Genomic DNA, 144179 nt, shown 5'->3' with positions numbered 1-144179 from the left:
CAGATTTGTGACATATATTGGATTGTGGTTTCCAAGGAATTACAGGATGCCTCACACATGAGCTAATTCTTGAGAGAATATGGAAGGAAAAGAATGGAAGAATATTTGTGAAGGGTTATGATGGGCACGGCACAAAATGACTTTGGAGATTAGTTTGGTTAATAGTTACAGCATATTGTAACAGGCCCTTCAGCCAACCGTGTCTGCACTGACCAGCAATCCGTGCATATTAACACTACCTTACACACACAAGGAACAGTTTTACATTTATACCAAGCCAATTAACCTACAAACCTGTACGCCTTTAGAGCGTGCGAGGAAAACGAAGATCTTGGAGAAATCTCACGCAGGTCACAGGGAGAACATACAAACTGTACAGACAATCCCCCATAGTCAGTATTGAACCTGGGTCTCTGGCGCTGTAAGGCAGCAACTCTACCGCAGCACCACCGTGCTGCCCAACGGGTTAAGCAAGTGAGTGGGCTTAGCACCACAGTCATCTTGCAGCCTCTGAGTTAAGGGTCTGACAATAGACAATAGGTGCAGGAGTAGGCCATTCGGCCCTTCGAGCCAGCACCGCTCTGCTCTGCTGTCCAGTTACAATTAATCTCTGATACAAGATGCAAAACAATCTACACTGTCTAGACTTGCAAATAAAAGCCTAATTGGAGAAGCACATTCATCTCCTTCCAGTTTAACATAAAAACACATCTCCCTCATATCAAAATGAACTTCATCTGGGTCATCTAACACTACCACTGATTCATTGCGCGGTTGTGAAAACTCTCTTGGCAAGTGGAACGGTAAACATAAAATACATCGTTAATTGTTGCTGCACATTCCTGGACATTTTATGTGCTCTGGGGAGCAGTGAAAGTTTCCACTCCAATAAGTACATTTTGGGCCTTATTTTCTTATTTTCCGTAGTGGTGGAGAAATGAACGAACGTGAGGCAGCACAGTAGAGAGAGAGAATGCTAGCAGTCGCATCAAGCTCTGGCTGGACAGTGCGCAGATCTGTGCTTCATCCTTAGAAAGTATCTGTAAATCTCGGAAGGATACAGTAAATATTCCCCATGATTAAAAGTATTAGGGGTGGCACGGTGGCGCAGCGGTAGAGTTGCTGTCTTACAGTGCCAGGGACCTGGGTTCGATCCTGACTATGTTTGTCTGTTCTCCCCGTGACCGCCTGGGTTTTCTTCGGGTGCTCCGGTTTCCTCCCACACTCCAAAGACATCTAGTTTTCAATAAAATGGTAAATTGTCCCAATTTAGGATAGTGCTGGTGAATGGGGTGATCGTTGGTCGGCGCGGACTCAGTGGGCCGAAGTGCCTGTTTCCGCGCTGCATCTCTAAAGTCTAAAGGTGACGAGATCAGTTACATTCTCAAGCCTGTTGGCAATTGAGTGCAATTGAAGTGTTTAAGTACTTGGTAGGAAATGGGGGAACTATATACTCTGTTAGGAAAGTCAAGAACAAGGCATGAGTAAGCTTAGAATTGGAGCCAAGCTATTGTGGGGAGATAACCAGTAAGCAATTCCCCGTGCTCTGTTACTGGGAATCCCCTCCCTCAAGCTGCTGAGGCTGGGGGTCGGATTAAAATATCAGTACTGGAATGGGAAGGTTTTAAGGCAGGTGTTGTTGTTGAATTGAATGATTGAGCTGCCTGGTGGTGGTAAGGTCCTGTGACTTCAGCAACTCTCTGTGGTCTTCCTCTCATCAATCTGCAGAGCATCAACTGAGGTCAGATTAATGCTGAGTTTTCCTCTCGTACTGAGAATCCCTCCTCGCCATATAGCGAAGATAGACACAGAGTGCTGGAGTAACTCAGCAGGACAGGCAGCATCCATGGAGGGAAGGCATGGGTGACGTTTCAGGTCGAGACCCTTCTTCAGACAGTCAGGGGAGACGGAGGGGTGAGGGTTGGATATAGAGATAAGGAAGTGTCAGGTGTGTTAACGAGACATCAAAGGGGGTGGTAATCAAGGAAAATGTAGAATAGATCATTGTTAGGTAGGAGAAGGTAACAGATAAAATGTAATCGGGGACAGTCAGACACTTCCTACACTCTCCATATAGCGGATTGGCTCTGAAGACTGGAGAGTGGAGGAGGAGAGAGTCGCTGGTAGTGACAGATGCGATGAGTGGGCCGGTAGGAGAGGGACTGGGGTGTTGCCTCCAGCGCCTTCGAGGTCGGCTGCAGGAGGTTCCCTGCAGTTGACCTGGATCGGGGATGCTCCAGTACTTCCAGCACCTGGGCCCCACTTTAGACTTGTTTTTCTTTGTAAACGGCGCCAAAATATGGCGACCTGTGCACACGAGACAATAATTAACTATTGAACTATATTGAGCTGCACAGGAAAGCTACAGTGTCACTCAGTACCTCTGTCTCTTTCTTCCAGATGATGTGCTGTCAACCATCTCGGACCATGTCTTGAATTGCGTGCCCACCGACAAGCAGTTAAATCATCTCTCTGGCCAAATGGGAACAGAATGGGAGCAGGTTGTGAATGACCTGGGACTGAGGAGTTCAGACGTCTACCGATGTAAAATGAACCACCAGTACAACGTGCAGGCACAGATCTTGGCATCATTTATCGTGTGGAAGCAACGGCTGGGAAAACAAGCTACATTGCGGAACCTGTGTACCAGTCTTACTTCAGCAGATGTGGACCCCACAGTAATAAAGGATGCATTTCAGTAAACAGTCGGGGCTGGGTTACCCACTGCAAAAAGTGATGGGCCAGTCGTATTTGACAGGGTGCAACAAAGGAGCAGTGAATAGGGTGCAGCAAAGGAGACATAAAATGCTGCTGTAACTCAGCGGGCCATCTCTGCAGCAAATGGATTGGTGACGTTTCGGGTCGGAACCCTTCCTCAGACTGAAAGATAGAGAAGGCCAGAACGAAATAGGGCCGGCAACAGATGACCTCAGGAAGGGTGGAGCCCACAATGGCCCATTGCTGGTTGGGGAAGGATACAAGGACGCGAACAGTAGTACTAGTGGAACGACTGGGGGGGGGGGGGGGAAGAGAATGCAGGAGTTACTTGACATTAGAGAAATCAACATTCATAGAGCTGGGTTGTAAGCTGCCCAAGCAAAATATGTTCCTGTAATTTGCGTGTGGCCTCACTCTGACAGTGGAGGACGCCCAGGGCAGAAAGGTGAGGATGGGAACAGGAACGGGAGTTAATATATTTGGCAACCAAGAGATCGCGTAGGCCAAGGCGGAATGAGCATGTGTTCAGCGAAACGATGGCCAAGTCCGCGCTTGGTCTCGCTGATATAGAACAGTCCATACTGGGAACACCAGATACTGTAGTTGAGGTTCGAGGAGGTGCAGGTAAATCTCTGCCTCACCTGAAAGGACTGTCGGGGTCCCTGGATGAATTCGAGGCAAGAAGCAGAGGACAGTGAGCAGTGTTGGCTGGTGCTTTACTTTGGTCTCCTCTCATATATTCAGAAACTTTTAAAACAGTAAAAAGTAAAAGTATATAATGAATATTTAGTCAGAGAGTGGTTACTCGGGAATTAATTGCCACAGACGACTGTGGAGGCCAAGACAATCGTTATTTGTAAGGCAGAGATAGATGTGTGATTAGTGTGGGTGTCGGGGGTTATGGGGAGAAGACAGGAGAATGGGGTTGAGTGGAGAAGATAGATCAGTCATGATTGAATGGCGGAGTAGACTTGATGGGCCGAATGGCCTAATTCTGTTCCTATCACTCATGAATATTAAAATTATTAAAATACTATAATGAGAAAGGTAAAGTCCCCAGTTTAATGCTTGGCTTTATCAAACTCTGCCTTTGGACTCCCATTGAATTCCATAACTCCAGTACATATCTACATGGGAATGGCAAATTGTCAAATTGCCTGCCTGCCCACTGACATTATGAACCTTCAATGTCATCAAACCCTGGGCACCTTCCTCAACCTGTAAAATGTATGCAATATGTGAGAACTGCCAGTAAACTGCAACTCTACGGATAATCGAAGAAACAAGGGAGTTACTTTGAGATAGTAAATGGTACAGAATATCGGTGAAGTCTTTAGATTTAAATTCTGTTTTAAGCATTTTGGTGACTTGTAATTGTATAAAAGTACAAATAAACAAAGATATATTATTCAAGTTTGGAAGTGTGGCATGTATTCATGAGCAATGTTTAGCCAGAGCTCGAAGCATAATTTTGGGTTTAGATTTATTATTGTCATGTGTACATTGAAAAGTTTAGTTTTTCTTGCTATCCTAACAGATCAGATATAAGGTAGACACAAAATGCTGGAGTAACTCAGCGGGTGAGGTAGGATCCATGGAGAGAAGGAATTGGTGACTTTTCGGGTCGAAACCCTTCTTCAGACTGACATCAGGGGAGGGGGCGGAACAGAGATAGAATGTAGACGGAGACAGTAAGACTGGTGGTAGAACTGGAAAGGGGATGGAGAGAGAAAGCAAGGGCGACCTGAAATTAGAGAAATCAACGTTGATACCGTTGGGGTGTAAACTACCCAAGCGAAAACATGAGGTGCTGTTCCTCCAATTTGCGCTAGGCCTCACTCTGACAATGGAGGAGACCCAGGGCAGAAAGATCAGATTGGGAATGGGAGGGGTGGGTGAAGTGCTGAGCAACCGGGAGATCAGGTAGGTTAATGCGGACTGAGCGGAGGTGTTCAGCGAAACGGTCGCCGAGCCTGCGCTTGGTCTCACCGATGTAGAGAAATTGACACCTGGAGCAGCGGATGCAGTAGATGAGGTTGGAGGAGGTGCAAGTGAACCACTGCCCCACCTGGAAAGACTGTTGGGGTCCTTGGATGGCATCAAGGGGGGAGGTAAACGGACAGGTGTTGCATCTCCTGTGGTTGCAGGGGAAAGTACCTGGGGAGGGGGTGGTTTGGGTGGGAAGGGACAAGTTGACCAGGGAGTTGCGGAGGGAACGGTTTCTGGGGAAAGCAGAAAGGGGTGGAAATGGGAAGGTGTGGCCAGTAGCGGAATCCCTTTGAAGGTGGCGAGAATGTTGGAGGATTATATGCTGTATGCGACGACTGATGGGGTGGAAGTGAGGACAAGGGGCTATGTCCTTGTTATGAGTGGGGGGAGGGGGTCCAAGAGCGGAGCTGCGGGATATCGAGTGAGAGCCTCATCTATAATGCAAGAGGGGAACCCCCGTTCCCTAAAGAATGAGGACATTTCCGATGCCCTGGTTTGGAAAACCTCATCCTGGGCGCAGATGCGGCATAGACGGAGGAATTGGGAGTTGGGGTTAGAGCCTTTACAGGAAATAGGGTGGGAAGAAGTGTAGTCCAGATAGCTAGTCTACATCGGTGAGACTAAGCGGAGCTTGGGCGATCGCTTCGCCGAACACCTCCATTCGGTCCGCAAGAACCTACCTGACATCCCGGTGGCACAGCACTTCAACTCCCCCTCCCATTCCCAATCCGACCTCTCTGTCCTGGGTGTCCTCCATTGCCAGAGTGAGCAACACTGGAAATTGGAGGAACAGCACCTCATATTTCGCTTGGGGAGTCTGCATCCTGTGGGCATGAACATCGAATTCTCCCAATTTTGTTAGCCTTTGCTGTCTCCTCCCCTTCCTCAGCCCTCGGGCTGTCTCCTCCCATCCCCCAGCCCTCGGGCTCCTCCTCCTCCTCCTTTTTCCTTCCTTCTCCCCGCCACCCCCTATCAGTCTGAAGAAGGGTTTCGGCCCGAAACGTCACCTATTTCCTTCGCTCCATAGATGCTGCTGCACCCGCTGAGTTTTCCAGCAGTTTTGTGTACCTTCGATTTTCCAGCATCTGCAGTTCCTTCTTGAAAGCTATGGGAATCAGTTGGTTTGTAGTAGATATAACATACATAAATATAATCAAATCATACTCAAGATTTAAGAGTTGAGCAATTGTTTGGATGGCAGTAGATTCTTCTCTGGGAAGAGCAGACAAAGAGTTGCTGTGCTCTGGTGCCGTTTTGCCCCAATTAGCAATTTGGTGTTGGGTTATTATTATTATTATCAAATGTATAGAGATACAGTTTCCTCCCACACTCCAAAGATGCACAGGTTTGTAGACTATTTGGCTTGGTATAAATGTAAATTGTCCCTAATATGTGTAGGATAGTGTTAATATGCGGGGATTGCTGGTCGGCGTGGACTCGGTGGATGAAGGGCCTGTTTCCACGCTGTATCTCTAAACTAAGCATTATGCTTGCACAATATCAATAGTGCATGTTGTAACTGAATTGTGAATGTCTTTCATTCATACTATTGAATTCTTCTTCTTGCGTATGGCGTGCACAGCCTAAAGTTGTAGGTCAAGGGTACACATCCAGGCCAGGACAGCATCAGTTACTGGGTGGATGGCTTTGATGCCCCCAGGGAAAAGCCTCAATGGGCAGTCATTCACGATGTGTAGGATGGTCTGGTCTGAATGTCCGCAGTTGCCAGCAGGGCTGTCTGTCACCCCCCCCCCTCACCCCCCCTCACCCCCCCCCCCCACCCCCAATATTGCAGGTAATGGGCAGTTCTTGCATGGAGGGTGCGGATTCTGTTCAGGGTTAGCTATTGCATGCGATGGAGGTCAAAACCCGGTGGTTTCACTGGGAGGTCTGTTCTGACCTCTCTGTTGTTGGTGTTGGCATATTTCCAGGCTCTTCGCCACTCAGTCGTGGAGTCAAAGTCTTCCAGGGATTTAACGGAAGACCAGAAGGGTTTGCGGGACTTCAGGCGCATGTTGGGCAGGTTGTTCAAGTCAGCATGGATGGGAAGGTCAGGGTTACCCTTGATGGTGCACCAATCTTTCAACATCCTCTCCCTTCTGCGTATGCTGGGGGCGGCAATATGAGAGAGGACAGGGAGCCACTGCAAAGCTGTTGACTTAAGCGTCCCTGTGATGTCCCACACCACCCTGGTCATGCTCTCCTTTGATTCCTATCATCGAGAAAATGGTATCGGAGTGTAGGACAGAATTTTGTGTTTAACCTGTACCCTGAATCTGCCCTTCACGTGGGACCCATTTGCCCTCTTAAGTGTGGCTCAGATAGAAACAGATGCAAAGGATATCTTGTAGATCAGTGGTGAGTAAACTGGACTGGTCCAGGAAGGCTGAGGCCCTGTACAAGAAGGGACAGAGCCGGCTGTACTTTTTGAGAAGGCTCCACTCCTTCAACATCTGCAATAAGATGCTGCAGATGTTCTACCAATCGGGGGTAGCCAGTGCTGGCTGGCTCTGTCCTGGGGGTGGAGTTGTCTTGGAGGGGAGGATGCTCCTCAAACTGCGGAGCATCGTGGACCATACAGCTTACTCCCTCCATGACACACTGGTCAACCTGAGGAGCACCTTCAGCAACAGACTGGTTCCACCAAGATGCAGCACAGAACGCCACGGGAGATTCTTCTTCCCTGTGACTATCAAACTTTACAACTCCTCCCCCTTCTGTCGTGGAGTAGACTGAGACTGACTTCCCCCTCCCTCCCCAATGTTTGCACATCCCCCAAGCCTTTCCACTCGTCACTTTAATTTCACGTTTCATGTATATTGTGGTTTTATGACTGTTGGCAAATCAATTTCCCTCCTGGGATAAATAAAGTTCTGTCGTACCATATCGTTTCATGTCTCAAACAAGTTGATTTATTCAAAGCCCTAACAGTACGCATGAGGAAACACTCTGAGAGAACCCAAAGTGTTTCAAAAATTCAGAGCACCCACTGCATTTTTATATTCTCACAACACAATAATTACATGTGGATTCTACATGTTTGAAATAATTAATCATTGATCAATGTCTCCACTTGCGTTCATTTTTATCTTTCCCCAGAATTATTTATGCTTAATGTTCCCCGCTATTAAGAAAACCACTCTCCCATTTATCTAACAAATGGGCAGCAATAAAATGTACTACTCCATGATCAGTTTTATTGCCCTCAGCTTAGTTTACAACTTCTAATGTTTATTTTAATTTAGTTATGCTATGTAATCTAAATACCATGATAACTTCCCTTCACTATGCCCATCATGTTCCCCCAGTATGTAAGCTCTTGGGTTGAATATGTTACATCTTCCTTATAATTTTCGGATTTTCATTCATCGAATAGGTATAGGGAATGTTCCTACATTAAAATGGTGTCCACCTGGTTCAAGAATTGCTTATTCCCAATAACCATCGTCCCTTTGAACACGACACAACTCTAACCTCTACTATGACCCATGGGCTGTCTCTGGTTGATCTAAGGACTTTGGAGGAGGTAGGGTTTGCACTAGTATTGGGGTTATTAATTCATTGATTTTCTGTTTGTTAATTATATATATAACCTATGCGTATTGTTTTCAGTGCTAGTTGTGCTGATACAAGTAAGAATCTTGTTGTTCCATTGTCAGTACATATGACAATTAAATATATTTGACTCATGGCGGCAACCAGAGTGGACATCCAGAACAGGCTGTCGTTAAAATGGTGTCCACTAGGTTCAAGAATAGCTTCTTCCCAATAACCATCAGCCTTTTGAACATTACACAACACCAACCTCTACTCTGACCCATGGTCTCTCTTTGGTTCTTCTACGTATCTTGGGGGTGAGATTTTGCAGTCAGGGTTATTAATTCATTGATTTTTTGGGGGTTAATTATATATTACCTATGTGTATTGTTTTTAGTGATTGTTGTGCTGATGCAGGTAAGAATTTAATTGTTTACATTGTCAGTACATATAACAATGAAATACTCTTGATTCATGTCGGTAACCAGAGTGTAGGCAAGCAAACCACTGACTTTCGTGGTGAAAATATGACCTGCCCTAATGGCCACCTGCTCCGAGTGGAATTTCCTAACCAGCCAAGAGGTGGGAGGGAGAGAAATGCTGTGTGCCGACTGGAAACAGATGGCCTGGAGAAGCATGAGGAGAGTTGTCTGCGTATTTGAATAATTCTGCAGCCATAAAACAGACAGAGCACTTGGTGTGGATTCAAGCACTTCAGGAACACAAAGAGAGGCAAAGAAGGCATTGAAGTAAGCCAGCCAGGCCGGATAGATATGTGGTTTTGAATCTTTGCCAGAGGTCTAGCAAAGGCTGTTTCCCAGTTGGAATCTGGGTCTTTTCTCCAAAGATACTACTTTTCACTGTTCAGCCAGTCCCTCTCTCTGATGCTATGATCTCCTCCTCCTACAGACACAGAGCCCTTGAACTGTTGCACACAATCTTATTTTACAGAAGGGAAAAATATTTTTCTTGTAACTGGAAGTACGGCATCTGTCTTAATTGAGTAGCTGCGAACACTGTCAGGAGTTGGGACTCAACCATCTATAGGAAGATAACGTGTGTGTGACCTGGCAGGTTTGCTATTGGCCCCACTAAAGCCGCAGACGAGGCAGGATTGTGGTCAACGTTACAGAGTGTCAATTGCAGGCTCTCCAACCTCCCCCTCAGAGTGGCAGTGCGGAATAAAACAAAATAAATAGTTTCTGCAGCAGATGACCTATTGAATGTTTCTAGGAAGTGTGGTGACAACCTCATCGGTTGCTTTCTCGGAAGTCAGTGCGAGGCTGGCTTCCCTCCAAAGACCTCCAGGCATGCACTGGACTACTGCCCGACGCTGGGTCTGACAGGGAGAAACTTGTTAATGTGGGTGCAGCGATCACTTAATCACCCTCCTGCTTCGTTAATAGCATGGAATGCACTCAATTTAATGAGGTGCAAATAACAAGAGGCGTTTGTGCAGTTCATATTACAGAGAATGGAATACTTTATTGTCACATGTGACTAGGCACAGTGAAAATCTTTGCTTGCGTACCCAATGTATCCTCCACACCGGGACCTCCATTGTTCTTCCCCACGCTCTCATCGACCCTCGACCATGAGTCAACCCACGAGGCTTCACCGCCACCGAGGCCCCATCGTCATGAAGCTTCATCGCCACCGCCAAGGCTAGTGTGTGTAGGGTAGTGTTAATGTGCGGGGATCACTGATTGGCGTGGTCTCAGGGTGCTGTAGGGCTGGTTTCCACATTGTATCTCTAAACTAAACTACACTAAAACACGAGCAACTGTAAAAGAACCAAGCTCCAAATGATCAGGAACAAAAACTCGAAAGGAGAGTTTATGAAGGGTCTCGAACTGAAGAAGGGTCTCGACCCAAAGCGTCGTCTATTCCTTCTCTCCATAGATGCTGTCTCACCCACTGAGTTTCTCCAGCATTTTTCGTCTACCTTCAATTTTTACAGCATCTGCAGTTCTTTCTTAAACACTTAAACTCGAAATATCAGTAAATGATAAAAGCTTGAAAATTGTGGGAAAAAAGTTGATGAGTTTCCTGCCATGACCTCTTCATGACTCTGTAGAAGAAAGTCCAATTTGTTTGAGACTGTGTTGATTAGCTATTTGTTCGTTAGCTGTATTAAGGGATCAGGAGGCAAGGCAGATGAACAGTCAAGATGCAGAAGATAGACAAATAAGCTGGCGTAACTCTGCGGGTCACAGGCAGCATCTCTGCAGAAAAGGAATAGGTGATGTTTCGAGTCGAGACCCTTCTTCAGATTAAGAGGCAAGGGAGAGGGAAACTAGAGGTATGGTTCAGAACAAATCAGCGTCAGCACCAATGGCCAAGGAAAGGTGGAGCCCACAATGGTCCATTGTTGGCTGTGGAAGAAGTTATATAGCCAAGATACAGATCAGGGTAGATCACTGCATGCTGGTGTAGGCATCAGGGGTTGACGGACCTGCAGAGGTCACAAAACATTCCTCAGCATGTTGGGAGAAATAAGGCACCCCATCGAGGAAGAAACACTGGAGAACTGGGGGTGTAATAAATGCCAGTGAGAAGATCGAATGAGATGTGCACAATTAAAAAGGGGTTCAAAGGTTCAAAGGTTATTTTATTGGTCACATACACCTAGGTGTAGTGAAATGCTTGTTGCCAATGCAGCACATAAAGAAAGAATACAGACATAACAGTAATAAAGAAATGTAAACATAAAAACATCCCCCCACAATGGTTCCCATTATGAGGGAAGGCACAAAGGCCAGTCCTCATTCCATGTCCACCCATAGTCAGGCCTATTGAGGCCTCCACAGTTGCCTTTACGGAGGCCCGATGTTCCAGGCCGTTCTCGCCGGGTGATGTTGCTCCGGCGTCGGGAGAATCCTCTCAGCAGCATGGGGACCCAGGAACGGCCGCTTCCCTTACCGGAGACCGCGGCTTCCGAAGCCAACAAGGCTGCGCCGGATGGAGCTCCACCACTGGCGATCTCGTCAAGAGATCCCAGGCTCCCGATGAAATGTCAGCGCCGCCGCCCACAGCCGGCCGCTCTACAGTCCCGCAGCTCCGCGATGTTTCAACGGCGGTCTTCAGCTCACCGGAGTTCCAGCGTGGTGACCCAGTCAAGGCATCGCCCGCTCCGCAATAGCGCTCCAGCGCTGTGCCGTCGCCGCCGAAGCCGAGGTACTGGGCGGTCCTCACAGGAAACGCCGCTCCAGGCCCGCTGGTAGGCGTGGAGGACGGGTCGAAAGTGCAGCCCGGAGAAAAGGTGCCTCTCCGACCAGGTAGGGACCCTGGAAAGTAGTTTCCCCCTTCCTCCCCCCGACATAAAAAAGACCAGAGCTCCAAAAACAAAACACTAAAACTCACTAAAAATAAAAAACAAGAGTGAAAAACTAACAGCTGCAGGCTGGGCAGCCATACCATACAGGACGGCGCCCCCAACAAGTGACAAGTTTGGCAAGTGAAGTATAAAGAAACCATTTTTCTATTATTAGGTAATTCAAATAATGTTTTCGAGTCATATAGTGTGGAAACAGACTTGGCCCAACTTGCCCGCACCGACCAACATGTCCCATCTACACTCGTCCCACTTGCCTGTGTTTGGCCCATATCCCACTAAACCTGTCCTATCAAACCCTGTCCTATCCCAGAGGAGGAGGAGCCATCTTGGTGAACGGCTGCTAGCCAGCAGCCGTCCGTTTTAATTATTTTTTTAATAGTTTTTAGTGAGTCCTGTTTTTTGTTTGTAGGGGATATGGACTTTTTAATGTGGGGCGTAGGTGTAAACTTTATTTCTAGGTCCTTACCTGGTCGGTGTGGCAGCTTTTTCTCCGGGCTGCCCGTCGACCCGTCCTCGTGGACTACCAGCGGGCTTGGAGCGCCGTTTCCTGGCGGGGACCGCCCAGCACCTCGGCCTCAGTGGCGGCACAGCCCTGGAGCGCTATCGCGGAGCGGCGATGCCTTGCCTGGGTCGCCGCGCTGGAGCGACGCACTGGAGCTCTGGTGAGCTGGACCACCGAGAGCAAAATCTCCGGGCTGCGGATCTGCGGAGCGGAGAGGCGGCAGTGCAGAGAGGCGGCAGTGCGGAGAGGCGGCGCCGACTTTAACATCGGGAGCCTGGGAGCTCCAAACCGGCACGGCCTTGTCGGCTTCGGCAGCCGCGGTCTCCAACCAGGAAGCGGCCGTTCCAGGTGGCCCAGCCGCCGAGAGGACTCTCCCAACGCCGGGGCAAGACCACCCAGTGAGAACGGCCAGGAACATCGGGTCTCCGTAGAGGCAATTGCGGTGGCCTCAATAGGCCTGACTTTGGGGTGAACTTGGGGTGGGGACTGGACATTGTGCCTTCCCCCACAGTGGTATCCATTGTGGGGGGATGATTTTTTTTGTCTATTGTAATCCTGTAAGTCTATGTCCAAGATGGCTGCCGTGAAGAGAAAGTGGACGCTGGCGCGCATTGGCTGCTGCTGCTCTCTCTTCACATTGTGTTTTTGAGTTTCTCTTTTTGGATTGAATTCTGTTTTTAATTTGTGTCTCTGTGATGTCTTTATTACTTATTTTATTCTGATTATATGTTTTTATTCCTATTAATCTATGTAAGGTGTCCTTGAGATGTCTGAAAGGCGCCCATTAAATAAAATTTATTATTATTATTATTATCCATGTACCTGTCTAATTGCTTCTTGAATGTTGCGATAGCATCAGCCTCAACTACCTCCTCCAGCAGCTTGTGCCATACACCCACCACCCTTTGTGTGAAAAAATTACCCCTTAGATTCCTATTAAATCTTTCCCCCTTCACCTTAAACCTATACTCTCTGGTTCTCGATTCCCCAACTCTCGGAAGAGACTCTGTGTATCTACCCAAACTATTCCTCTGATGATTTTATACACCTCTATAAGAGCACCCCTCATCCTCCTGTGCTCCAAGGAATAGAGACCCAGCCTGCTCAACCTCTCCCTATAGCTCAGACTATCGAGTCCCGGCAACATTCTCGTAAAATCTTCTCAGCACTCTTTCCAACTTAACAACATCTTTCCTATAACATGGTGATCAGAACTGAACACAGCACTCTAAAAGCGGCCTCACCAACATATTGTATAACTGCAACATGACCTCCCAACTTCTATACTGACTGATGTAGGCCAATGTGCCAAATGCCTTTTTGACTATCCGATCTACATGTTGCTCCACCTTCAAGAAACTACTTTATGTCCCTGCACTCCTAGATCATTCTGCTCTACAACATTCTCCAGAGCCCTACCATTCACCATGGTGTCACATTCACATTCAACTGCTGGAGGAACTCGGTGGGTCGAGCACTATCTGTGTGGGGGGCAAGAACTGATGCAGGGTCTTGACCGGAAACATCCGAATTTCCTTTCACCCGCAGATGCTGCCCGGTTTGTTGAATCCTTCCAGCGGTTTGTTTTTTGATTGATGAATCTCGTAGTGTATGAGAACGATTGAGAAACAGTAGAATGTCAATATAGAAATATTTAACACAAGGACAACAGTCGAAAGACAGTGACGGGAGATGTGAAATGCTGGACCGCCTGGTGGCTGAGACGGTTAATAACATAAAGGGCGGCACGGTGGCGCAGCGGTAGAGTTGCTGCCTTACAGGCCCAGCGGCCTGGGTTCAATCCTGACTACGGGTGCTGTCTGTACGGCGTTTGTACGTTCTCCCCGTGACCTGTGTGGGTTTTCCCCGGGTGCTACCGTTTCCTCTAACACTCCAAAGACGTACAGGTTTGTAGGTTAATTGGATTGGTACAAATGTAAATCGTCCCTAGTGTGTAGTGTACGGGTACCGCTGGATGGCGCAGACACGGTGGGCCGAAGGGCCTGTTTCCGTGCTGTATCTCTAAACTAAACTGAAAGACCATGGGACTTGAATATCGTGTTATACCTGGAATAATTTGGGGTGCGATAACCCGACCAGTCACAGTTCTGGCTCCGCTCTGCTCCGCTTGCAGGGCCAACCTGTGATAATGGCAGCCAGAACCTCTTCTAAAATCCACTTTTTCATGAACGGCTTACATGCAAAATTGTTAGAGAATTGTCAGAAAATCTTGGACAAAGGGCTGTTAAGCTGACGATAGGCACGAAATGCTGGAGTTACTCAGCGGGTCAGGCAGCATCTCTGGAGAAAAAGGAATTGGTGGCGTTTTGGGTGGAGACCCTTCTTCAGTACTGGGAGTCAGGGTCTCGGGGTGATCGGTTTCACCCCAGTTTCACTGCTAATGCAGGGGAGGAGGTGGAATAAATAAAAAATGTGTACAAAATCATGAGAGGAATAAATGAGGTAGACACACACAGTCTCTTGCCCAGAGTAGGGGAATCGAGAACCAGAGGACACAGGTTTAAGGTGAGGGAGAGAAGATTTAACGGGAATATGAGGGGTAACATTTTCACACAAAGGGTGGTGGGTGTATGGAACAAGTGGGAAGCTAGAGTTTCTCCAGCATTTTGTGCCTATCTTCGGTGTAAACCAGCATCCGCAGTTCCTTCCCACGCATGCTGTTTGACTGATATCTGGCACAGAACGTCGGCAATGGGGATTACAGACCAGCTGCTGTTTATCAAGGTTTATGTTGCTAAGTGCAACTGAGATCTAAACAAGGGAAGCGACCACATTTCCATATCTTTAGGTCCCCGGTGGCTTAGTTGAACATTTATCCACTGATTGGACGAAGGGCCCGATTCGAAACAGCACCTGTACATTCCCCCCACAGATGCTGCCTGACCTGCTGTGTCCCTCCAGCACGTTCTCCCAGTGACCGCGTGGGTTTTTTCCACGCTGTATCTCTAACCAAAACCAAAACAAGGAACCGCAGATGCTGGATTTACAACAAAAAAAACACAAACAGATGAAGTATCTCAGCGGGGCAGGCATCCCTGGAAGACATGGATAGAAGATGATTTGGACGTCTTCAAGCCCTTCTACAGACGCAGGCTTACAGAAAGGGTGAGAAATGGAGACAAAATGAGAAAATTAGTCAATATGGTCCCAGACAAGGCCAACTTGTTTGCCATTTCGTATATTGCCATCTCTTAAAGATAGCGGAGTCAGGAGATATGGGGAGAAGGCTGGAACGGGATACTGATTGTGGATGATCAGCCATGATCACATTGAATGGCGGTGTTGGCTCGAAGGGCCGAATGGCCTACTCCTGCACCTATTGTCTATTGTCTATTGATACACCCTTCAAAACACTGGAGTAGATTTACCTACCATGTTCCACCGTATGAAACGACTAACACATTATATTACGCATTGTTTAGTTTAGTTTAGTTCAGAGATACAGCCCGGAAACCGGCCCTTTGGCCCAACGAGTCAGTGCCGACCCACACATTGACACTACCCTACACATACTAGGGACAATTTTACATTCATACCAAGCCAATTAACCTGCAAACCTGTGCATCTTTGGAGTGTGGGATGAAACTGGAGCACCTGGAAAAAACCACGCAGGTCACGGGAAGAACATGCAAACTCCATACCGACAGCACCCGTAGTCAGGATCGATCCCGGGTCTCTGGCGCTGCACTACTGTGCTACCCCTGTTAAAAAATATATCAATATTTCGGAACTTAGGACTTGAACATTAAGCTGAAATTTAGGTTGATTGTGAGGTCCTGCTTTCTGCCAACTTCCTCAGTCATTGAATATGGTATTGGTATATTATTCTCACTTTACTTTAGACTTTAGAGATACAGCTGGAAACAGGCCCTTCGGTCCAACGAGTCTGCGCCGACCAGCGATCACTCTGTACACTAGCACTATCCTACACACTAGAGACAATATACAATTTTTTACCAAGGCCAATAAACATACTAACCTGTACGTTTTTGGAGTATGGGAGAAAACCGGGATGGGGGATCAGGTATGATCTTATTGAGGTGTATGAGATCACGAGAGGAATAATAGATCGGGTAGATGCACAGAGTCTCTTGCCCAGAGTAGTGGAAACGAGAACCAGAGGGCATAGGTTTAAGGTGAAGGGGAAAGATTTAATAGGAATCTGAGGGGTAACTTTTTCACACAAAGCAGGGTAGGTGTATGGAACAAACTGCCAGAGGAGGTAGTTGAGGCTGGGACTATCTCAGCATTTAAGAAACATTTAGACAGGTACATGGATAGGACAGGTTTAGAAGGATATGGGCCAAACACAGGCAGGTTGGAATAGTGTAGATGGGACATGTTGGTCGATGTGGGCAAGTTGGGCCGAAGGGCCTGTTTCCACGCTGTATCACTCTATGACTGAGCAGTTTGTTCTTTGCTCCAGATTCCAACATCCGCAGTGTCCCCAGATTCACCAGTCGTGTTACGTGCACCTTGCATGGTTCCGAGTCTCAATCTGAAATATTGCCACGTCCTAACAGTAGCAATGGTGCAGGACACACTAACTGGATGTTTCATAATATTAATACATCGGTATTTAAGAAATATTTGTTACATGCTTTGGGATGTCATAACTGTGTACAACAATATACATTTAAACTAATTATTGTATGGTGACGCCGCAGTAGAGTTGCTGCCTTACAGCAGTTACAGCGCCAGAGAACTGGGTTCGGTCCTGACTATGGGTGCTGTCTTTACGTACGGAGGTTGTATATTCACCGTGTGGGTTTTCTCCGAGATCTTCGGTTTCCTCCCACACTCCAGACGTACAGATTTTTAGGTTAATTGGCTTGGTATAAGTGTAAATTGTCCCTATTGTGTGTAGGATGGCGTTAATGTGTGATGATAACAGTTCGGTGCGGACTCAGTAGGCCGAAAGTCCTGTTTCCGTGCTGTATCTCTAAATTAAAACAAAAAAACGGGTTGTTTGGCTAAAACTTGATTTTCAGAAGCACCTCAATAACTGAAAAACAATCTCGTCGACAAGTCCCGATGAAAACTTTCAGAAACTCCTTCTTATTTACTGAGCGATCATTTGAGAGAACTGTACCCGAGCAACCAAACGTCAACATTATTGTGTGCTACTCGAGGTGTAAAAATAGATGTGGAGTGAATCATTATTTAAATAAATGAAACATTGGCAGGGGTAACAGCTCTAAAGGTTTTGGAACCAAGAACACGTTGGCTAGGCTGGGGCTCTATTCCCTGGAGCGCAGGAGGTTGAGGGCTGATCTTATAGAGGTGTGTAAAATCATGAGAGGAATAGATCGGGTAGTTGCACAGTGTCTCTTGACCAGTAGGGGAATGGAGAACCAGAGGCTGTAGGTTTAAAGTAAAGGGGGAAGATTTTATAGGTGACTTGAAGTTAGAGAAGTCAGGATTCATACCGCTGGGACACACACACACACACACACACACACACACACACACACACACACACACACACACACACACACACACACACACACACACACACACACACACACACACACACACACACACACACACACACACACACAATGAAATTTTCAGTGATTGTGGATTGAAGCATTCTGAAACAAATATGAATCAATCTTACTTAGATGACTTGAAATTAAAGCATATAATTAGTTACCTAATTGTAGCTAATTACAAAATTCAATTACTAGATCTAAACACCTATCAATTTCTTAAGAATAGATTAACATTTTTAAATAGCCTAAGTGTTCAAATGACATTCACACAAGATTTCACAATATAACAAAATTTTAAAATCTCATTGTCATGGATTTATAGGCCAAATAGAAGGAATTTAATGTTTAATACCTGTAAATTAATGGCCATTTAAATCATCTTGTGAGTGGGTTTTTCTGGAACGCGATCAATTGGAACGTTGCGGTTTGCGGTGAATTTAGACCCATATTGGCAGGAAATATACTGCTGGTTTGGATGGGGACTTAATCACCGTTTCGCAACTTAAAATGTGAATTAAAGGCATCTTAAGGTTACATAAAATAAATGGCTTTCTTTTACCTGTCCCGTACCTGAAATCCGTCCCCGTTGTCGGCGTTGATGGCTTTAGAAGCTGATTTTAAAATGACTCCAGCGCTGAAATTTTCGGGCGATTAAAAAAAAAAAATACACAGAACGCCCGTCGGAACGATTCTTTAGCAAAAGCTTGCACTCCAACCAAATATATTCCAGGACAAGGTAGGAAAAAAACGCGTTTTAACCTCGCTCCCCCTCATAGGCGCCAAAATCGCTCACACGGCCAGTAGCAGAATTGCAGCGCCGCTGAAGGTAAGTGTTGTAACATACCTACATTAACACTATCCCACACACACTAGAGACAATTTTTACATTTATCAAGCCAATTAACATACAAACCTATGGAGTGTGGGAGGAAATTGAAGATTTCTGAGAAAACACACGCGGTCATGGGGAGAACGTACAAACCGTACAGACAGCATCCGTAGTCGGGATCGAACCCGGGTCTCCGGCGCTGCATTCGCTGTAAGGCAGCAACTCTGCCGCTGCGCCACCATGGGCGCCATTTTCTCCAGAGATGCTGCCTGACCCGTTGAATTCCCCATCCTTTTGGGTCTATCTTTGGTGTGAACCAGCAACTGAAGTTCATTCCTTTACAGTATTACACTGTTGGAAATGCCATCCTTTGCAGGAGATATTAAACTGAGACCTTTAAACTGAGAGCTGTTAAATAGTCAGTTGTAACGTTTGGAAGAGTTCATTCCTCCCACAGATGCTGCCTGACCTGCTGGGTTACTCCAGCACTTTGTGGTTTACTCCAACATGAGAACCAGAGTACGTAGGTTTATGGTAAGGGGGGGGGGGGGGTAGAAATATTTAATTGGAATCTGAGGGGTAAATTTTCCACACTGTATCACTCAATGAGCAGTTTGTTCTTTGTTCCAGTTTCCAGCATCCACAGACTTTCGTGTCCCTGTATTCACCGTTCATGCTGTAAATGGTTGACTCCTCGTTGCCCTCTGACGTGACCCTCTGAAGCTGTATCTTATCCGCTACATGAAATAGACTAAGAATAAATAAAAACGATGAAACACTCAACATCAAACAGATAACAGATTTTCAGGTCAGTGGGGGCGCTGCAAGCCGGCGCCCTGTCAGCAGCGTGTCCGTTTTTTTCTACTTTTTTTGTTTTTTTAGTGTGTTTTACAGTATGTTTTTGATGTTTCTCGGTGCGTTTTGTGTGGGGGGTGGTGTGGGGGTAAGGGGGAAACCGCTTTGGTCGCCTCCTCCATGGAGAGGCAACTTTTTCCAGGTCGCCTCCCCCGTGGCCTAACAGCAAGGATCGGTGTGGCCTTTCCCAGAGACGCGCCCGGGGCTTCAGCGGCGGGCGCAGCGTGGACTCTTGGCATGGAGCGGGCGAGCCCTCGCTGGGGCTCGCTGGAGGGGAGCGCTCCGTTTCACTAGCCCGCGGCAGCCGGCATCCTGAAGCCGCGGTCTGCAGAGCTCCAGCTGGCGCGGCGTCTGCAGCCCGGGATCCCTTGTGGGGGACCCGGGGGGAAGAAGAAGCTCCGAATGCCGGCCCGCGGCCAACTTCTACCGCGGGCCCGGCGTGAACTTACCATCACCCCTGGAGGGGATCTTCGACAGCCGGCCCAGCAGTCTGCGGTGCTTCTGGCTGCGGCGCAAATTTTAAACCTTCGACCGCAGGCCTGCGGCCTACACCAGCTGAAGCCGCGGTCTCCGGTGGGGAAAAGACGATCCTGGACTTACCTTGACTTTACTTTGTCCTTTACCATCTGGACGCCCGCAGCGGCGGCTGCGGAGGGTTGAGGTCCCGACCACGGGGGAAAATGGAGGAGGACTGGCCATTCTGTGCCTTCCCCCACAGTGATGAATACTGTGGTGGATGTTTGTGTTAAATTTTTATTGTGTTTGTGTGTTCTTTATTATTGTACCGCTGCTGACAAATTCATTTCACTTGCACTTTATGTGCAATGTGACGAATAAAACTGATTGATTGATTGATTGATTGATAACAAATTCGGATATGCCAAGGTTAATCATAGTTCAGGCAATCTTGCAAAGTTTCCCTTGTGAATATGTCGGACTGATGTTTAAACCTACAAAGCGGTTGCCTATATGTCGGCGAGACCAAGCACAGCATTGTTACACTGAACACCTTCTCTCAGTTCACCTGGGTCTATGCGATCTCCCGGTTGCCAAACACTTTAACTCCCCTTCCCATTCCCACATTGACCTTTCTGTCCTGGGCCTCCTCCATTGTCAGAGTGAGGCCCAATGCAAATTGGAGGAACAGCACCTCATATTTTGCTTGGGCAGCTTACAGCCCAGCGGTATGAGTATTGATTTCTCCAAGAAACCCTTGCTCTCTTCCTCTCTGTCCGTCGCTCCCCATCCTAGTTCTCCGACTAGTTTCACTGTCCTGATTAATTTTACTGAATGTAAGCCTTGTCCCCTTCTCCTGAGCCATCAATGAACCATTGTACATTTCCTTGAAAATCGGCTGCTTTGATCTGTCCTTTTCACATCTTATATGCTCTACCTTTCCATATCTCTAGTTTCCCTCTCCGCTGACTCTCAGTCTGAAGAAAGGTCTCGACCTGAAATGTCACCCATTCCTTCTCTCCAGAGATTCTGCCTGTCCCGCTGAGTCACTCCAGTATTTTGTGTCTATCTTAAATCAAGTGATAGCCAGATAGAGTATAGATTAAGGAATGACACATCATAGACAATGGGCCACAATCCTCCAGCATAGTCAAAAGCAAAACTAAACAACATATGCTGGAAAGCTGAAGAAGAAAATGCTTAAAGTACTTTTATAGAGGTGTATAAAATCATGAATATTGAGAGTTGAAGGGTAAGGGAGGCAAATGTAAGGAAGCTTGGTTGATGAGCGAAATTGTGGCATTGGTCAAGAATAAGGGCACATGGGATATGTACAGGCAGCTGGGATCAAGTGCATCCTTGGATGAGTTTTGGGAACTAAGGAGCAAAGTAAAAAAGGAGATCACGAGGGCAAAAAGGGGCCAGGAGATAGCTCTGGCAGACATCATTAAGGACAACCCCAAGAGATTTTATAAATACACTAGACTAAGTGGGACCCGTTAGGTCCCAGCATCACACGGGTGGGCTGGTCACCCAACGCAATATTCCACCTCTCCACCAATTCCAATATTGCGAGCCAGTGGGTGGGGGGGGGGGCTTTCTGTTGTGCTAGTTATTTGTTGATCACACACACACACACACACACACACACACACACACACACACACACACACACACACACACACACACACACGCACACACACACACACACACACACACACACACACACACACACACACACACACACACACACACACACACACATACACACACACACGCACACGCCGCTAACCGGAAATTACGTCATCGGTGCCATCTTGCAATTAAGTGAAAATCACAGAATGAGCGCCAATTTTGAAATTAAACAAAGTCCTGATCTAATAAAATGTTTATTCACGCTTTGTCCATCCGAAAACTGTTGCAAGCAAGCCCTTTAAAAGCCAAGCCAATTGGACAAATACACTTTGCAAGCCAACAAAACACAGTTGCTGAAAGCCCTTTAAAAAGCCAACCTAATTGGGCAAACACTTTGCAAACAACAAATACATTTGCTAAAAACCACATCCTGGGGACTCACCGTGGAGTAGACGTGCGTTCAGTGTTATTCGCAGCTCAGAGAGCCGTGACCCTCTCGCTTCCTCCGTCTGGCAGAAACTCAGTGAGCTACGACACTTCCAGGTTTTATATTCCCTCCCCCTGCCGCCAGTGGGTGCAGCAGAGAGAATGGCGAATTTTTAAAAAACATTAATATCTCTGATTTTTCATCGATGGGAAAAATCCTCTGGTCCAGTCTGGCGGAGGGGGGCTCTGAGCGAGGTGGCCAAAAATGACGGCCGTAAGTTGTGGCGTTCTCTCAGAAATCACATCGCAGTGAGTCAGAAGCGGTCAAGATCTTACTTTTAGTAATATAGATAAGGGGAAAAGGGTAACTAGAGAGAGTGGGACCCCTCAACACTTTGTGTGGAGCCACAGGAGATGGACAAGGTCTTCAATGAGTATTTCTCATCAGTATTTACCGAGGGGAAAGACAGTAGGACGGAGGAACTTGGGGCAGTCAATGGAAGTGTCTTGAGAACAGTCAGTGTTATGGTCAAAGAGGTGCTGAAGGTACTGTCGTTTATGGAGGTAGACAAATCTCCAGGGCCTGGTCAGATATATCCAAGGACATTGCGGAGAGAGGAAATTGCGGGAGCCCTAGTTGATATTTACGAGTCGTCTTTAAATACAGGAGAGGTGCCGGAAGACTGGAGGGTGGCAGATGTTGTGCCTTTATTCAAGAAGGGCTGCAGGAAAAATGTTGAGAACCATAGGCCGGTGAGCTTAACATCCTTAGTTGGAAAGTTACTAGAGGGTATTCTGAGGGGTAAGATATACAGGCATTGAGACGAATAAGGGTTGATTAGGGATAGTCAGCATGGTTTTGTACGTAAGAAGTCGTGTCTCACAAATCTGATGTGAGTTTTTTGAAGTTGTGACCAAAAGGTCGATGATGACTGAGCTGTATTTGATAAGGTTCTGCATGACAGGCTGCTCTGAAAGGTTAGATTGCATGGGATCCAAGGAGAGATAGCTGAATGGATAGAACATTGGCTTCCTGAAAGGAAGCAGAGGGTGATGGTGGAAGGTTGCATCTTGGACTGGAGGCCTGTGACTAGTGGTGTGCCTCAGTGTTCGGTGCTGGGCCCGTTACTGTTTGTCATCTACATCAATGGTTTGGAAGAGAACATACTGGGCAAGATTAGCAAGTTTGCAAATTATACAAAAATGGGTTGTTTTGCAGATAGTGCAGATGGTTGTGAAAGATTGCAGCAGGATCTGGGTCGCTTGGCCTGGTGTGCGGAGGAATGGTTGATGGAATTTAATACAGTGAAATGTGAGGTGTTGCATTTTAGGAAGTCTAACCTAGGCAGTACCTACACAGTGTCTTGGGGCTCTGGGGAGTGTTGTAGAGCAGAGAGAACCAGGAGTGCAGATGCATGGTTGCTTGAAGGTGCAGTCGCAGATAGATAGGGTGGTCAAAAAGGCTTATGGCACCTTCGCCATCAGTCAGAGTATTGAGTATAGAAGTTGGGAGGTGGTTGCAGTTGTATAAGAAGTTGGTAAGGCCGCATTTAGAGTATTGTGTTAAGTTCTGGGCATCATGTTATAGGAAAGGTGTTGTCAAGCTGGAAAGGGCACAAAGAAGATTTATGAAGGTGTTGCCAGGACTTGAGGGTCTGAGCAATAGGGAGAGGTTGAGTAGGCTGGGACTCTATTCCTTGGAGTGCAGGAGGATTGGTGATATTATAGAGGTGTATAAAAACATGCGAGGAATAGATGGGGTAGATGCACAGAGTCTTTTGCCCAGAGTAGAGTAATCGAGGACCAGAGGACATAGGTTTAAGGTGAGGGGGAAATGATTTAACAGGAATCTGAGGGGTTACTTTTTCACACAAAGGGTGGTGGGTGTATGGAACGAGCTGCCAGAGGAGCTAGATTATGACAGATGGCACAATTGGCTAAGTGTTCGGCTGGCGACCGGAAGGTAGCCGGTTCGAATCCCGCTTGGAGTGCATACTGTCGTTGTGTCCTTGGGCAAGACACTTCACCCACCTTTGCCTGTGTGTGAATGTGTGTGAATGTGTGTGAGTGATTGGTGGTGGTCGGAGGGGCCGTAGGCGCAGATTGGCAGCCACGCTTCCGTCAGTCTGCCCCAGGGCAGCTGTGGCTACAGAAGTAGCTTACCACCACCGAGTGTGACTGAGGAGTGAATGAATAATTAGATTAGATTAGATTAGATTAAACTTTATTAATCCCCTTATTCAGGGGAAATTCTGATGTCCTTGCAGCACACTAATAAAAATACAACATAGTATTCAAAAAGAAGTTCAACACAAAACATCCCCCCACAGTGGTTCCCACTGTGGGGGAAGGCACAAAGTCCAGTCCCCATCCTCTTGTCCACCCAAAGTCGGGCCTATTGAGGCCTCCACAGTCGCCGCCACGGCGCCCGATGTTCTCGCCGGGTGATGGTACTCCGGCGTCGGGAGAACCCCAGCGGCTTGGGGTGCCAGGAACGACCGCCTTCCCACCGGAGACCGCGGCTTCCAAGTCAACAGACCGCGCCGGACGGAGCTCCACACACTGGCGATCTCAACGAGAGATCCCAGGCTCCGAGATGTAACGTTCAGCGTCGCAGCTGGCCGCTCCACAGAACCGCGGCTCCACGATGTTCTTATCAGCGGTCCCAGCATACTGGAGTTCCAGCGCGGCGACCCAGGAAAGGCATCGCCCGCTCCGCAATAGCGCTCCAGCTCTGCGCCGCCGCCAAAGCCGATGTTCTGCGCCGCCGCCAAAGCCGATGTTCTGGGCAGGTCCCCTCAGGGAAACGTCGCTCCAGGACCCGCTGGTAGGCCGCAAGGACAGGTCGAAGTCGCTGCTCGGAGGAAGGCAACCCCTCCGACCAGGTAGGGACTCGAAAAGCAGTTTCCCCCTTCCCCCCCACCACCCCCCACACATATAAAGATTAGGCCCCCTGACTACACACTCAACGTACTAAAAATAATAAAAAAGAAGGGAAAAAAAAACGGACATCTGCAGGACAGGCAGCCGTTCAAGACAGCGCCTCCTCCGGAAATGGATGTAATGCGATGTAAAGCGCCTTGAGTATTAGAAAGGCGCTATATAAATCCCATCCATTATTATTATTATTATAGTTGAGGCTGGGACTTACATAATGTTTAAGAAAGAGTTAGACAGGTACATGGATAGGAAAGGGTTGAAGGGATATGGAGAACATAGACAGGTAACTTTTTGGGTCGGGACCTTTCTTCAGACCCAAACCCAAAACATTGCCTCCCCATGTTTTCCAAGGATGCTGCAAGACCCACTGATTAACCCCAGCACTTTGTGTCTTTCTTTGTTAACCAGCATCTGCAGTTCCTTGTTTCTACAAATTACATGCTCATTTAGCTCCATCATGTGGTCAGTCACATTAACGGGATAAGGGACTGATGTTTGACAAAATGCGATCTTGCTTCCAACTCAGGCCCATACGAAACTTTTCGAAAAGGGAGGTGGCATGACAGGTTTACAAAAATTTTATGTGAAATCAGTGCACGCAGCGCATATCACAAGAGCGAAGCACGAAGTCCCTAGCGGCCGGGCCCAGGGCCCGCTTAAGGGCCCTGGAAGCTCTGGGGTTTTAGATGCTTTCTGGTGCATTCTGAGCCTTAATTTGGAGCATTTGTGCACCAAATGTATGACCAATATTTAAGAAGTAATTTTGGTTTAGTCAAGAGTGATGAGTGGGTGGAATGGGATGATCGGGGTCATTGTTGTATACATTATCTTAAATCAAGAATTGAAGTTGTCCTTGCTTTAATAATCAAGTTGTACTGTTGTAAAATGTTATAAAGGAGCATGCAAAAACTGCAAATAAAATACTGTAAGTTTTTGCAGTAATTAAAACCTTTTTTTAGAAAATGTTTTGTGTGCTGATTTGATTGCATGTTACTGTTCGACTCTGTTAGTGTGTGCAGTGCATCTTTAATGGTCCTCCTGACCTAACAACTTCACCACATCAATTTCAACATGGAATAGTGATGTGAATACAACATTTAATTCGACTTAAATTTCCATCATGAAAATTGAAGTAAAACTAAATGGTGCATTTACATTATTAAGAATGACTAAGTCCGAAGAAGGGTCTCGAAATGGCAATGGAAATGAAATGAAATGAAAATGAGATGAGTTGTTTGGCCTGCCCTGTGCTTGAAGCTCAAATGGCAATGGAAATGAAATGAAATGAAAATGAGATGTTGTTTTGCCTGCCCTGTGCTTGAAAATGAAATGGAAATGAAATGAAATGAGTTGTTTGGACTGCCTGAAACCACTCATTTCGGCCCACATGGCCCCTATTAGCTGAGAAATCCCTTTTGCCGAAAATGCCTGTATTAGCCCAGGAAGAGCATTTTGGCCCAAAAGGCCCGTGCCAGGCCAGAAAACGACCAGAACGAGTGCCTTTCACTGATATTCCACTCTGATTTTTATGTAAACAGACTTCAGCCCATCAGTCGTGTACTACCCCAGGAGGAGTCCCTTCGGCCCATCAGTAAGTATTCACACTGCAAGTATTATAGTTCAACCCAGTATTTTTCTCCCTCCCTTCATTGGCTCCCAGTGAGATCTAGGCCATAATAGGCTTTCCTCCTTCATTGCTGTGATCTGCAGAAAAATATGAAAAATGTCTAAAATTGATTCTCCACTCTCCCCCTTCTCTCACAGAGTCTATCACCTGTTTTGGGCAGAATTTCTGGCATATTCTGAGCTGCCAGCCCACCAGCCCTGAGTGACGGAGCTGCCAGCCCACCAGGCCTGAGTGACTGAGCTGCCATCCACCAGACCTGAGTGACGGAGCTGCCAGCCCACCAGGCCTGAGTGACTGAGCTGCCATCCACCAGACCTGAGTGACTGAGCTGCCAGCCCACGAGGCCTGAGTGACTGAGCTGCCAGCCCACCAGGCCTGAGTGATTGAGCTGCCAGCCCACCAGGCCTGAGTGACTGAGCTGCCAGCCCAAGAATCCATTCAGCCCACAATGTCCACACTAGCCCTCTGGAAACCAGTCCCTTCAGCCCACAACACCTATACTAGTGCTCCAGAAAGCCCCCACTCCCCCACTGGCCACCAATATTGGAATTGGTGGAGAGGTGGAATATTGCGTTGGGGGACCAGCTATCCCGTGTGAACATGCAAGTTCACACGTGCACAGTGCAAGTTTCTTGGCGGGTTTTTCAAACATGGATTGTCGTTATCTTAAGAGTATTTTAAGAAACAAAGAGCGAAGAATGGAGTTCGTGTACAAATAATGTGGTAAGTAAATTTCTTTGAGCTACTGTATTTCCCGGCAATGAAGATGCTATTTTTTACCCTAAAATAAGGCCCGGAAATTTACCTGCGTCTTGGAGGCCGAAGGCTAGATTGTTAGCCAACAAAGATAGACTATGGCCAAATCGCTTTTAAAACATGGGGAGGACACAATGAGGCCTAACACAGGGGGCGGAAACCTACGGCCCGGATCCGACCCGTAACCCAAACTCAAGCGAACCCAAGCGAGCCGACCTTGAAACTGCAGCCATTCGCAGGGCACGCAACCGACCTGGATGTCAGAGCCAGACCTGGGGCAAGCGAGCCGACCTGGGCGGTACGGCCAGTCCCGTGGCACGCGGGCTTTGGAGGTGTGTGGCAATTGTTAGTCAAGTGAGAATAACAGAGAGAACTGCTGCCTTGTCAACAGAAGCAGTTGGTATTAGTTTTGAAATTCTCGTTATCCCTATTTTTGACCTGCCACGGAGACCTGACAGTGAGGGGACCAGCTCAAGAGCACAATCATAGAGCAGAGCGGGTCAGCGGGCGATGGATAACAGGACAGTGGGCGGTGGAGCTTTCTCCTGTGTCAGCGCAAGTAACCTCAATTGGCCCCTTGAACTAGTATTGTCATTCAATAATATCACAACTGATTCAACTTGTCCCAGTGTGCTCCCGTTTTTCCCACCATCTCTCCACCTGCCGTTACCCTCCACCCCCACCCATTCAGTCATGCAGAATGGAGATATGGAAGCCTTGGGCAAATTGAATTGTTATTTTCTTTATTTTTATTTTTTATTTTTTATTATTTTGTGTGTGAGAAATTCTATGTCCCGCCAGGCTTTTTTTCAAAATTTAGCTACTCAAAAAGGGGGTGCGTCTTCGACGCAGGTGTGTCTTCATTGCCGGGAAAGACGGTATATGTTTTTAAATACTTTATTAAGAGATAAGGCTTTTGAAGACAAATTACTTTATAAAAGTCGACTGACTGCCTACCGGAGAAAACAATCTGTGCATGCGCGGTTTTCAAGATTTTTTTAAAGCCGACTGACTGCCTACCCTGTCTAATTACTAACGGCACTACCATGCCACCATGTATCACTCTATGACAAGTTAGACCACCTGCTTTGTAAAAAAGGGCAAGCAGTATTTTTCAGAACCAAGGATAACCGATGTTGATGTCCGCCGAGCTTCACAGTCGTGTATCTCTGGCTTCTTATAAGTTGTCTCCTCCCCCCTTCTCCCCCCCCCCTCTTTTAACGGACTTACTTTACATTGTGTTTTAACCATCTTTTTACAGCGCCAACCTTCCTCTTCATCGCGGTGTGTGTCTGCATCACCTTGGCTTTGCACTGTGTGAATTTTTTAGACAACGCTTCCCCTGCTTGCCCTGTCCCCTGCCTGCATAACGGGGTGGTGAAGGAAACGTGTGTGTGTGTGTTGCACTCTGACAGTCGTCGTTCCATTTGCCGGTTTTTCAGGCGACTGCCGGCAACTTGACAGTCGCCGGCAGTCCGCTGAAAAATCACCTAAGTGGGACAGGCCCATAAAGAGATTGAAGATGCAATAATCCAGAACAAAAACAGACGCTGGAAGAAGTTGACCTGCTGAGTTCGCCAAGACTAAATTAAAACCTGTTCCATTGATTTTAGTGTGGCAAACATTAACGTTGCTTCTCTTTCCCACAGCTGCTGCCTCACCTAATAAGTATACCCTAGGATTTTCTGTTTACAATTGCGATTTGAAGTTTATATGAGGCTTCAACTGCTGTGAAATAATTACCTTGACTTTTCAGGTTGAATAGGCCTAAACATAACAGACAAAAATAGCAAAATGCACAAAACTTCAAGGGATAGACACAAAATGCTGGAGTAACTCAGCAGGTCAGGTGAAGTTTTGAGTCGGAGCCCTTCTTCAGACTGTACGGAGAGGTGCAATACATCATCCTCCAACATTATCTGCACCTCCAATGGGATTTCACTAGGGCACATCTTTCCATTTCCACCCCTTTCCGCAGAGACCATTCCCTCAGTAATTCCCTGGTTCACTGGTATACCTTTTCTTCAGAGATGTTGCCTGACCCACTGAGTTACTCCAGCACTCTATGCATATCTTTGGTATAAACCAGCATTTGCAGATCCATGGTTCTAAAGCTTCATTCAAGGGATGACAGGTCCATCACCTGGTGGCTCAGCATTGAGATGAGGATAGGTGATTTGGAGTGGGATATTTGTTATACTGATTGTGTTGGGAAGGGTGATTATAGGGTGATGGGTTGTATATATGACTAAGAGATACTGTATAGTATATGAGGGTTTTTTTTCTTTTTTTTTCTCTCTTTTTATGTATGGCTTTGAAAAATTTGATTATTGTACAAATGTAAATAATTTGGTGTACATATGGCAATAGCTGTTTATAGCTTATAAATTTGTATAAGATAACCAGACTAAGTGAGACCCGTTGGGTCCCAGCATCACACTGGAGGGTTGGTCACCCAACGCAATATTCTACCTCTCCACCAATTCCAATATTGCTGGCCAGTGGGGGGGGGGGGTGCTTTCTGTTGCGCTAGTTTGTACTATTTTTTATTTGTTGATCACACACACCCTCCACCTCACACAGATACTCACACACAGACTCTCTCTCTCTCTCACACACACACACACTCATTCATACACACACGCAGACTCATTCACACACACACGCACGCACTCATACACACACACACACACACACACACACACACACACACACACACACACACACACACACACACACACACACACACACACACACACACACACACACACACGCACACACACACACACACACACACACACACACACACACACACACACACACACACACACACACACACACACACACACACACACACACACACACACACACACACACACACACACACACACACACTGTGTAAAACGAATGTTTAAAGCCTCCTGTAGAGGCTGCTGGTGCTGAAGCAAAAATGTGCTTTAAACAACATCCAACAAACACACTCACCATAGCCAGAGCAGTCAGCTCTCTTGAATTATTCAACGGCGCCTGCACTCGGCGCCATCCTGACGTCACCCTCTCACTTCTTGCCTCGAACTGGAAATGAGGCACTCAGCGCCAGCATGCCGCTAACCAGAAATGACGTCATCGGCACCATCTTGCAACTAAGCGAAAATCACAGAATGAGCGCCAATTTTGAAATTAAACTCAGTCCTGATCTAATAAAATGTTTATTCACGCTTTATCCATCTGAAAACAGTTGCAAGCAAGCCCTTTAAAAGCCAAGCCAATTGAACAAAAACACTTTGCAAGCCAACAAAACACGTTTGCTGAAAGCCTTTTAAAAAGTCAACCCAATTGGGCAAGAACACTTTGCAAGCCAACAAAACACATTTGCTGAAAGCCCTTTAAAAAGCCAACCCAATTGGGCAAAAACACTCTGCAAGCTAACAAAACACATTTGCTGAAAGCCCTTTAAAAAGCCAACCCAATTGGGCAAAAACACTTTGCAAGCCAAAAAAACACATTTGCTGAAAGCCCTTTAAAAAGCCAACCCAAGTGGGCAAAAACACTTTGCAAGCCAACAAAACACATTTGCTTAAAGCCCTTTAAAAAGCCAACCCAATTGGGAAAACACTTTGCAAACAACAAACACATTTGCTGAAAACCACATCCCGGGGACTCACCGTGGAGTAGACGTGCGTTCAGTGTTATTCGCAGCTCAGAGAGCCATGATCCTCTCGCTTCCTCCGTCTGGCAGAGACTGAGTGAGGCATGACACTTCTGGGTTTTATAATCCCTCCCCCTGCCGCCAGCGGGGGCAGCAGAGAGAATGGCGAATTTTTTTAAAACATTAATATCTCTTTGATTTTTCATAGATGGGAAAAATCCTCCAGTCCAGTAGGGGGGCTCTGAGCGAGGTGGCCAAAAATGACGGCCGTAAGTGGCGGCGTTCTCTCGGAAATCACATCACAGTAAGTCAAAAGCAGTTAAGATCTTACTTTTAGTAATATAGATTATAAACAGTTGAATAAGGGGTGGGAATTAATAAGCTTTGGCTGCTTCCTGCTTCTTTTCGGACACATACGATTTCATTTATTTATAAATATTGTTTATGACACTTTATAAATATTCTTGTTTTGTTTTTTGTATGCTGTTTCACACTTGCTTTTTATTCTTTTATTCTGTTCGAAATAAAGAATTAAATAAATTGTCAATTATCATGCTCTAAAAAGTTGCCTGTCGTATTTTATCTTAAACTTTACCACTGTAACAATATTATGCTAATGAGTTTAGTTTATTGTCACGTGTACCGAGGTGTAGTGAAAAGCTTTTGTTGCGTGCTAACCTGCTATAATCTACAATACATAGGCCCCACTATCAATATTATGAGATGATTATTTTCCTCCCATGTTAGTGTAACTATCTCCACAGCACCATACTCCCTCAAATATAAGAGAAAATAGTCTTCCCAATATGGAATATTCCAAATAATGTTTCTCACACATTTTGTGTTTCCGTCTCATCATCTGCTTTCTGCATATTTGCTGTCAGTTGTTTTCATGAACAGTTTCCCTGCACAAGGAACACATGTGAACTACATTCTCTGAATGTGATTGTGTTGTTGGCTTACGATAAACCATTCCCACAGATGAAGCTTATCATTTTTATTTACCAAAGGCTTAATGCCTGCTACGTATTTGGTGTAGTGGCAGTTTATTATATCGTTCAAGGTATTTTTCCTCTAGCCACTATGATTAAAGACAGGGATAAGGAAATAGTTTTGTTACGCATGCGAGCTCTCCACGAGACATTCAAAGCCGTCCAAAGATAAACCTTCAAAACACAGTCTCTTAATTAATAGTTTCTTTATTGTCGTAGTAAAAACAGTAAGATATTCATCCAAACTTCTCCTTGTTTAAGTACATTTTGATCTTACTCGTAGTCAAACTCGTGCATGGTCAAAAGCTGTGCCTTTCCCATGCTTCTTAAAAACTAAAACTAAAAATCACTGGCGCGTCTGCCTGAAAATCCCAGCCACAAACACGCCTCCGACCACGTAATACATCCCACCCACATAATTACAGGCAGATAAAATTTAAAGGTAACTGATTATAGTTAAAGCACACTGAGTTAAGCTAAATGGCTATTACATACCGGCCTCTAATTGTTCTGAATATATAACGAGGCAATTATAAAAATACATCAAAAAAGTCTTGTGCGGACATGGCGCCGACGGACGAGAGGCCGAAGCAAAGAAGTCGAAGCCTAAGAACCGAATGGACACGAGGCCCGAAACGCCAATAAACCGAAAGATTACGAAGATGAAACGCCTACTAACCAAAAGGATGGGACGCCTAAATGTAAACTAACCGAAAGGGCGGGACGCCTAAAAGCCAACGAACTGAAAAGCTGCATCGCCTAAAAGCAAACTAAAGGGCCTGTCCCACGAGCATGCGACCTGCATGCAGCAAGCGCGACCAAACCGGAAGCGGGGGCCGCGCGGAGGTCGAGTGATCCCCGTACAGGGCCGGTCCCACCAGCATGCGCCTGCATGCGGCGAGCGCGACCAAATCGGAAGCGGGGGCCGCGTGGAGGTCGAGTGAGTGACGTGAAGTTCGAGCGAAGTCCGCGGGAAGTTCGCGCGTGACGTACGGCGTTGAGACGCTGCGTACGGCATCGAGACGCTGCGCATGCCCGTCGAGGCGCTGCATACGGCGTCGAGGCGGCTGCGGGCCGGCAAGCCGTTGCCGCACGGAATCTTTGAACGGTCAGTTTTTCGGAGCCCCTCGCGATGTCGGGACCAGCTCCACACAACTCCATACGGCTCCGGCGATCGAAGTGGGACTGGCCCCGCGAGGCCGTACGGCTCAAGCGACCACGTTAGGTCGCGCTTGCCGCATGGAGTCGCATGCTCGTGGGACAGGCCCTTTACCAAATGGCCGCTCTGTCGAAACGCCACCTACCCGAAAGGCGGCTTCGCCTACAGGCCAACGAACCGACTGCCGCTCAACAGAAAATTCCAATAACGGGCATGACGTTGCCGGGGGGCGGGACTTGTCAGCGATTGGTCCAGACCCCCGCGTCCACCACATACATCACTGTGAAGGCATGAACATTGTCCCAAACCTTTGCTCCACCCGACCCGCAGCCCGCGGATGGTGGCCGTGGGAGAGTGGGGGATGTCCCGAGAGATGCACACCGAGAGAAGCGTTTCGGGTCGCGACCTTTCAGACACACTCTGAAGAATGGTCTCGGCACGAAACGCCACTCATTCCTTCTCTCCAGAGATGCTGCCTGTTTGTGCGTGGGAGCTAGGGTGCGTTCCGCAAGCACTGAGACGGTAATAAATAAACCTCTGTCCCCGCCATGGGGGTGAATCACCTTGGTGTGGGGGTTGGGGTCCGATAGCGGTGCATCTCGGTCAGTGACTGTGGGACGCTCCCGTGGGTGGAGACGGAGGAGAGAGAAAAGGGGGAGAGAAGGGGAGAGAGAGAAGGGAGAGAGGGGGGGAGAGAGAAGGGAGAGAGAGAGGAGGGAGAGAGAGAGGAGGGAGAGAGAGAGGAGGGAGGAGGGAGGGAGAGAGAGAGGGGGGGAGAGAGAGAGGGGGGGAAACAGAGGGGGGGGGCGAGAGAGAGGGGGGAGAGAGAGAGAGGGGAGAGAGAGGAGGGAGAGAGAGAGAAGGGAGAGAGAGAGAAGAGGGGAGAGAGAAGGGGGAGACAGGAGCGTGGGGTTCATTTTCCCACACAAGCCATAGGTGACTGGGGAATCTGAACTCAAGCACCGAGTTGAAAGTGGCCGAAGGTGCGCATCCCTCGGGACATCCCCCACTCTCCCACGGCCACCCTCCGCGGGCTGCGGGTCGGGTGGAGCAGAGGTTTGGGACAATGTTCATGCCTTCACAGTGATGTGATGGACGAGGGGGTCCGGACCAATTGCTGACAAGTCCCGCCCCCCGGCAACGTCATGTCCGTTATTGGACGTTTCTGTTGAGCGGCAGTTGGTCCTTTGGCCTGTAGGTGACACCGCCTTCCAGGTAGGTGGTGTTTCGACAGAGCGGCCATTCGGTAAGTTTGCTTTAAAGCGTCCCGCCCTTTTGGTTAATTTGCATTTAGACATCCCGTCCTTTCGGTTAGTAGGCGTTTTGTCTTCAGACTCTTTCGGTTTATTGGCATTTCAGCCTCGTTTCCATTCGGTTCTTTGGCTTCAACTTCTTTGCTTCGGATTCTTGTCTGTCGGCGCCACGTCTGGGTACCAAAAAAGTAGCTATAAAGGCTTAACATATATCAAAATCAAAAAATAGCATGCATTATATATCCGCATTCAGATTTCTTCAGTGATTCTTCCATCTTCACCTTCGCCTTCTAGAAGCAAGCATAACTTGGTTATTGGTCTTATTAAAACGTTATTCTTAGTCTGAAGTCATACCGTGCGCACAAAACCCTTAACATCAGGCATGATCCCCAGTATATAGTCCAAAACACAAAAGTCCAAAGTTTTGACAGCATGAAACTTCTTCCTCCATGTCCGATCAACTCATGGATATGTCGTAAAGATAATGTTGATATGTGAAAGTCCTTCAAGAGAATAATAGGATTTTTAGCAATAACGTTCACTGTGAGGTTTTGTTTAATTTCCGGATCATTAGCAGAGATTTCAAATCCCAGGTCAAGTTTTGGCCATTCACTGTCTGGCTTACAGAGAAACTCTGGTCCATTGATCCATCTCTTATTGCTTAAGAAGCAATCTGCTGTCAGTCCTCTAGAAGCTTCATCTGCAGGGTTTCTTTTGTGTTGACATATTTCCATTGTGAAACATTAGTAGCTTCCAAACAAAAGAGATTCTGTCTGCTACAAATGTCAAAAAACTTTTGTTCTCATTGTTGAAGTATTTAAGTACCGTGGTACTCTCAGTCCAGAAGATAGATTCTTCCAGTTGAAGCTGTAGTTCTTTTTGCAGCAATATGTCAACTTTAACAGCTAAGACTTCGGCAGTAAGTTCCATTCTGGAATTAGCCACTTTCACTGGCATCTGAGAAATGATGCAGCTGTGCACATCTGATCTTACCAAAGCTTGTAGGCTGCATGCACTGGTCTACTTTGAATTCTGAGATCTTGTTGAGATCTTCTAACCATTCTGTCCATCGGTGAGAGGAAGTTTGTGTTATACTCTCATCCCATCCAAGTTTTTCCTTACAAAGAACCTGCAAAATCAACTTGCCTGGCAGTGTAAATGGTGCAAGGAATCCCAAAGGGTCATAAACGGAACCAATCACGGATAGGATACGCCTTCTAGTACATGGTCGCTCTTGGATCGAGATTCTAAACTTGAACACATCTGCTTCAACGCACCAGTGCCGTACCAAAGCTCTTTACATTGGCAAATTGTCTTTGTTCAAATCCAACTCTCTGGTCTCTTTGGCTCAGTCATCTGGTGGAATGCTTTCCAATACAACATGACTGTTGCTGATCCACTTGGAAAGCGTGAATCCTCCCTTATTGCAGAGGGAAGTCAGATGTTTTACCATTTGAATTGCTTCCTGCTCAGTAGACATGGAATTTAAGCTAAATGGCTCCTATATTTGGGTTGAGGATTATGCCATGATCAGCGACAATATGTGGACCCACTATCAATGTAATGCAGTGATTATTTCCCCAAATTCCAGTGCAATGTCTAAAATGGGATATGGATAAAACATTTTCCCAATAAATCAATGGAGTTTAGTTAAGGTTATTATTCCCATGTGTACCGAGTTACAGTGAAATGCTTTTGTTGTGTATCCAGTCAACGAAGAGGCATTACATAATTACAATCAAGCCGTCCACAGTGTAAAGATGAAGGGTAAAGGATAAAACATTTAGTGCAAGATAACGTCCAATTGAAGATATGTATAAAAAGGAACCGCAGATGCTGGTTTGCTGAAGATAGAAACAAAATTCTGAAGTAACTCAGTGGGTCAGGCAGCATCTCTGGAGAAAATGAATAGGTGACATTTCGGGTCGAGACCCTCCATCAGACTGAGTCAGGAAGGGGGACTGACTCACAAGACCGCAAGAAATTGCGACGAATTGTGAACGCAGCCCAGACCATCACATAAACCAACCTCCCTCTATTGACTCCAAGTATACATCACGTTGCCTCGGCAAGGCCAGCAGCATAATCAAAGACGAGTTGCACCTTGGCCACTCCTTCTTCTCCCTTCCCCACATCAGGGAAAAGGTATAGAAGTGTGAAAACGCACACCTCCAGATTCAGGGAATCCGCGCTGCGCGAGGAGGAGGAGGATGTCTTCGGGGCAGCCGCCCCAGGTAGGCCCGCCCTATCGGGTGGCTAGGCCTTGAGCAGCGGCCGGCGGGGTAATGGACGGGCCCGCTCTCTCTCTCCGCTCCCGAGGCCATCAGGCGGGAGATCTTCGGGTATCCGCCCCAGGTAGGCCCGCCCTATCGGGTGGCTAGGCCTTGAGCAGCGGCCAGCAGGGTAATAGATGGGCCCGCTCTCTCTCCTCACCGTCAGGCGGGAGTCGGTGATACTGCAGGTGGTGTCGGTGATGCTGGGCAGCTACACTCATAGCCCCTGCAGCAGCTGGTGGGGGAGTGTTGGCAGACGCAGCCTCTCAGCCCCCTAGGGCAGCTCCGGGCAGGTGCTGCGGGAAGGAAAGCGAGGGCTGAGGCTGCTGCACTTCTGACTGTTGCGGTGGGTCAGGGACGTGGGCGGGCGACCCTGGCAGCCTGCAATCAGCTAGGCCAGGCATTGGCGGGAATCAGGCGGCCCGACTACAGAGCCCAAGATGGCGTACGGTTGCCGTGCAGAGTTGATGGCTGCATACATAGCATTAATTACCGTAGAGCTAGGCTGGGCTGTCGGCTGCAGTCATCAGCTCACCACCAATTTGGAATCCAAAATATCTGTTTTGGAACGTCATGAAGAGAGAGGAAGCGGAAGAGCAAGAGAGCGAGAGAGGGAAGGTCAGTTCTTATAGAAACATAGAAAATAGGTGCAGGAGTAGGCCATTCGGCCCTTCGAGCCTGCACCGCCATTTAATATGATCATGGCTGATCATCCAACTCAGTATCCTGTACCTGCCTTCTCTCCATACCCCCTGATCCCTTTAGCCACAAGGGCCACATCTAACTCCCTCTTAAATATAGCCAATGAACTGGCCTCAACTACCTTCTGTGGCAGAGAATTCCAGAGATTCACCACTCTCTGTGTGAACATGTTTTCCTCATCTCGGTCCTAAAAGATTTCCCACTTATCCTTAAACTGTGACCCCTTGTTCTGGACTTCCCCAACATCGGGAACAATCTTCCTGCATCTAGCCTGTCCAACCCCTTAATAATTTTGTAGGTTTCTATAAGATCCCCCCTCAATCTTCTAAATTCTAGCGAGTACAAGCCGAGTCTACCAGTCTTATATACTAGGGCACTCCCCCATACATTCCGTGACTCCTTCCCATGGCTGCCGAGGATTCGCATAGCAGAGTGGCTGAACCACTAGGTGCCCCCACAGGATTACCTTTACAACCATAGATGATGCATTGCTAAATGCAATAGTTAAACTTTCAGCATTAAACATTTCCTAGTTACCTTATCAAATTTGTGTCCGGTATTTACTTTCCAAGAGCTCCATTGGGGGATCCAGTTTTTTAGAGAATTGCTTGTCTTTCGGACTCAATTACCAACAACATACTAGAGGAAGGGAATAATTTGATCAACTGTGAATCAAAGGAAACTAAGTTCCAAGTAAATAACATTAACCACTGCAGGAGCAACATTTCCAAAACCAGAAGTCACAAACAGATTTCTAGTCAAAGTTTGTGAAATGTGACCCAAAAAATAATATATACTAAATAATAATGCAGAATTAAGCTTGTGAAAACCACACTGCATCATCAAATTAAAATGCTCCAATATCTTTAAAAGCATTTCCTTAAATATTTCTAATACTGCTGACTTTTTGATGATTTCCCATACATGGAAAAAAAACCCTGCAGATTGTTAAACTTTCAAACAAAACCAAATGCTGGATGAATTCTTTATGGCAGAGATAGATAGATTATTGACTTGTACAGGTGTCAGGGGTTATGGAGATAATGCAGGAGAATGGGTTAGGAGGGAGAGATAGACCAGCCAGATATTGAATGGCGGAGTACACTTGACTACTGCTCCTATCACTTATGACCTTATTAATTCAGCCAGTCAAGCAGCACCTCTGGAAAGAGAAGGCAACCTTGTTGTCAGGTTGAAAATTATTCATCAGACCAGAAACATTAACAGTTTTTTCTTCCCGTAGATACTGCTTGACTGGCTGAGTTCTTTCAGCATTTAGGTTTTCTGTTTCCCCATATACTGAATCTTGCTACAGCTAGACACAAAAAGCTGGAGTAACTTAGCAGGTCAGACAGCAGTGAATGGGTGACGTTTCGTGTCGAGACCTTTCTTCAGACTGAGAGTCAGGGGAAAGAGAAACGAGAAATATAGACAATGATATAGAAAGATATAGAACAAGTGAATGGAAGATATGCAAAAAAGTAACAATGATAAAGGAGCCAGGCCATTATTAGCTGTGGGCTAGGTGAAGACATTATAGACAATGAGACTCTACAAGACAACTGAACCTAGTAAAATGCCGTGGGTGGGGGAGGGACGGAGAGAGGGAAAGCAAGGGTTACTTGAAGTTAGAGAAATCAATATTTCATACTGCTGGGTTGTAAGCTGCTGAAGATGCACATATGATTAGGTCACCCGCATCCACCCCACATCCCTCCCTCATTCTCATTATTCCAACTCTGGCCAAAGCAAATGGCAGGCAAGACAAGACTGGGAGAGCACGAACAGAGATCAGTTATTTTATCGAATAATATTTAACATTGTATATTAAATACTTACTGACAATCAAAATCACCAGAATAACAAGGCTCCCAAGTAATCGAATTAAATTGGATTTGTTGGTAGATGGAACCATTAGATTCCTAATGCATTGTCCAATTCTCACCCAAGTAGAAAACATAACTTTAACACTTTTAAAGCAACAAGATCTAAGTCACTAGGAGTTAATAACTGTAAATTATCAAGATTTTAAATCAACAATTTCAATATTCCACTTTGAATGATAGGGACTGAAGAAGAGTCTCGACCCGAAACGTCACCTATTCCTTTTCTCCAGATATGGTGCCTGACCCGCTGAGTTATTCCAGCATTTTGTGTCTATCTTTGGTGTAAATTCTTCCTCAGAATTATAAATGGTCTATCTCTGGCCTTCTCAGTTCAGAATGGTGCAGTATGTTTTTCTTGTTGCAGGATTTTAAGGGATTTGGAAAGTTGCAGGGATTTATTCTGAAATGTGAATGCTGAAAAACTCATTCCCACATCTTAAACCAAGGGTTGAAATAGTGTTGATTTTTTTGCTGTGGTATATAATGCATTCTCAGGATTGGGAATTGCAAGATTCTACTCCAAAACTTGTATCAATTCATAATATTTACCAAGGTCTAGAATGACATAACGTATTCATCCATTAGTTCTCAATTCTTGTTTTCCCTCTAATAAAAGCAATCCTAACGCAAACGTCATAAAAGTCCTACAGGATGGCATGGTGACGCAGCGGTAGAGTTGCTGACTTACAGCTCCAGAGACTCATGTTTGATCCTGACCAGGTCTGCTGTCTGTACAGAGTTTGTACATTCTCCCTGTGACCTGCATGGGTTCTCTCCGGGTGCTCTGGTTTCCTCCCACACTCCAAAGACATACAAGTTTATAGGTTAATTGGCTTTGGTAAAAATTGTAAATTGTTCCTAGTGTGTGTATGATAGTATTAATGTACGGGGATCGCTGGTCAGCGTGGACTCGGTGGGCTGAAGAGCCTGTTTCTGTGTTGTATCTCTAAACTAAACTATCGGGTGGCGCCATCGAATGTGGCAACCTTGCCAGCAGCTGTCCATCCCTTCACCCTTTTTGTTATTTTAAGTGTCTAAAAGTATGTTTTTAAAGGTCCTTTTTATATGGGGGGTGGGGAATAGGGGGAAACCGTTTCCCAGTCACTTCCTGGTTCGAGATACATCTTTTCGCCGAGGCGCAACTTCGCCCCTCCCTCGTTGCCTACCATCCGGATTGGCGCGGCCTTTCCTGCCAGAGCTTCAGTGCGGGACGATGCCTTACCGGGGATCGCCGTGTTGGAGCTCTGGAGTGTTGGGCCCGCTGAGTTGAACACCGCGGATCTGTGGTTTGCGGAGCTTCTAGCTGACTTTGCCGAGGGTCGCCAGCGATGAATATCAATCCAGTTCGGCCAGTGGACTTAGGGAGCCGCGGTCTCCGGTCGGAAGTGGCCGATTCGGAACCTCCAAGCCGCTGAGAGCGTTCTTCCGTTCCGACGCCGGAGCTCAGATCATCCCGTCGAGAGCCTGTACATTGGGCTGCCCATAGCGGCGACTGCGGAGGGTTCAAAGGCCCCGACCACGGGTGAACAAAGAGGAAAACGACTGAACTTTATTGCCTTCCCTCACAGTGGGGAACGTTGATTCCGCTGTGGGGATGTTCATGTTAAATTCTATCGTGTATTGTGTTGTATTCTATCGTGTAGCCTCTTTGTAGAGCTGTGTAATCTTTCTTCAATGCCTTGAGAACCTCTTCTTTTCAAGTTCCTTATGAAAGTTAACACCCATTCTTCTACCATTGCAACCAGAACTCATTGTATTAAAACATTCTCAACCCCTGACAAGTTTAGTTTAGTTTAGTTTAGAGAAACAGACCCTTCGGCCCGCCGAGTCCATGTCGACCACCAATACTAACACTATCCTGCACACACTAGGGACAATTTCGTTTCACCATTTTGCCAAGCAAATTAACCTACAAACCCGCACCTCTTTGGAGAGTGGCAAGAAACTGGAAATCCCAGAGAAAACTCACACAGGTCAAGGGGAGAATATGTAAACTCCGTACAGACAGCACCCATTGTCAGGATCGAACCCGGGTCTCTGGCGCTGTAAGGCAGGAACTCTACCGCTACACTACCATGCCACCCCAAGCCTTGGTTCTGTTTGCAGTTACCTTAAGCCTGTATCCTTTGCTTACTGAACTTTGTGGCAGTGGAAGCAGTTTATTTTAATCTATTCTGTAAGACTTCATGTAATTATGAACATCCGTATAAATTTATTTTTCTCTCAAAAGAAACCCCCAGTTTTGTTAGTCTCTCTATCCCCAGTCATGGTTATATTCGAGTAAATATCCTCTCCAGGGGCTTTCAACCTTATGAGGATGAGGAGAGATCTTATAGAGGTGTATAAAATAGTAAGATTAAATGAGAACTTACCAGTTTGAAGTTTGATCTTTATTTTATGAGGAGTTACGTCGAGGGATTACGTGAAGACCCCGCAAGCACGCATGTGCGTTATTCTTCAAAGCAGCAGTGTGAAATCACAGACAACAGTAGATGAAATAAACATAGTAAGATAAAAAGAACTAGAATACCAGTTGACCTTTATGATTGAGGGTGGGCGCGGAGGGCACATAATCCCTCGACGTAACTCCTCACAAAATAAAGATCAAACTTCAAACTGGTAAGTTCTCGTTTAATCTTACTATTTTACTTCGGAGTCACGTGAGTGACTACGTGAAGATTTTAAAGATCTGTGATTTCATGCCGTGGAACGAGTCCATGCTTCACTCACTGCCTTAGTTGACCAGGGGAGGAAATATGTTATCGTATTCAGACATGAATAATGACAATAGTAACCTCCCTCACCCGGGAGGAACTATGAACAGAACTTATCATAGAGTTCGTAGATGCCCCCGATCTGGTAATGGGTTAGTACTAAATGTGTGGAAAATTGCTAGATTGACCATCCTGCAACCGCTAGGATGTAGTCCCGCTAACTTCCTTAACCCTGCTGCTGAGGTTGTTGCAGCCTTGGTGGAGTAACTTGAAATATCATTATTTACTCCTGTATAAGCCAGACCCATAACCACCTGAAGATGGTCTGTAGTGATACCTTCTTATGAGACTAGATGTAACTAACAATATTGCTAGTTCATAGTCTCTAGGCTCTAGTGATCTAACATTCTGGTGTAGATGTGTGACCATACACAATCGAAGGTTCATGGGATATGTGAACATCTAGTTTGAGATCTGGTGCCCCTGGCCTATTCTGCTTGACTAAGTCATAACATAAGTGTTATTTAGCCTGCAGATATAATCATCCTATCCAGTCAACGTTTATGTAATGACTGGACCCGTTGTGCTGCATGCAGCACTATGAGCATAACCACTTATAAGTGAGTTAGCCCAAGGACAGGGGTGTAGTTGGAGCCCTTCAGCGAAGCGACGTAGCACAATGTTAACACCCCATATCTCTGCGTCCCTAGGCCTGGGAGTTTTCGAGTTGCAGATATCCTTCATAATCTAGAACTCAGAGGGTGACCCCCCAGAGTGGATTCTTCTCCTCCCAGCCAGTATGATGAAAGCACTTTAGGTTTAGTAGATGGCACTTTAAACATAATGATTGTCAAGCCCTCATATGAGCATGAACTACAAGACGTAAGTCATCCGTGCTGAATTATGTAATATAATCATAAAACAAATACGTCCCATCTCTTTATGAGGAAATAATGTTATTTTTTGGTGCTATCCCTGCGATCTGCAGCAAGCACGTTCATGGTTGGTTTAACAACCCGAGTCGCAGGAACGGTCTTCTCAGTCTCCGTAAGTCAATGAATTGATTATATCATGCTGAGGATGGTTTCCTGCGTCACGGCTAGACCAATACCTGTGTCTAGAAATAACCATATAAGGTTCTATCACTCCCCACATCAGTGGGAACCATGGCTGGCTAAGCCCGGCAGGCACTATGAAAATGCCTGAGGCGGGAACTTGCTGAATTTTGCAAACCCGTCTGATGAGGCAGAAATGGAGGAAGACATAAAAGAACATTCCTCCTTAGTGTAGCTAGAATGTAACCATCGCTACTGATATGCCACATTTTTTTTTCACTGGTGATTGAGCCTGGATGCAAGCATCTTGGTCTTTAATGTTCACAATGTGTTTTAATACTTTGTGATCCAACACCCATATTGTGTACCGTAATGAGCTTTGGGTAAACTATCACTGATATTTTTACTTGTTTGCACCCATGTAAATAACATTTACCACCACCGAAGTGTATCAACTTGGACTAGAGCATGCAGATTAGGCACATTTGCATAAACCTTTAATCCACCGAATGCACCCAGTGTCTATAGGTAGTTGATACCATGTAACTGAAGAATTGGTAACTCTCCCATCCACATCTGTAACTATGAGCATGAGCAATTTCTCATTGTGAACAATAGCATCAGTTTGTAATTTAACTGAAGATTTACTGATTTAGTGGAATAGCATAGAGCTGGTAACAATGACCACATGGTACTTGAGTGCATACTTCTTTTGCATGCTATATAGTTCTGATTGTGCAAAGGCCCAAATAGCACAGCTGTAAGCCAATATAAATAGTCAATTATACTTGATGAACGGAAGGCTGTTTGAAAAGGTTTGTTACGGGCTTCAATTAATTCCAACCCCTTACCTCAGGGCGGAATCACAGATGATTAATAGAGTTAAAGGTAATCCCAATAATCAATAATTTCAGTTGGTATCAACTTAAATTTATCTGGACAGATGAGAACCCAATTTCTCAAATGGGTTTTGTGGCTGATACAGCTAACTTTGCAAAATACAGCGTTTAAATCTCATCCAGATAGTTCTTAACAATATTTTTTAGCTTTGAGCAGCCGAAGCACTAAATTAGTAAATAACCTGGGAGCTGGTTAGCCTATTTTGCAATGTTTTTAACTGTATCATTGCCCCATCCAGTTGAATTTCAGATATTTCCGGTGCCCTGTGAATGAAGCTGACCCCATGGGAATTAATAGTCACGAAGTTTCAATGTCTATACTGCACATGCGAGTTGAGCTTGTTGATAATGAACAGGCCTCATCTGTCATAATAGCGAGCCTGCCTAAAGCGACAACTCCAGCCATATTCCGAGACTGTCTCGCTTGTACTGTGCAGTATAAACTAATCTCATCCAACCTTCTTGTAAGTGGTCCACGACCCCATGTTTCAGAAAGAACCAGACCCACCTACCGTCATGGCTACCGGTGGTTTTATGGTAAGCCCAAAAAGACCCTGATGCGGGTTCGATTTCCGTCCTTGATTGGAGCGTAGGGCTGCTGGTATATGTGGATTAGGTGGTATATGTGTCACAGAACCGACAAGGGGGGAGGCAATCTTGGATCTGGTCCTGTGTAATGAAGCAGGATTAATTAAAAATGTCATAGTTAGGGACTCGTTGGGAACAAGTGACCACAATATGGTCGAATTCCATATTCAAATAGAAGGGGAGCAGGTTGAAACTCAGGCTAGGGTGCTTAGTCTAAATAAGAGGGATTATGAAGGTATGAGGACTGAGCTGATCAAAGTTGACTGGGATAGCAGACTCAAGAATAAGACGGTACATGAGCAGTGGTGTACGTTTAAGGGTATACTGTATAACCTTCAAGAAAAATTTATTCCTATGAAGAAAAAAAGGGGTAAGGGTAAGAACAGTCAGCCATGGCTCAGTAAAACTATAAAGGATAGTATTCGGCTGAAGGCAAGGGCATATAAGGTAGCCAGAGATAGTGGGAGGGTAGAGGATTGGGAAGCATTTAAAGGTCAGCAAAAAATAACTAAGAGATTAATTAAGACGGGGAAAATAGACTATGAAAGGAATTTAGCGAACAACATAAAAACTAATAGTAAGAGTTTTTATAGTTATATGAAAAGAAAAAGGGTGGCTAAGGTGAACGTTGGTCCATTGGAGGGTGAGACTGGAGAGTTGTTGGTGGGGAACATGGAAATGGCAAAGGCATTAAACGAGTATTTTGTATCAGTCTTCACCATAGAAGACACAAAAAATATTCCAACGCTGGATAAACAGGGGGCGGTAGGAATGGAGGAGCTAAATACTATTAAGATCACCAAGGAGGTGGTATTAGGGAAATTAATGAGACTGAAGGAGGATAAATCCCCTGGGCCCGATGGATTACATCCAAGGGTCTTGAGGGAGATAGCGGTGGGGATTGTGGATGCATTGGTGATAATTTTCCAAAACTCCCTGGAGGCAGGAACGGTCCCAGTGGATTGGAAAATGGCCAATGTAACACCTATATTTAAAAAAGGAAGTAAACAGAAGGCGGGTAACTATAGACCGGTTAGTCTAACATCGGTGGTGGGTAAAATGTTAGAGACAATTATTAAAGAAACACTAACGGGGCACTTGGATAAACATGACTTCATCGGACAGAACCAGCGTGGTTTTGTGAAGGGGAAGTCCTGTTTAACGAATCTGCTCGAATTCTTTGAGGAAGTAACAACCCGGGTGGATAAAGGGGAACCGGTGGATGTGGTATACTTGGACTTCCAAAAGGCTTTTGACAAGGTGCCACATAAGAGACTCTTGCTAAAAATAAAAAAATTATGGGATTGGGGGTAATATATTAGCATGGGTAGAGGATTGGCTAACAAATAGGAAGCAGAGAGTGGGGATAAATGGTTCATACTCGGGATGGCAACCGGTAACTAGCGGGGTTCCGCAAGGGTCGGTGCTGGGACCCCAGTTGTTCACAATTTATATAAATGATTTGGAGGAGGGAACCAAGTGTAATATATCAAAATTTGCGGACGATACAAAAATGGGAGGAAAAGTAGGGGATGAGGAGGATAGGAAGAGTCTGCAAAAGGATATAGATAAGCTAGGTGAGTGGGCAACAACTTGGCAGATGAAATTTAATACTAATAAATGTGAAGTCATTCACTTTGGGAAAAAAAATGATAGGGCAAGTTATTTTCTAAATGAGGAGGAGCTGCGTTGTAATGCAACGCAAAGGGATCTAGGGGTATTAGTACATGAATCACTAAAAGTTAGTATGCAGGTGCAGCAAGCAATCAGGAAGGCCAATGGAGTTTTGGCCTTTATTGCTAGGGGGATTGAGTATAAAAACACGGAGGTCTTGCTGCAGCTGTACACAGTATTAGTGAGACCACATTTGGAATACTGTGTACAGTTCTGGGGTCCATACTTAAGAAAGGATGTACTAGCCCTGGAGGCAGTGCAGCGAAGGTTTACAAGATTAATTCCTGCAATGAGGGGATTGACATATGAGGAAAGGTTAAGTAGGCTGGAACTCTACTCTTTGGAGTTTAGAAGAATGAGAGGCGATCTCATTGAAACATATAAGATCGTGAGGGGCCTTGATCGGGTGGATGCACCGAGGATGTTCCCAATGATCGGGGAAACTAGAAACTAGGGGACATAGTTGCAGAATAAGGGGGGGCTCTTTTAAAACTGAGATGAGGAAGAACTTCTTCACCCAGAGGGTGGTTAATTTATGGAATTCATTGCCCCAGGGAGCAGTGGAAGCAGAAACTTTAAATATATTTAAGACTAAAATAGATGGTTTTTTAGCTGCCAAGGGGATAAGGGGCTACGGGGAGAGGGCAGGGATATGGACCTAGGTATGGTTAGTATAGTAAGACCTGAGTGATCTCCTGGACAAGTGTCGATCGCCTGGATTGGGGTCGGAGAGGAATTTCCCGGATTTTTTTCCCGAATTGGACCTGGGTTTTTATCCGTTTTTTTGCCTCCCCCAGGAGATCACGAGGTTCTTGGGGTGGAGAGGGGTGATAGCGGTATAAAGGGGAGGGCGAGTGTCTTGTGTTCTGTGTCTTGTGTCTACTGTTTGTGGGTAAGTGTGTCTGTTTAGTGTTCAGCCATGAGCGAATGGCGGTGCGGGCTCGACGGACCTGGTGGACTACTCTCGCACCTACTTTCTATGTTTCTATGTTTCTATGACCCCTTGTCTTTCCAGGTGCATGGTATCTCCCAGCCGGCACCTGTTCCTCGGACATGCTTCCGAGTTCAGAGTCAGTTGCCGACTGACCCCTCACGCTCACCTTCACAGAAGGGAGTTTTGTAGGCAGCCCTGAAAAGGGTGCTGCCACAGGCTCTCGAGGAGACCTGTGCTGATATGGCCCTCCATGGCCAATCAGGATGGGTAAAAGGTCAGAGGACGAACCCATGTCGGAGGGGAACCCTCCTGGCCTGACTTCAGTCTAGGCCTTTCAGACTCCCGTTTTAGCCCTTAACCTCCTCGGGCAGCCGGAGTCTGAATTCGCCGCTGGCTACCCGCTCTTCTGCGGTCCTAGCCGTGTCTTCCATACGGTCCCCGTAGCTGGGGTGTCCCCCAAGCACGGTTCTACCCGCGGTCTTCCACACGGCCCCCGTAGCTGAGGTTTCCACCAAGCACACCACCCCCCCGGCGGTCCCAGTAGAAGGGAGCCGGGTGGCACTGGGGTTCCGACCCCGGACCTCCAGCAGGAGCTCTGAACGTTTCCTGCAGTAACAAAGAGACCTGAAAAAGTTAAAAACTTACTTTCGGATCCGAGCTGTTGGAAGCAGCGCTCCACCAGCCTGTCGTTTGCGCAATGCGAGAGATGATATTACGCGCATGCGTGCTGGCGGGGTCTTCACGTAGTCATTCACGTGACTCCGAAGTAAAATCATGAGAGGAATAGATCGGGTTAGATGCACAGAGTCTCTTGCCCAGAGTAGGTAAATTGAGGATTAGAGGGCAAAGGTTTAAGGTGAAGGGGAAAAGATTTAATTGAAATTTGAGGGGTTACTTTTTCACACAACGGGTAGTGGGTGTATTGAACATGCTGCCAGAGGAGATAGTTGAGGCTGGGACTATCCCAATATTTCAGAAGTAGTTAGACAGGTAAACATAGAAAATAGGTGCAGGAGTAGGCCATTCGGCCCTTCGAGCCTGCACCACCATTCAATATGATCATGGCTGATCATCCAACTCAGTATCCTGTGCCTGCTTTCTCTCCATACCCCCTGATCCCTTTAGCCACAAGGGCCACATCTAACTCCCTCTTAAATATAGCCAATGAACTGGCCTCAACTACATTATGTGGCAGAGAATTCCAGAGATTCACCACTCTCTGTGTAAATTTTTTTTTTCTCATCTTATTCCTAAAAGATTTCCCCTTTATCCTTAAACTGTGACCCCTTGTTCTGGACTTCCCCAACATCGGGAACAATCTTCCTGCATCTAGCCTGTCCAACCCCTTAAGAATTGTGTACGTTTCTATAAGGTCCCCCCTCAATCTTCTAAATTCTAGCGAGTTCAAGCCAAGTCTATCCAGTCTTTCTTCATATGAAAGTCCTGACATCCCAGGAATCAGTCTGGTGAACATTCTCTGTACTCCCTCTATGGCAAGAATGTCCTTCCTCAGATTAGGAGACCAAAACTGTACTCAATACTCCAGGTGTGGTCTCACCAAGACCCTATACAACTGCAGTAGAACCTCCCTGCTCCTATACTCAAATCCTTTTGCTATGAATGCTAACATACCATTCGCTTTCTTCACTGCCTGCTGCACCTACATGCCTACTTTCAATGACTGGTGTACCATGACACCCAGGTCTCATTGCATCTCCCCTTTTCCCAATCGGCCACCATTCAGGTTATAAACTACTTTCCTGTTTTTGCCACCAAAGTGGATAACCTCACACTTATCCACATTATACTGCATCTGCCATGCATTTGCCCACTCACCCAGCCTATCCAAGTCATCTTGCAGCCTCCTAGCGTCCTCCTCACAGCTAACACTGCCCCCCAGCTTCGTGTCATCCGCAAACTTGGAGATGTTGCATTCAGTTCCTTTGTCCAAATCATTAATATATATTGTAAATAGCTGGGGTCCCAGCACTGAGCCTTGTGGTACCCCACTAGTCACTGCCTGCCATTGTGAAAAGGACAGTTTACTCCTACTCTTTGCTTCCTGTCTGCCAGCCAGTTCTCTATCCACATCAATACTGAACCCCCAATACCGTGTGCTTTAAGTTTGTATACTAATCTCTTATGTGGGACCTTGTTGAAAGCCTTCTGAAAGTCCAGATATAACACATCCACTGGTTCTCCCTTATCCACTCTACTAGTTACCTCCATGAAAAATTATATACATGGATCAGACAGGTTTCGAGGGATATGGGCCAAATGCAGGCAGGAGGGACTAGTGTAGATGGGACATGTTGGCCGGTGAGGGCAAGTTGGGCTGAAGAGCTTGTTTCCACGCTCTATGACAAGAGACGGTGCAAAGAATGATCTCACCACTAAAATAGCACAAATAAAAACAATCGTTTGAATGTACCTCTAATTCTGATATTGAAATGTCATTTGTGTTTAATACACATTTTATTTTGTCGGCCATCACTGCTGTAATGTTACATTCCAACGGACTGTCTGCACCCCTGGGAATGAAGATCTTAACGTCACTTTTAGAAAGATCTAAATTATCTATCTTTCGCTGCAAAATAAAAAAAATTGTCAATGGAGAAATAAAAGTTAGAGAATGCCTCAAAATAAGTGAGCTGTGGATGTCAAGCATTTGAAACAATGAAAGAGCTTTTTATTACCATCACTGTTATCAGGAGTTGTTTTTCGTCAATAACCTTTGTAAAGTTGTAAAATATAGGATTCTCGTGGTATATCATATTGACTTGCTGCTCAGATCCACAGAGGCGAAAAAATACAGAGTAGTTACCTGGAATCCCATTTTGCATAAATGGAGATTCACAGGTCCAGGTCCCTTGATCAGCTGAACAATTCTAGACAACAAACAGATAGCAAGGTGTATCAAATCATGAGAGGAATAGATCTGGTAGACGCACAGAGTCTCTTGCCCAGAATAGATTTGTGGACAGAGGTCATCGGTCTAAGGTGAAGGGGGAAAACAATTTAATAAGAATCTGAGGGGTAACCATTTCACACAGAGGGTGGTGGGTGTATGGAAGGATCTGCCAGAGGAGGTAGTTAAGGCAGGGACTATCACAAGGTTTAGAAAGCATTTTGACAGATGCATGGATAGTAGGTTTGGACGGAGATATGGACAAATGCAGGCAGGTGGGAGTAGTGTAGATGGGACGTGTTGGTCGTTGTGGGCAAATTAGGCCTAAGGGCCTGGTTCAACGCTGTATCACTCTATGACTATGACTCCAGCATTAACATAGAGAGTTGACCTACAAATTAAATTGTAATGTCACCATCTGAAAAATCAGTTATTCCACGTTTAATGCACCCTTCAGGAACAGGAAGATAAAATGAACTTACAATCCATGACCTGCGACCTTCAGATAATGATATCTGCATCTGTTTAACCACATCAAATTTTTTTGCCGCTTATTGTCATTCTTCGTCCTCCACTGTAAATAAAAACAGAAAGAAGAAATCAAGACTTTAATAACAGATAAATATTAGTAGAGGACAGGGGGGTCCCTCTGTATCAAACAAGACTAAGGTTTGGCATTTATGGCCAGACTAATATATGTTTGCATCTTCCTACGTAATGGGTGATATTTGACATGGGATATCAAATATCATTTGACATTGATATCCTGGTGACCAATATCAATGTTACCTTGTGTAACATTGATCATTATTTAAATTAAAATCTTACTGTTTTGGAATTAATCTCGACCCCCAAGAAGGCTTAGGAAGTTCAGCATGATCCCAACAACCCTCCCAACAACTTCTACAGATGCGCCGTGGAAAACATTTTATCGGGATGCAACACAGTTTGGTTTGGGAACAGCGCCATCCAAGACCACAAGAAATTGCAGCAAATTGTGGACACAGCCTAGACCATCACACAAACCAACATCCCTGACATCAGATTTTGAGTTTAGATATTAGAGAGACAGCGTGGAAACAGACCCTCTGGCCTGTCATACATACCACATACTAAAACTACCCTACATACGAGGGACAATTTTTACCAAAACCAATTAACCTACAAACCTGTACATCTTTAGAGTGTGGGACAGGGAGACGCGGTCACAGGGAGAACTTACAAACTCCATACAGACAGCACCCATGGTCATGATTGAACCCAGGCCTCTGGCATTGTAGGGCAGCAACTCTACTGCTGCACCACCGTGTCCAAATTTCCTTTACTCCCCAGCCTCGATGAGCATGTTGTGGTTTCCCATTTCCAGGCCTTGCCATAATGGCTGTAATCTAAATCACTGGATGAATGATACTTTATTGTCACATGTTTCTAAGGGTACCTAGGTGCAGTGAAAATCTTTGTTTTACATACAACCTGGGCAGTGCACAAGTGTGGCCACGTGCCCGACAAAGTTACAAAGTAGTGAACGGTCTTATCTACTGCCTGCTGCCGCACATGGCAACGGGCTTCCCCCCCCGCTCCCCCTCCGTACAGACTGCACCCGTGACTGCCCTAAAACTCTACCGCTGCACCACAGTGACCGCTGCGCCACCGTGGTCCCCATTCATTCTCGGTGACCCATCATTAATGCCATGCTTGTGATTATGAGTATAGTGATCGATTCCTCCGAACAGCTTGCTACCTAATTTCGGCCTTCGACATGAATAATCTCCTTATATAGAGCCCTTAGAGCTAATGAAATCAAGGGATTTGGGAGAAAGCAGGAACGGGTTGAATGATCAGCCATGATCATATTGAAAGATGGTGCTGGCCCAAAGGGCAGAATGGCCTACTCCTGCACCAATTTTCAATGATTCTATCTCCTGCAAGGTACAATCAGCCAGAATACCATTTGAAACTCAGAAAATAGCATTACCATTCCATCCCTTGCTCCACTGCTGCCATACTTACTCAAGCCAGGAAACTGCTGGGTGAATCTCAGTCACACGGATGTTGGTGACATACTCCAGGAAAGCAGTTCTGTTAGCCGCACAGTCCTCTTCAGAATCATATAACAAGCACACAGTTTTCTTGCCATGGATTGCCTTTGGTAATACACATTTCACCAAAGTGCTGTTCTCAATCGTGCAATCGTTTGATCTGGAAGTAGAAATGTCCAAAAAAGAAACAACATTGTATTGCAATGCCAAGTTCCATGACCTCAGAGTTTGACAGGGGGAACAACTGATGCTGGGGGAAACACTTTATTTGTCCTTCATTATCTGCTTGCAATTCAGGGAACATTTGGGTATCTGTTCCCCAGCATTGAAAACAAACCATAGACGTTGCCAGGAACACTGAAGAATAGACACGTTTGCATTTAGGTGCAGACTCTTTGTAAGAACATGACACAGAAGTTCTATGTTATCCCACTTTTGTATCCACTCCCAACACACTATGGGGGCAATTTACAGAGGGTCAATTAACCTGCAAACCCGCACGTCTTTGGGATGTGGGAGGAAACCGGAGCACCCGGAGGAAATCCACGTGGTTATAGGGAGAACCTGCAAACTCCACACTGACTGCACCCGAGGTCAGGATTAAACCTGGGTCTCTGGTGCTGCGAGGCAGCAGCTCTACCAGCTGCACCATTTGTACACATTTGTTTAAACAAGCATATCTGGTTATCTCAACTTTGATAGAGAATGCTGCATACCGTGTTAAAATTCTTTTGATAAGTCCATAAGATTCAAAAAGGGTTGACTATCAGTAAAACGTCACAGTCTGTGACTGTTTTCACTTACATGTCTGCACTGTGGTCAGACATCCCATGGATCTGCAGTGAAGCTCTCGATCCAACATTTAGCCTTTTCCCAACAATGCTCAATGTGTTCCTCTCTGATGAGGCCACACGGTCTGGATTTATAGACGTAACGATCGAATCCTAGCACAAGAAGAGTTTTATAAATTACCAGTTCTAGGTGGCAGAGATTAATTTAGTTTCATTTAGTGTATAGAGACACAGCGCAGAAACAGGCTCTTCGGCCCGCCGAGTCCGTGCTGACCAGCGATCCCCGCACACGAACATATCCTACACACTAGGAACAATGTACAATTTTTACCTGTACGCCTTTGGAGTATGGGAGGAAACCGGAGCTCCCAGTGGTAAGGAGCAAACCCGGGTCACTGGAGCTGTGAGGCAGCAACTTTACCGCTGCCTCCCCCAAAGCTAGTGAGTTTGACGAAGTTTCTTATTAGGGAGAAGGACAGGAAAATTAAAGTCAATGCCCAAAGCATGATTGAAAAATGGAAACTAAAACTACAGAGCAGAATAAAAGTGTGTGGCAGATGACAAGTTGTTTACATAAATGAGAACCTGACTGATTACATAACTTTCAGAGTGGGAAAAGGAAATAAGAGAGGCAAAGCAAGAGTGTGAGATAAGACCGGCAGAAACTAAACATGTTCTGTAGGCATGTGGACAAGAGTAGGGTTGCAGGAAAAGGACCAGGGTTAACGAGAGATCTAAAAGGGAGCCTACTGATGGAGGCAGAGGACGCGGCTGAGGTACAAAAGGAGGCGGCACAGTGGCGCAACAGGAGAGTTGCCACCTTACAGCGCCAGACACCCGGGCTCAATCCTGATTGCCTGTATGGAGTTCGTATGTTTTCCCCGAGTGCTCTGGTTTCCTCCCACACATCAAAGACCTACAGGGTTGTAGGTTAATTGGCTTCAGAAAAATTGTAAATTGTCCCTATTGTGTGTAGGATAGTGTTAGTGTAAGGGGATCAGTGGTTGGCGTGGACTTGGTGGGCCGAATGGCCTGTTTCTGTGCTGTACCTGTAAAATGTAAAGTCTAAAAGTCTTTGCCAGATGTTGATGGAACCTCAACAAAGTAAAGGGAAACAGGTCGACACAAGAAGCTGGAGTAACTCAGCGGGTCAGGCAGCATCTCTGGAGAAAAGGAATGGGTGACGTTTCAGGTCGAGACTTCTTTAGACTGAAGACTTCTTCAAGTCTGAAGAAGGGTCTCTACCCGAAACGTCACCCATTCCTTCTCTCCAGAGATTCTGCCTGACCCGCTGAGTTACTGAAGACTTATTTGAGTCTGAAGAAGACTCTCGACCTGAAACGACACTCATTCCTTCTCTCCAGAGATACTGCCTGATCCGCTGAGTTACTCCAGCATTTTGTGTCTCCCTTCGATTTAAACCAGCATCTGCAGTTCTTTCTTACACCATGAAAAGGGAAATTATAATTCTGGATATGCTAATTACAGGGATTAGAAAAGCTAACTGCACAAAGTGGAGAGATTACTTAGTCACGAGGAATGCATGCTAAATTGTGAAGTGAGGAAATTAAAGGTTGGCCTTGATCTTTCAAACAACTACAAGTCCAGGGATGGTGCCCAATCACTGGAAATCTGCCTACGTAAACAACCTTGTTGAAATAAGGTTGTTGGAATAAAACCAGGACAGATGGGTCAGTTTAGCATGAGGCAAGTTCTAAATAGCGATCATGTCAACAAGTGGATTATGTGGATCAAGTAGAGGAAGCCAGAACTGAACAGTTCAAGACAAATCATTTGTGATTAAGTCATGCAGATGATTAATGAGGGAATGTAGCTGACTTGATACATATACACTTGCAAAAGATATTTGATAATATGCCACATAATAGGCCTCAAGAAGATTGTATGTATGTCAAAGAGTCATAGAGTGATACAGTGTGGAAACAGTTCCTTCGGCCCAACATGCCCACGCTGGCCAATATATCCCAGCTACACTAGTCCCACCTGCCTGCGCTTTGGACCATATGGCTCCAAACCTGTCCTATCCATGTACCTCTCTAGCTGTTACTTAAATGTTGGGATAGTCCCAGCCTCAACTACCTCCGCTGGCAGTTTGTTCCATACACCCACCACCCTTTGTGTGAAAAAGTTACCCCTCAGATTCCTATTAAACCTTTCCTCTTCACCTTAAACCTATGTCCTCTGGTCCTCGATTCCCCTATTCTGGGCATGAGACTCTACATACAGCTCTAAAGTATGGTATGTATGGAACTGGCATCTCTGAAATTATGTGAAGAGAGGAAAATTGTAAAGAAAGCAACTGATGATGTTTTTCTATTAACGTTATGATAACCTATATTTTGTTCCCTTAGTTTAGAGATACAGTGCAAAAACAGGCCCTTCGGTCCACTGAGTCAAAGCCGACCAGCAATCCCCGCACACTAACACTATCCTGCACACACAACGCACAATTTACAATATTACCAAAGCCAATTAACCTACAAATCTGTACGTCTTTGGAGTGTGGGATGAAGCCAGAGATCCCAGAGAATACCCACGCAGGTCATGGGAAGAAAGTACAAACTCCATACAGACAGCAACCGTAGTCAGGATGGAACCCAGGTCTCTGGTGCTGTAAGGCAGCAACTCTACCACCATGTCACCATACCACCCTTGATTTACTAAACTAAACTTGCCATCTTGCTATTGGTGTGATTTGAACTGGGACCATGTTAAGGATCATTAACATTAGGTTCCATACTCCTTAATCTCAAGAAAAAGATTACCGAAACCAAAAGTGCTGGAAGCACTACGGGGCGTCAGACAGCATCCACGGAGAGAGAACAAGTTAACATTTCAGCTTGATGTCCCTGCATCAGAACAGTCCTATTGAAACATTAACCTTGTTTCTTTCTACACAGATACTGCCTGATGTGTTGAGTATCTCCAGGAATTAATTTTTCATTTCCGGTATCTAGCTTTAGTGGAACTGAAATTTAGAATTGATGTATGTCATTTATATCGAAATGCAAGACTCAGTGTAAGTTATATTGACACAATCTCAACATTAAAAATTAATTAAAAGAGAATATTCCTTACCGTGCAACTCTTTTGTGGCGTACAGAAAACACAGTCTGCCTTCCGGTCATCACAACTATAACCTGTAAAAACAGATAGTTCAATACAACTGGAATGCAAAAACACAATGCAGTAAACCCTCGTTATAACGGACCATTGGGGAGGAGGGAATGCTGTCCATTATTGCCGATTGTACGCTATAACAGATAAAGGCAGCACGGCGGCACAGCGGTAAGTTGCTGCCTTACAGCGCTTGCAGCACCGGAGACCTGGGTTCGATCCTGACTACGGGTGCTGTCTGTACGGAGTTTGTACGGTATCCCCGTGACCGCGTGGGTTTTCTCCGAGATCTTTGGTTTCCTCCCACACTCCAAAGACGTACAGGTTTAGAGTTTAATTGGCTTGATAGAAGTGTAAATTGTCCCTTGTGTGTGTAGGATAGTGTGGGGATCGCTGGTCGGCATGGGCTCGGTGGGTCGAAGAGCCTGTTTCCACGCTGTATCTCTAAACTAAACTAAACCGAGTAAACGATTATCATTGTATGTAGTTGAAACAAAGAACTGCAGATGATGGTTAATACACAAAAGTACACAAAGTGCTGGAGTAACTCAGCAGGTCAGGCAGCATCTCTGGAGAACATGGCTAGGTGATGTTTTGGGTTGGGACCCTTCCTCAGACTGATTCGATCTGCTGAGTTACTCCCGCGCTTTATGTCGTTTCACATTGAAACTAGGTGACGATGCCGCTGGTCTGCACCAGCGAGCCCTTCTCCACCCAACCCACGGTCCAGTGACACGGCTTCAATGAAGCCAAACATGGTTTACTCCTTTTCCACCACTCTGCCAACCTGTCATTGACAGTGAGCTAACATCTTACGTCAGCTCACTGTCAATGACAGGTAGGCAGGGTGATGGAAAAGGTGTAAACCACGTTTGGCTTCATTGCTGGAACAATAAGTGCAAGAGTCGACACGTTTTGTTGCATCTGTACAATATGTTGATGAGACTGCATTATGTGTAGTTGTGGTCACCAGGCTAAAATATGGATGTGATTAAGCCAGAGAGGATGAAGAGAGCAGCACGGTGGCGCAGCAGTAGAGTTGCTGCATTACAGCGCTTTCAGTGCCAGACCCAGGTTAGATCCTGACTACGGGTGCTGTCTGTACGGAGTTTGTACGTTCTTCCCGTGACTGCATGGGTTTTCTCCGAGATCTTCTGTTTCCTCCCACACTCCAAAGACATAAAGGTTTGAAGGTTAATTGGCTTGGTATAAGTGTAAATTGCCCCTTGTGCATGTATGGTAGTGTTAATGAGCTGGGATCGCAAGTTGGCGAAGACTTGGTGGGCCGAAGGACTGTATCTCTAAACTAAATTAGCTGAGATGCTGTCTGACACGCTGATTTACTCCAGCACTCTGTGTCTATCGTGGGAGGGAGAGGGTTGGGTCGATGGAGGACTAAAACTAAAAACTAAAATGATTCACAAGAATGTTGGCAGCACTGGAAGGCTTAAGATATTAGGAGAAACTGGATAGACAGGTTCTGTTTTCCCTGGAGTGGAGACTGAGGGCTGATCTTATAGAGCTTTATAAAAACATCATGGGCATAAATAAGGTGTAGGAAAGAATTGCAGATGCTGGTTTAAACCAAAGATAGACACAAAATGCTGGAGTAGCTCAGCGGGTCAAGGAGCATCTCTGGAGAGAAGGAGGTGACGTTTCAGGTCGAGACCCTTCTTCATACTGTCATGGTAAAAAGGAATCTCAGTCTGAAGAAAGGTCATGAGCAGTAATGTCACCTATACATTTTCTCCAGTGATACTGCCTGGCCAGCTGAGTTACTCCAGCATTTTATGGGCATGAATAAGGTGAAAGATTGATGTCTTTTTCGCTGGTTGTGCCAAAGGGCCTGATTCCTTGCTGTCTAACTCCAGGACCTCCAACACCTATCCTATCTCAGATCACTGAGTCTCTTGCCCAGGGTAGGGGAGTCGAGGACCAGGGGATGTACGTTTAAGGTGAATGGGGAAAAGATTTAATAAGAATCTGGCGTAACTTTTTCACTCAAAGGGTGGTGGGTGTATCATGTATCATTGTTGAGGCTGGACCTATCACAACATTTAAGACACAGTTAGACAGGTACATGGATAGGACAGATGTAGAGGGATATGGTCCAAACGCAAGCAGGTGGGGACTAGTGTAGCTGGGACATGTTGGCTGGTGTGGGCAAGTTTGCTCATGTTTGCTACATATTGCTCATGAGCCTGTCAAGAGAGACAGCCATTCTACACCCACACAAGAGAGTAATTCAGTTTATAATCACACATGAAGCAAATGGATTAGATATTGATTGTAGAAAGTTCATTGCACAGAAAGTTATGAAGAGGTCTGAAACACATGCTGCACTTATGTTATTTGTATCCAAAGAATATTAAATGCTGGATGGACATCTATTTACCTGTGATACTGTTTGGATTGTCAATAATATTTTTGGCATCATTAGTATGGATAAGGTTCACAGGAATTATCCTTCGTTCATCATCAAACTGCAATCAAAAGCACATTGTCACAATGTTAATTTAACCACTTGTGCATGCATGAGTTTATGCATTAAATTTTAAAAGTGCAAAATCTTAATTTCCAACAGAAATACTGACACGTATAAAACAGCTCTCTCATCTGAGAGAACAGAGAATTGGTAATGCTGACAACAGAAAATGGACAAACTTCTCTATCAAGTCGTCAAGAGAGGTTATTGTCATGTGTGCCTGATAGGACAATGAAATTCTTGCTTTGCTTCAGCACAACAGAACATAGTCGGCATTGACTACAAAACAGATCAGTGTGTCCATATACCATTATATACGTAAATACACACATGAATAAATAAACCGCCTATAGGTCAGAACACAGTACAGAGTGGATAGAATGGATTTCCACTAGTGGGTGAATCTAGGACCAGAGGCCACAGCCTCAGAGTAGAAGGACGTAGCTTTAGAAAGGTCATAACGTCATGTGATAGAAGCAGAATTAGGCCATTCGGCCCATATAGTCTACTACGTCATTCAATCATGGCGGATCTATCTTTCTCTCTCAACCCCTTTCTCCTGCCTTCTCCCCATAACCCCTGACACCCATACAAATCAAGAATCTATCTCTGCCTTAAAAATATCCATTGACTTGGCCTCTACAGCCTGCTGTGGCAAATAATTCCACAGATTCACCACCCTCTGACTAAAGAAATTCCTCCTCATCCCCTTCTTAAAGGAACGTCATTTAATTCTGAGGCTATGGCCTCTGGTCCTAGACACTCCCACTAGTAGAAACAACCTCTCCACATCCTCTCTATCCAAGTATTTCACTATTCGATAAGTAAGGTGTCACGGGTTGCAGGGAGAAGGCAGGAGAATGGGGTTGAGGGGGAAAGATAAATCAGCCATGATGGAATGGCGGATTAGACATGATGGGCCGAATGGCCTAACTCTGCTCCTATAATTTATGGACTATGAATTTATGAGAGTAGTGTCAACAACAAATAGGCTAAAAGTCAAACTTGCTGAACTCTAGTACAATGAGCAGCTAATGGGTCTGACATTGTGCAGATAATTTTGTTTGCCCCTTTCTATTGTGGTGTGAGTCACACTGGTTCCAGCGATAAAGTTTACACTTTTCCTCAAATCTGAAGAAGAGTTGTTTCTGATTATAACAAGTTCTTCCCAGCTGTTCAGGCATCTGAATCATCCTACCGCAACCAGAAAGCAGTGCTGAACAACTTTCTACCTCATTGGTGACCCCCAGACTATCCTTGATCGGACTTTCCTGGTTTTATCTTGTACTAAACATTATTCCCTTATCGTGTATCTGTACACTGCAAATGGCTCAAAGATAGACACAAAATGCTGGAGTAACTCAGTGGGACAGGCAGCATCTCTGGAGAGAAGGAATGGGTGACTTTTCAGGTGAAGACCCTTCTTCAGATGTTCCAGTCTCGACGCGAAACATCACCCATTCCTTCTCTATAGAGATGTTGTCTGTCCCGCTGAGTTACTCCACCTTTTTGTGTCTATCTTCGGTTCAAACCAGCATCTGCAGTTCCTTCCTACACTGTAAATGGCTCGATTGTAAACATTTATTGTCTTTCTGCTGACTGGTTGGCACCCAACAAAAGCTTTTCACTGTACCTCAGTACACGTGACAATAAACTGAATTATTCGGGTGACCAAGTACAGTATGTTAGGGAAAGCTTCTCAGCAGCATCAACTAGCAGTGCTGCAGCTGCACCCCCTCAGTAACCCAAGTTTAATCTGGACATCTGGAGCATCTGATGTGTGAAGTCTTCATGAACCTGCGCTGACCAAGAGTATTACCTCCAACTTGTTCTCCTGTCTCAAAGATTTTAATTTTAGTTTAGCTTCGAGATGCAGCGTGGAAACAGGCCCTTTGGCCCACCAGGTCCGCACTGACCAGCGATCACACTAGTACTATCCTGCACACTAGGGACAATTTACAATTTTTACCGAAGACAATTGACCATCATTTCCAACCACAACAGATCTGTGTTACCCCACTTTCGCATTTGATTTTAAAATGTTTATGAAAGCATTTCAGAGTTCTCCACCTTCTTCCACCCTGCTACCTTCTTATGATTCTGTGATCCAGTATCTCTTGCATTGTTAATGGCCCAGTTAAAGATGGGATCATTGAAAAGCTTACTATTACATTTACAATTGTTATTTTTTACATTAATAAAAGCTTTATTATTATGTTACAATTGTTATTTTTTACATTTCTCACAAACTTGCCAGTTTATTCTAACTTGTGTCTATTCTGATCCAGAGAACCGGGATTGATCCTGACTACGGGTGCTTGTCTGTACGGAGTTTGTATGTTCTACCCGCGACTTGCGTGGGTTTTCTCTGAGATCCTCAGATTCCTCCCTCACTCCAAAGACGTAAAGGTTTGTAGGTTAATTGGCTTGGTGTATGTGTAAATTGTTCTGAGCGTGTAGGATAGCGTTAATGTGCCGGGATTGCTGGTCGGTGTCGACTCAGTGGGCTGAATGTCCTATTTCCGCGCTGTATCTCTAAATTAAACAAAAAAAACTAAACCCATTACAACCATCTAGGTTTTTCCCCACATTCTAGGAGCCAAATTAGGCCATTTGGCCCGTCAAGTCTACACCGCCATTCAATCATGGCTGATCTATCTTTCCCTCTGATGCAAGCAGGAGCCTCCACGTGGCGCATCCCGGGCACTGCTGACGACAGGAACTGTACCACAGTGACTGAATGAAGTAGCCAATTCTGCAACCACCGAGCGACCAGAAAGACGTGATATAGAAAATGGCCGGACACGAGGAAGAAGTTCTTTCCCTCTCAACCCCATTCTCCTGCCTTCTACCCATAACCCCTGACACCTGGACTCATCAAGAATCTGTAAATATCCGCCTTAGGAATATCCATGGACTCGGCCCCCACAGCCGTCTGTGGCAATAAATTCCACAGATTCACCACCCTCTGACTAAATAAATTATTTCTTATCTCATTTCCCAAGGTACGTCCTTTTATTCTAAGGCGATGATCTCGAGTACTACACTCTCCCACTAGTGAAAACATCCTCTCCACTTCCACTATCCAGGCCTTTCACTATTCGGCAAGTTTCAATCAGGTCCCCCCTCATTGTAAACTTGAACGGTCATTTAGAAATTCAGGTTAAAAGATGGCACCTTATCAATGGTGCAATGGAGAATCAGCCTGGATTATGTGTTCAAGGCTACGATACTGTTGAAATGATCTCAGCCTGCTTCCTCACCATTATTTAATGGTTTATATTTTGCAATGCCTTATAAGTATTCCAAGATTCACAATGCCTAATGAGCATAGAATCAAGGAAGAAAATACACGGGCCATTATTGATATTTGAATTCAAAACACTATCTCTAAAAGGGTCTAAAAGCAAAATTATATATAAAGTACAGTAACAAGATAAAATCAGAACATGTTCGCCTCAATAGAGAATGAATATTATAAAACTGATAGTACATTCCCGCCACAAGTTGATTTGATGGAAGTTCAAAGTTGAATGATGATACCGGGCCTACATTTTGATGTGGCAGTGTGACAGATAAAGATCCAATGATTCACATTTAACAGAAGGAAGCTTAATTAATGGAATCAACTTACCGTGGGCCTTCCGCATTTGATGACAGATTTGTTAATCCACATGGCTGAGTATGTCAATTCGACTTTCCCATTATATACACAGCTCAGGTTAGATTTCTGTAAAACATTGTAATACAAAACTTCTTGAAAAATACTTAATTTATAGTGCAGTTCTTAAAGTTGCACAACATTTTATTCAGCATATCTCGTCCAGTCTGCCTCTAATAAGACCCACATCGGTGGGATCAGCATTACTATTTGTCTTGCCTTGAACGTTTCAGGAACATAGAAACATAGAAAATAGGTGCAGCAGTAGGCCATTCGGCCCTTCGAGCCTGCACCGCCATTCAATATGATCATGGCTGATCATCCAACTCAGTATCCTGTACCTGCCTTCTCTCCATACCCCCTGATCCCTTTAGCCACAAGGGCCACATCTAACTCCCTGTTAAATATAGCCAATGAACTGGCCTCAACTACCTTCTGCGGGAGAGAATTCCAGAGATTCACCACTCTCTGTGTGAAAAATGTTTTCCTCATCTCGGTCTTAAAAGATTTCCCCCTTATCCTTAAACTGTGACCTCTTGTTCTGGACTTCCCCAATATCGGGAACAATCTTCCTGCATCTAGCCTGTCCAACCCCTTAAGAATTTTGTAAGTTTCTATAAGATCCCCTCTCAATCTTCTAATTTCTAGCGAGTACAAACCGAGTCTATCCAGTCTTTCTTCATATGAAAGTCCTGACATCCCAGGAATCAGTCTGGTGAACCTTCTCTGTACTCCCTCTATGGCAAGAATGTATTTCCTCAGATTAGGAAACCAAAACTGTACGCAATACTCCAGATGTGGTCTCACCAAGACCCTGTACAACTGCAATAGAACCTCCCTGCTCCTATACTCAAATCCTTTTGCTATGAATGCTAACATACCATTCGCCTTCTTCACTGCCTGCTGCACCTGCATGCCTAATTTTAATGACTGGTGTACCATGACACCCAGGTCTCGTTGCATCTCCCCCTTTCCTAATCGGCCACCATTCAGATAATAATCTACTTTCCTGTTTTTACCACCAAAGTGGATAACCTCACATTTATCCACATTATACTGCATCTGCCATGCATTTGCCCACTCACCCAGCCTATCCAAGTCACCTTGCAGCCTCCTAGCATCCTCCTCACAGCTAACACTGCCCCCCAGCTTCATGTCATCCGCAAACTTGGAGATGTTGCATTCAATTCCCTCGTCCAAATCATTAATATATATCTTAAATAGAACCAAGAGACTTGCTCAGTTCCCCACTGTCTCCCTCACAACCTGGCTCCAAGATTACATTACAATTCAAATGACCTTCAAGCCCTCATCACAGAGACTGAGGCCACACGGTAACTCCTCTAGGCCCAGGTTTATTATAAAATCAGAAACGTGCAGTACTGAAAGAAACCATTTGGCCCATCATTATGTCCGCTAGTTTGAAAGGACAATCCACCGGTTCCATCCTCCATCCTCCACCGTATTCTTACTCAAAACCCTAAAACTTCACTCTCATTCTCTTGGTCATGCAATTGAGATTGGAAGAACCCTCTACTGTATCTGCATTAACAACCCCAGCAGGCTGTGAGTGTTATACAGTTCAGTTTAGTTTAGTGCAGAGATACAGCGCAGAAACAATAAACAATAGACAATAAGTGCAGGAGTAGGCCATTCGACCCTTCGAGCCAGCATCACCATTCACTGTGATATTGGCTGATCATCCACAATCAGTACCCCGTTCCTGCCTTCTCATCATATCCCCTGACTCCGCTATCTTTAAGAACTATATCTAACTCTCTCATGAAAACATCCAGAGAATTGGCCTCCACTGCCTTCTGAGGCAGAGAATTCCACAGATTCACAACTCTCTGGGTGAAAAGGTTTTTCCTCATCTCCGTTCAAAATGACCTACCCCTTATTCTTAAACTGTGGCCCCTGGTTCTGGACTCCCCCAACATTGGGAACATGTTTCGTGCCTCTAGGGTGTCCAACCCCTAAACCGACATTACTTACCATCGCCCTGCGGGGTCATAACATCTGAAGCCTGGATCGCCTCGGCGCAGAGGGAGAATAAGGAGGGAAGAGACAAAGACTTAAGATTTTTGCCTTCCATCACAGTGAGGAGGAGCCTGGTGAACTCACTGTGGTGGATGTTAATTTGTGTTTATTGTGTTTTTGTCATTTTTGCAAGGCAACAAAATTTCGTTCAGACCACAAGGTCTGAATGACAATAAAGGCTACTTGACTTGACTTGATCTTATATGTTATATAAGATGCCCTCTCATCCTTCTAAATTCCAGCGTATACAAGCCCAGCCACTCCATTCTAGCAACATATGACAGTCCCGCCATCCCAGGAATTAACTTTGTGAACATATGCTGCACTCCCACAAAAGCAAGAATGTCCTTCCTCAAATTTGGAGACCAAAACTGCACACAATACTCCAGGTGTGGTCTCACTAGGGCCCTGTACAACTGCAGAAGGACCTCTTTACTCCGATACTCCACTCCTCTTGTTATGAAGGCCAACATGCCATTCGCTTTCTTCACTGCCTGCTGTACCTGCATACTTACTTTCAGTGACTGATAAACAAGGACCCCCAGATCTTGTTGTACTTCCCCTTTTCCCAATGTGACACCATTTGGATAATAATCTGCCTTCCTATTCTTGCCACCAAAGTGGATAACCTCACATTTATCCACATTAAACTGCATCTGCCCACTCACCCAACCTGTCCAAGTCACCCTGCATCTTCATAGTAGCCTCCTTGCAGTTCACACTGCCACCAAGCTTTGTGTCATCTGCAAATTTGCTAATGTTACTTTCAATCCCTGCATCTTAATCATTAATATATATTATAAATAGCTGCAGTCCCAGCACCGAGCCTTGCGGTATTCCACCAGTCACCACCTGCCATTCTGAAAGGAACTGGTTAATCTCTACCCTTCAATTCCTGTCTGCCAACCACTTTTCTACCCATGTCAGTACCCCCAATACCATGTGCTCTACTTTTGCCCACTAATCTCCTATGTGGGACCTTATTAAATGCTTTATGAAAGTCCAGGTACACTACATCCACTGGATCTCCCTTGTCCATTTTCCTAGTTATATCAGCAAAAAAATTCCAGCAGATTAGTCAAGCATGATTTCCCCATCGTAAATCCATGTTGGCTCAGACTGATCCTGTTACTGCTATCCAAATGTGCCGCTATTTCATCTTTTATGATTGACTCCAGCATCTTCCCCACCACCGATGTCAAGTTAACTGGTCTATAATTCCTTGTTTTCTCTCCCACGCCTTTCTTAAAAAGTGGGATAACATTAGCTACCCTCCAATCCACAGGAACTGATTCTGAATCTAAAGAACATTGGAAAATGATCACCAACGCGTCCACGATTTCTAGAGCCATTTCCTTAAGTACCCTGGGATGCAGACCATCGGGCCCTGGTGATTTATCAGCCTTCAGTCCAATCAGTCTACCCAACACCATTTCCTGTTTAATGTGAATTTCCTTCAGTTCCTCCGTCACACTAGATCCTCTGGCCACTAGTACATCAGGAAGATTGTTTGTGTCTTCCTTAGTGAAGACGGATCCAAAGTATTTGTTCAACTCATCTGCCATTTCCTTGTTCCCCAAAATAAATTCACCTGTTTCAGTCTTCAACGGTCCAACTTTGGTCTTAACTGATTTTTTCCTCATCACATACCTAAAGAAGCTTTTACCTTGATATTCTTGGCTAACTTACCATCGTACCCCATCTTTTGTCCCCGTATTGCCTTTTCAGTTATCTTCTGTTTCTCTTTAAACATTACCCAATCCTCTGTTTTCCCGCTCATCTTTGCTATGTTATACCTCTTCTCTTATATTTTTATACTGTCCTTGACTTCGCTTGTTAGCCATGGTTGGCCCATTACTCCCCTTGGAATCTTTCTTCCTCTTTGGAATGAACTGATCCTGCACCTTCTGTATTATTCCCAGAAATACCTGCCATTGTTGTTCCACTGTCATCCCTGCTAGGGTATTTTTCCAGTCAACTTTGGCCAGCTCCTCCTTCATGGCTCCATAATCCCCTTTGTTCAACTGTAATACTGACACTTCTCCCTCTCAAATTGTAGATTAAAACTTATCATACTTGGCCCACCGAGTCCACACCGACCAGCGATCCCCGCACATTAACACTATCTTACACACATTAGGGGCAATTTACACTTATACGAAGCCAATTAAACTACAAACCTGAACGTCTTTGGAGTATGGGTGGAAAACAAAGAAAACCCACGCAGGTCACAGGGAGAACGTACAAACGCCGTACAGACAAGCGCCAATAGTCAGGATCGAACCCGGGTCTCTGGCGTTGTAAGGCAGCAACTCTACTGCTGTGCCACCGTGCGGTGGTCATTCCTACCATTGCATTTTGGGCGGCATGGTGGCGCAGTGGTAGAATCTCTTTGCATCAGAGTTGCTAGAATCTCTTTAAACTCCCTTTAAACTCATTTTACCCTCTATATTTGCCAATTACTCCGCTGGGTTTTGACACGCTCCCACCTTTTTTTTGCGGAGATCGGTGGAGATCGCTGGTCGGTGCAGACCCGGTGGGCTGAAGGGCCTGTTTCCGTGCTGTAACTCTAAACTAAACTAATTCATTCATGTATGTTTGAACGCTATCACAGCAGCAGAGGAATTGAAGTTCATGGAATTAATTAAATTTGGAACAAAACATGATACCCGGAATGATGTCTATAAAACTGGATTGTTGTAAAAACCCTTCTGGTTTACTGATGTCATTAGAGTTATAGTTATATAGAAAATTGACGCAAAATGTTGGAGTAACTCAGCAGGACAGGCAGCATCTCTGGAGAGAAGGAATCTAGACTTGCTACTTGTCCCTCTGAGTTGCTCCAGCATTTTGTGTCTGTCTTTGGTGTAAACCAGCATCTGCAGTTCCTTCCTACACTTCTAGTTATAGAGCATGGAAATAGGCCCATTCAACCCTACTTGTCCATACCCACCAAGATGCCACATCCACGTTAGTCCCATTTGCACACAACTGGCCCATAGCCCTCCAAACCTTTCCTATCAATATACCTGTCCAAATGTAATTGTTATTGTACATGCCTTAAATACCTTGTCTGGCAGCTCTTTCCATATGTCCACATCTTTCTATGTGAAAAAGCTGTCCCTCAAGTTCCTATTAAGTATTTCTCTTCTCACCTTAAACATATTCTTAATGGTTCTCGATTCTCCAATCCTGGGAAAAAGACTATGCAAATAGTATGCATTCACCCTATCTATTCCCATCATGATTTAATGCACTGTCACTCCCTCTTCCCCTCCTCTCCCCATCCCCCATCGGGCAAAATGAATAGGTGTGAAAGCGCACACACCCAGATTCAGGGACAGTTTCTTCCCAGCTGTATCATGCAATTGAACCATTCTATCAACAACCTGATCTACCTCATTGGAGACCGTTGGACTATCTTTGATCAGACTTTACTGGCTTTATCTTGCACTAAATATTAAACATGTTATTCCTTTTATCATGTATCTGTACACTGTGGACAGCTCGATGCTAATCATGTCTTGTCTTTCTGCATACTGGTTAGCACGCAACTAAAGCTTTTCACTGTACCTCGGTACATGTGACAATAAACTAAATTAAACAACACCTTTTAAGATCACCTCTTAGGTTCCTGAGCTCTAAGGAATAAAGTCGTTGTCTGGCATCAGATCCACATTAAAAACCAACAATAAATGTTGACTTTGTGAATGATATCAATCCTGTGAGTGAACTACATGGAGAAGGGTCTTGTCCCGAAATGTCACCCATTCCTTCTCGCCAGAGATGCTGCCTGTCCAGCATTCTGTGTCTGTCTTGAAGCTCTTTAGGATGTGTGACTCTGAACGCGATCAACCATTCATCCTCTCCTCCCTGTCCCTCCCTCGATCACTGCTAACTACCACTGCAGTTTGGAACTCTTCTTTCAAATCCTTTCCAAGTTTAGTTTAGTTTAGAGACACAGCGATGAAACAGGTCCTTAGGCCCACCGAGTCCGCGCCGACCAGTGATCCTCATACACTAACGCTATCCCACACTCAATAGGGACAATTTACAAATTTACCAAGTCAATTAATCTACAAACCTGTACGTCTTTGGAGTGTGGGAGGAAACCGCAGGACCCGGAGAAAACCCACGCAGGTCACGGGGAGAAGGTACAAACTCCATACAGACAGCACCCATAATCAGGATCAAACCTGGGTCTCTGGCGCTGTAAGGCAGCAACTTTATCGGAGCGCCACCGTGCCACACTTAAAGTCTCACACATTCCTGACTTGGCCATGAATTGTATCTTGATGCTGAGCCACACATCCTGCAATTCCATGCCATCTACCCTGGCAGAGCCCCCTTCCCTGATGCTGCTGCATCCTCTACTGACACCGACCGTCCTAACTGCAAATTCAATCCTCCATACTCCATCCGCACTCTCATTCCCTATGCCACTCGGTCCCTCTACAATGTTTGTTACTGTACATTTATTCCATAGAGCCTCACTTGGTTTCACCTCCTCATTGTGATACCTCAGATTTGTAGGTAGACAAAAATGCTGGAGAAACTCAGCAGGTGAGGAGGCATCTATGGAGAGACGGAATAGGCGACGTTTTGGGTCGAGATCTTCAGGGGCGGGAAAAAGAAAGGAAGAGACGGAGACAGTAGGCTTGTGGGAAAGCTGGGAAGCGGAGGGGAAGAAGGGAAAACAAGGACTGCCTGAAATTGGAGAGGTCAATGTTCATACCGCTGGGGTGTAAACTACCCAAGGGAAATATGAGGTGCTGTTCCTCCAATTTGCGCTGTGCCTCACTCTGGCAATGGCCGAGGCTCAGGACAGAAAGGTCAGATTTGGAATGGGAGGGGGAGTTGAAATGCTGAGCCACCGGGAGATCAGGTTGGTTATTGCGGACCGAGCGGCGGTGTTGGGCGAAGCGATTGCCAAGCCTACGCTTGGTCTCACCGATGTAGAGCAGTTGGCAGGTGTACCTCTGCCTCACCTGGAAAAACTGCTTGGGTCCTTCGATGTAGTCGAGAGGGGAGTTAAAGCGACAAGTGTAGCATTTCCTGCGGTTGCAAGAGAAAGTATCAGGGGAGGGGGTGGTTTGGATGGGAAGGGACAAATTGACCAGGGAGTTATGGAAGGAACAGTCTCTGCGGAAAGCAGAAAGGGGAGGACGGGAAGATGTGGCCAGTGGTGGGATCCCGTTTGAGGTGGCGAGTATTTGTGCAAGCATTTATGCAGTGCCTTTCACATCGTCAGATGATTACAAGGCGTCAGTCACTGAGAAAAATCATTGTTTTATGGAGTTATAGAATGACACAACGTGGAAACAGGCTCTTCGGCCCAAAATGGCCTATACCGACCAACATGTCCCATCTACACTAGTCCCACCTGCCTGCCTTTGGTCCATATGTCCAAATCTGTCATATCCATGTACCTGTTTAATTGTTTCTTAAACGTTGCGATAGTACTTGCCTCAATTACCTCCTTGGGCAGCTCGTTCCATACACCCACCATTCTTTGTGAGAAAAAGATACCCCTCAGATTTCTATTAAATCTTTTCCCCTTCACCTTGAACTTATGTCCTCTGGTTCACAATTCCCATACTCAGGGCATGAGAGTCTGTGCGTCTACCCGATCTATTCTTCTTGTGATTCTATACACCTCTATAAGATCACCCCTCATCCTCCTGCGCTCCAAGGAATAGAGACTCAGCCTGCTCAACGTCTCCCTATAGCTCAGACCCTCTAGTCATGGCAACATCCTCGTAAATCGTCTCTGCCCCCCTTCCAACTTGACAACATCTTTCCCATAACATGGTGTCCAGAACTGTACAAATGCGGCCTCACCAATTACTTATACAACTACAACATGACCTCTCAACTTCTGTATTCAATACTCTGACTGATGAAGGCCAATGTGCCAAAAGCTTTGACCACCCCATCTACCTGTGACGGAGGAACCGTGGAAACCCATACAATGTAAGGCTCCAAAAGCTGCACTAAGTTAAGTGATCAGTGAGTGTGAAGGAAGGAACTGCGAATGCACTGAAGATAACAGACACAAAATGCTGGAGTAACACGAAGGGCCGAATGGCCTACTCCTGCACCTATTTTCTATGTATCTATGTATACATGATTACAATCAGGCCATCCGCAATGTACAGATGCATGATATGGGAATAATGTTTAGTGCAAGGTAAAGCCAGTAAAGTCCAATCAAAAACTAAGTCCAAGGGTCACCAATGAGGTAGATAGTAGCTCAGCACAGCTCTCTACATGTGGTAGGTTGGTTCAGTTGCCTGATAATAGCCAGGATTAAACTGACTCTGAATCTGGAGGTGTGGATGGGCACTAGAGGGAGGTGAAAGAATTAGGAGCTGAGGTCAAAAGATCAGAAATGATAGGAGAATTATACCATTCAGCCCAACAAGTCTACTCCGCCATTCAATCATGCCTGATCTATCTCTCCCTCCTCACCCCATTCTCCTGCCTTCTCCCCATAACCCCTGACACCCGTACTAATCAAGAATCTATCTATCTCTGCCTTAAAGATATCCAGACTTGGTCCCCACAGCCTTCTGTGGCAAATAATTCCACAGTTCCTTCAGGAAGGAGATGAGGAGAAATTTATTTAGTCAGAGGGAGGTGAATTTGTGGAATTCATTGCTAAATTATTACAGTCTCCAAATGCATTCCTCAGCCATAGAAAATCCCAAGCTGAACTATGTGGAGCTGTGATCCTGTGTACCACCATGATATGGGAATGTCCTGCATTAATGTAAAGTTCCATAACTCGTGAAAATAAATGAGCATAATGATGGTTTAGGAATAGAAATCCTTCAGAATAGGATTTTTTGCAATTGAGTTTAGTTTAGTTTAGAGACGCAGTGCTGAACAGGCACTTCGGTCCACCGAGTCCGCGCCGACCAGCAATTCCCGCACACTTACACAATCCTACACACACTAGGGACAATTTACAATTTTACAAAGCCAATTAACCTACAAAATCTTGTACATCTTTGGAGTGTGGGAGAAAACCGGAGCACCCGGAGAAAACTCACACGGTCACAGAGAGAATGTACAAACTCCGTATAAACAGCACCCGTAGCCAGGATGGAACCCGGGTCTAAGGCAGCAACTCTACTGTTGCACCACCGTGCCGCCCAGATTGCTTTACATATTTTTCTGAAATAGTTCTGTTTTGTGACCCTGACAGTACTTTATTCCAGACTCATTCAAAGATTCTACTTGACACAATGAGCTAACAAACTTACGGACTGTTACCGCGGGAGGCATGACTGTTAAAACAATTATGCAGCTTGGTGGTGATGTTCAGGGATGTTAATTGAAAAGATGCCTCTACGAATGGGTCTGCAGGAAACAGGCATGAAAAGTGCATTAAAATCTTCTAAAATCTTAAGATCCGATTTTTAACAGGGTTTGCATGCTGTGAGACGGGCAAGAGACTGGCATTGCCTTGAATACCAGGTTGGTTTAACTCTGGGCTGCATTACAGTTCCCTGAGTGGGTCTGGTAGGAGTAATGTGTATACAATCACAAGAGGAATAGATCGGGTAGATGCACAGAGTCTCTTGCCCAGAGTAGATGAATCGAGGACCCGAGAACATAGGTTTAAGGTGAATGGGGAAAAGATTTAATAGAAATCTGAGGGGTAACTTTTTCACACAAAGGGTGGTGGGTGTATGGAACGTGCTGCCAGATGGGGAAGGTGAGACTGGGACTATCCCGGCATTTAAGAAACAGTTAGACAGGTACATGGATAGGACAGGTTTGGAGGGATATGGATTAAACGCAGGCAGGTGGGACTATAGTAGCTGGGACATGTTGGCCGATGTGGGCAAGATGGGCCAAAGGGCCTGTTTCCACACCGTATCATTCTGTGACTAATGACTGAATGGATGATACTTTGTCACATGCACCTAGGTACAGTGAAATGCTTAGTTTTGCATACAGCCTAGGCAGCCCACAAGTTTTGCCAAAGTGTTGGTGCCGACAATGTTACGAAAGCACCCAATGGTCCTATTTACTGCCTGCCGCCACACGTGGCAACAGACCCACCCCTAACATGCCAGTTCCCCTTAATGGAAGAGGAGTAATGGGATGAGGTGGGAACGGTCTCCCACAGGGTAAATAGGGGTTTACACACTAACTATACTAGTTAGGTGGAGCAGGAGCAGGGGACTCAGACAGTCCATCTCTCTGCCCATCACAGCTCTGCAATCTGCCATCAATTCAATAAATGGGCGGATGATCAGAACCAAACCCAATGGGAGCCAACACCAGAGTTGCGTTTCGGCACAAAGTGCTGCAGTAAACTCAGCGAGGTAGGCAGCATCTCTGGAGAAAAGGAATAGGGGATGTTTCGGGTGAAGACCCTTTTTCAGCAGGGTCTCGATCCGACACATCACCCATCCTTTTTCTCCAGAGATGCTGCCTGTCCCGCTGAGTTCCTCCAGCTTTTTGTGTCTATCTTTGGTTATCTCCAGCATCGGCAGTTCCTTCTTACAGAGAAACAGAGAAGATCCTTTTGTATCAGATTTACTCATGCCAAATCCCAAACGGGTGCTGCTTTATGAGAAATATCAGCACTCAACAATATTACTTTGTTTTTTGGTAAAGTAGCTAAAGTAGTCATGGATTTCTTTCAACACAAGAAATACAGAACAATGAATGTTACATCAAGTTGCAAGGGATGTACAGGAAAGTAATAGTTCAGTCAGTCCTTTTAGACAAAACCCAAAGGAACTACAGATGCTGGTTTAAACCGTAGACAAAAAAAGCTGGAGTAACTCAGCGGGACAGGCAGTATTTCTGGAGAGGAGGAATTGGTGACGTTTTGGGTTGAGACCATTCTGAAGAAGGTTCTGAGTTACTCCAGCATTTTGTGTCCATCTTCAGACAAAACCCAATCTCTCCTTGTATGAATACTGTACCTATCTGATTGCTGAGCTGAAGGTAGGTCTTGCTGGACAGACGGCAGAGGCAATAAGTGCTGTAATTGGCATGGCAAATAATCTCATTCGTCTTGGTGTTCCTCATCATACACTCTCCCTTTTGTCTGTTTACATTGGCAAGATTCCCTTTTAATATCACTTTAAAATGCTGAAAATGAAAATAAAGTTAAAAGATATATCTCTGAGCAAACTTCACTTGTTACAACAACGTGCCCGCAAAAAAAGTGGTAAAGATCAAAGGTTTGGGTCACCAAGAAAGGTATCTGGAAACTCTAAAGAAACATGTTAATGTCCAAAGAGTCATTAGAATGCGGAATGTCATTACATGGAATAGATGAGCCAAATCTGCACAGATGATTATAAGCGGAAACCGGGTAAAGACAGTAGCACAGCGGTAGTGTTGCTGCCCTACAGCGTCAGAGAACCGTGTTCCATCTTGACTACAGGTGCTGTCTGTACAGATTTTGTTCGTTCTCCCCGTGACCTAGATGGGTTTTCTCCAGGATCTCCGGTTTCCTCCCACACTCCAAAGACGTACAGGTTTGTAGGTTAATTGGCTTTGCTATAAATGTATAAATCCTATCCTAGCGTGTGTAGGATAGTGTTAGTGTTTACGTGCTATATCTCTAAACAAAACCATTAGATGCCAAATGTTTTTTTATTCCGTGGTGACACTGGATAAACTCTGAAACTAGGTAAGGACATAAGGCAACAAGGAATAAGAGACGTAAGGAGCTGCAGATGCTGAACTTGGTGTTTTGCTCAAGATTCCAGCATCTTTAGTTCCTTGCTTCTCCTATTCATTGTTGCATTATGTATTTATCTAGCTTCAGAGTTTAAGCAGTATCGCATCAGAATAAAAAGCCATTTGGCCCTGCTGTTCTCTGCTAGAGTTTATGCTTTACAGGATGCTGCTCCGTTTGTCTTTATCACACAATGTTGGCATTTCCTTCTGTGTAGGAAGGAACTGCAGATGCTGGTTTACACCGAAGATAGACACAAAATGCTGGAGTAACTCAGCGGAACAGGCACCTTCAATGGAGAAGCACAAAATGCTGGAGTAACTATGTAACCATATAACAATTACAGCACGGAAACAGGCCATCTCGGCCCTACAAGTCCGTGCCGAACAACTTTTTTCCCTTAGTCCCACCTGCCTGCACTCATACCATAACCCTCCATTCCCTTCTCATCCATATGCCTATCCAATTTATTTTTAAATGATACCAACGAACCTGGCGCCACCACTTCCACTGGAAGCTCATTCCACACCGCTACCACTCTCTGAATAAAGAAGTTCCACCTCATGTTACCCCTAAACTTCTGACCCTTAATTCTGAAGTCATGTCCTCTTGTTTGAATCTTCCCTATTCTCAAAGGGAAAAGCTTGATCACATCAACTCTGTCCATCCCTCTCATCATTTTAAAGACCCATTATCAAGTCCCCCCTTAACCTTCTGCGCTCCAGAGAATAAAGACCTAACTTATTCAACCTTTCTCTGTAACTTAGTTGTTGAAACCCAGGCAACATTCTAGTAAATCTCCTCTGTACTCTCTCTATTTTGTTGACATCCTTCCTATAATTGGGCGACCAAAATTGTACACCATACTCCAGATTTGGTCTCACCAATGCCTTGTACAATTTTAACATTACATCCCAGCTTCTTTACTCAATACTCTGATTTATAAAGGCTAGCATACCAAAAGCTTTCTTTACCACCCTATCTATATGAGATTCCACCTTCAAGGAACTATGCACGGTTATTCCCAGATCCCTCTGTTCAACTGTATTCTTCAATTCCCTACCATTTATCATGTACGTCCTATTTTGATTTGTCCTGCCAAGTTGTAACACCTCCCATTTATCAGCATTAATCTCCATCTGCCATCTTTCAGCCCATTTTTCCAAATGGCCTAAATCACTCTGTAGACTTTGGAAATCCTCTTCAATGGTGTTGTCCAGAAATGCTGGCTGACCTGCTGAGTTACTCCAGCATTTTGTGCCTATCTTTGGCGTTTCCTTCTGTTCCTTTCTGCTTCACATTTTTACCTTGATTCCCCTTTGGGATTCCCCTGTTATTTGGTTCATTTACTCCCTGCAACGGCATGATCCACATTCTAATCACTATTTGGACAATGTGTGCCGTGTGATAGGAGCAGAATTAGGCCATTTGGCCCATCGTCCACTCCGCCATTCAATCATGGCTGATCTATCTCTCCCTCCTAACCCCATTCTCCTGCCATCCCCCCATTACCTCTGACACTTTACTAATCAAGAATCTATCTATCTCTCCTTTAAAAATATCCATTGACTTGGCCTCCACAGCCTTTTGTGGCAATTGTCAATTGTGCACAAAATGGACATATTCAGACAATCCACAATGTAATTTCTAAAGTTTCAGTTAATTTGATATTACCTGTGCCTTGTCCAAAGTATCAGCAATTGCCAAAGGTTGAAAGGCAACTTTTGGACAACTGTCAGCTTGTCCTGTGAACTTTATCCAAATTGTTTTTTGGCATTCACTGTTAAAGGAGCACCTGTAAAAAATGGACACTTTTCGTAAATTGTGTTGAGTGGAATTATGAGAATGTTAATTTTAGCTTTAAATTCCTGCCTTTTAATACACAGGAAAGCAGGCATTTTTTTGAGGTCATAATGCTATATATTATTGATACTAACATTTGCACGTTGCAGACAGCTGAATTATTTCGGATATTACCAAAATGAAGATTAATTCACGGTTATCTTCTGAAAATGGCAGCAATGTGTCACCTCAGCAAAATAGTTTTCTAGGCACTACCTTGTTCAGCAGTGCAGGTCAATCAGATTCTGATTCAGATTCAACTTTAATTGTCATTGTCAGTGTACAATACAGAGACAACGAAATGCAGTGGATAAAGTGGACAATGATGATCTATTAGGAAACAAAACACTTAAACCAATGGCTTAGATATTAGTGTATAGGAAGGAACTGTAGATGATGGTTTATACCGAAGAAAGATATAAAGTGTTGGCGGTTCAGGCAGCATCTCTGGAGAAAATGTATGGGTGACGTTTCGGGTCTGAAGATGGGTTCCGAATAGAAACGTTATCCACCCTTTTTCTCTGAGATACTGCAGCACTTTGTACCTATCTTCGGCCTAGTTATTACGGCCTAGACAACATCTAACTCATTGGGTCAGGATGATGGGATATTGGCCTCTGGACCTTAACAAAAAAATCCCTGGTTACAACTCTACATGTCCTTCATCCCAAGGCAATGACCCAAGACAGGGGTTGTTAAATCAAGAGCTGGACATTTCTGCCCACCACAATACAGTAGTGATGTGAATGGGTTGAAGAAGGAGCAGAGGACATTTATCAGCAAGTTGCCAGGACTAAAAAGTTGCACACATAAGGAAAGATGGAATAGGTTGGGGTTGCTTGCTTTGAAACAGAGGAAGCTAAGGGGTACATATAAAATTACAGAGTGATTAAGAAGAACCTGGCACCCTTACCAGGAAAGTCCAAAACCAGGGACATTGAAATTAATTTGTAGAAGGATTAGGAAGAAGATACAGATTAATTTTTTCAACTCAGATGATGGGTGAGGAACAATGTATGAACGAGTGCTAAAGGTATAAATCACATGTATACAATATTTATATCTGTGTTTAAAGACCATGACCTACCAGCCAAGGCACCCAGTGTTGGTACATGCGTTTATGCCGGGGAGCTTCACATTGACCAGCACTGACACGATGGGCTGAATGACCTCCTCATAGAGTCTAAGTCACAGGCCCTTCGACCAACTTGCCCACACCAACCAACATGTCCCATCTACACAGGTCCCACCTGCATGCGTTTAGCCCATATTCCTCTAAACCTGCCCTATCCATCCATGTACCTGTCTAAATGTTTCTTCTGTGTGATAAATTCTCTAAGTTCAGTATTATCCCTAGGATCGAAAAAAATGCTCCGATACAGGAGGAGGGTTCAGAATAACAATTACATTAAGGCAGGGGTGTCAAATTACTGTGGTCCAATCCAGCCCTCAGGATGATTTGGGGGGGAAAAAAGTAAATTCACGACCATTTATAATCTATATATACACTGAACACCGAAGGTATAGTGGAATATCTTAATTCAATCAGTGAGAGCACTTTGATTGTTTTTACAGATGGATCTAAAGATCCAGTTAGTGGGAAGCTGGGTTTGGAGTGTATGTGGAGCAGCTTGGGTTGAAGATTGGCCGGCGCATTTCTGATGGAAGCTCTGTTCTCACGACTGAATTAATGGCAATTCAATGGGCTCTATAGTGGATTGAGGAAGCCAGTTTTAGTGAAGTCATTATCTGTTCTGATTCTGCAGCTGCTCTTGAAACTTTAAGAGTAGGGAAATCTAAAGCTCGTCCTGACATTCTAAATGAAATCATGAGTGTGTTTTCTAGAATTGGGTTTGCGTGTAACATCACTCTTTGCTGGGTTCCCGGGCATGCTGGGGTGAGGGGGAATGAGCAGGTGGACCTCATATCAAAGGAGAGTTTAAGAAGAGAAATAGATATCCATGTATTATTGGGGAGAGTGGAACTGAGAGAAATAATTAAAGAGGGCTTAACAAAAGAATGGCAGAGAGGATGGGAAATGGAAGTCAGGGGGTAGACACTACTTTTCTATACAATCTGAAGTTAGGAAAATATGTTTCTGTACATCTCTGTCCCGTAGGGACTCAGTTAAACTGTGTAGATTGAGGTTGGGACACTGTGGGTTAAATTACTATTTGTGCATTGTAGGGAAACATGTTTCTGGCTTGTGTGAATGTGGGAGTAATGAGACAGTTAAGCATGTTTTCCTAGAATGTAAAAAGTACAGGGTAGAAAGAAAAGTATTGTTTGTTAGACTGACAGGACTTGGAGTTGAGGCTTTTTCTGTTTCATCTTTGTTTGGACAGTGAGAAACATCAACTGATATCCAGGGCTGTTCTTCAATTCCTGCAAGTTACAGGACTGTATGTAAGAATTTAGTTCAAACTTTGACCTGTGGAGGGCAGTAATACGCTTAGCAGCGTCTACACCAAAGATCCTATAGCGGAGCTATAAGATCTTTGGTCTACACTGCCGGAATCCCACAAGAAGAAGAAGGAGAACACCGAAGGTAGTCGCAAAATGCTGGAGTAGCTCAGCGGGACAGGCGGCCTGGTAGAGGTGAGAATGAACATTTGACAATTAATTAAACCGTTCACTTGATGCGGGCGGCGGCGTCTCGAGCGGCCCCAGGGCGCGCTCCCGCGGGCGGCAACAACTGCGCGTGCGGGGACCACTGTGCGTGCGCGCGGCGGTGGGCAGGTCCACTGCGCGTGCGCGCGGCGGGAGGGTGAGCGCGAGCAAAGTTCCGCTCTGTGATCTTTGAGCGCGAGACCGCGCTGCCGCCGCCGTGGACGCTCTCGGTGCCCGGCTCATCATCGCCATCGGCGGCTGCCTCCTCACTGCGCTGATGACGGGCGCTCCCGACCGCCAGGGCGGAGAACAGTGCCCCTCCAGACACCGCCTGCGGGTAGGTGAGACGTCGTCTGAATTTGGCGACCATCCGATGCGCTGCCCCCCAGACCAGACACCCCCCTTCTCCAGATTAGACATCCCCCTCACCCCCATTCCAGACACCCCCCTGGCTCTTCCACATTCCAGACAACCCTTCCCCAGGCCAGACACCTCCCCAGACCAGACGCCCCCCCCCTCCCCCCCATTCCAGAAATCCCCTTTCCAGACACTCTCCTTCCCCAGACAAGCCATCCCCCTCCCAGACCAGGCACCCCACTCCCCCCCCCCGCATTCCGGATACCCCCCTTCCCCCAGACTAGACAGCCCCTCCCCCCCAGACCAGACACCCCCAGACTAGACACCTCCCCAGATCAGACACCACCTCCCAGATCAGATACTGCCCCCCCCAGACTAGACATTCCCTCCCCCCAGATTAGACATCCCCCTCTCCCCAGATCAGAAGCTCCCCAGACCAGACACTCCGTCCCAGACCAGACATCCCCTTCCTCCCATTCCAGACAGCCCCCTCTTCCCATTCAAGACACCCCCTCGCCCCCCAGACTAGACATCCCCTTCCCAAAATCTTAGCCAAAATAGCATTGTTTTTCTCACATCACAACTTTCTTGTAGCTTACGACTGTAAGTTAATTCCAATCCTAATGGACCTCGTGAGAAGTTCCTGTATTCTGGGAACTAGTAGCGGCCTCATTATGGTTGCCGTGAAATTTTCAACATGTTGAAAAATTAGTGGCGACTAGAATGAAGCCGCCATAAAGATTAGTGAGAAATCTCGAGCCGAAGGTGGGTTGCCAGGAGGTCCTAATGGGTTGCCAGGAGGTCGAAGGTTCTCGTAGCCAGTGCTGACCGGTGAATTTCGTTGGCTCATTGGGAAGAAAGGTAAGCAGTAGTTTTAAGAATTAAGGATAGCCGACCGGTAATGTTAAATGTCTGCCGAGCTTCACAACCGTGTATCTCTTGCTTCTTAAAAGTTGTCTCTGCTCCTTTACCCCCCCCCCCCTTTTAAAGGACTTACTGTGCTTTAGCTGTCTTTTTACAGCACCAACATTCCTGCTCACCGGGGTGTGTGCCTGTATCACCTTGGCTTTGCACCGTGGATTTTTTAGATAGTGGAAGCAGGGGGTGCGCTGTCTAAAAAATTCACGGTCTGGTGAAGGAAGCGATGTGTTTGTGTTCCACTCTGACAGTCGCCGTTCCTGGTTATTCAGGTTAACATTACCGGTCGGTTATCCTTAATTCTTAAATCTACTGCTTACCTTTTTTCCCAATGAGCCAATGAAAGCGCGTGTGTTTGCGCGTGCACAACTGATCTGGCCTGCATGAAATCTCAGTTTGCCCAATCCGGCCAGTGACCTAAAATGAGTTTGACCCCTGCATTAAGGGGAAGTATAATTGGTTCAATAATTTGTTTTTTTAAATGGGGGCAGATTTGTAGGTTAATAGGCCATCTGTAAATTGCCCCCAGTGTGTACAGAGTAGGTGAGAAAGTGGGATAACACTTTAACTACGGTAAACGTTAGCAATGTTACAAAATTTTGAGATTTAAAAAATCAAGTCTGTAATTTATCCCATCAGATAAAGCATAAAAAGAAGTTTAATTTGACACCTAATTCACTTTCATATCTCATGTATTTAAAAAGTTATGGCCATTTTCATACTCGGAAATTAGCATCTTGTTCCCTATTGATTTTCAATGGACGTAACAAAAAAGCTGTGATCGTGGACAGTCAAAAGCCCATAACTTTCTTAAAAATTAAGAGAACTGAATGAAATTTTCAGTTATCATAGATTGAACCATTCTGAAACAAATATAAAATAATCTTACTTGGATGTCCTGAAATTAAAGCATATAATTAGCTAGTTACCCAAGTGTAGCTAATTTCAAACTTCAATTACTAGATCTAAACATCTATCCATTTCTTAATAAATGATTAACATTTTTAAATAGCCTACGTGTGCAAATAATATTCATAAATAATTCACAATAAAACATGATTTTTAAATCTCATTTACATTAATTTATAGGCCAAATGGAAAGAATTCAGTGTTCAATTGCTGTAAATTAAAGTCCATTTTAAATCAGCTTTCTAGTGGGATCCTGTGAACGCGCTGGTTTAGAACGTTCCCATTGCGGTAGATTTGTGCCCTCAAATGCCCAGAAAAATACTGCGGGATATAATGGGGCCAAAATGAGCTACTCGCAATATTAAACTTTGTATAAAGGGATCTTAAGAAGCCCTTTTTAATGTAAAAATAAGCTACATACCTTCTGTGGTTTGCTCTATGAGACCCTGCGGTTGCTGGTGGTCGCGGGTTTAGAGATTGATTTTTAAACTACTATAACTATTATCCAAGGCCTTTAAAACTAATAATAGCTTTTGCGACGGGGCCTTCCAGCGATTTTTCGTTAATAATTAACTAGGCTGAACATCTTCGATTTGAACAGCCTAGAGAAAATCGCGTTTTAAACCCGCCCACCTCTAAACGGCGCCAAAATCGCGCACACCCACAGCGACTGATTTTCAGCGACGCTTCAGGTAGGCTTTGCAACATACCTATAAACGTTATTCACATTATTCCCTTTATCATGTATCTGTACACTGCGGATGGGTCGAATGTAATCATGTATTGTCTTACCGCTAGCTGGTTAGCACACAACAAAAGCTTTTCACTGTACCTCGGTACACGTGACAATAAACCAAACTCAACTCAAATGAGAAGTGAGTATAGGTGGCGAGGGCCCACTATGAAGAGTCTAGCATCAGGTTGGGTCCAGAAAGTTCATGCCCATAGTATTAGTTTTATATATAGTATTATTTATAGTATTATAAAGACCAGGAGGTTGGACAGTAGCAGGAGTAACATAAACCGAAGAAACAACCTTGAAATTGTGCAGAAAAATACTCCTGTTTACAAACACTGTCTTGAATTTGATTACAAAACTGATTGACATCAGTGTGTAGGAAGGAACTGCAGATGATGGTTTAAACCAAATTTAGACACAAAAAGCTGAAGTAACTCAGTTGGTCAGACAGCATCTCTGGAGAAAAGGAATGTGACGTTTCGGGCTCAGTCTGAAGAAGGGTTTTGACCCGAAACGTCACCTACTCCTTTCCTCCAGAGATGCTGTCTGGTGCGCTGAGTTCCTCTATCTTCAGATTAACATCAGTGTTGCTTTATGAGGTAGATGTACAGCAGTGTTGCTGCTACTCGGCTGCTTTGCACAAACAGACCTTTCCTCGTTCACACACCATCCACAGTACGGGTCCTGTGCCGACAAACAACGTTCACACGAACTGTATTGGCTACAGTTTGCCACCTTCAGCCGTCTCACCTGCAGAGCCAAGAGAAAAGAAATGTATTAGGAATCTCCTAACACACATGTTCATATGTTCATAAGTGATAGGAGCAGAATTAGGCAATTTGGCCCATCAAGTCAACTCCATTTAATCATGGCTGATATATCTTTCCCTTTCGGGATGAATCCCCACGGGAGATTCCTTTCTGCACCATGTGTGTGTGTGTGTAGGTGTGTGTGTGTGTGTATATATATGAATGTATGTGTGTGTGATGTGTGTGTGTAAATGAATGTATGTATATGTGTGTTGCATATATGTGTGTGTGTGCGCATGTTCAATGATTCAATGGTCCTGTATTGTCATGTTTAAGGTACAGTGACATTTGATTTGCCATACAGTCATTATAGGAAAAAAGCAACAAGAAACACAACTACATAAAAGTTAACATAAACATTCATCACAGAGACTCCCCCACATTCCTCGCTGTGATGGAAGGCAATAAACTCTTATCTTCTTTCCTGCTTATTCTCCTGCGGTCGAGAGAGTCGAACCATCCGCACTCGGTGTGATTGAAGCTCCCGCACCCGGCGATAGAAGCTCCCTCATAGAAACATAGAAAATAGATGCAGGAGGAGGCCATTCGGCCCTTCAAGCCAGCACCGCCATTCATTGTGATCATGGCTGATCGTGCCCAATCAATAACCCGTGCCTGCCTCTCCCCATATCCATTGATTCCACTAGCCCCTAGAGCTCTATATAACTCTGTCTTAAATCCATCCAGTGATTTGGCCTCCACTGCCCTCGTGGCAGGGAATTCCACAAACTCTCTGGGTGAAAAAGTTTTTTCTCACTGCGGTCTTAAATGGCCTCCCCTTTATTCTAAGACTGTGGCCCCTGGTTCTGGACTCGACCAACATTGGGAACATTTTTCCTGCATCTAGCTTGACCAGTCCTTTTATTATTTTATATGTTTCTATAAGATCCCCCCTCATGAATACAAGCCTAGTCTTTTCAATCTTTTCTCATATGACAGTCCCGCCATCCCAGGGATCAATCTTGTGAACCTACGCTGCATTGCCTCAATCACAAGGATGTCCTTCCTCAAATTAGGAGACCAAAACTGTACGCAATACTCCAGATGTGGTCTTACCAGAGCCCAGTACAACTGCAGAAGAACCTGTCTACTCCTATACTGACATTTTCTTGTTATGAAGGCCAACATGCCATGAATATTAAGTTCCCAGACCCGATCCTCCTGCAGCCACGTCTCGGTAATCTCGGTATTTTTAATTCCTTACGCATCTCACCATTCACATCGATCCTTATTACACTTGGCCATACTCTCCTGTCCCTTTGTGAGCTTTCTTTCCCGTTAATTCTGGGATCATTAACTATCCCTTTATTCCCTTTCCCTTTAACTCCGTCCTTGACCATCCGATTTGACCCCCCCCCCCCCCTTATTTATTTTAAAACAACCTGAGTCGCAGGGGCAAACCTGCCTGCCAGAATGCCGGTTCCCCACCTGTTCAGGTGCAATCCGTCCCTTTTGTACAGTTCCCCCCTCACTCCAAAACAGATCCCAGTGGTCTAACAATTAAAATCCCTGCCCCCTGCACCAGTTGCCCAGCCACACATTCAGGTCCTGTGGGGGGGGGGGGTTTATGTTATGATTGGAAGAAGCTCAATGGGTGTGAAAATAGTGAAAAGAATTGTATAAAGATAGAAGACATCCCGATCCTCGGTGTGCCTCTAGGGGACATCAGAGGAGAGGCACCTATTCTGCAGAATATGAACTTAATAAAAACACTTCTTTGCCTGAATTTGTCTCAAAAGCGTTTGTGATTTTGAATCTCACAACTTGGGGGCTCGGTTTCCGAGATCAAATACTCTGGACAGCTGACGGGAGTAGACGGACAAAGGGAAGGTGCACCCTGCTGAGTTCAGCGGTCTCAGACTCCTTGCTTGCCATCAGCTGCTTGAGCAATAGTATCCGGACCAAATAGAGACTCGGCAAAGAAGTGAGAGTGATAGGAGATTGCGAAAATCGAGTGATTCTGTGCATAGACCCCGGTAAGAAACTTTGACTATTATATATTACCTGGGCAATTTGATAAGAGATCGGAAAGGAATTCCGATCGAGAGAATGGGAAATGTAAATGAAAAACCTGAAAGGGAGGGGAAAGGCCGTAAGCCAAATCCCCGCATTCTGCCCAATAGTCCATTGGGGCGAATGCTGAACCGCTGGGGGGCAGGAAATACCCAGGGGTTGGAGAAGACAACAATGATAAGGTATTGTTATTTTGAATGGCCAAAACACCCGATAAAAGGAGCTTCGGTCTGGTGGCCAGAGGATGGGTCAGATGAGGATTGGGTACAGCAGGCATTGAATGTATATGTGAAAAATAAACCCAATCCAATGATAGAAGAAACCATGTATGCCACGGTATGGGAAACGAGATGTAATCTGTTGAAATTAAAAGAAGAGGTTGAACAGTCAAATTCCTCTGCACCCTCATGGAATTTACTGGAGAACCTAGCTCCTCCCTATGTACATCAATTACCCGAAGTAGCGCCGTCAATTCAACCCCCGCCCCCACTCGTGGCGACGGGAGTGGAAGAGGTGACACCCGGGTCCGCTCTGGTGGTAAAGAGAAAGGTCAGGGTAAAACAAGAATTTAATGATGATGTTACTGACAGTGATGACACCGACAGTGACCTACCGGACCCCAGGAGTGAGAAAGAAAAGGGAATAAAGAGACAGGAGGCGGTCGGGGTAGATGAATTAAATCCCCCGTCACCAGGAGAGGGAGTCAGAAGGTCAGACAGAGTAAAAAGAAGAACGGTAAAAATTAGACCTCTAAGAGAGGTACCCATGGGAGGACCCCAATGGAGAATGGGGTTTGTTAATGTCCCCTTAACTAGTACTGAAGTGAGGAATTTCAAGAAAGAAATGAAAAGCCTCCTAGGGGATCCTTTAGGTCTGGCAGAGCAGTTAGATCAATTCCTTGGGCCAAACACATATACATGGGAGGAGTTGATGGCCATTATGGGGAATCTCTTCACGTCAGAGGAGAGGCAAATGATTAGGGCAGCAGCAATGAAAAAGTGGGAACAGGAGAACCCTCCAGGGCAGCAGAATGCGGCGGCAGCAGATAAATTCCCAGTACAAGAGCCAGATTGGGACAAGGGAACAGCGGTAGGACGAGGGAATATGAAGGAACTGCGGGATATAATTATAAAAGGGATAAGAGAGGCAGTACCCAAAGGACAGAATTTCGAACGAGCATTTGAGAATGGACAGCAGAAATATGAGGCCCCGACAGTGTTCCTTCAGAGACTCAGGAAGAACATGCAACAGTATTCCGGAATAGACCCGGACTCAGGGGCAGGACAACAATTGCTTAGGGCCAATTTTGTGACCAAATCCTTGTCTGATGTGAGGAAGAAATTAGAAAAGATGGACGACTGGAATGAGAAACCACTACCTCAGTTGCTTACAGAGGCCCAGAAAGTGTACGTGCGGAGAGATGAGATAAAACAGAAGGGGAAGGCACTGATTATGATGCAGGCTGTAAAGCGAGTGGTAGATGTTAAGGAACAGGTAGGTACAGGATGGAGAGGGAATTACTCCCGAGGTAGAGAGAGAAGGATATGGCAGAAGAGAGGGAGAAGGACAAATACAATTGGAAATAGGTACAGCACCGATAGAAGGAAGAATTGTGGTTCAGCTGTATGCTCTAAGAGAGGTGGATGAGCAAAGAATTAATGATCAAGTATGGGCCAAGGAAGGAAACAGAGGAGGTTTGCAAATACCCCCTCTTCAAATAGCATTAAAAGATGGTGCAGACACAGTACGAGTAAGACATTGTGAAATATATTGTTTGTGCTCACAATAGCCAAGATATTTTTAGAACAAATTATACCCAGATATGGGATTGTGGAAACAATAGACTCAGATAGAGGGACCCATTTTGCCTCGAAAACACATGAAATGATATGTGAAACACTGGGAATAGAATGGAAATTGCATACACCATGGCATCCCCAGAGCTCAGGAAAGGTGGAAAGAATGAATGGCACCTTAAAGACCCAAATCACCAAGTTGATAGAGGAAACGAGACTCCCCTGGACTAAGTGCCTCCCGATAGCCCTGTTGAAAATCCGAACGGCACCTCGAAAAGACATAGGGATATCACCATATGAAATGTTATTCGGGCTCCCATACTTAGGGAAGATAGAAGGAGTCCCAACAATACAAGGGAACGATGTGTTCCTGAGGAACTATTTACTGGCAGTGTCCCAATCTCTTGCAGAACTAAAAATTAAAGGATTGCTGGCCCAGAGCCCACCACTGGACTTCCCGATTCACTCAGTCAAGGCTGGAGACTGGGTATTAATAAAAACGTGGAAAGAAGAAAAGCTGCAACCTAAGTGGACTGGACCCTACCTGGTTTTACTAATCACCGAGACAGCAGTACGAACAAAAGAGAAAGGGTGGACACACGCAATTCGAGTTAAGGGTCCTGTGGAGGCCCCACCAGACGATATCAGCCCGTGGACTGTGCGCAAAGGAGAGGAACCATTGACTTTAATATTTACCAAGAACCCGCAGGAAAAATGAAGATTTTGTGTTAGTGGGTCGTGTGTTGGGTGGTTACCCAACTTGTAAGTAATGTAACATGCATAAAAATCACAATACCACAGAATAGAAGGTCCACCACCATCCCATTTGATGTATGTAAACGAAAATGGTGGCACGGCTATAGAATGTATGTATGCACCCATCCCTGTAAAGATTGGCACGCGGTGTTTACTTCATCAAAATATGGGTGGCATCGGACCCATATTTAAACCCGTATATCAAAACCCGAACGAGAAATTGCCAGGACGCGTATATGTGAGCATACAGAGTGTCCAAATACAGGAAAGTGGTAGGTATTGGATATGTGCAGATAAAACAGGGAAGGACGCATGTCTGAAGTTTGAGATAGAAGTGAAGCGAGATGGGAAGATACGAGGATAGGGGAGAGGTGTTCAAGATAGATGACAGTCAGAATAGGGATCCCGGGGCAACACCAGCACCACCAGTAGTCAGCAATGTCACCAGGGAAAATGAGTCTAAGGATCTGAAGATAATGATAGTAGCAGGAGAAACAGGATTAAGGCAATTGTATGAGAAGGGAATACCAACAGGGGGAAAATGAGCCAACACCTGGCTTGCCTGGATGATGTACACAGCCAGAAGTATGCAATGAACCAATTGTTACGCCTGCACCGTAGCTAAGCCTCAGCTGGTCCCTGTACCATTTCCCCTGAATTGGGATAGAACACCTAGGGCTACATGTATACTACAGCTATTCACGAATCCCCTCTTACCAAAGAATGTGATATGCCAGAGTTATCATTACCTATTTCCGACCAGCAACAACAATACGAAGGGCCGAAGGAAAGACCCTCGACCTCCTCCATTTACCATTCCTTTTGGGGAGGAGGGGTTTGAGTGCTATACAAGAAATAACCCAGAGGGACAGGACGTGGGGGAGGTGCTCAACTGCAATCAGACGTATAACATAACGGCTGAGGAACAGGGGCCACTGTTCAATAGCACCTGGCTGAAAAAGCAGATAGTCAGTAGAGCTGATGTCTGGTGGTGGTGCGGGGAGAATACCCTGTGGCCCCGGTTACCAGGGTCATGGACGGGAACCTGTACCTTCATACAACTGATGATGCCCTTCACCATAGCAGTAGAACATGCTGTAGAACTCAATAAAGGAAGCCGACGACAAAAGAGAAAGGTGAGAGGATCATTCGACACACACATCTATATAGATGCGATAGGGGTGCCAAGAGGGATACCCGATGAATTTAAAGCCAGAAATCAGATAGCTGCGGGCTTTGAGTCCATACTCTTCTGGTGGTCCACAATTAATAAAAATGTGGACTGGATCAACTACTTATACTACAATCAACAACGCTTTATAAATTACACTCGAGATGCAGTTGAAGGATTAGCGGAACAACGGACAGCAACCAGCCAAATGGCCTGGCAAAATCGCATGGCCTTGGACATGCTACTGGCTGAGAAGGGAGGGTTGTGTGTAATGTTTGGCGAACAATGTTGCACATTCATCCCCAACAACACTGTTCCGGATGGGTCAGTGTCAAGAGCCCTAGCAGGTCTCACCTCTCTGTCTATCGAATTGGCTGAGAACTCTGGAGTAGACACCTCCTGGACCGGGTTTCTAGACTCCTGGTTTGGGAAATGGAAGCACATCTTTACATCAGCCCTAACATCAGTGATAGTCATGGTGGGGTTTCTGTGTTTGTTCGGATGTTGTATCATTCCCTGCGTACGGGGATTGGCTCAGCGATTGATAGAAACAGCCCTGACAAAGAACAGTGCTGCCACCATGATGGCCTTCAGAACACAGTATGACCAACGAGAGGATAGGGAGGTGAAGAATCTGCTGCTAGCATTAGAAAAGGAGGAGATAGTGTCAATCAAGGGTGCGTAGCAAAAAGAAAAGGATGGATTGTGAGGAAAGAGTTAATAGACATGGTTGATTTAGACTAGGGATAGAAAAATATAACTTAGAAAGAAATAAGATGTCAGCAGAAGCCAGACTGCTAGAAGAATAGAAAGTAACGATATAAATAACAGAGAGAAATTCTAGATAAAAAGTAGCAACAGAAATACTTCAGTAGAAGTTTGGGTGGGCGTTCCACGACGTTCTCGTGGGAATCTGGGTTTTATGTTATGATTGGAAGAAGCACAATGGGTGTGAAAATAGTGAAAAGAAATGTATAAAGATAGAAGACATCCCAATCCTCGGTCTGCCTCTAGGGGACATCAGTGGAGAGGCACCTATTCTGCAGAATATGAACTTAATAAAAACACTTGAATTTGTCTCAAAAGCGTTTGTGATTTTGAATCTCACACTGCGTTATCCCCATAGGATAGAATATAGATTATTGGAGGTGTTTCAGTTTGTTCCTGCATCCAAATAATTTATCACATCAAATTCCTTTAGTCCACTGGAAGTAGATCACCAAACTTCAGAGATTTCCTGCTTCTATCGCCATAATCTCCAAGCACTATGTCATTAATCCTAACATTGATTTCTTTCAATTCCTACCTTCCACACATATAGAAACATAATAGCCCTCTCCCACGGTGCGAGTTCATTCCAAGAGCTCTCCCGAGTTTAAAAAAAATCAAACTCATGGTAAGCACGGAGAATGAACGTAGCGGGTACGTCGGAGCTCGGGGACGTCTCTTAGCGCTAATGGCAGGTACTCGGGAAGACTCGCTAACGGCAGGAAAGCACGGGAAGACTCATGAAGATTTTTCAACATGATGAAAAATGTCCACGAGAGCCCCGAGTACCGACGAGTGGCCAGTATCGTAAATCTCCGAGTTCGAATCAGGGCAAACTCGGGAGAACTCTTGGAATGAACTCGTACCGTGGGACAGGGCTTTAATTGTGCCCTCCATTGTAGAGATAGAACTGAACAGCGTTTAATTATTCTGCAATTTATTTGTTTCCAACCAGGGTTTCTAACCAAGAGACTTATTTTTGTTTTCAATTACATTTCATCAGAACTGGAAGCTATAAAACAAGCTTATATTTCTCACTTTTTCCCAGTTCTCATGAAAAGTTGTTGACCTGAGATGTGAACTATGTTCCTCTCGCCACAAATGAAAGTGAGTAGCTCCAACATTTTCTGCTTCTCTGCAGCCATCAGGCTATTAAACAATACAACCTCCAAATAAGATCTGAACTACATCGACTTCAGAGCAGCGGTTTTGTTTTTTTGCACTAATATTGTTTGTTGGCTAATTTTATGTTTGTGTACATATGCAAATGTATATATGTGTGTGTGTGTGTGTGTTTGTGTGTGCGTGTGTGTGTGGAGAGAGAGAGACAGAGAGAGAGACAAGAGAGAGAGAGAGAGAGAGAGAGAGTGAGAGAGAGTGAGAGTGGGAGTGAGATAGAAAATTGGTTGGCAGGCAGGAAACAAAGAGTAGGGATTAACAGGTCCCTGTCAGAATGGCAGGCAGTGACTAGTGGGGTACCGCAAGACTCGGTACTGGGACCGCAGCTATTTACAATATACATCAATGATTTAGGTGAAGGGATTCAAAGTAACATTAGCAAATGTGCAGATGACACAATGCTGGGTGGAAGTGTGAACTGTGAGGATACTATGAGAATGCAGGGTGGGTGAGTGGGCATATGCATGGCAGATGCATTTTAATGTGGTTAAATGTGAGGTTATCTACTTTGGTAGCAAAACAGGAAGGCAGATTATTATCTAAATGGTGTCAAGTTGTGAAAAGGGGAAGTACAACGACATCTGAGGGTCCTTGTTCGTCAATGAAAGTAAGCATGCAGGTACAGCAGGCAGTGAAGAAAGCAAAAGAAAGAGGTCCTTCTGCAGTTGTACAGAGCCCTAGTGTAAACACACCTGGAATACTGTGTACAGTTTTGGTCCCATAATTTGAGGAAGGACATTCTTGCTATTGAGGGAGTGTAGCATAGATTTACAAGGTTAATTCCCGGGATGGAGGGACTGTCATATGCTAAGAGAATGGAGCGGCTGGGCTTGTACACTCTGTAGTTTAGAAGGATGAGTTGACATCTTATTGAAACATATAAGATTATTAAAGGTTTGGACACGCTAGAGGCAGGAAACATGTTCCCGACGTTGGGGGAGTCCAGAACCAGAGCCCACAGTTTAAGAATAAGGGGCGAGCCATTTAGAATGCGGACGAGGAAACACTTCTTCACACAGAGAGTTGTGAGTCTGTGGAATTCTCTGCCTCATAGGACGATGGAGATGGTTCTCTGGATACTTTCAAGAGAGAGCTAGATAGGGCTCTTAAAGATAGAAGAGTCAGGTGATATGGGGAGAAGGCATGAATGGGGTAATGATTGGGGATGATCAGCCTTGATCACATTGAATGGCGGTGCTGGCTCGAAGGGCCGAAGGATCTACTCCTGCACCTATTGTCTATTGTCTCAGCGAGATTATCTCAGCAGGATAGGTGTTCAGCAAAACAATCGCCAAGCCTGTGCTTGGTCTCGCTGATATATATAAGTCTACACCGAGAATAACAGATACAGTAGATGAGGTGGGAGGATGTGCAAGCCTCATCTGAAAGGGCTGTCGGGGTTCCTTGATGGAGTCGATGTAGGAGGTATAGGCTCTGCCCCCCATTCCAACCTCTCTTTACCAGTTTTTGCCTCCCTTATTCCATTAGTCCAAAGAAGAGTCCCAAACCGAAACATCCCCTGCCCATTCCCTCCACAGATGCTGCCTGACCTGCTCAGTTCATTCCAGCACTTTTTTTGTTTTGCTCAAGATTCCAGTTTCTGCAGTTCTTCGTGTCTACAGTTACAAAAAAACTATTTTCCCAGTTTCTCTCCACCATTCTCACCACCAGGAGCAGCACCTGGCACAGCGGTAGAGTTGCTGCCTTACAGCGGCAGAGACCCAGGTTCCATCGTGACTACAGGATTTCTGACCCGCGTAGGTTTTCTCCGAGATCTCCGTTTTTTTCCCGCACTCCAAAGTTGTACCGGTTTGTAGGTTAATTAGCTTGGTATAGGGTGATTTCACTAAAGGTCACTGGAGCGTAGATCCGCACCCACGTGACCGCAAAGTTTAACTGGAGTACATGCGTCACTTCCGGTACATGTTAGTGAATGGGAAAACACGCACTTTCACACCCGTTAAAAACATCTATAACGGCCCGTTTTTGAGCTGCAATTAACTGTGCCAGTCGGGGTGACCGTAAGGAACAGCTACCTAAATTTACAGTCCAAAAAAAGATAGAAACTAAGGTAAATTCATGTTGATTCTGTTGATTCATGTGGACAGATCTAATCTCAACCATCTGTGTGGTCCCAGATTTTCTCTGTCTCTGTCTCTGTCCCTCTTGCCTCCAAGGCATGTCTGCTATCAATTCAGATAAAGAGCTCATGATGTCAAACTGGTACTAATTAGTACAACCAGGAATCGTTGGTCAACTTCGACTGTGGAGATGCACTAAAGATAAACTGTGTTGTTGTCCCAAGTAAAGATCTTTCCATCAGAACCTGCCCAGAATAATTTAGTTAGAGCTGAACCAGGGAAAGCAGATGCAGAGTAGGAGCATTGAAACAGACCACCCTCGGACTATCTTTGATTGGACTTTACTGACGTTACCTTGCACTAAACGTTATTCCCTTATCATGTATCCATACACTGTAAATGGCGCGATTGTAATCATGTATTGTCTTTCCGCTGAATGGTTAGCAGTGAACAAAAGCTTTTCACTCCACCTCAGTACATGGGACAATAAACTAAACTAAACTGAACAGTTTTAATTCCAGACTAATTAAATTAAAATCCTATGTATCCACGATGGGTTTTGAACCCTTGCCTCCAGCTCGATAAACCAATAAACTCGCGGTAAAGTGAAGCTGCCGTCTCAATTAATAAGCGGCCGATTCGCGAACGCGGAGCCGCGGAGCACCTCCGCGGGCGGGCGGGGAGTACATAGTGCCGTCTGTAGCGGTCGTTTTCAGACCCCGATAACGGGAGAAAAACGGAGGGATATCGATCGTTATTTACCGCGAGTACCTAGGCCCCGCGATCGGAGCACTTTTTCCCGGTAAGTTTTCGCAGGCAGCTCCGAGATTAGCTGTTAAAGATTTATTACTCTACAACAGGCTGGCATTAGTGACAATGTTTAATTGACTGTGTCATAGTTTAGGCCCTCAATTTCATGAATGAATGAATGAATGAATGAATGAATGAATGAATGAATGAATGAATGAATGAATGAATGAATGAATGAATGAATGAATGAATGAATGAGTAAGTGAGTGAATGAATGAATAAGGAATGAATGAGTGAATGAATTTATTCACATTATAAATGGTGCAATTAAATTAATTAAAGTCTATACAGATAGATTTTCATAAATTCAGACTTTAGTCTTACCTTTCAGTTAGTTGATTCATGGGGGCCTTCTTTGTGTTCCAGCACATCAGCAGGTTCTTTGAAGGCTTTCTTGCACTTTAATCCACTTCGCAACACTTTCTTCAGCCTTTTTTATGCTTTTCCCACTAAATACAATTAACCTGCTGCAAGTTTCCACGACATTTATTCCACAGAACAACACATCGGAATCTCCAGTAAAACAGGCATCTGTGAAGCCCCCTCAGCCATTTTGTGTGCTAGCCTGAAACAAAGCGCGTGATTGGTCAACTGGCAGACAACTCAATGTTAAACGTGCTTTGATTGGACTAAAACATTCCCGACATTTTTCCGTTTTTTCTCTAATTTAATAAAAATGTGCAAGTCTTCTTCATATCGAGTTTCAGGAGTGATTTATATAAATATTTTTACACAATATGTGAAAATTTCATGTAGTTTGGTGACTTAGGTCACGCGTTTTACGCACGCCTTGACAGGGAGAATACTGATGTGCCTTTCCGATCCCCCATTCGCTGTAATGGCATTTCAGTCTCAGTCACAGAGGCTGATGTCAGGAAATCCTTCAGAGGGATGAACCCCCGAAAAGCACCTGGTCCTGATGATATACTCGGTCGTGTTCTAAAAACCTGTGCGGACCAACAGGTCTGAGGTCCCCACCTGCTTTAAAAGGGCATCAATTATTCCGGTGCCCATTGAGTATGCCTCAATGACTATCGACCAGTGGCACTAACGCCGGTGGTGATGAAGTGCTTTGACAGGTTGATCATGGAGCAAATCAACTCCTACCTCGACACAAACCTGGACCCACTGCAGTTCGCATACCGCCACAACAGATCAACAGTGGATGCGATCTCGCTGGCCCTCCACTCCGCACTGGACCACTTGGACAACAAAAACTCATATGTCAGGCTGTTATTCATTGATTACAGCTCGGCATTTAACACAATCATCCCCTCCAAGCTGGTTACCAAACTCGCAGAACTGGGTCTCTGCGCACCCCTCTGCGACTGGATCCTCGACTTCCTCGTCCACAGACCACAGTCTGTTCGTATTGGTGGAAATGTGTCAGCCTCGATAACAATCAGCACGGGAGCACCTCAAGGCTGCGTGCTCAGCCCCCTGCTGTACTCACTCTATATCCATGACTGCGTAGCGAACCACAGTGCGAACTCCATCATCAAGTTCGCTGACGACACCACTATCGTGGGGCGTATCACTGATGGGGATGAGTCAGAATATAGAAGAGAGATCGAGTAACTGTCCATATGGTGCCAGCGCAATAACCTGGCCCTCAACACCAGCAAAACCAAGGAACTGATTGTGGACTTTGGAAAGAATAGGAGGGGGACCCACAGCCCCATTTATATCAACGGGTCGATGGTTGAAAGGGTCAAGAACTTCAAATTCCTGGGCGTGCACATCTCTGAAGATCTTTCCTGGTCCGAGAACACTAACGCAATTATCAAAAAAGCACATCAGCGCCTCTACTTCCTGAGAAGATTACGGAGAGTCGGATTGTCAAGGAAGACTCTCTCTAACTTCTACAGGTGCACAGTCGAGAGCATGCTGACCAGTTGCATCGTGGCTTGGTTTAGCAATTTGAGCGCCCTGGAGAAGAAAAGACTACAAAAAGTAGTAAACACCGCCCAGTCCATCATCGGCTCTGATCTTCCTTCCATCGAGGGGATTTATCGCAGTCGCTGCCTCAAAAAGGCTGGCAGTATCATCAACGACCCACACCACCCTGGCCACACACTCATCTCCCTGCTACATTCAGGTAGAAGGTACAGGCGCCTGAAGACTGCAACAACCAGGTTCACGAATAGCTACTTCCCCTCAGCCATCAGGCTATTAAACCTGGCTCGGACAGAACTCTGATTATTAACAACCACTTTCTGTTATTTGCACTTTACCAGTTTATTTATTCATGTGTGTATATATTTATATCATGGTGTATGGACACATTTATCTGTTTTGTAGTAAATGCCTACTATTTTTTCTGTGTGCTTAAGCAAAGCAAGAATTTCATTGTCCTATACAGGGACACATGACAATAAACTCACTTGACCTTGAACTTGAACTTGCTGAATAAAGCTCCTCGGCCCACAACCTACAACACTCGAGAACTGCACCAAGTAACCTGTTACCAGAGTCAGCCATGCTGATGTTTTTTAGCTTGTTTCAGCAGGTCCAAATTAATTATATACCCAGAATTAAAGAAATCTGGTATAATATTTAATTTAGAATAAAAAATAAATTGGTTTATTTACTTATTCATTGCAATTATTGTTATCAGGTCAAGTGAGAAGGCATGATGAGGTTTAGCAAATTATGCAAGAAATGCTAGTAATTTTTAATGTACATTGACTATAAATTGACAACGTCCCTTGGTAATTTTATTTGCAGGAGTGTGTTTGCAGATGCTTCCTGTTGATCTTTACTGCTGACTAATTAATGATGCTTTCTTTCACTGTGCGTGTGAAGGATGAATGACTGACAGTTCCCTGTAAAGATTTATCTTATAACATCCAGTGGTTGGGACGGGAAGCTCTGAGGCGCTACACGAAAGCGAAGGCGGATGGTGGTGGCCTGGGCTGTGTGGAAGATATGACGTTCCTGGTGAAACGCTGTCAGGGGCCGAGTCTGTTAGATCCTAATGATGCCATCGGCGATGTCTTGCAAGATAAAGACTTCATCCAGATTGGTAGGTCAATGCAGAAACGGATGTTCTCCTCGCATCAACCGCAGGAGATGCAACACCTGCCCCTATACCTCCTCCTTCGGCTCCATCCAGGGACCGCAACAGTCCTGTTAGGTGAGGCAGAGGTTTACTTGCAACTCCTCCAGCCTCATCTACTGTATCTGTTGCTCCCGGTGTGGACTCCTATATATCAGCGAGACCAAACGCAGACTGGTCGATAGTTGCGCTGAATACCTTCACTCAGACCACCTTGGCCGACGCGATCTCCCGGTTGCCAAACATTTAACCTCCCCTCCCATTCCCACACTGACCTTCCTGTCCTGGGCCACCTCCACAGTCAGAGTGAGGCCACACACAAATTGGAGGAACAGCACCTTATATTTCGCTTGGGCAGCTTACAACCCAACAATATGATATTTTGATTTCTCTAACTTCAAGCAATCCTTGCTTTCCCTCCCTCTCCGTCCCTTCCCCACCCTAGTCGGTGTACTAGCTTCACTGTTTGTTTCCCTTCGTTATCGCCTCTTCCACAGCCAACAATAGACCATTGTGGGCTCCATCTTTCCTGGGTTATCAATGCCAGCTCTGGGGTGGGAGATTGCAACCTTCACGTGGTCCAACCTGTTTCGATGAATGCGTGCACAAACAAATGATCAAACAGAACAAGTTGTCTTACAACTTTAGACTGCACGCCATAAGCAAGAAGAAGAAGATGTCAGCTCTGATTTGTTCAGTACCTTTTCATACCTCCAGTTTCCCTCTACCCTAATTCTCAGTGCGAAGAAGGGTCTCCACCTGAATCACCGCCTATTCCTTTTCTCTGGAGATGCTGCCTGTCCCGCTGTGTTACTCCAGCATGTTGTGTTCTGTTAATCATCACGTCAGGAAAAATGATCAGATTTTTTTCCCCTCTCAGAAATTCATCAAGGTCATAGAACATACATCACAGGAACAGGCCCTTTGGCCCACAATATCTGTGTTGACAGGATGCCAAATTAATCTAATCCCTTCTGCCTGAAGATCTATATCCCTCCAATCCATGCATGTTTGCGTATAAACACCAATATCTCACATGTTTCCGCCACCACCCCTGGCAGCATGATCTAGACATCTACTAACCTGTGCACAAAAATCTTGACCCATGCATCCCCTTTAAACTTCCTCACTCTGACCTTGTGGCTATGCTTTCTTGTACTTGGCATTGCCACTCTGAGGAAAAGATTGCAACTGTACCCGATCCAGGCCTCCAATAATTTTTTTAAATTTCTATTCCCCTCAGTTCCAACTCTCCAGGGAAAACAATCCAAGTTTTTCCAACCTCTCTATATAGCTAATGCCCTCTGATCCAGGCAGCATCTTGGTCAAACTCTTCTGCACCCTCTCCAAAGCCTCCACATCTTCCCTGTACTGTTGCGACCAGAACAGCACACAACACTCCAAATGCAGCTTAAGCAAAATTCTATTCTATAAAGCTGCATCATGGCTCTTATATTCAATGCCCCAACCGATGAAGGTATGCACACCACATGACTTTATTACCATTTTATCTTCTTGCGTTGTTACGGAGATTGAGATATAGACTTAGATCCCAACATCCCTCTGTACATCAATGTTATTAAGGGTCCTGTCATTAACTGCACACTTCCCCTTACATTTGACCTGCTAAAGCGCAACACCTCTCAATTGCTCGGATTCAACTCATAGAAACATAGAAATTAGGTGCAGGAGTAGGCCATTCGGCCCTTCGAGCCTGCACCGCCATTCAATATGATCATGGCTGATCATCCAACTCAGTATCCCGTACCTGCCTTCTCTCCATACCCCCTGATCCCTTTAGCCACAAGGGCCACATCTAACTCCCTCTTAAATATAGCCAATGAACTGGCCTCAACTACCCTCTGTGGCAGAGAGTGCCAGAGATTCACCACTCTCTGTGTGAAAAAAGTTTTTCTCATCTCGGTTTTAAAGGATTTCCCCCTTATCCTTAAGCTGTGCCCTTGTCCTGGACTTCCCCAACATCGGGAACAATCTTCCTGCATCTAGCCTGTCCAACCCCTTAAGAATTTTGTAAGTTTCTATAAGATCCCCTCTCAATATCCTAAATTCTAGAGAGTATAAACCAAGTCTATCCAGTCTTTCTTCATAAGACAGTCCTGGCATCCCTGGAATCAGTCTGGTGAACCTTCTCTGCACTCCCTCTATGGCAATAATGTCCTTCCTCAGATTTGGAGACCAAAACTGTACGCAATACTCCAGGTGGGCTGAAAGATGGCAGATGGAGTTTAATGCTGATAAGTGTGAGGTGCTACATCTTGGCAGGACAAATCAAAATAGGACGTACATGGTAAATGGTAGGGAATTGAAGAATGTAGGTGAACAGAGGGATCTGGGAATAACTGTGCACAGTTCCATGAAAGTGGAATCTCATGTAGATAGGGTGGTAAAGAAAGCTTTTGGTGTGCTGGCCTTTATAAATCAGAGCATTGAGTATAGAAGTTGGGATGTAATGTTAAAATTGTACAAGGCATTGGTGAGGCCAATTCTGGAGTATGGTGTACAATTTTGGTCGCCTAATTATAGGAAGGATGTCAACAAAATAGAGAGAGTACAGAGGAGATTTACTAGAATGTTGCCTGGGTTTCAGCAACTAAGTTACAGAGAAAGGTTGAACAAGTTAGGGCTTTATTCTTTGGAGCGCAGAAGGTTAAGGGGGGACTTGATAGAGGTTTTTTAAATGATGAGAGGGATAGACAGAGTTGACGTGGAAAAGCTTTTCCCACTGAGAGTAGGGAAGATTCAAACAAGGGGACATGACTTGAGAATTAAGGGACTGAAGTTTAGGGGTAACATGAGGGGGAACTTCTTTACTCAGAGAGTGGTAGCTGTGTGGAATGAGCTTCCAGTGAAGGTGGTGGAGGCAGGTTCGTTTTTATCATTTAAAAATAAATTGGATAGTTATATGGATGGGAAAGGAATGGAGGGTTATGGTCTGAGCGCAGGTATATGGGACTAGGGGAGATTATGTGTTCGGCACGGACTAGAGGGGTCGAGATGGCCTGTTTCCGTGCTGTAATTGTTATATGGTTATTATATGGTTATATGGTGTGGTCTCACCAAGACCCTGTACAACTGCAGTAGAACCTCCCTGCTCCTATACTCAAATCCTTTTGCTATGATAGGTCCATATGCCATTTCTCCGCACATATCTAAGTGATCTATATCCTGCCATATCCTTTGCTAGCCTTCTCTGCTGTCCACAGTGCCACTGTGTCGTCTGCATACTTATTAACAAACCCATCTACATTTTTGTCCATTTATATATATCACAACCACCAAGGTCTCTGCGGAACACTACTGGTCACAGACCTGCGGTTAGGATAATACTCTTCCACTGTTACCCTCTGTCTTCTATGGATGAGCCAGTTCTGAGTCCAAACTACCAAGTCACCGTGGATTCCATGCACCGTAATATTTTGTTTCAGCCAAAGATTAGAGTCCATGTCAAGTCCTTTATTAAAGTCCATGTAGACGTCATCCACTGCCTTACTCTCATTAATCATCTTTGTGACTACCTCAATCTACTGAATCAAGTTTGGAAGACATGACCTGCCATATACAAAGTCACGCTTACAGTTCCTAACTATCCTATTCTCTTCCAAATATGACTAAATACTATATATAATAATTCTCTCCACAGCGTTCCTACCACTGATGGGAGGCTCGTTGGCCTAGAACTTCCTGGATTATCCCTTTCTTCTTAAATAAAGGAACAACATTGGCTGCACTATAATCCTTTATCAAGGCTCCAGATATCTCCCCTATTGTTTCTTTCAATAACTTGGGATAGATCCCACAATGGCTTGGAGATTTATCAATCTTAATGTTCTGCAAGGGACCCAACTCAACCTCCTTGATCTCAAAAGTGCCCCAGCACATACCCACCAAATTCATTGTACTCCAAGTCACAGGGGTCACAGTTTAAGAATAAGGGGTAGGCCATTTAGGACTGAGATGAAGAAAAACGTATTTCACCCAGAGAGTTGTGAATCTGTGGAATTCCCTGCCACAGAACGCAGTGGAGGGGAATTCACTGGATCTTTTCAGGAGACTGTTAAATTTAGCTCTTCGAACTAAAGAAATCAAGAGATCTGGGGGAAAAGCAGGAACGGGGTACTGATTTTAGATGATCAGCCATGATCATATTGAATTGCAGTGCTGACTTGAAGGGCCGAATGGCCTACTCCTGCACCTATTTTTCTATGTTTCTAAGTCCTTCTCCTTGGTGAGTACAGATGGATAGTACTTGTTTAGTAACTTGTCTACATCCTCTGACTCCAAGCATAAATTCCGCCCTTTGTCCTGACTAGAATAAGCCGGTCCTGAACTCTGGTCAGCTATTCTGTAAACAACTCAAGAGTTAAGAGTGTTTAATTGTAATTTGCACTATATGAACTCAATCAATGAAATTCTTACAGTTGCAGAACATCGAATATCGTACATAGAATAGTAGCAGCACAGGAACAAGCCCTTTGGCTCATCATCTCTGTGCTGAACACAATTACCTCATATCCTTCCATTGCCTGCATACCCATGTACCTATCTAAAAGCCTCTTACATGCCATTATCATATCTGCCACCATTGCCAACCCTGTCAGTGAGGTCCAGGCATCCACCACCCACAGATGTGAAAAACTTACCCTTCACATCAACTTTAATCTTTGCACCTTTTACCTTAAAACCAACCCCTCGAGATTATGACAATTCCACCCTGGGAAAAAAAGGTTATATATTTCTATCCTCGAGCAGTTTATGCCAATCTTTGCAGATTTGGTGTAAACCAGAATCTGCAATTCCTTCCTACAGATTTACCTTCCCCTTGCATTCACTCTCGCAATGTACAACACCTCGCAGGTCCAAAATCCATCTACCATTCCTCCACGCATTTCTGTAGATAATTTATATCCTGCCGAAAACTTTGCCGGCCTACCTCACTGTCCGTGACTCCAGCCATCTTGGAGTAATCTGAAACCCTTCTTCAGACTGATGGAGGGTGGGGGGGAGAAGGAAGGAAAAAGGGAGGAGGAGGAGCCCGAGGGCGGGGGGACGGGAGGAGACAGCTCGAGGGTTAAGGAAGGGGAGGAGACAGCAAGGGCTAGCAAAACTGGGAGAATTCAACGTTCATGCCATCCGGACGCAAGCAACCCAGGCGGAATATGAGGTGCTGTTCCTCGAATTTCCGGTGTTGCTCACTCTGGCAATGGAGGAGACCCAGGACAGAGAGGTCGGATTGGGAATGGGAGGGAGAGTTGAAGTGCTGAGCCACCGGGAGTTCAGATAGGTTATTGCGGACTGAGCGGAGGTGTTCGGCGAAACGATCGCCCAACCTCAGCTTAGTCTCCCCGATGTAAATCAGCTGACATCTAGAGCAGCGGATGCAGTAGATGAGGTTGGAGGAGATACAGGTGAACCTTTGTCGCACCTGGAACGACTGCTTGGGTCCTTGAATGGAGTCGAGGGGGGAGGTGAAGGGACAGGTGTTGCATTTCTTGCGGTTACAACGGAAAGTGCCCGGGGAGGGGGTGGTACGGGAGGGAAGGGAAGAATTGACAAGGGAGTTGCGGAGGAAGCGGTCTTTGCGAAAGGCAGACATAGGGGGAGATGGGAAGATGTCGCACCTGGAACTACACGTCTGGAACCATGGTGCACTGACTGGCTGACATTTTACAATTTCGTTGTACATGGTTCATGTTACAATGACAATAAAGAAACTATTCTATTCTATTCTATTCTATGTGGCGATTGGTGGGGTCACGTTGGAGGTGGCGGAAATGACGGAGGATTATTTGTTGTATTTGCTGGCTGGTGGGGTGAAAGGTGAGGACTAAGGGGACTCTGCCCTTGTTGCGAGTGCGGGGATGGGGAGAGAGAGAGCAGTGTTGCGGGGTATGGATGAGACCCTGGTGCGAGCCTCATCTATGGTGGCGGAGAGGGGAATCCCCGTTCCCTGAAGAACAAGGACATTTCCGATGCCCTGGTGTGGAACGTCTCATCCTGGGAGCAGAAGCGGCCTAGGCGGAGGAATTGTGAGTAGGGGATGGAGTCTTTACAGGGGGCAGGGTGGGAAGACGTGTAGTCCAGATAGCCATGTGAGTCAGTTGGTTTGTAGTGTATGTCGGTCAGAAGTCTGTCCCCTGCGATGGATGCGCCTATCTTTTTTATTTCTGGCCTCAATAGCACATGGTCTGGGTAGCAATCCTAAAATCAAAACTCTGGAGGTCCTGTATTTTAACTCTGACTGTGGCGAGCGATCTTCGGTCTGTGGTCGGTGGATCCTCCATCATTGGTCGGCGGTGACGGGCCGGGCCTGCTTGCCGTGAAGCTTGCCAGCAAGCCGGGCCTACTTGCTGCTTGCTGCTTGCTTAGACCATGGAGGGTCATTATCGTACATTCAAGTACATTAACTGTGCTATCCTGAGCCTAACAAGCCTTTTGGTTTCTCCATTTCAGTTATCCAAGGGCAAGAAGCTGAACTGGATCCTTTGAACACAAACTTTGCCTCTCTGTATCCTTTCTTTTGGATTTACTTAATCCAGATAGTTAACAATTGTGTTCATGTTGCTCTCGTTCTCACTCCTTTCTCCAAAGTCAACTTCCTGGTTGAATTGGAGGACTTAAGCCAGAAAGGGTTATTGGGAAGAAAAAGCTACTTTAAATTTAGTTGCATCTGGTTGGGTAACTATAGTAGGGTGGAGATTATTCTATTCTAGATCCTGTTCATAGAGCCTCTCCGATTCTCCCTCTTTAATATCTTATTGTTTCTTAAAATAATCCAGATTGTCAAACCACCATGTTATCTCCAAATCCATTCTAGCCTTGGTCAAGTGTTATCTAATGCATGGGGGTTCCAGGATTTAGACCCAGTGAACTGCAATATGTAAATGTGGATTCACACAAAGGGTGGTGGCTGTGTGGAACGTGCTGCCGGAGAAGGTAGTTGAGGCAGGGACTACCATGAAATTTGAGAAACATTTAGACAAGGCAGATATAGGCCACACGCAGGCAGGTGGGACTGGTGTAGATAGGACACGTTGGTCGGTGCGGGCAAGTTGAGCTGAAGGGCCCGTTTCCACGCTGTCAGACTCTTATGGAATCAAAATCAGACTCTCAAAGGTGTGTCAGCTTTGTTGTTTAACTGGAGGGAATTGAAGCTCCTCAAATGGACTGGATAGAGAGCCAGTCAATGCAGAGGTGGTACAGGGTTCTAGAGAGCTGTCAATGACATTGGTCTGAGGTGGTTGTAATGTTAGTGGGCCAGATATCAAATAATGATGAGACGGAGTACTGGAAGGAGATCGAGAACCTTCTGATCTGTTATCAAGACAACAACCTTTCCCTCAATGTCAGCAAGACAAAGGAGAAAGTGATTGGCTTCAGGAATCAAAGCAGTACACATAATCCAGTATGCATTGACGGTGCCAACGTAGAAATTTTCAGTGACTTATAAAACTACTTTTTTTAAACGTTATCTCTGTTACATAGAGCTCTGTTATACTTCAACAGCCTTCTCAGCTTCACTGCCACTTTCAAGAGACAAGAGTGTTTTATTGTTGTGTGTCCAAGATAGAACAATGAAATCCTTACTTGCTGCAGCACAACAGAATATGTAAACATAGTACACTGTAAACAATATGATAAACGAGAGAGAAAATCAACGTTCCCTGCACACACACATACTCATACACACACACATACACACACACACACACACACACACACACACACACACACACACACACACACACACACACACACACACACACACACACACACGCACACACACACACACACACACACACACACACACACACACACACACACACACACACACACACACACACACACACACACACACACACACACACACACACACACACACATATAAATACACACACATACACACACACACAAAAAACAAACAATAATAGTGCAATAATAATAATAATAATAATAGTCTGTTGCAGTTCAGAGCTTATTTGAGGTTGTGGCGTTTAATAGCTTGATGGTTGTAGGGAAGAAGCTGTTCCTGAACCTGGACGTTACAGTTTTCAGGCTCCTGTACCTTCTTCCCAATGGCAATGGTGACATGAGAGTGTGGCCAGGATGGTGTGGGTCTGATGATGCTGGCTGCCTTTTTGCGGCAGCAACTTCGATAGATCCCTTTGATGGTGGAGAACCGGTGATGGACTGGGCAGTGGTCACACCATTTTGCAGTCTTTTCCGCTCTTGGACGTTCAAGTTGCCGAACCAGGCCATGATGCAACCGGTCAGCAAGCTCTCTACTGTACACCTGCAGAAGTTCAAGAGAATCCTCTTCGACATACCGAATCTCCGTAATCTTCTCAGGAAGTAGAGGCTGCTTTCTTTATAATTGCATCGATGTGCTGGGACCAGGACAGATCTTTGGAAATATGTATGCCCAGGAATTTGAAGTTTTTGACACTCCAGGATTGTGGGTCCTCATCCTTCCTCTTCCAAAGTCCACAATCAGTCCGTTGGTTTTACTGCTATTGAGAGCCACGTTATTGTGCTGGCACCATTTGATCAATCGGTCGATCTCACTTCTATACTCTGACTCATCGCATCTGTAATTCTTCCTACAACAGTGGTGTCATCGGCAAACTTGGTGATGGAGTTCGCACTATATCCGGCGACACAGTCATGGGTACAGAGTGAGTGGAGCAGGGGGCTGAGCTCGCAGTTCATTTATCATTCAAGCTGAATGATAAATGAAAGCTCACACTTCAGTACCATGTCCCTGCTACAACATAGCTTTAAGTCACCTGGGAAAATTCTTGACTCATTTCCCATGGCAGCTGATTGAAACTCTTCCTAAATGTGATATCAGTCAGCATGGATTTACGGAGGGAAAATCATGCGTAACTAATCATCTAGAATTTTCTGAGGATGTAACCAGGAAAATGCCTGGACAGAAAGCATTTGATGTCCCACATCGGAGATTAGTGGGCAAAATTAGAGCACATGGTATTGGGGCTAGGATACTGACGGATAGGAAATTGGTCGGCAGACAGGGAAGAAAGAGAAGGGATTAACGGGTCCCTTTCAGAATGGCAGGTGGTGACTAGTGGGGTATCGCAAGGCTCGGTGCTGGGACCGCAGCTATTTACAATATACATTAATGATTTAAATGACGAGATTAAAAGTATCATAACAAATTTGCAGATGTCACAAAGCTGGGTGGCAGTGTGAACTGTGAGAAGGATGCTATGAAGATGCAGGGTGACTTGGACAGGTTGGGTGAGCGGGCAGATGCGTGGCAGATGCAGTTTAATGTGGATAAATCATGCAGGCGCAGCAGGCAGTGAAGAAAGCGAATGGTATGTTAGCATTCATAGCAAAAGGATTTGAGAATAGGAGCAAGGAGGTTCTACTGCAGTTGTACAGGGTCTTGGTGAGACCACACCTGGAGTATTGCATACAGTTTTGGTCTCCAAATCTGAGGAAGAACATTATTGCCATAGAGGTAGTGCAGAGAATGTTCACCAGACTGATTCCTGGGATGTCAGGACTTTCATATGAAGAAAGACTGGATAGACTCGGCTTGTACTCGCTGGAATTTCGGAGATTGAGGGGGGATCTTATAGAAACTTACAAAATTCTTAAGGTGTTGGACAGGCTAGACGCATGAAGATTGTTCCCGATGTTGCGGAAGTCCAGGACAAGGGGTCACAGCTTAAGGATAGAGGTGAAATCCTTTAGGACCGAGATGAGAAAAACATTTTTCACAAAGAGAGTGGTGAATCTCTGGAACTCTCTGCCACAGAAGGTAGTTGATGCCTGTCCATTGGCTATATTTAAGACGGAGTTAGATGTGGCCCTTGTGGCTAAAGGGATCAGGGGGTATGGAGAGAAGGCAGGTACGGGATACTGAGTTGGATGATCAGCCATGATTATATTGAATGGCGGTGCAGGCTTGAAGGGCCGAATGGCCAACTCCTGCACCTATTTTCTATGTTGCTATGTTTCTATGACCACACGTGGAGTATTGTGTGCAGCTTTGTTCTCCAAATTTTAGGAAGGACATTCTTGCTATTGAGGTAGGTTCACCAGATTAATTCCTGGGATGGCGGGACTGTCATATGCTGAGAGAATGGAGTGGCTGGCTTGTATACTCTGGAATTTAGAAGGATGAGAGTCCAGAAGGGAGTCCAGAACTAGGGGCCACAATTTAAGAATAAGGGGCAAGCCATTTAGAACAGAGATAAGGAAAAACTTTTTCACACAGAGGGTTGTGAATCTGTGGAATTCTCTGCCTCAGAAGGCAGCGGAGGCCAATTCTCTGGATGCTTTCAAGAGAGAGTTGGATAGAGCTCTTAAAGATAGTGGAGTCAGGGGATATGGTGAGAAGGTAGGAACGGGGTGTTGATTGTGGATTATCAGCCATGATCATATTGAATGGCGGTGCTGGCTCGAAGGGCCGAATGGCCTACTTCTGCCCTTATTGTCTATTGTCTATCATGTATTCTGGAGTATGGTGTACAATTTTTGGTCGCCTAATTATTGGAAGGATGTCAACAAAATAGATAGAGTACAGAGGAGATTTACTAGAATGTTGCCTGGGTTTCAACACCTAAGTTACAGAGAAAGGTTGAACAAGTTAGGGCTTTATTCTTTGGAGCACAGAAGGTTAAGGGGGGACTTGATAGAGGTCTTTAAAATGATGAGAGGGATAGACAGAGTTGATGTGGATAAGCTTTTCCCACTGAGAGTAGGGAAGATTCAAACAAGGGGACATGACTTGAGAATTAAGGGACAGAAGTTTAGGGGTAACATGAGGCGGAACTTCTTTACTCAGAGAGTGGTGGCTGTGTGGAATGAGCTTCCAGTGAAGGTGGTGGAGGCAGGTGCGTTTTTATCATTTAAAAATAAATTGGATAGTTATATGGACGGGAAAGGAATGGAGGGTTATGGTCTGAGCGTCGGTATATGGGACTAGGGGAGAATACGTGTTCGGCACGGATTACAAGGGTCGAGATGGCCTGTTTCCGTGCTGTAATTGTTATATGGTTATATGGTTATATGTGCTTTGGCATAAAAGCATTTGTTGATTTCTGTCCAGTTTCACAAATTGATTTACTTTTTCCCACCTCTCAACTGATGAACTGTTATTTTAATCTTACAACTCCTTAATAAGTAAATGCAGAATGCATTCAAATACTCAGCAGGTAAGTGTGAAGAATGGGCTTGTGCATTGACATAAAACTGCTCCAAACATAGAAACATAGAAACATAGAAATTAGGTGCAGGAGTAGGCAATTCGGCCCTTCGAGCCTGCACCGCCATTCAATATGATCATGGCTGATCATCCAACTCAGTATCCCGTACCTGCCTTCTCTCCATACCCTCTGATCCCCTTAGCCACAAGGGCCACATCTAACTCCCTCTTAAATATAGCCAATGAACTGGCCTCGACTACCCTCTGTGGCAGGGCGTTCCAGAGATTCACCACTCTCTGTGTGAAAAAAGTTCTTCTCATCTCGGTTTTAAAGGATTTCCCCCTTATCCTTAAGCTGTGACCCCTTGTCCTGGACTTCCCCAACATCGGGAGCAAACTTCCTGCATCTAGCCTGTCCAACCCCTTAAGAATTTTGTAAGTTTCTATAAGATCCCCTCTCAATCTCCTAAATTCTAGAGAGTATAAACCAAGTCTATCCAGTCTTTCTTCATAAGACAGTCCTGACATCCCAGGAATCAGTCTGGTGAACCTTCTCTGCACTCCCTCTATGGCAATAATGTCCTTCCTCAGATTTGGAGACCAAAACTGTACGCAATACTCCAGGTGTGGTCTCACCAAGACCCTGTACAACTGCAGTAGAACCTCCCTGCTCCTATACTCAAATCCTTTTGCTATGAAAGCTAACATACCATTCGCTTTCTTCACTGCCTGCTGCACCTGCATGCCCACTTTCAATGACTGGTGTACCATGACACCCAGGTCTCGCTGCATCTCCCCTTTTCCTAGTCGGCCACCATTTAGATAATAGTCTGCTTTCCTGTTTTTGCCACCAAAATGGATAACCTCACATTTATCCACATTATACTGCATCTGCCAAACATTTGCCCACTCACCCAGCCTATGCAAGTCACCTTGCAGTCTCCTAGCATCCTCCTCACAGCTAACACTGCCCCCCAGCTTCGTGTCATCCGCAAACTTGGAGATATTGCCTTCAATTCCCTCATCCAGATCATTAATATATATTGTAAATAGCTGGGGTCCCAGCACTGAGCCTTGCGGTACCCCACTAGTCACTGCCTGCCATTGTGAAAATGACCCGTTTACTCCTACTCTTTGCTTCCTGTTTGCCAGCCAGTTCTCTATCCACATCAATACTGAACCCCCAATGCCGTGTGCTTTAAGTTTGTAAACTAATCTCTTATGTGGGACCTTGTCGAAAGCCTTCTGGAAGTCCAGATACACCATATCCACTGGTTCTCCCCTATCCACGCTACTAGTTACATCCTCGAAAAATTCTATAAGATTCGTCAGACATGATTTACCTTTTGTAAATCCATGCTGACTTTATCCAATGATTTCACCACTTTCCAAATGTGCTGCTATCCCATCTTTAATAACTGACTCTAGCAGTTTCCCCACTACGGATGTTAGACTAACTGGTCTGTAATTCCCCGTTTTCTCTCTCCCTCCCTTCTTAAAAAGTGGGGTTACGTTTGCTACCCGCCAATCCTCAGGAACTACTCCAGAATCTAAAGAGTTTTGAAAGATTATTACTAATGCATCCACTATTTCTGGAGCTACTTCCTTAAGTACTCTGGGATGCAGCCTATCTGGCCCTGGGGATTTATCGGCCTTTAATCCATTTAATTTACCCAACACCACTTCCCGGCTAACCTGGATTTCACTCAATTCCTCCAACTCCTTTGACCCGCGGTCCCCTGCTATTTCCGGCAGATTATTTATGTCTTCCTTAGTGAAGACGGAACCAAAGTAGTTATTCAATTGGTCCGCCATATCCTTGTTCCCCATGATCAATTCACCCGTTTCTGACTGCAAGGGACCTACATTTGTTTTAACTAATCTCTTTCTTTTCACATATCTATAAAAACTTTTGCAGTCAGTTTTTATGTTCCCTGCCAGTTTTCTTTCATAATCTATTTTTCCTTTCCTAATTAAGCCCTTTGTCCTCCTCTGCTGGTCTCTGAATTTCTCCCAGTCCTCCGGTATGCTGCTTTTTCTGGCTAATTTGTACGCATCATCCTTCGCTTTGATACTATCCCTGATTTCCCTTGTTATCCACGGATGCACTACCTTCCCTGATTTATTCTTTTGCCAAACTGGGATGAACAATTTTTGTAGTTCATCCATGCAGTCTTTAAATGTCTTCCATTGCATATCTACCGTCAACCCTTTTAGAATTAATTGCCAGTCAATCTTGGCCAATTCACGTCTCATACCCTCAAAGTTACCTTTCTTTAAGTTCAGAACCATTGTTTCTGAATTAACAATGTCACTCTCCATCCTAATGAAGAACTCAACCATATTATGGTTACTCTTGCCCAAGGGGGCACGTACAACAAGACTGCTAACTAACCCTTCCTCATTACTCAATACCCAGTCTAAAATAGCCTGCTCTCTCGTTGGTTCCTCTACATGTTGATTTAGATAACTATCCCGCATACATTCCAAAAAATCCTCTTCCTCAGCACCCCAGCCAATTTGATTCACCCAATCTATATGTAGATTGAAGTCACCCATTATAACGGTTTTGCCTTTGTCGCACGCATTTCTAATTTCCTGTTTGATACCATCTCCAACTTCACTACTACTTTTAGGTGGCCTGTACTCAACACCCACCAGCGTTTTCTGCCCCTTAGTGTTTCGCAGCTCTACCCATACCGATTCCACATCCTGCAAACTAATGTCCTTCCGTTCCATTGCATTAATCTCCTCTCTAATCAGCAACGCTACCCCACCTCCTTTTCCTTTCTCTCTATCCCTCCTGAATATTGAATATCCCTGGATGTTCAGCTCCCAGCCTTGGTCACCCTGGAGCCATGTCTCCGTGATCCCAACTATATAATAGTCATTAATAGCTATCTGCACATTCAACTCATCCACCTTATTACGAATGCTCCTTGCATTGAGACACAAAGCCTTCAGGCTTGTTTTTACAACACTCTTACCCCTTATACAATTTTGTTGAAAAGTGGCCCTTTTTGATTTTTGCCCTGGATTTTCCGGCCTGCCACTTTTACTTTTCACCTTGCTACCTATTGCTTCTACCCTCATTTTACACCCCTCTGTTTCTACGCTCACACATTTAAGAAACCCTTTCCCTTTAACTCCATCCTCCACTAGCCCATTCGACACCCCACCCCCCGTATTCAGTTTAAAACCACCCGTGTAGCAGTGGCAAACCTGCCTGCCAGAATGCTGGTCCCACACCACTCCAAAGTAGATGGTAGATGCACGATGGCGTAGCGGTAGAGTTGCTGCCTTCCAGCACCAGAGATATGTGTTCCATCCTACCTACCTGTGCTGTCTGTATGTACTTTGTACGTTCTCCCAGTGACCTGTGAGGGTTTTCCCCGGGAGCTCTGGTTTCCTCCCACTCACCAAAGACGTACAGGTTTGTAGTCTAATTGGCTTCGGTAAAAATTGTAAATTGACCCTGGTGTGTAGGATAGTACTAATGTATGGGAATCGCTGGTCGGCGCAGACTCGGTTGGCATTCTGCATTGTGTCTCTAAACTGAACTAAATTAAATCTGCGGTGGTCTATAGGTTTTTTTTGAGTGATTTTGCTTATTCCTCCCTATTCAGTCCATTTACTTGGATGGAAGTAGCTTAACGACACAACAACTTGTCCAGCTTGGCAAGGGGACCTACAAAATCAGGGTGAGATATTGACTGTCACTTCAAGTGATACTTAAATGTGTTACACAAAATAGACACAAAGTGCTGGAGTAACTCAACGGGTCAGGCAGCATCTCTGGAGAAAAGAAAATAGGTGACGTTTTGAGTCGGAACCCTACTATAGCCTGGTTGGTGGGGGGGAGGGGAGCTGGGGGCGTGGGGGAGGGGAGCTGGGGGTGGGGGGTGGGAGGGGAGCTGGGGTTGGGGGGGGGGAGCTGGGGGTGGGGGGGGAGGGGAGCTGGGGGTGGGGGGGGGAGGGGAGCTGGGGGTGGGGGGACGAGGGGAGCTGGGGTGGGGGGGAGGGGAGCTGGGGGTGGGGGGGGGAGGGGAGCTGGGGAGCTGGGGAGCTGGGGATGGGGGGGAGGTGGAACTGGAGGCGAGGAAAGGCCAGAACAAATCAGGGCTGGCGACAGATGACCTCAGGAAGGGTAGAGCCCACAATGGCCCATTGTTGGCTGGTGAAGAGGTGATAACAAGACGGATACAAAGATGCGAACAATGGAACTAGCAGGACGACTAGGGTGGGGGAGGGACCGGAGAGAGAGGGAATGCAAGGGTTACTTGAAGTTAGAAAAATCAATGTTCATCCCGCTGGGTTGTCAGCTGCCAGGGCTGGCGGAATAATGCACCGTGGGTTTTTCTTTCAGCTTGCCACTGATGTTGAAAGAAGGGTCAACAAATTACGGGACCTGGTGGAAAGAATCGTCAAGGAAGGGCAAGGTCATATATTATTTGATCTCAAAGTCTGTTTGAAATTAATTTAAATAATATCAGGTAAATTATGTAACTTTGAAATGCATGTGTCTATCCCACAAATAACACCTTGCAATTGCAAATATTTTTGCCTTCTAGTTGTCTACGGAATAAACACGGGCTTTGGGAGGTTTGCCCGGACAGTTATTGCCCCAGATAAACTCGTGTGAGTATAATCTAACGTGACACTATGCTGTGAGACTATCTGTCACACGTGTGTGTGTGTGTGTGTGTGTGTGTGTGTGTGTGTGTGTGTGTGTGTGTGTGTGTGTGTGTGTGTGTGTGTGTGTGTGTGTGTGTGTATGTGTGTGTGTGTGTGTGTGTGTGTGTGTGTTTGTGTGTGTGTGTGTGTGTGTGTGTGTGTGTATGTGTGTGTGTGTGTGTGTGTGTATTCTAATGTGACACTGTACTGTGAGACTGTCACACTTTTTTTTAACCAAAAATAATTGTGATGAATTATTTACAAAAATGATATGTACAATACGAAACAATACAAACAAACCCACCACCATAATACAAAGTAAAACAGATATTTTTAAATACTGAATATTAAATAACTATTTCACACTCCTTGTTAAGGATACATTCCACCCCCCGCGGTGCCCAGCGGTCCCGGAAATCCCCCGTGATCACCGCAAAGTCCCTCTCTAGTACCACCCGGGCACGGACGTAACCCCGGAAAAGGGGCTGGGCAGCTCGCTTGGGTAGAGCCCTCCACCGCCTGGCGCCGTGACTCGCGGATGGCCAGCTTGGCCAGGCCCAGGAGCAACCCGACCAGGATATCTTCACCCCTACACTCTCCCCTACGCACAGGTTGTCCAAAGATGAGGATGGTGGGTGTGAAGTGCAGCCAGAAGGCAAAGAGCAGCTCCTTTAGGTATTGGAACAGGAGCAAACGGTGTCACACTTGTGTGAATATATTGTACTGTGACACTGCACTGTGACTATCAGTCACACTCTTCCTGACTTGCTGCTTTCTTTATACAGGGAGCTCCAGGAGAATATTATACACTCCACTGCTGTAGGTATGTGAAAGAATGCCTTTTGCTATTTTATGTTCACAGGTCATAGGAGCAGAATTAGGCCATTTCTCCCTTTTTCCCCCTTTCCCCATTTCCCCCTTTCTCTTCGAATCCTCCGCCCTTCTCCCCTCCGAATTGCAAACTTGCTTCCAAGATGGCGCCCGACCCGTGTGACTGTTTGCGCGCAAGCCACAGTAGCAGGTCTACAATCACGTATTACAATAGCTCCACACTCTTAAATCACTACTCCTATAGACACTGTAAATGGATCGATAGTAATTATCAAATCTACTCTGACATTCAATCATGGCTGATCTATCTTTCCCTATCAACCCCACTCCTGCCTTCTCCCCATAAACCCTGACGCCGATAGATGGGACATGTTGGGCGACGTAGGCAAGTTGGGCTGAAGGGCCTGTTTCCACGTTGAATGACTCTATGACTCTATTAAGGGCCTGTCCCACTGTATGAGGTAATTCAAGAGCTCTCCCGAGTTTTAGAAAAAATCAAACTCATGGTAAGCACGTAGAATGTACATAGCGGGTACGTCGGAGCTCGGGACGCCTCTTAGTGGCTCGTAACGCTAACGGCAGGTACTCGGGAAACGCGGTAAGCTCGTGAAGACTCAAGAAGATTTTTCAACATGTTGAAAAATGTCCACGAGAGCCCCGAGTACCTACGAGCGGCTATTACCGTAATTCTCCGAGTTTGAATCAAGGGAAACTTGGGAGAACTCTTGAATTGGCTCCTACAGTGGGACAGGCCCTTAACCGAAAGAACGCATTCTATCTCTGTACACCTCCCTGAACACAGTAGTTCTGACATGAGAAAAATCTCTGCTGGAATGCCTGATCATACATCCTGCCTCAAATTGCTGTGTACTCTATCCCAAAGTTTACTTTGCAATAGAGCAACTCCTCCCATCTCCCTGGGCCTCCTTTCAGATTTGCTCACTGATTATATATTATTTCTAAGGATTAGCTTTCAATTTACCCCCTCCGCAAAAGCCAACCTCAACCCTCTAAAACCCGGGCCTTCTTCTCCAAAACCACCTGTTCCACCCCTCTGTATCCACAGGCTTTCTCCTCCAATGCCACACGGCCCACCGCTACATAACCATTGAGTGGTTATCATATTGGATAGAGTGGATGTGGAGAGGATGTTTCCACTAGTGAGAAAGTCTAGTACTAGAGGTCATAGCCTCAGAATTTAAGGAAGGAGATGAGGAGGAATTTCTTTAGTCAGATGGAGATTAATCTGGAATTCTTTCCCACAGAAGGCAGTGGAGGCCAAGTCAATGGATATTTTTAGGGCAGAGATATGGATTCTTGATTAGTGCGGGTGTAAGGGGTTACGGGGAGAACGGGGTGAGGAGGGAGAGTTAGATCAGCCATGATTGAATGGCGGAGCAGACTTGATGGTGCCACAGGTGCTGTCGCCGAGGGAGGACGGACGGAGCCGCGGCTCGAGAGGCTAACAGAGGCAAAGAGGTTTGCCACGCACTGCAAGGGAGCAGTGGACCAGACAGGAAGAGCGGACGGAATTACCACTAGACAGCCAAACCAGTAGGTAATTTACGGCTGGGGTGAGTACTTTCCCATTTATAGGAGGTAGGATTATATAAATAAGGGGTGTATCAATACAGTAATCCGGGTAGGGGATTCTTAAATAGGACCAGTTAATTACTTATATAAGATGGGCGGCCAGGAGATGTGCCAATACTATGAGATGTGGGAATTTGTCGACACCATTGATGTAGAAGATCCCTACAGCTGCAGTAAGTGTTTGAGGCTAGAGGAACTCGAGCTCCGCATTGATGAGCTGGAGACCCAACTTCATACGCTGCGGTACATCAGGGAAGGGGAGTATTACCTGGATGTTTTGTGCCAGGGGATGGTCACACCGACCAGTTTAACTAATTCAGTAGGCAGTGAGCAAGGAAAGGAAGGTGTGGCCATAAGCGAGGCAGGTAGGGGGAACCAGGAGGAGATGCGGCAGGAGCCACAGCCCTTGTCCCTGACGAGCATGACCGAGGCTCTTACTCAATGTAAGGACGGGATCAGGGGCTGTGGGAGGGATGAGCAACCTGGCTGCAGCACCATGGATCAGGGGGCCATTCAAGAGGGGGGAGTTAGAAGAAATGCCGTAGTGATAGGGGATAGTATTATTCGGGGGGTAGATAAGGTTCTCTGCGGCCAGCAGAACATGTCCCGAAGGCTGTGTTGCCTACCCGGTGCTAAGGTTAAGGATATCTCTGCGATGCTGGAGAGAAATTTGCAGAGGGAGGGGGAGGATCCAGTGGTCGTGGTCCATGTGGGGACCAATGACATAGGAAGGACGAGGAAGGAGGATCTGCTGAAGGAGTTTGAGCAGTTAGGGAATAAATTAAAAAGCTGAACCTCGAGGGTACTGATCTCCGGATTGCTACCTGAGCCACGGGCCAAATCGGCGAGGGTACGTAAAATTAAAAAGCTGAATGCGTGGCTCAAAGACTGGTGTGGGAAAAATGGGTTTGGTTTCTTGGGCCACTGGCACCAGTACTGGGACAGGGGGGATCTGTTCTGTAAGGACGGACTTCACCTGAACGGTGCTGGGACTGGGGTCCTGGCAAATCATATAACTAGGGCAGTAGAGAGGTCTTTAAACTAAGTAGCGGGGGGGAGGTATCAAGGGGGGTAATAACGGCAGGGGTAGAGGAAATAGAGCAGGGTATCAGTGGGGAAGCGGAAAGTCAAAATGTGACAGGAGACAGAATGTGTGAAGATAAAGCTCTAGATGTAAAAGGGGCAAAAATGGAAAGGAAGGGTAGTAAAAATCATCTGAAAGTGCTTTATCTAAATGCACGGAGTATTCGAAATAAGATAAATGAATTCACGGTGCAATTAAGTATATATAGTTATGATATCGTGGCCATTACGGAGACATGGCTGCAAGGGGATCAGGACTGGGAGTTAAATATAGAGGGGTACTCGACAATTAGGAAAGATAGACAGGAAAGAAAGGGAGGAGGGGTTGCCCTTTTAATAAGGGAGGGAATAACGGCAATAGAGAGGAAGGATATTGCGTTGAAGGATCAGGATAGTGAAACAGCTTGGGTACAGATAGAGAATAACAAGGGGAAAAAAACACTAGTGGGTGTAATTTATAGACCTCCAATTAGCTGTGACGCTGTTAGTCAGAACATAAATCTGCAAATAGTTGACGCATGTAAAAAGGGAACTGCTGTAATCATGGGGGACTTCAATTTTCATATTAATTGGGCAAACCAAACTGGGCAGGGTAGACTAGAGGAAGAGTTTATAGAATGTATTAGAGACGGGTTCCTAGAACAGTATGTCACAGAACCGACAAGGGGGGAGGCAATCTTGGATATGGTCCTGTGTAATGAAGCAGGATTAATTAAAAATGTCATAGTTAGGGACTCGTTGGGAACAAGTGACCACAATATGGTCGAATTCCATATTCAAATAGAAGGGGAGCAGGTTGAAACTCAGGCTAGGGTGCTTAGTCTAAATATGGGGGATTATGAAGGTATGAGGACTGAGCTGATCAAAGTTGACTGGGATAGCAGACTCAAGAATAAGACGGTACATGAGCAGTGGTGTACGTTTAAGGGTCTACTGTATAACCTTCAAGAAAATTTATTCCTATGAAGAAAAAAAGGGGTAAGGGTAAGAACAGTCAGCCATGGCTCAGTAAAACTATAAAGGATAGTATTCGGCTGAAGGCAAGGGCATATAAGGTAGCCAGAGATAGTGGGAGGGTAGAGGATTGGGAAGCATTTAAAAGTCAGCAAAAAATAACTAAGAGATTAATTAAGACGGGGAAAATAGACTATGAAAGGAATTTAGCGAACAACATAAAAACTAATAGTAAGAGTTTTTATAGCTATATAAAAAGAAAAAGGGTGGCTAAGGTGAACGTTGGTCCATTGGAGGGTGAGACTGGAGAGTTGTTGGTGGGGAACATGGAAATGGCAAAGGCATTAAACGAGTATTTTGTATCAGTCTTCACCATAGAAGACACAACAAATATTCCAACGCTGGATAAACAGGGGGCGGTAGGAATGGAGGAGCTAAATACTATTAAGATCACCAAGGAGGTGGTATTAGGGAAATTAATGAGACTGAAGGAGGATAAATCCCCTGGGCCTGATGGATTACATCCTAGGGTCTTGAGGGAGATAGCGGTGGGGATTGTGGATGAATTGGTGATAATTTTCCAAAACTCCCTGGAGGCAGGAACGGTCCCAGTGGATTGGAAAATGGCCAATGTAACACCTATATTTAAAAAAGGAAGTAAACAGAAGGCGGGTAACTATAGACCGGTTAGTCTAACATCGGTGGTGGGTAAAATGTTAGAGACAATTATTAAAGAAACACTAACGGGGCACTTGGATAAACATGACTTCATCGGACAGAACCAGCATGGTTTTGTGAAGGGGAAGTCCTGTTTAACGAATCTGCTCGAATTCTTTGAGGAAGTAACAACCCGGGTGGATAAAGGGGAACCGGTGGATGTGGTATACTTGGACTTCCAAAAGGCTTTTGACAAGGTGCCACATAAGAGACTATTGCTAAAAATAAAAAATTATGGGATTGGGGGTAATATATTAGCATGGGTAGAGGATTGGCTAACAAATAGGAAGCAGAGAGTGGGGATAAATGGTTCATACTCGGGATGGCAACCGGTAACTAGCGGGGTTCCGCAAGGGTCGGTGCTGGGACCCCAGTTGTTCACAATTTATATAAATGATTTGGAGGAGGGAACCAAGTGTAATATATCAAAATTTGCGGACGATACAAAAATGGGAGGAAAAGTAGGGGATGAGGAGGATAGGAAGAGTCTGCAAAAGGATATAGATAAGCTAGGTGAGTGGACAACAACTTGGCAGATGAAATTTAATACTAATAAATGTGAAGTCATTCACTTTGGGAAAAAAAATGATAGGGCAAGTTATTTTCTAAATGAGGAGGAGCTGCGTTGTAATGCAACGCAAAGGGATCTAGGGGTATTAGTACATGAATCACTAAAAGTTAGTATGCAGGTGCAGCAAGCAATCAGGAAGGCCAATGGAGTTTTGGCCTTTATTGCTAGGGGGATTGAGTATAAAAACACGGAGGTCTTGCTGCAGCTGTACACAGTATTAGTGAGACCACATTTGGAATACTGTGTACAGTTCTGGGGTCCATACTTAAGAAAGGATGTACTAGCCCTGGAGGCAGTGCAGCGAAGGTTTACAAGATTAATTCCTGCAATGAGGGGATTGACATATGAGGAAAGGTTAAGTAGGCTGGAACTCTATTCTTTGGAGTTTAGAAGAATGAGAGGCGATCTCATTGAAACATATAAGATCGTGAGGGGCCTTGACCGGGTGGATGCACCGAGGATGTTCCCAATGATCGGGGAAACTAGAACTAGGGGACATAGTTGCAGAATAAGGGGGGGCTCTTTTAAAACTGAGATGAGGAAGAACTTCTTCACCCAGAGGGTGGTTAATTTATGGAATTCACTGCCCCAGGGAGCAGTGGAAGCAGAAACGTTAAATATATTTAAGACTAAAATAGATGGTTTTTTAGCTGCCAAGGGGATAAGGGGCTACGGGGAGAGGGCAGGGATATGGACCTAGGTATGGTTAGTATAGTAAGACCTGAGTGATCTCCTGGACAAGTGTCGATCGCCTGGATTGGGGTCGGAGAGGAATTTCCCGGATTTTTTCCCCGAATTGGACCTGGGTTTTTATCCGGTTTTTTGCCTCCCCCAGGAGATCACGAGGTTCTTGGGGTGGAGAGGGGTGATAGCGGTATAAAGGGGAGGGTAGTGTCTTGTGTTCTGTGTCTTGTGTCTACTGTTTGTGGGTAAGTGTGTCTGTTTAGTGTTCAGCCATGAGCGAATGGCGGTGCGGGCTCGACGGACCTGGTGGTCTACTCTCGCACCTACTTTCTATGTTTCTATGTTTCTATGATGGGCCGAATGGCCTAATTTTTCTCCTATCATTTACGTCCCCTCTGAACATATCCTTTCTCCGGTGTCTCCCCTCTGAACCCCTCACTCACTCACCGAGAAACCTGGCCCTTCCCCACCAAACCCCTGGCCTCTTCCCTTCAAATGCCCCACCTCCCAGATCCTCCCTCACGAAACCCCCACCTCTCCCATCTGAAGCCGCCAGCCTCTCTCCTCCTGTCCCCACTCCTCCAAACCCCCAACCACTCTCCTCCTGTCCCCCCTCCTCCAAACCACCAGACCACCCATCTGTGACCACGAACCCTCCCTCTGATGCCCCGGCCCCAACCCATCAAACACTCCTGGTCCTTCTCCAGAACCCAGGGTCCCCTCCCCAAATGCCCAGATGCACCTCTTTGGGCATGAATCCCCAGCCTCTCCCTTCTGAGCTCCGAGCCTATCTCCTGCTCCCCCCCCCCCCACCCCTCTGAACCATGGGCCCCTCCCCTTTGAACCTCGACCTCTCCCCTCTGAACTCTCTCTCCCTACCTTGCATAACCTTGCCCTTCGCTCCGGACTCCCCTATCCTTCCTCTCCACCTCCTTGCGGCCAAAACACCGACCCCCCCTCCCCGATGAACTCCTCCAACAGGGACAACCCTGTCCCTTCTTCCATAACCCTTACCCCTGTCCTCTTTGAATCCTCCGCCCCTCTCCCCTCCGAATCGCAAACATGCTTCCAAGATGGTGCCCAACACAGGCGACTATCTGCGTGAATTCACAGAAGCAGATGTACAATCGCGTATTACAATCGCTCCACACATTCTTAAATCTCTGCTCCTACAGACACTGTAAATGGATCTACTGTAATCATGTTTTGTCTTTCCACTGACTGGTTAGCACGCCACAAAAGCCTTTCACCGTGCCTAGGTACATGTGAGAACAAACCAAACTAAATTAAACCCACTCCTCCGCACGCCCGGTTCCTTGCCTCTGTAGCCCCCAACACCCACCCTGTTCCTGTAAACCCCGGCATCTCTGGGAAACAGTAGATAAGTGGCCGAGTGCTTCTTCTGCAGGTGTGGGCAAACCCCTCTCTCCAGAGAGGTGCCGGATGCTGCTGGCTCTCAGGATCAATGTCCTCGCCAAGGGTTACAGTGGAATCTCCTTGGAGACCCTCAACCAAATGATCCAGGCCTTCAATGGTAACGTTGCCTTTTATACTTTGCTTTGAAACTTTGCTTTAGACTCTAGAGATACAGCACAGCAACAGGCCCTTCCGCGACCTCCCAATACCCCATACACTAGCACTACCCTACACACACTAGGGACAAGTTACAGAAGCCAATTAAACTACAAACCTGTACGTCTTTGGAGTGTGGGAGGAAACCAGAGAACGTACAAATCCTTTAGACTTTACTTTAGACTTTAGAGATACAGCATGGAGACAGGCCCTTCAGCACACCAAGGCCATGCCGACCAGCGATCCCCGTACACTAACACAATCCTATACGCTAGGGGCTAGTTAGAGAAGCCAATTAACCTACAAACCTGTACGTCTTTGGAGTGTGGAAGGAAACCAGACCACGCGGAGAAAATGCATGCAGGTCACGGGGAGAATGTACAAACGCCGTAGTCAGGATCGAACCCGGGTCTCTGGCGCTGTAATGCAGCATCTCTATCACAATGCCACTATTCCGCCCCATTGTCTTCATATTTATATAACAGAGTAGATTATGTTTTGCTGGGCTGTAATCTTAAGGGCCTGTCCCACTTGCGTGTCATTTGCGCGTCATTTACGCGACACGATGCACAACGCGGGCGTCGTGACACGCATGTGATGCGCGCATGGTGCGCATTACGCTCGCATGGTGCGCGGTGACGTCGGCAGTGACGTGCGGTCGCGAGCGGCGCCCCAGGATTTTGGAATTCACAAAACCTTTGCGCGCCACCTGCGTGAAACGTAAATGACGCCCAAGTGGGACAGGCCCTTTACTCTCTTTTATTGTGCTTTCTGCAGCTTCCTGCCTGTCCTTCGTGCCAGAGAAGGGAACTGTTGGGGCCAGTGGAGATCTCGCTCCTCTGGCTCACCTTGCCCTCGGACTGATGAGTGAAGGGAAAATGTGGTCGCCAAAAAGCGGCTGGGCTGACGCTAAGGATGTAAGTTCTCTTGGTTTTCTATGACGTCTAGTTACTGTATTGTGGGTACACTTTGATTAGCAACTAGATTTTAAACCATAAGCCAAATGTACAGTGTTGGACCACACGCAGTGTTCTATAACTCCGAGTATCTGCGCAATGGTTCAACGATACAACCCTGATATGTGGATGGCACGGTGGCGCAGCGGTAGAGATGCTGCCTCACAGCACCATAGACCCAGGTTCAATCCTGACTATGGGTGCTGTCTGAGTTTTTGCATTCTCCCCGTGACCTGCGTGGGTTTTGTTTCCGGGTGCTCCGGTTTCCTCCCACACTCCAAAGACGTACAGGTTTACAGGCTAATTGGCTTCAGTAAAATTGTAAATTGTCCCTCGTGTGTAGAATAGTGCTCGTGTACGATTCTGCGCTGTATCTCTAAAATAGATGCAAATACGGCTGAGTATGATACTATTGAATATATCGACATTATGAATGTATGAAGAGTTTTTTTGCACTGTTATTGCTTTATATATACATTTTTTTAAATCCTAAATTAAGTTTATTTTTGAAAAAAAATGATGCTCAGAGAATCCAATGAGATTTGGTGATACCTTGTGTTTAAGAAGGAACTGCAGATGCTGGAAAATCGAAGGTAGACAAAAATGCTGGAGAAACTCTGTGGTGAATCTCTGGAACTCCATGCCACAGAGGGTAGTCGGGGCCAGTTCATTGGCTATATTTAAGAGGGAGTTAGATGTGGCCCTTGTGGCTAAGGGGATCAGAGGGTATGGAGAGAAGGCAGGTACGGGATACTGAGTTGGATGATCAGCCATGATCATATTGAATGGCGGTGCAGGCTCGAAGGGCCGAATGGCCTACTCCTGCACCTAATTTCTATGTTTCTATGTTTCTATGTAACTCAGCGGGTGCAGCAGCATCTATGGAGCGAAGGAGATAGGCAACGTTTCGGGCCGAAATCCTTGGGTTCCAAAACATTGCCTATCTCCTTCGCTCCATAGATGCTGCTGCACCTACTGAGTTTCTCCAGCATTTTTGTGTACCTTTGGTGATACCTTGTTGTTTTGTGATCCGGTGATATTAGGTGATACCATGAGATTCAGTAATCTCTGAGGTTTGAAGTTTGATTATATACATTTAGTTTACCCTCCAAGACTGTGATTCAGTACATGTGGATAATGGAACAGACTGCCGTTAAAATGATTCTATCTTGTACCATCAGGTTTTACAAGCTCATGGACTCCATCCGATTTCACTGAAACCTAAAGAGGTAATAAAGCAGGCTTCTAATGATAATTTGTGTAATAACCGTCACAGAAGGTTGTGGAGGCTGTCAATAGATATTTTTCAGATGGAGATTGATAGATTCTTGATTAAGTATGGGTGTCAGGGGTTATGGGGAGAAGGCAGGAGACTGGGGTTGAAGGGGAAAGGTATATCAGCCATGATCATATTGAATGGCGGTGCAGGCTCGAAGGGCCGAATGGCCTACTCCTGCACCTAATTTCTATGTTTCTATGTTTCTATAACCATATAACAATTACAGCATGGAAACAGGACATCTTGGCCCTTCTAGTCCGTGCCGAATACTTATTCTCCCCTCGTCCCATCTACCTGCACTCAGACCATAACCCTCCATTCCTTTCCCGTCCATATACCTATCCAATTTATTTTTAAATTATAAAATCGAACCTGCCTCCACCACTTTCACTGGAAGTTCATTCCACACAGCTACCACTCTCTGAGTAAAGAAATTCCCCCTCATGTTACCCCTAAACTTCTGTCCCTTAATTCTCAAATCATGTCCTCTTGTTTGAATCTTCCCTACTCTCAATGGAAAAAGCTTATCCACGTCAATTCTGTCTATCCCTCTCATCATTTTAAAGACCTCTATCAAGTCCCCCCTTAACCTTCTGCGCTCCAAAGAATAAAGACCTAGCTTGTTCAACCTTTCTCTGTAACTTAGTTGCTGAAACCCAGGCAACATTCTGGTAAATCTCCTCTGTACTCTCCCTATTTTGATGGGTCGAATGTCCTAATTCTGCTCCTATAGCATATGAACCTTTGATTTTATGAACTAATCAACACACATGTTATTTAAACATTGCCAGTACAAAGTATTACAATTGGTTACTATATCTATAAAAAAATCTATATTTTCAGTGACTTTTCTTTGAAATGCTGTTTACTCACGGATATAACTTGAGAGACATCTATGTAAAGGGTGGCACAGTGGCTCAGCTTGTTCGAGCTGCTGCCTCACAGCTCATGGGACCTAGGTTCGGAACTGACCTCAGTGGAGGTCAGCGTGGAATTTGCACCTTCTCCCTGTGACTGCGTGGGTTTCCTCTGGGTGCTCTGGTTTCCTGCAACATCCCAAAGATGTGCAGGTTTGTAGCTTAATTGGCCTCTGTAAATTGTCCTTAGCGTCTAGGTAGTGAATGAGAAAGTGGGATAGCAACGAAACTGTGTGAACGGGTGATCAATGGTCAGCATGGACTGTGGGACAAAGGTGCAGGAACGAACTGCAGATGCTGGTTTAAATCGAAGGTATACACAAAATGCTGGAGTAATCTCTGCAGAGAAGGAATGGGTGACGTTTCGGGTCGAGTCCCTTCGTAAGTCTCGACCTGAAATGTCACCCATTCCTTCCCTCCAGAAATGCTGCCTGTCCCACTGAGTTACTCCTGCATTTTGTGTCTACCTGTAGGAGGAACAGCCTGTTCTCAAGCTGTATCTCTAAACTAAAAGTTGGATTACTTAGAACTAACGTGGATGGGCGATCGATGGTTAATGTGGACTCTGCAGTCGAAGGGCCTGTTTCCAAGCTGTATCTCGCATCAAAAAGAAACTAAACTCAACTAAACCATTATTTACATCTTGTATTTTACAACATTGTTTAATGATTGAAGCAAATTGAAAGAATAAAGATCCAGAAAAGGTAGACAGAAATGCTGGAGAAACTCAGCGGGTGCAGCAGCATCTATGGACTCGGACTCGGACACCTCCTCCTACTTACCCCTGGACCATGACCCCACAGACCAGCACCAGGCCACTATCTCTAGCACCATCACTGACTTCATCAACTCCTGCTCCCTGACCTCCCTGCCCTCCCGAAACGTTGTCTATTTCTTTCGCTCCATAGATGCTGCTGCACCCGCAGAGTTTCTCCAGCACTTTTGTCCACCTTTTACTTTATTGTCATATGTGACAAGTCACAGTGAAATTCTTTGTTTGAGTATCTAAGGTATGCAAATAGTCGCTACATAAAGGACACGGACAAAGTTACAATATGCCCTCCTTTGTTCTCCCCCCCCCCTCCCCCTCCCACCTGCATGTCCAATGCATGTTGTTATGATTTTACATCAAACTCTTCGGTGCCCAGGGGCTGTCGCTGATCAACGGGACACAGATGATCACGTCGCTGGGCGCTGAGGCAGTGGAGCGAGCCGTGGCCATCGCCCGCCAGGCGGACATCATCGCCGCACTCACGCTGGAGGTTCTCAAAGGCACCACCAGAGCCTTCGACAGCGGTGAGTGACCAGCGCGGAGCCCACACAGACTGTCCTGCAGAACCCGAGGCTCCTTCTCCCACTGACCGTCCACCCTCTGTAACGCCTTCTTTACACGTAGACTCAATCGCGTAGGCCCCAACCCTAACGAGGAGAGTTAACGGCTCTAATTACCGAAAAGGCATGAAATATGAAATGGCCCTCAATGCACTGACAGGCATTAAATGCTGTATGATCTTGAAACATTGCGAGTGAAAGTGGTGCGGCGGTAGATTTGCCGTCATACAACGCCAGAGTCTCGGGTTCAATCCTGACTACGGGTGCTGTCTGTACGGTGTTTATCATTCTCCCCGTGACCTACATGGGTTTTTTGTTTCACCTTCTGGTTTTACTTTTGATGGGGCAACAGAGAGCAATACGATCAACATAGAACATATAAAGAACATAGAACTCTACAGCACAGGAACATGCCCTACAGCCCAACATGTCTGTGCAGAACATGATGCCAAGAACAACTCCTATCTGCCTGCACAAATCCATAAGCCTCCATTCCCTGCACATCCATCCATGCGCCTATCCAGGTCTCTTCTGTCACACAGAAGGATGCGGAGGCCAAGTTAATGGATATTTTTTAAAGGGCTTGTCCCACTTGGCCGTCATTTGCACGTCACGCAGACGGCGCGCCAAGATTTTGTACGTCACTAAAACCTGCGACGCCGCACGCAGCCGCGCGTCACTGCCTATGTCTTCGGGCACCATGCGGCCGTAATGCGCACCATGCGCTCATCACGTGTGTGTCACATCGCGCGCCCTGCGTCGTGACGCGTAAATTATGTCGCGTAATTTACACGCAAATGACCGCCAAGTGGGACAGGCCCTTAAGGCAGAGATAGATAGTTTCTTGATTAGTACTGGTGTCGGGGGATATGGGGAGAAGGCAGGAGAATGTGGAAAGATAGATCAGCCATGATTGAATGGCAGAGTGGACTTGATGGGTCGAAATGCCTCATTCTGACCCTATCAAAAAAGGTTCAAAGGTTCAAAGGTTATTTATTAGTCACATACACCTAGGTGTAGTGAAATGCTTCTTGCCAATGCAGCACATAAAGAAGGAATACAGACATAACATTAATAAGAGTTTTAAACATAAAGAACATCCCCCCACAATGGCTCCCACCATGAGGGAAGGCATAATGTCCAGTCCCCAACCCCAGTTCACCCATAGTCGGGCCCATTGAGGCCTCCACAGTTGCCTCTACGGAGGCCCGATGTTCCTGGCCGTTCTCGCTGGGTGATGTTGCTCCGGCGTCGGGAGAATCCTCGCAGCGGCCTGGGAACCCTGGAACGGCCGCTTCCGTACTGAACTCTTAAATGCCACGATTGTATCTGCCTCCTCCACAACTTCCAGCAGTACATTCCAGCCATCTGTGTAAAAATCTTGCCCTGACAATCCTATAGGACATAGAACAGTACAGCTCAGGAACGGGCCCTTCGGCCCAAATTGTTGGTGCTGAACATGATGTCAAGTTAAACTGATCGCATCTGCCTACACATGATCCACTTCCCTCTATTCCCTGTACTTCCATATGCCTATCTAAAAGCCTCTTAAACACCACTGTGGTACCAACCTTCACCACCAGCCTTAGCAACACATGCCAGGCCTGCACCGCTCCCTGTAAAAAACTTGCCCCCACACATCTCCATTAAATATTTCCCCTCTCACCTTATAGCTACGCCCTCTAGTGTTAGACATTTCCAAGTCGTTCCATGATGTCCCAGAAAAAGCAATTCGTCTATCCAACCTCCCCCTGTAGCTAAAACCCTCTAATCCAGGCATCATTTTGGTAAACCTCCTCTGCACCCTCTCCAAAGCCTCCACATCTTTCCTGTAATGGGGCCACCAGAACTGCAAGCAATACTCCAAATCATCTTCATCTCCTTTAAACGTTGCCCATCTATCTTAAAGCTATGCTCTCTCTGAGAAAATGGTTCCGACTGTCTACCCTCTCAATGCTTCTCATAATTCTGTACACTTCTATCAGCTCTTCCCTCGACCTCCAGTATTGCAGAGAAAACAATCCAAGTCTGTCCAACCTCTCCCTCGAGCAGAAACAGTCTAATCCAGGCATCATTCTGTACCCTCGCCACAGTTTTCACATTCTTCCTGTACTGGGGCGACCAAGAACTGCACGCTATGCTCCAAATGTATCCAAAGCAATGTCTTATAAAGCTGCATTACGACTTGTGTGTGTATATATACAGTGGCGTGCAAAAGTATTCATACCCCTTGAACTTTTCCACATTTTGTCACGTTACAACCACAAACGTAAATGTATTTTATTGGGATTTTATGTGATACACCAACACAAAGTGGTGCATAATTGTGAAGTGGAAGGAAAATGATACATGGTTTTCAAATTTTTTTACAAATAAAAAACTGAAAAGTGTGGCGTGCAAAAGTATTCAGCCCCCCTGAGTCAATACTTTGTAGAACCACCTTTCGCTGCAATTACAGCTGCAAGTCTTTTGGGGGTATGTCTCTACCAGCTTTGCACATCTAGAGACTGAATTTTTTGCCCAATCTTCTTTGCAAAACAGCTCAAGTTCAGTCAGATTGGATGGAGAGCGTCTGTGAACAGCAATTTTCAAGTCTTGCCAGAGATTCTCAATTGGATTTAGGTCTGGACTTTGACTGGGCCATTCTAACACATGAATATGCTTTGATCTAAACTATTCCATTGTAGCTCTGGCTGTATGTTTAGGGTCGTTGTCCTGCTGGAAGGTGAACCTCCACCCCAGTCTCAAGTCTTTTGCAGACTCTAACAGGTTTTCTTCCAAGATTGTCCTGTATTTGGCTCCATCCATCTTCCCATCAACTCTGACCAGCTTCCCTGTCCCTGCTGAAGAAAAGCATCCCGACAGCATGATGCTGCCACCACCATGTTTCACAGTGGGGATGGTGTGTTCAGGGTGATGTGCAGTGTTTTCCGCCACACATAGCGTTTTGCATTTAGGCCAAAAACTTCAAATTTGGTCTCATCTGACCAGAGCACCTTCCTCCACATGTATGCTGTGTCCCCCACATGGCTTGTGGCAAACTGCAAACGGGACTTCTTATGGCTTTTTTTCAACAATGGCTTTCTTCTTGCCACTCTTCCATAAAGGCCCGATTTGTGGAGTGCACGACTAATAGTTGTCCTTGTGACAGATTCTCCCACCTGAGCTGTGGATCTCTGCAGCTCCTCCAGAGTTACCATGGGCCTCTTGGCTGCTTCACTGATCAATGCTCTCCTTGCCCGGCCTGTCAGTTTAGGTGGACGGCCATGTCTTGGTAGGTTTGCAGTTGTGCCATACTCTTTCCATTTTCGGATGATGGATTGAACAGTGCTCCGTGAGATGTTCAAAGCTTGGGATATTTTTTTATAACCTAACCCTGCTTTAAACTTCTCCACAACTTTATCCCTGACCTGTCTGGTGTGGTGTGTTCCTTGGGCTTCATGATGCTGTTTGTTCACTAATGTTCTCTAACAAACCTCTGAGGCCTTCACAGAATAGCTGTATTTATACTGAGATTAGATTACACACAAGTGGACTCTATTTACTAGCGTTTTGCATCTATTTACTAATTAGGTGACTTCTGAAGGCAATTGTTTGCACTGGATTTTATTTAGGGGTATCAGAGTAAAGGGGGCTGAATACTTTTGCACGCCACACTTTTCAGTTTTTTATTTGTAAAAAAATTTGAAAACCATGTATCATTTTCCTTCCACTTCACAATTATGCGCCACTTTGTGTTGGTCCATCACATAAAATCCCAATAAAATACATTTACGTTTGTGGTTGTAACGTGACAAAATGTGGAAAAGTTCAAGGGGTATGAATACTTTTGCAAGCCACTGTAGATGTATATACACACATAAAGACAAACAAACAAACAAAATCAGTGCAAAGAGATAAAACCAATACTCCCAAGTCTATGGTAGACAAAAATGCTGGAGAAACTCAGCGGGTGCAGCAGCATCTATGGAGCGAAGGAAATAGGCAACGTTTCGTCCCGAAACGTTGCACCCACTGAGTTTCCCCAGCATTTTTGTCTACCTTCGATTTTCCGGCATCTGCAGTTCCTTCTTAAACAACTCCCAAGTCTATGTAGTTTAGAGTTTATTGGAGGATGTAGCGTTTAATAGTCTGATGGCTGTTGGACGTTACAGTTTTCAGGCTCTTCTTCCCGACGGCAGGAGTGAAATGAGAGTGTGGCCAGGGTGGTGTGGGTCTCTGATGATGCTGCCTGCCTTTTTGGGGCAGTGACTCCTGTAAATCCATTCGATGGTGGGGAGGTCAGAACCCGTGATGGACTGGGCAGTGGTCACCACAAGGAATCTATACTGAATGTGTTAAACATAATTATAAGCCTCAGCAAATTACAAGAGATTATTTATTAATTATAGAGTTTTATAATTCTAGGGTATAATAGGGTATACCCTAATTATAGGGTAGAGGGTCAGAACCTTTCTTCCAGGATAGAGAAGGTTATAGGATGTATCATTAAGCCCAAAGGGGCAGGAAGGAGGGGTGGGGGTTTTTATAGGAGATTTGTTTTTAAAGGGGCAATTTGTTTATACACAGAGTGGTGCGTACGTGGAACGTGGTGGTGGAGGTCGATAAGCTTGTGGCGTTTAAGAAGCTTTTAGATTAGGCACATGTATATGCAGGGAATAGAGGGATATGGATCACTAGAGAGGAGATTTAGACTTTGGAGAAACAGGCCCTTCGGCGCTGACCAGAGATCACCCCACACACTACACACTTGGGGGACAATTCACATTTGCCAATTAACCTACAAACTTGCACGTTATTGGAATGTGGGAGGAAACAGGAGAACCCAGAGAAAACCCACACAGTCAGAAGCGAGAACATACAAATTCCAGACAAACAAGCACCTGTAGTCAGGATCGAACCGGGTCTCTGGTGCTCTAGGGCGGCAGCTCTACTGCTGCGCCACCGTGCCGCCTCTCCGGTTGGCCGGGGTGGTTGAGCCAGATATGGCAGCATCCGACACCAGTTTTCCCCAGGCTGCTGAATTTCACAGAGCACTTGTGGAATCGGACACAGACTTAGCCTCGTCGCTGTTCCCCAGGCTGCTGGTCTACTCGACTCAACACGGTACATCAGGCCTATGGAGTCATAGAGTCAAACAGCATAGAAACAGGTCCTTCAGCCCAACTTGCCCATACTGGCCAACATGTCCCATCTACACTAGTCCCACCTGCCTGAGTTTGACCCATTTACCTCTAAACCTGTTCTACCTGTCTAATTACTTCTTAAATGTTGTGATAGTCAATGCATCAACTACCTCCTCCGGCACTCGTTCCATACACCCACCATCATTTGTGTAAAAAAGTTACCCCTCATGCTCTTTTCCCCTTCACCTTAAACCTATGTCCTCTGGTCCTCGATTCCCCTCCTCTGGGCAAGAGATATTGTGTGTCTACCCGATCTATTCCTCTCATGATTTTATACACCTCTATAAGATCACCCAAAATCCTTCTGCGCTCCAGGGAATAGAGACCCAGCCTACTCATCTCTCCCTATAGCTCAGACCCTCGAGTCCTGGTAACAACTATATAAATCTTCTCTGCACCCTTTCCATCTTGACAACATGTTTCCTGTAACATGGTGCCCAGAACTGAATACAATACTCTAAATGCGGCCTCACCAATGTCTTATACAACTGCAACATGACCTCCCAACTTGTATACTTGTATACTCAATAGTCTGACTGATGAAGGCCAATGTGCCAAAAGCCTTTTTGACCACCCTACCTACCTGTGCCACCACAGGCAAGGGACAATATACCTGCACTCCTAGATCCCTCTGCTCTACAACACTCCCCAGAGCCCTACCATTCACTTTGGAAAGAAAGGTTGGTCTAGTTTAAGACTTGTCTGTGGCCCTGTATGTTAAACAGATGTCCACAAGCTGAGACCACACCAAGGACAGATTGACGTAGCTGCTCGATTGAGGTCACTCTTGGACTCCGACATTCATGCATCTGAGATAGCAGGTGAGTCACCTTCTGATTGACAGTAATTAATTTAGTTTATTGTCACGTACTGAAGTACAGTGAAAAGCTTTTGTTGCGTGCTATCCAGTCAGTGGAAAGACTATACATGATTACAATGGAGCCATTTAGAGTGTATGGATACATGATAAGGGAATACCGTTTAGTGCAAGGTAAAGCCAGCAAAGTCCGGTCAAGAATAGTCTGAGGGTCACCAATGAGGTTGATAGTAGTTCAGGACCGCTCTCTAGTTGTAGTAGGATGGTTCTGTAGCCTGATAACAGCTGGGAAGAAACTGTCACTGATTGTGGATGTGTGCGTTTTCACACTTCTATACATTTTTCTATAGCTGTATCAATTGCTCTGCACCCTGGACCCAATCCAATAACAAGAAAATATTTATGTTAAAAAAAACGTACAGGTAACAGATTCCCTTTGATTTGTAACTGTGGACCTTTCACAGGGAGCCACAGGTTGTGTGATCGCGTTCAGGATGCCTACACCCTCCGGTGCTGTCCGCAGGTGAGTGTCACCGAGCGCCATGTACCACAGGTCCATTTATGACTCCATCGACTCATAAGTTCATGTATATTAGTTTTGTATTTAATTTAGTTTAGAGATACAGCGTGGAAACAGGCCATTCGGCCCGCCGAGTCCTCACCGATCCTAGTATATTCACACCATCCGACACACACACACACACACACACACTAGGGACAAATTACATTGAGACCGAGCCAATTAACCTTTGGAGTGTGGGAGGAAACCGGAGATCCCGGAGAAACCCCACGCGTTCACGGGGAGAACGTACAAAATCCGTACAGACAGTTCCCGTAGTCAGGATCAAACCTGGGTCTCTGTCGCTGTAAGGCAGCAACTCTACCGCTATGTTGCTGTTAGAGGAGAACTATTAAGCCATTCGGCCCATCAACGGGCAAAGTTTGTACATTCTCTCTTTGGCCACGTGGGTTTTCTCTGGGTTCCTGTGCTGCACTTCCTATCTTCTATGATCCGGTTTCCTCCCACACCTCAAAGGTGTACAGGATTGTAGGTTATTTGGCTTCGGTAAGTTGATAAATTGTCCCAAGTGTGTGTAGGATAGTGTTAGTGTACGGGGTGATCGCTGGTCGGCATTGGCTCGATGGGGGGCAAGTGCATGTTTCCATGCTGTCCCTAAAGTCTGAAATAAGGTCTAAAGACAGCAATCCTAAGACTTTTGCCTCCATCACAGTGAGGAGGTGCTTGGTGAACTCACGGTGGTGGATGTTAATTTGGGTTTATTGTGTGTTGTTTATTATTACATGTATGGCTGCAGGCAACGACATTTCGTTCAGACCGAAAGGTCTGAATGACAAACAAAGGATTCAAATTCAATTCAATTCAATAAAGTCTACGCCGCCATTCAGTCAAGGCTGATCTATTTTTCCCTCTCAACCCCATTCTCCTGCCTTCTTCCCATTATAGAAACATAGAAAATAGGTGCAGGAGTAGGCCATTCGGCCCTTCGAGCCTGCACCGCCATTCAATATGATCATGGCTGATCATCCAACTCAGTATCCTGTACCTGCCTTCTCTCCATACCCCCTGATCCCTTTAGCCACAAGGGCCACATCTAACTCCCTCTTAAATATAGCCAATGAACTGGCCTCAACTACCTTCTGCGGCAGAGAATTCCAGAGATTCACCACTCTCCGTGTGAAAAATGTTTTCCTCATCTCGGTCCTAAAAGATTTCCCCCTTATCCTTAAACTGTAACCTCTTGTTCTGGACTTCCCCAACATCGGGAACAATCTTCCTGCATCTAGTCTGTCCAACCCCTTAAGAATTTTGTAAGTTTCTATAAGATCCCCCCTCAATCTTCTAAATTCTAGCGAGTACAAACCATGGGATGAAATAGTTGGTGGCATCTGTCTGAAGTGTTGTGAACTTAAAACACAAGTGGCCATAAACAGATGCTATTATTCGTAATGTGTAGAAACCTTATCCATCAGACAGCCATGTCCAGATATTGCTTTGGAGTGCACAACTGCCCTTATCTCAGCTGAAACAGCGTCTGGGTTTTGATTAATCCAAGGGTTTATTTCTGTAGCTCTCTACCTGCTGCACTACAGTGCTGTTCATGATTTTACAATATTATAATGTTCAAGTTTCTAAAATAATTTTTTTTTTTAATTGTTTGTAGTGTAACCTTTTCACACCAAGGGAGGTGGGTGTATAGAACTAGTTGCCGGAAGAGGTAGTTGTCACTGCTATCACAACATTGAAGAAACATTTAGACAGGTTCATGGATAAGACAAATTTAGAGGGATATGGGCAAAATGCAGGCAGGTGGGACCAGTGCAGATGCGGCATGTTGGCCGGTGTGAGCAGGTTGGACCGAAGAGGCCGTTTCTCCACTAGAAGACTCGATGAATCCAGTTATAAAGCATTTCCCTTTCACAGAAATAGTTACAGCTAATGAAATACAACTGAAATATTAACTTTTTGTGTAGGAATGTTCAAAAATGGCAATGAGAGAAAAAACAGGTAATGTCTCCCTGAATTAGGCAGGACATCAGGGAGAATGTCCCCAATCATACTCGTTTTTAATTTCCTACAAAAATCCTACAAAAAGTAGACCTCATTAGCTATTGAAAGCTCAATCTTCTCACAAAATGTAACGGGTTTACGGCCAGCATCTCTGCTGATAGCTGCAAATGAAACTAATTAACTATTGATTAAACCCTTGAAACCTGATTCCAATTAAACAATTATTCAAAATTTCCAATAAAAGTTAAAATGGCCACACCCATCAGATGATGCAACATTTTTCTTTAATCGTGAAGCTTTTATTTCGTAATCCAAAAAATCTTGCCATTTTTAAGTATTACCTCGTTCTTTCAATGGTCCAGGCGAACCTTTCTGTGTTTTCAGTACAGACATACTGAAAGACAAGTGACCTTTATTAAGTGTCCACTCGATTCAGTTGTATTCTTGCCTTTGATTAGGAAGGGTGGGTTGATGCTCCCAGTATTGTCATGCAGTACTGAGAGTGCTGCATTATGGTGATCAGAATGATATCCCGATTGCCTGTTCCGGGAGATGTGAAATACTTTGTTTTGCCCCCTTATCAAACAAAGCAGTAATTCTACTCAGTAATTAGGGTAATATTCACTGAATCAATCACTGAAGCAGTTTAGCTGTCCAATAGTCTTCTATGTTCAGAGGGTGATGGGTTCATGGAATGAGCTGTCAGAGGAGGTATTTGAGGCAGGTACAATAACAACATTTAAAAGGCACTTGGACAGGTACATGGATATGAAAGGTTTGGAGGGCTATGGACTAAATAGGACAAGTTTAGATGGGAATCTTGGTCAGAGTTGGGCCAAGGAGCATGTTCATTGATAACTAATCTTCACAGTTAGACCTTGGAAAATGTTGATCACTTCTTGTAACTCAGGAGCGATCTCGCAGAAAATCAGACATCTCAGATGAAATTTACCATCGTGTTCAATGTACTAGCACAGCCTTTGGTCAATTGTGAAGTTTCTTTGTGAACTTAGACCTGGAAAAAGCTACCACACTGCAGTGATCCCTTGCATATTTTTCAAACTGGGATATAGATCATCAGATGTTTAAGATGTATCAGGTTTCAGACTCATTAACCAATACAATACCTTTTATTATTATCCTCATATACCTTTTATACTTCCTCATTTTCACTGGCCTCTTGGTTCTTCAGCATGCCAAATATTTTGGTGCCTTCTGTGACTATAGCTTGCTACACAAGCAGGATACATTCACTAGGATTGGTACACCAATAATGGGATTTCAAACTGAAACCTCACCTGTGCATGTTCTACGATGATGCTGCCTGACCTGCTGAGTTACTCCAGCACTTTGTCCTTTTGTGTATTAACCAGCAGCTGCAGTTCTTTGTTTCTACAATCAATGGCATGACTGCCTTAACAGCATTGATGTACAGAGGGATTTTGTGGTCCAAGTCTATAACTTGCAAGTGGCATTACAATGGGTCAGTATAGTAAATGAAGGCATATGGTATGCTTGTTTTCATGGGTCAGGGCATTGAGTATCTTCTTCGTTCGTATGGTGTGCACAGCCCAAAGTTGTTAGACAACTTGTTATGTTTGATCTTATGTTTGTGCACGCCAGGTGCATTGCATTAGTCGAAACAGGGTGGACCTCATGAAGTTTGCAATCTCCTACCCCAGGTAGTGGGAATATGAGTCCGGAAGTCATGATGCAGCTTTATAGGACTTTGGTTTTGCTGCATTTGGAGTCAAACTCAAAAAGCTGGAGTAACTCAGCAGGTTAGGCAGCATCTCTGGGGAAAAGCAATACACAACATTTTGGATCGAGACCATTCTTCAGACTCATTTCCCATTTACAGTGTTGCCTGCAGTTCTGGTTGTCCCAATATAAGAAGGATTTGGAGGCTTTGGGAAGGGTGCAGAGGCGGTTTACCAGAATAATGCATGGATTAGAGGGTATTCAGTACAGGGAATGGTTGGACAGACTTAGATTGTTTTCTCTGGAAAGTCAGAGGATGCGGGGTGACTGGTTAGAAGTAAATAAAATTATGTGAGGTACATAGATGAGGTAGACAGTCCGAACCTACTTCCCAGGGTGAAAATATTAAATGAGAATTATTAACTTTAAGGTCATAAGTGATAGGAGTAGAATTAGGCCATTCAGCACATCAAGTCTACTCTGCCATTCAATCATGGCTGATCTATTTCTCCCATCTTTAAGATGATAGGGATAAAGTTTAAAGGGGATTTGTGGAAGCACCTGGAGCTTGCTGGGGGTGCAGGCCGGTACAATTGTGCAAGTAAGAGACTTGTAGATGAGCATTTGGTTATACAGTGATTGGAGGGATATGAATTAAGTGCAGGTAGATAAGGTTATGTCTTGGCATCATGTTGGGCACAGACAGTGGGCTGAAGAGCCAGGTCTTGTGCTGTAGTGTTCTTTGTTCTATGTAATCAATGCCTTGCCAGCAAAACCATATATTTAATAACTCAGCGGGACAATAATTAAAAGACTGAAATAAAGTGCAACGCCCACAACTTGCTTGAAACATATTGTACCAAGATTACATCCATTGTGGGGAGTCAAGTTCCAACTGAATACCAGTTAGTTAGTTTAGTTTATTGTCATGTGTAAATCTTGTGTTGCGTGCAAACTCATCAGCGGAAAGACAATACATGATTACAATCGAGCCATCCACAGTGTACAGATGTTAAAGGGAATAATTTGAATAATCTTTAGTGCAAGATGAAGTCCGATTAAAGATAGTCTGAGAGTCCCCAATGAGGTAGATAGTATCTCAGGATTGCTTTCTAATTGTTGGTGGGATGGTTCAGTTGCCTGATAACAGCTGGAAAGAAACTGTCTCTCAATCTGGAGGTGTGTATTTACAAACTTCAATACCTCGTGCCTGATGGGAGAGGGGCGGAGTGGCTGGGGTGTGACATCTTTAATGCTGGTGGCCAGCAATGTTGTGCTACCATAGAAGTGCAGTGGGTCAAGGTGCAGCTAAATACCCCTGGTAGCCACTGTGGTAGAGACATTATGGCAGTAAACAAGTAACACAATTTAAGGTCATCTTTTGGTCGCGATTTTCACTCAAATATAAAGACAGGTGATACAACAGTCAAAACGAATTGTGACTTTTAATAAAAACTTTGTCAAACAAAATAATTAACAAAAGTGCATTTCTAAATTGTACCCTAATGGCAACATAATGAACATGAGAGTAATAGATTATATTATAATGTACTCAGTGCTTTCCTCAAATCTGCAGCACCACTTTAAATGTACAGATGCATTTCCAAGTAGAAATATAATCTCTCAATATAATCTCTCTCTAATATCCTAACTCCCCAGGAACAGTTAAATAACCTTCCTTAACACTTCAAAAATATACATAATTTTGCATTTAGAGCTTTTATATAACTGTTTTATATATCACATAGGAATCATGTTGTCGACCTCCCTGTGGTGAACCCTGTCAACTGAGCTCAGTCGCCGCAGCTCGGCGCCAACCAGGAGCGTGCGCCCTTTTTAGGGCGGGCATCTACAGGTGTCGATCCGGATGGCATCACCCTGCTGCAGCTGAATGCGGAAGACCTCACCAAAGCCAAGGCCACCATCAATGAACATCTGCTACAGACCCACAAAGTTATTGCAATTCTGCTCCAAGAGACTGACAAAAGTGATAGCTCCCATCTGAAGATCCCTGGTGATACCCGAGCAGCCAACACCAAGAGCGACACCCACGGGATTGCCACTTTTGTAAGGAACACAGCAAAATGGAAAGCGATTGCAGTGTCCCCTCCTGACTCCGACGTGGAATGGGCAACAACGCATTCGAAGGTGTCACGGTCATCAATGTATACAAGCCACCTTCTACCAAGCTCCACAAAGACTCCATCCCCACCTTTGGTTCGCCCTGCGTCTTCACCGGAGACTTTAACTGCCACAGTACCACCTGGGGCTACCGTTCAACTAACTCGGATGCCGCTGTGTTAGGCGCTTCCCCCCCCCCTGGTGAATGCTATGTACTTACCTTTATCTGTTTCTATCCCAAGTACAGGCCTCGTGGCTGTGAGTCTGGAATCGAGGGGTTAAAGGCTCCTGTACCCGATTGGCCCAGCTGCGTCAGGTGACGGGTGACTCATCTGAAGTATAAATACGAGAGCTTCCCAGGATTCTCTTCTCTTCGTCGTAGACTCTGACTGATGAGCAGACTGTTGGTGGGGTCCGAGGCAGCCTGACCACATGGCATAGAACTTTGTGTATTTTCACCATTCCTTGTTAACATATATTGAAGTGGGACGGATAAGGGCTGACCTTAGAGTTTTCGTGTATTTTGGTTTCAGGGTTGTATCTCTTTGGGCAGGTTTTGGAATCTCCGGTTCGACGGCCCATGGCGTGGCTGGCTGGAGCATTGTTAAATTGTTTGTCGGTTTATCCATATCCCTGACTGGGTTGTTTAAATCAGGTTTGAGTTTTGTGTTCCAATGAATAATTAAAACTGTTTTTTGAACCTGAACCTGGTTTTTGACTTGTGTTACGTGGCTCTGAAGTACTTGCATTCGGGAGTCGTAACAAAATGGGGGCTCGTCCTAAGTTTTGAGGACCCTAGACGTTTTTAGAGGGGTTTTTTTGGTAGGCTTCTGGACTGAGGAAGTCTGTGTGTTGTGGGGGAATTTTTTCTTCCCTGTTTGTGGTAGCATTAGTGCCCAGGTTTTAGCTGGTGGTTTAGGGCTACTTTAGAATGGAATTTAAGGTGAAAGAATTTGTTGAGGCTCCTAGTCGGGAGTTGTTTGATAGATGTACGAAAGAGCATTTGATTTTACTGGCTGAGAACTATGCCATTACTATTGACAAGCATTCAAAGAAACACTCCATTAAATCGGAGTTGTGGGCTGCGTTGGTGGAGGCTGGGGTTTTGCCTGGTGGTGCAGACAGTCCCCCACCTTCTGTTCAGCCAGTTCAGAACATGGAGGCAATCATTAAACTGAAGGAGATGGAGCTTGAGTCACAGAGAATTGCCTCTTTGTTAAAAGAGAAAGAGCTCATGCATGTTCTTGAAATGAAACGGCTTGAGGAGGAAACCAAAAGGGCTGAATTTCAGCTGCGGGAAAAAGAAATAGATAATTCCCGGGTTTCTTCTAGGGAACGGGAGTTTGATATGAGCAAGAACATCCGCTTGGTTCCCCCATTTCGTGAGGAGGATGTGGACAAGTATTTCACAGTGTTTGAACGGGTGGCTTTGTCCATGAAGTGGCCTAGGGACGTGTGGACCTTGCTATTGCAGTGTGTCCTTGTGGGTAAAGCACGGGAGGTGTACTCGTCTTTATCTGTTGAAAGCAGTCTGGACTATGAGTGTGTGAAGTCTACAGTATTAAGGGCTTATGAATTAGTTCCAGAGGCGTACCGGCAGAAGTTCCGACGCTTTAGGAAGTTTGATAGTCAGACTTATGTGGAGTTTGCTAGGGAGAAGGAGGAACTTTTTGACAGGTGGTGCGCTTCTCAAGGAGTGAAGGATTTTGAGCTACTGCGGGCCTTGATAATTATGGAAGACTTTAAGAACTGTCTCCCTGAGAGGGTTACTACTTACCTTAATGAGCAGAAGGTGAATGAGGTGTCTAAGGCTGCAGTGTTGGCAGATGAGTATGTATTGACTCATAAATCTGATTTTGTTGGGCGATCCTATAGTTTTGGTGCACGGCCGGTTGATCGTGGTGGTGTCGCCGGTGGCAGTGTCAAAGCTGTTTCTGTGCCTGCAAATGGCAGCACGTTGATACAGGGGGAGGTCCGAGCTGATAAGGTTGACGGAAATGTAAGGACTGATGAAGGTCCTGTGTGCTACTATTGTAGAAGGAGAGGGCACATGTTAAAGTCGTGTCCCGTTCTGAAGCAGAAAAATGCAAAGCCTGTGGCTTTGGTGGGAACACAGAAGGCACCTGTCGTACCTGAGGTGCCTGAGTCTGATGAGTGTAGGAATTATTCTGCGTTCATCATGAATGGTTTTGTTTCTCTAGAGGATGGGGGTGACAGAGTTCCAGTATCCATCTTGCGTGATACTGGTGCTACTCAGTCCTTTATATTGGATGGTGTACTGCCGTTTTCTGGGGAATCATCGGTTGGGTCAAGTGTCCCAGTGGTAGGATTCGGGATGGATGACATGGTAGTGCCTTTGCATACCGTGCGTCTCGAGTCCGAGTTGGTTTCAGGCCGGGTAACTGTTGGGTTACGGCCGTGTTTTCCCGTTGGGGGAGTTTCTGAGATTTTGGGGAATGACTTGGCAGGAGGTAGAGTTTTAGTCACTCCTGAGGTGACGGCTGTTCCGATGGTGCAGAGTCCTGATAGATTGGCTATGCAGCATCCAAAGGTCTTCGCAGCTTGTGCTGTCACGAGGGCTATGGCTAAGAGCCAGGCGAAGTTTGAGGATGTGGTGGACCTGAGTGAGAGCATTTTTGGGGATCAGGATGATAGATCCTGTGTTGTGAAGGGTGTTTCTCCATCTCAAGATGGGAAAGTGTCTGGAAATGTGCCGGTGTCACTGTCACGCGACCGGCTGGTTGAGGAGCAAAAGAGTGATCCAGGTTTATCTGATCTGTGCGACTGCGCAGTGCCTGAGGGGGATATGGATTCCACAGCAAAGGGGTATTTTCTAAGGGATGGCTTACTGATGCGAAAGTGGTCTCCCTTGGATATATCTGGGCATGATGATTGGAGCGTGGTTGATCAGATTGTGATGCCTCGTCGGTATAGGGACGAGATACTCTGTTTGGCTCATGATGGTCCTCTGGGTGGACATTTGGGGGTCAATAAGACGTATGACCGCATCTTACGGAATTTTTTTTGGCCAGGGTTGAAAAAGGACGTGAAACAGCACTGCAGGTGTTGTCACATTTGCCAGGTGGCAGGAAAGCCGAACCAATCGATTGTTCCTGCGCCTTTATATCCAATCCCTGTGGTCGGTGAGCCGTATGAGCGGATTCTAGTTGATTGTGTGGGCCCTCTACCTCGGACAAGGGTGGGCAACAAGTTTTTATTAACAATTATGTGTGCGACTACCCGCTTTCCGGAGGTGGTCCCTTTGCGTAGAATTACTGCCCCTGCAATTGTTAAGTCTCTCACTAAGTTTTTTTCGTTGTTCGGTTTGCCCAAGGTTGTGCAAAGTGACCAAGGTACCAACTTCATGTCGAAGGTTTTTGGTCAGGTAATGAAGTTGTTAGATATTAAGCATTGTTACTCCAGTGCGTATCATCCTGAGAGCCAGGGAGCTCTCGAGAGGTTTCACCAGACTTTGAAATCTATGTTGAGGACTTCCTGCCTGGAGTTTGAAAAAGACTGGGATGAGGGGGTTCATCTAGTTATGTTTGCGGTGCGTGAGGTCGTGCAGCAGTCTTTAGGGTTCAGTCCTGCTGACCTGGTGTTCGCGCATACTGTACGTGGTCCGTTGAGGGTCCTGAAGGAGAAATGGTTGCAGGAGGATACAAAACGTAGTATTTTAGACCACGTCTGTACTTTTCGCTCTAGACTGAGGAGGGCATGCGAACTGGCAATGGGTAATCTTGCCTCTGCTCAGTATAGGATGAAGGACTGGTTCGACAGGAAGGAGCCTGTGGAGGTTGATGGGTCGGAGCTATGTCCTTCTAAGCCTGTTTTGGCTGCAGTGGTGCTGCCCCCTGACACGGGTGGTGATGTGGGGGAGGCACGGTTGTCTGTGGCAGTAACGCAGGGAAAGCTGAGTAACTCTGAGGCTTTGGAGAGGCTTCCCTTGCGGTTGTCTCATTTGACTGGCATATCCGTGGCAAGGATGATGTATTGGCTTATGCATTGTCGCGCCAGTGATGTCTGTGTTACTGAATAGTTGCTGAAATTTGGTGGTGTTTTTTTAGTTCATTTTCAGAAACTTATTCAGTATCTTTGGGTGGGGGTGTTAGGCGCTTCCCCCCCCTGGTGAATGCTATGTACTTACCTTTCTCTGTTTCTATCCCAAGTACAGGCCTCGTGGCTGTGAGTCTGGAATCGAGGGGTTAAAGGCTCCTGTACCCGATTGGCCCAGCTGCGTCAGGTGACGGGTGACTCATCTGAAGTATAAATACGAGAGCTTCCCAGGATTCTCTTCTCTTCGTCGTAGACTCTGACTGATGAGCAGACTGTTGGTGGGGGCCGAGGCAGCCTGACCACATGGCATAGAACTTTGTGTATTTTCACCATTCCTTGTTAACATATATTGAAGTGGGACGGATAAGGGCTGACCTTAGAGTTTTCGTGTATTTTGGTTTCAGGGTTGTATCTCTTTGGGCAGGTTTTGGAATCTCCGGTTCGACGGCCCATGGCGTGGCTGGCTGGAGCATTGTTAAATTGTTTGTCGGTTTATCCATATCCCTGACTGGGTTGTTTAAATCAGGTTTGAGTTTTGTGTTCCAATGAATAATTAAAACTGTTTTTTGAACCTGAACCTGGTTTTTGACTTGTGTTACGTGGCTCTGAAGTACTTGCATTCGGGAGTCGTAACACGCTGCAATAGAAGACTGGGCTTCAGCTACTGCCGTTCAACTCCTGTACGACCCAAAACAACCGGACAGCTTCCACTCTGGCAGGTGGAACACCACTACCAACGTTGACTTGACTTTTGCAAACCTGAATGGACCATCATCACATCGTATCATCCTGGATCACTTCCCGAAATCACAACATCTCTGATTCCCGGACAACCTCATTGAGCCGGTCCCAGCCAAACCTGCGAAGAGGTGGAATTTCCGCAAGACCAGGTGGGACCAGTTCACAAGTCTGGTAGACTTCTGGATCGACAGCCTTCCCACCCCCTCCTCCACCAATCTGGACAAATCCTACTGAGTCTTCTGCAAATTCCTCAGCAGGGCAGCGAAGAGTTCCATTCCTCGCGGCTATCATTGCCGGTACATCCCCACATGGGACGAAGAGTGTGACGCATGCTACGACGCATTCCTAGATGCTGAACCTGGTGAAGAGGCTGCCTCCAAGGCTACGGAACTGGCAACCTGCCTCGATCAAGAACCGCAGAGGGCGGTGGGAAAAGACAGCCCAAGGAATCGACTTCACACACTCCAGTAGGGTGGCTTGGAAGAACTTCAATTGCCTCACCGGTCAAAGTACCCGCCCAAAGCATTGCCCTGTCACAGCCAACTCCATCGCCCACCAGTTCCTGGCCAACAGCAACTTCAAAGACACGGACAAGAATCAAAATCGTTCTGTCAAACAGGAAACCACTAATCTTTGGAAAGCTCCAGGCACTGATGGGTTCCAGTCAGCAGCCTTTTCCTCTGCAGAACTCTCTCCTGTCATCACTCAATTGAAATGCGGAAAAGCCCAGGGTCCTGATAACATACCCCAGAATTCCTGAAACACTGCGGTCCTAAATGCCATGTCTGGCTCCGTGAGTTCTACTTCTCTTGCCTCATTGGTCAGTCCATTCCGAAGATCTGGTGGAAAGCCACCGTCATTGCACTACCAAAACCAAACATGCGTGTGTACGACCCAATGACATCGAAGACAGTTTGGAAAAGGTTTGCAAGGCGAGCGTCACACCGGTGGACCTCACTGCCGCCTACGATACAGTGTAGCACCAGGGCCTGATCTTGAAGCTCCTCCACACCTTTACTGACCGCCATTTAGTGCGGTCCCTTGCTAACATCCCGGCCAACTGCAGTTTTGTACTCAAGACCAGCGACGGACAATCTAGCCGACTGCAACGGCTAAGAAACGAAGTCCCCCAAGGCTCTCATGCTCTTTAATCTCTTCATCAGCAGACATCCGGTGACGACGCGAGCAGATGGCTGCTTAATTTCGAGCTCCCGATAGCAAGTTTAAAACTAGCCTCCCTTAATTCACTAATTGCTACATAATTCACAGTTTTCTGTTTTGGAATGAGTGGGGGAGCGACAACTAGAAGTCAAAAGAAACGTGACAGACGAGAAAGAAAGAATTCACCGGAGATGGACAAAGCTCAAAGCTCAAAAGATGACTCAGCAGAAACCGTGCGCTCAATGCTACACAATATCAGTAAGGAAATACATGACTTCAGGACTGAATATAAAGTGGACTTACATAAATTTAAAGAAGAAATCAAAGATGACATGAAAACCGAACTCAGAGTACTGAAGCAAGAAATTTATCATAAACTTTCTGCAAACTCCAAACAAATCCACGCCCATGAAACTAGACTAAACAAAGCTGAAGCACGAATTGAAGAGGCTGAGACAATTAACATGGCTGTGAAAAATGTGCTGTTTAAATCTATGAAAAAACAGAAAGCCATGCAAGAAAAACTGACTGATTTGGAAGGACGGTCTAGACGAAATAACATTCGGATCTACGGCGTACCTGAAGAGAAAGAAGGCAAATCTATGTCTGAATTTGTGGAGCAACTTTTAAAAACTCAACTCGTAATAACAACGGACACCAATGTACGGATCCAGCGTGCGCACAGAGCTTTGGCTCGCAAACCGGGAGGTAATTCACCACCTAGGTCTATAGTGGTAAATTTCCTGGAGTTTAATACCAAAGAAATGGTATTGAAAAAGGCCTGGGGAAAGAAGATAATGATTGATGGGCGACGTCTATCATTTGACTACGATTATGCAACGGAGGTTGTCCAGAAGCGTAAGGCATATAAGGGAATAAAGAGGGCCCTGAAGGAGAGAGGTGTCCGTTTCCAGACCCCGCTGGACAAGATGCGTATTCACTGGGACTCAGGAACATGCACATATCATAGTGCACAAGACGCAGCGCAGGAATTGAGGAGGAGAGGCTACTCCGTGGAGACACCTGATTACAGCGCTGAGGAGCTGGCGGACCCAGAGATGGAGCGTCTTCTCCAGGCTTTGACATGGCAGAGAGTTGGAAAGAGGAGCGAAGATGAGAGTGAGACAGCAAGAGAGCGACTACAGGAGTCTGAGCAGACCCCATCCAACTAGCTTTTATTGTGTCACAAATTTTTTTGGACTAAAAAATAAGTGCTATCGGATGACGTTGGACGATTCTAGGATGCGTGAAATGGAGTGTTTCACCTCTAGTGAGGGGCCCTCTGGGAGGAGGCTTTCCCCTATACCTGCCAACGGGGACTCAGGGTGGAAAGGAATCACCCTTACTTGGAAGTCAACTGTTTTTTCTTTTCGTTTATTTTTTTTATTTGGCACATGTTGTCCAGATGTTCAGACCTGCACAGTTTCAAGTTATCTGGAGATTTATGAATGCAAGACAAGAGTAGGTAAATTAAATGTCACGTAATACTATCAAATTGGTGTCACTCAATGTAAATGGGATGAATAATCCAGTTAAAAGGAGCAAGGTCCTGGCTAAACTGAAAAAAGAAAAGGCCCAGGTACTATTTTTACAAGAAACCCACCTGCCTCAACAAGAACATGAGAAACTAAAACGCTTTGGCTTTAGAAATGCATTTTATAGTTCCTATAAAACTAGCCAAAAGAGGGGCGTGGCTATCCTTATTACAAATGCAGTCCAATTTGAATGCCATAAAGAAGTCAGGGACAAAGAGGGAAGGTATGTATTAGTTAAAGGAAAGTTGGAAAACAAAGTTGTGACACTGATCAATGTATATGCCCCCCCCAGAGAGTACCAAATGTTTTTTCAAAACTCTGTTTGACATTATTGCTTTAGAGACTGAAGGTATTTTGATATGTGGAGGGGACTTCAATGTGGTCATGAATCATAATTTGGATACAACAAGCCTAAAAAAAAACAAGATGCATCTGACCAAGTTCATTAACACATCAGTACAGGAAATGGGCCTAATTGAT

The 144179-nt window shown here is 45.5% G+C and overlaps 3 protein-coding genes and 1 pseudogene across 3 annotated transcripts in view; 2 read left to right on the top strand and 2 right to left on the bottom strand.

Moving 5' to 3' along the window:
• Positions 1–2830, top strand: part of LOC116985038 (death domain-containing protein CRADD-like) — a 17591-nt gene extending 14761 nt beyond the window's left edge. The window contains exon 2 of the mRNA XM_033039412.1: positions 2401–2830. Coding sequence (XP_032895303.1) covers positions 2401–2702 — 302 coding nt within the window. The 3' untranslated portion in view covers positions 2703–2830. The remainder of the gene's footprint in view (positions 1–2400) is intronic.
• A 33602-nt stretch (positions 2831–36432) lies between these two features.
• On the bottom strand, positions 36433–50346 carry LOC116984962. Its single transcript, XM_033039323.1, has 5 exons — positions 50292–50346; positions 49598–49789; positions 49333–49488; positions 47547–47584; positions 36433–36631 (listed from the first exon to the last, which is right to left on the bottom strand). Exons 1-5 carry the CDS (start codon positions 50328–50330, stop codon positions 36433–36435), a joined length of 624 nt encoding a protein of 207 aa, XP_032895214.1. The 5' UTR covers positions 50331–50346.
• Positions 50347–71227: 20881 nt separating this feature from the next.
• On the bottom strand, positions 71228–90987 carry LOC116984961 (plexin-C1-like). Its single transcript, XM_033039322.1, has 5 exons — positions 90892–90987; positions 81700–81800; positions 75350–75470; positions 72912–73080; positions 71228–71328 (listed from the first exon to the last, which is right to left on the bottom strand). Exons 1-5 carry the CDS (start codon positions 90985–90987, stop codon positions 71228–71230), a joined length of 588 nt encoding a protein of 195 aa, XP_032895213.1.
• A 4224-nt stretch (positions 90988–95211) lies between these two features.
• LOC116984960 lies at positions 95212–130419 on the top strand (annotated as a pseudogene).
• Positions 130420–144179: the final 13760 nt, after the last annotated feature.

This window comes from Amblyraja radiata, chromosome 21 (genome assembly GCF_010909765.2).
Source record: "Amblyraja radiata isolate CabotCenter1 chromosome 21, sAmbRad1.1.pri, whole genome shotgun sequence".
NCBI classification, from domain to species: Eukaryota; Metazoa; Chordata; class Chondrichthyes; order Rajiformes; family Rajidae; genus Amblyraja; species Amblyraja radiata.
This window is presented reverse-complemented; position numbering and strand designations above follow the sequence as displayed.

Coding starts and splice junctions, on each gene's coding strand:
- LOC116984962 (XM_033039323.1), bottom strand. CDS start 50,330: ATGCAGATATCATTATCTGAAGGTCGCAGGTCATGGATT. Junction 49,790..50,291: donor AAGGTCGCAGGTCATGGATT/GTAAGTTCATTT, acceptor TTTGTTGTCTAG/AATTGTTCAGCTGATCAAGG. Junction 47,585..49,332: donor TTTCAATATCAGAATTAGAG/GTACATTCAAAC, acceptor CGCAAACGACAG/GCTGGTGGAGCGCTGCTTCC.
- LOC116984961 (XM_033039322.1), bottom strand. CDS start 90,987: ATGGGGGGCAGAGCCTATACCTCCTACATCGACTCCATCAAGGAACCC. Junction 73,081..75,349: donor ATACTTTGGACAAGGCACAG/GTAATATCAAAT, acceptor TTTCATTTTCAG/CATTTTAAAGTGATATTAAA. Junction 71,329..72,911: donor TCAGCTCAGCAATCAGATAG/GTACAGTATTCA, acceptor TGTTTCCTGCAG/ACCCATTCGTAGAGGCATCT.